The sequence below is a fragment of the Typha latifolia genome, chromosome 6 (genome assembly GCF_019914945.1).
Source record: "Typha latifolia isolate L0001 chromosome 6, TyphaL0001v2, whole genome shotgun sequence".
Classification (NCBI taxonomy): Eukaryota; Viridiplantae; Streptophyta; class Magnoliopsida; order Poales; family Typhaceae; genus Typha; species Typha latifolia.
In genome coordinates this window covers 1,643,873-1,781,345 of record NC_133091.1, presented here as the reverse complement: position 1 = coordinate 1,781,345, position 137,473 = coordinate 1,643,873, and the positions used below count along the sequence as shown (strand labels likewise).

At 37.9% G+C, this 137,473-nt stretch overlaps 18 protein-coding genes, 1 long non-coding RNA gene and 1 pseudogene across 27 annotated transcripts; 13 read left to right on the top strand and 7 right to left on the bottom strand.

The window, feature by feature from the left end:
• Positions 1-997: 997 nt before the first annotated feature.
• Positions 998-3,298, top strand: LOC140791273 (E3 ubiquitin-protein ligase SIRP1-like). 6 transcript variants are annotated; one of them, XM_073141758.1, is made up of 3 exons: positions 1,019-1,236; positions 1,774-2,285; positions 2,382-3,298. In XM_073141758.1, the coding sequence occupies exons 2-3, from the start codon at positions 1,883-1,885 to the stop codon at positions 2,903-2,905; spliced, it is 927 nt and encodes a 308-aa protein (XP_072997859.1). In that variant the 5' UTR covers positions 1,019-1,236; positions 1,774-1,882; the 3' UTR covers positions 2,906-3,298. The 6 variants fall into 6 exon arrangements, with proteins under 6 accessions (XP_072997857.1, XP_072997859.1, XP_072997855.1 ...); XM_073141757.1 differs by having other exon boundaries at positions 1,095-1,236; positions 1,847-2,285; XM_073141756.1 differs by having other exon boundaries at positions 998-1,236; positions 1,850-3,298.
• A 5,276-nt stretch (positions 3,299-8,574) lies between these two features.
• Positions 8,575-11,436, top strand: LOC140790570 (myb-related protein 2-like). 2 transcript variants are annotated; one of them, XM_073140699.1, is made up of 7 exons: positions 8,575-8,727; positions 8,801-9,008; positions 9,113-9,189; positions 9,270-9,327; positions 9,409-9,499; positions 9,578-9,647; positions 10,341-11,436. In XM_073140699.1, exons 2-7 carry the CDS (start codon positions 8,804-8,806, stop codon positions 11,097-11,099), a joined length of 1,260 nt encoding a protein of 419 aa, XP_072996800.1. In that variant the 5' UTR covers positions 8,575-8,727; positions 8,801-8,803; the 3' UTR covers positions 11,100-11,436. The 2 variants fall into 2 exon arrangements, with proteins under 2 accessions (XP_072996800.1, XP_072996802.1); XM_073140701.1 differs by having other exon boundaries at positions 8,585-8,727; positions 9,415-9,499.
• A 3,309-nt stretch (positions 11,437-14,745) lies between these two features.
• Positions 14,746-16,080, bottom strand: LOC140790571 (uncharacterized protein At5g19025). The gene has a single exon (XM_073140702.1). It carries the CDS (start codon positions 15,620-15,622, stop codon positions 14,963-14,965), a length of 660 nt encoding a protein of 219 aa, XP_072996803.1. The 5' UTR covers positions 15,623-16,080; the 3' UTR covers positions 14,746-14,962.
• A 16,578-nt stretch (positions 16,081-32,658) lies between these two features.
• Positions 32,659-35,203, bottom strand: LOC140790881 (zeaxanthin epoxidase, chloroplastic). Its single transcript, XM_073141192.1, has 5 exons — positions 34,906-35,203; positions 33,819-33,883; positions 33,683-33,743; positions 33,196-33,342; positions 32,659-33,059 (listed from the first exon to the last, which is right to left on the bottom strand). Exons 1-5 carry the CDS (start codon positions 35,153-35,155, stop codon positions 32,917-32,919), a joined length of 666 nt encoding a protein of 221 aa, XP_072997293.1. The 5' UTR covers positions 35,156-35,203; the 3' UTR covers positions 32,659-32,916.
• Positions 35,204-41,543: 6,340 nt separating this feature from the next.
• Positions 41,544-43,568, top strand: LOC140791140 (transcription factor MYB119-like). Its single transcript, XM_073141547.1, has 3 exons — positions 41,544-42,403; positions 42,496-42,894; positions 42,983-43,568. Exons 1-3 carry the CDS (start codon positions 42,148-42,150, stop codon positions 43,210-43,212), a joined length of 885 nt encoding a protein of 294 aa, XP_072997648.1. The 5' UTR covers positions 41,544-42,147; the 3' UTR covers positions 43,213-43,568.
• A 1,251-nt stretch (positions 43,569-44,819) lies between these two features.
• LOC140790484 (BRCA1-associated RING domain protein 1-like) lies at positions 44,820-49,305 on the top strand. The gene is made up of 12 exons (XM_073140596.1): positions 44,820-45,048; positions 45,307-45,360; positions 45,460-45,530; positions 45,612-45,763; positions 46,164-46,460; positions 46,616-46,716; positions 47,148-47,334; positions 47,474-47,577; positions 47,702-47,792; positions 47,967-48,132; positions 48,419-48,537; positions 48,720-49,305. Exons 1-12 carry the CDS (start codon positions 44,960-44,962, stop codon positions 49,077-49,079), a joined length of 1,791 nt encoding a protein of 596 aa, XP_072996697.1. The 5' UTR covers positions 44,820-44,959; the 3' UTR covers positions 49,080-49,305.
• Positions 49,306-49,756: 451 nt separating this feature from the next.
• On the top strand, positions 49,757-51,731 carry LOC140791486 (protein SLOW WALKER 1). Its single transcript, XM_073142081.1, has one exon. The coding sequence runs from the start codon at positions 49,921-49,923 to the stop codon at positions 51,514-51,516; it is 1,596 nt and encodes a 531-aa protein (XP_072998182.1). The 5' UTR covers positions 49,757-49,920; the 3' UTR covers positions 51,517-51,731.
• A 3,447-nt stretch (positions 51,732-55,178) lies between these two features.
• On the top strand, positions 55,179-59,814 carry LOC140791569 (uncharacterized). Of its 2 annotated transcripts, none has more exons than XM_073142211.1 (3): positions 55,179-56,837; positions 57,963-58,059; positions 59,606-59,814. In XM_073142211.1, exons 1-2 carry the CDS (start codon positions 55,276-55,278, stop codon positions 58,054-58,056), a joined length of 1,656 nt encoding a protein of 551 aa, XP_072998312.1. In that variant the 5' UTR covers positions 55,179-55,275; the 3' UTR covers positions 58,057-58,059; positions 59,606-59,814. The 2 variants fall into 2 exon arrangements, with proteins under 2 accessions (XP_072998312.1, XP_072998311.1); XM_073142210.1 differs by lacking the exon at positions 59,606-59,814 and adding an exon at positions 58,635-58,862.
• A 2,750-nt stretch (positions 59,815-62,564) lies between these two features.
• On the bottom strand, positions 62,565-64,355 carry LOC140790162 (NAC domain-containing protein 79-like). The gene is made up of 3 exons (XM_073140112.1): positions 63,994-64,355; positions 63,596-63,876; positions 62,565-63,477 (listed from the first exon to the last, which is right to left on the bottom strand). The coding sequence occupies exons 1-3, from the start codon at positions 64,184-64,186 to the stop codon at positions 62,884-62,886; spliced, it is 1,068 nt and encodes a 355-aa protein (XP_072996213.1). The 5' UTR covers positions 64,187-64,355; the 3' UTR covers positions 62,565-62,883.
• Positions 64,356-67,589: 3,234 nt separating this feature from the next.
• On the top strand, positions 67,590-69,211 carry LOC140791130 (gibberellic acid methyltransferase 2). Its single transcript, XM_073141534.1, has 3 exons — positions 67,590-68,024; positions 68,132-68,425; positions 68,800-69,211. The coding sequence occupies exons 1-3, from the start codon at positions 67,590-67,592 to the stop codon at positions 69,160-69,162; spliced, it is 1,092 nt and encodes a 363-aa protein (XP_072997635.1). The 3' UTR covers positions 69,163-69,211.
• A 4,472-nt stretch (positions 69,212-73,683) lies between these two features.
• Positions 73,684-75,106, bottom strand: LOC140791322 (NAC domain-containing protein 2-like). 2 transcript variants are annotated; one of them, XM_073141844.1, is made up of 3 exons: positions 74,811-75,106; positions 74,440-74,744; positions 73,684-74,333 (listed from the first exon to the last, which is right to left on the bottom strand). In XM_073141844.1, exons 1-3 carry the CDS (start codon positions 74,971-74,973, stop codon positions 73,806-73,808), a joined length of 996 nt encoding a protein of 331 aa, XP_072997945.1. In that variant the 5' UTR covers positions 74,974-75,106; the 3' UTR covers positions 73,684-73,805. The 2 variants fall into 2 exon arrangements, with proteins under 2 accessions (XP_072997945.1, XP_072997946.1); XM_073141845.1 differs by having other exon boundaries at positions 74,834-75,051.
• An 11,002-nt stretch (positions 75,107-86,108) lies between these two features.
• Positions 86,109-91,740, bottom strand: LOC140790894 (uncharacterized). Its single transcript, XR_012109465.1, has 4 exons — positions 91,505-91,740; positions 87,859-88,081; positions 87,314-87,559; positions 86,109-87,184 (listed from the first exon to the last, which is right to left on the bottom strand). It is a non-coding gene; the product is annotated as an uncharacterized lncRNA (long non-coding RNA).
• On the top strand, positions 86,896-88,353 carry LOC140790893 (NAC domain-containing protein 68-like). The gene is made up of 3 exons (XM_073141207.1): positions 86,896-87,175; positions 87,282-87,565; positions 87,654-88,353. Exons 1-3 carry the CDS (start codon positions 86,992-86,994, stop codon positions 88,083-88,085), a joined length of 900 nt encoding a protein of 299 aa, XP_072997308.1. The 5' UTR covers positions 86,896-86,991; the 3' UTR covers positions 88,086-88,353.
• A 5,900-nt stretch (positions 91,741-97,640) lies between the features above and the next one.
• Positions 97,641-101,610, top strand: LOC140790836 (zinc finger CCCH domain-containing protein 53-like; annotated as a pseudogene).
• Positions 101,611-102,474: 864 nt separating this feature from the next.
• LOC140790838 (glutathione transferase GST 23-like) lies at positions 102,475-103,476 on the bottom strand. The gene is made up of 2 exons (XM_073141128.1): positions 103,006-103,476; positions 102,475-102,911 (listed from the first exon to the last, which is right to left on the bottom strand). The coding sequence occupies exons 1-2, from the start codon at positions 103,459-103,461 to the stop codon at positions 102,552-102,554; spliced, it is 816 nt and encodes a 271-aa protein (XP_072997229.1). The 5' UTR covers positions 103,462-103,476; the 3' UTR covers positions 102,475-102,551.
• A 769-nt stretch (positions 103,477-104,245) lies between these two features.
• LOC140790837 (L-ascorbate oxidase homolog) lies at positions 104,246-106,760 on the top strand. The gene is made up of 4 exons (XM_073141127.1): positions 104,246-104,628; positions 104,722-104,973; positions 105,323-106,183; positions 106,277-106,760. The coding sequence occupies exons 1-4, from the start codon at positions 104,384-104,386 to the stop codon at positions 106,572-106,574; spliced, it is 1,656 nt and encodes a 551-aa protein (XP_072997228.1). The 5' UTR covers positions 104,246-104,383; the 3' UTR covers positions 106,575-106,760.
• A 1,709-nt stretch (positions 106,761-108,469) lies between these two features.
• LOC140790835 (protein SCARECROW 2) lies at positions 108,470-111,702 on the bottom strand. The gene is made up of 2 exons (XM_073141125.1): positions 109,598-111,702; positions 108,470-109,122 (listed from the first exon to the last, which is right to left on the bottom strand). Exons 1-2 carry the CDS (start codon positions 111,298-111,300, stop codon positions 108,678-108,680), a joined length of 2,148 nt encoding a protein of 715 aa, XP_072997226.1. The 5' UTR covers positions 111,301-111,702; the 3' UTR covers positions 108,470-108,677.
• A 5,906-nt stretch (positions 111,703-117,608) lies between these two features.
• Positions 117,609-120,485, top strand: LOC140790483 (cation/H(+) antiporter 15-like). Its single transcript, XM_073140595.1, has 4 exons — positions 117,609-117,842; positions 117,938-118,510; positions 118,593-119,009; positions 119,161-120,485. The coding sequence occupies exons 1-4, from the start codon at positions 117,609-117,611 to the stop codon at positions 120,412-120,414; spliced, it is 2,478 nt and encodes an 825-aa protein (XP_072996696.1). The 3' UTR covers positions 120,415-120,485.
• Positions 120,486-121,307: 822 nt separating this feature from the next.
• Positions 121,308-124,816, top strand: LOC140790328 (vacuolar protein sorting-associated protein 32 homolog 1-like). The gene is made up of 6 exons (XM_073140354.1): positions 121,308-121,640; positions 122,282-122,381; positions 123,070-123,155; positions 123,255-123,346; positions 123,885-123,999; positions 124,451-124,816. Exons 1-6 carry the CDS (start codon positions 121,566-121,568, stop codon positions 124,607-124,609), a joined length of 627 nt encoding a protein of 208 aa, XP_072996455.1. The 5' UTR covers positions 121,308-121,565; the 3' UTR covers positions 124,610-124,816.
• Positions 124,817-125,399: 583 nt separating this feature from the next.
• On the top strand, positions 125,400-136,472 carry LOC140790327 (ethanolamine-phosphate cytidylyltransferase-like). Its single transcript, XM_073140353.1, has 9 exons — positions 125,400-125,929; positions 130,122-130,357; positions 131,119-131,300; positions 132,807-132,878; positions 133,527-133,594; positions 134,149-134,269; positions 135,579-135,644; positions 135,727-135,849; positions 136,079-136,472. Exons 1-9 carry the CDS (start codon positions 125,622-125,624, stop codon positions 136,148-136,150), a joined length of 1,248 nt encoding a protein of 415 aa, XP_072996454.1. The 5' UTR covers positions 125,400-125,621; the 3' UTR covers positions 136,151-136,472.
• Positions 136,473-137,473: the final 1,001 nt, after the last annotated feature.

The following is a 137,473-nucleotide window of genomic DNA, read 5'->3' as shown; positions in this document are numbered from 1 at the left end:
ATCCTTTTCTCTGAATAATAGAGAAAAATTGCTTGTAATATATAAACAACTTCGACTAAGATTTCATGCTATATTCACATATGCAAGTGAATAATAATTCAATTGTTTATAACTCACATTTGTCAAACTAAATTTCATTTCGTGATGAGAGTATAAAACGTGATATTAACTCGTCTTTTATCAAATACGGATACCAAGTCATATAGATAATTGATATTTTAGAGTCATTGCTTGCATCAAAATTAAGTTGAATAAAATGGAATAAGATCAAGATTTGGTCGTTAGTTTAAATCGCATAACGTGTGACGACTTAGGTGTAAAGTTTGGTCCAAAAATATATTATTGTATGAAAAAGATGTTAATTTTATACTTTACGTGGCAAAGTTTATATTTACCAAAGTCATGGACATCACGATTGTAATGCAAGTGGACATGTAATTTATTCCATTCTAGGTGAGGATAGTCGTTGACTCTATGTTCATGACCGAAGTTAGAAGTTAGAATACAAATAAATAAATAAAAATAAATACAATTTTTCTTCACGAAACTACATTTTATCCGTGTAATTAGGCCTGAATTTATCTCATCTAATTATAGATAATTTAATAAATTTTCAAACCACATAATGAATAAAATTAATTAGATTTTAGGTGATAAAAATATAATAAATATATTAAACATATCTAAGGATAGTTGGCCCTTTGTTCGGTTCATATTTAGGCTCATGAATGATAAAAAAAAAACACTAATGCATAAATATGTGAGAAAAGAAATATAAACAAAATATGGGAAGTTAGGATATAGAATTATTTTGAGTAGAAAAAAGAAAGAAGAAAAAAAAAAGAGGTGGACGATATATATATATATATATATATATATTTTTTTTTTTTTTTTTAATTTAGCATTTAATGATATACTCAAATGGTATAAGAATAAAATAAAAAAAAAGCTGACTTTTAAGGAAAACCAAGATGTGCATGCCTTCCAAAAAAACCAAAATATAGGGTGTTTTTCATCCAAATCGCTCTTTGAAAAAATCTGAATCATTTATTGAAATGATAAAGAAAAGGAAAATAATCACAAGTTCAGGAGTAAAGAGAGGAGGAACGGGGGATGGTTATCTCCTTATTCCTTCCCTGCAACTTCTTATCTCTCTCTAGTCTCTACCAAACTAATTAAAGGGTCACAACAAAGAAGAGCTAAAACCAATAGGAACCATTACTGCGATACCCAAAGGTGATTTAATTTCTGTCACTTCTAAGTTTTTCTTCTAAGATTTGTTGTGGGTATGCCCATCTGGGCTCATCTTTGGTACTCAGATGTGGTTTTGGTTAGGTTGTCTAAGATCTTCAAGCATCTGGTCTAGGCTTAATGCCCATTTCACAGTTCTCATCCTTTACTGGTTAATTTTCACTATCTTATTCTCTCTTTTCATGTCATTTGGGAAGAAAAAGGAACAATTTTGTTGCCTTTTACTTGTGTGTGGGTCTTCATTTTCTGGACTAGTTTCTTGGTTTTGAAACAAAGCGATCTCCTTTTCCGTGGTGATCTTGAGGTGTGGATATGTGAAGTTCTTTTTTTTTGTTTTTGTTTTTGGTATTAGTCGACTTTGTTTTCCATTCAAGTTTTAGATGAAAATAGTACATCAAATTTGTGATTTTTTATATAAATTGTTTTTCTTCCTTAGTACTTAAGAACATTTAGTGATTTTGTAGGTTATCAAGTATGAGTGGAGTAAAGAACTACTTTAATTGAAATAGTTCTTTCTCTTAGGTTGAGATTTATTTAGATCTGCCGTAGATATCATGTTACCACAAGTTATATTGTGTGGATGCCTTATTTGTAGAAGATAGAGAAGAGATTGGAGAGCAAAAACAGTAAGATGGGTGAAGCACTGGCAACTAGATATTGGTGCCATGTTTGTGCACAAGTGGTTAATCCGATGATGGAACGGGAGATCAAGTGCCCCTTCTGTGATGGAGGGTTTGTGGAAGAAATGGATGGCAGAAACTTTGAAACTGCCGCAGACGTAAGATCTGAACGGTCTCTTTCCTTATGGGCTCCTATCTTGCTCGGAATGATGGGTGATTCTTCCCGGCCTTCAAGGCTCCGAAGGGAGGAGGACGATGAAGATTCAGATCATGAGTTCGAGGATTTTATTCGAAGGAGGAGGAGCTCTGCCATACTTCGACTGCTACAGAGCATCCGCAACGATGTTAGGTTGGACCCAGATAGCCGTGAGAACGAGAGAGAAAGGGAGAGGGAGAGAGAAAGAGATAGAGAAGGTGTAATCTTGCTCAATCCTTTCAATGAGGCTATAATTCTTCAAGGTTCGTTTGATTCAGATGATAACCAAAGTGACTCAAACAGCACAACTGCAGGTGCTTCACTGGGAGACTACTTTCTAGGGCCTGGTTTGGAGCTTCTGCTGCAACATTTGGCGGAGAACGACCCGAACCGGTATGGCACACCACCAGCTAAGAAGGAAGCAGTAGATGCATTGCCTAATGTCAAAATTGAGGAAGCTCTGAGTTGTTCAGTCTGTCTGGATGATTTTGATATAGGGATGGACACAAAGGAGATGCCATGCAAACACAAGTTTCATAGTGGTTGTATCTTGCCATGGCTGGAACTCCATAGTTCGTGTCCCGTCTGCAGATTTCAGCTGCCTGCTGATGAGAAAACTTCGAATGATTCTAATAGTGTCAATGGGGTTGAGAATAGTGATGGAGATAGTGGTGATGTGGGTGATAGTAGAGGAAATAATAGTAGATCCTGGGTTCCTGTCCCATGGCCTTTTAATGGATTGTTCTCGCTGTCTGGATCTCAGAACAATGGAAATTCTAATCCATCATCATCATCATCATCTGCCTCTGGAAGTAACTCACATGCTCAGGGAAACTAAAGGTGTTCTTACAAAGGTTTTTTCTGCGTGAGCAAATATGAGTAGATTTTGCATTCCAACTCATGATGCCTCTTCTCTCTTGCCATTGTTGATATCTCGCAGTTCTGGAGTTAGTCTTGTTCTCCATTATAAATATTTCAAAGCAACTTCTTTGCAGATGAGAAGTGAAAATGTTCCTTCAAGTTATTGTCTTCTTGTCTTCTTCCTTGTGACACTATCTTTTTGTACATCGTCTTCTTATTTTCTTCCTTGTGATTGATACTATCCTTTTGTACATCAGTTGTTAAGTGGATGGGAGGTGCACTTTTTTTTCCTAGCTTTTGTAGAAATTCCAGCTTTCCTGTTTGTTCCTTGGCAAATATTATATATGAATAGTGTCTTTTTGGCCTGTAATTTGGTGTACTGGTTCTTCATCGTTTTTCTAAGTGAAGGAATTGGAAAATTAGCAGAAGCCTGATTTCAGGAATTTTGAGAAATCTTGCTTGATTTGGATCTGTAGTTTTCTTCTGTGAATGGAGGGTGGAATCTGCTCGACAAAGCAAATTCTTCTTGCGCAACTGGTTTATATCACAATTGGTTCTGGACTTTGGTGTAGCAGTAGATTAAGGATCTTCCTGTAACGACTGTTGTCATGAAGCCGAAGAGCATACTTTCCATGTTCGAAGTGTTTTGCTGTCATGAAGAAATCCAAATGCATCAAGAAAGTCTTTCTTGTGGTCTTACATTTCCAGAACTTAGAATGATCGCAATCATCATAAAGAATTCGTTGCTTTCAGAATTCAGAGCTACTAGAAAATAGCTGTTAGCTTTAGTATGAGCAGACGATCTGTGCAGGTCCGTTTGAGCGCTTGCTAATTGGATATATATTAACGTATTAATTGTGCGCATCTGACAGTTTCAATCAAGTTGAAAAATGAAGACAAGGAAGCAGTAAAATTTGAGCGAGCATTGACATTGGTGGCTCACTTGGACCAACCTAGACAAGGATCCCAACCCTCTAGAAGATGGCTTAACCTTGTTTCTAGTGGAAACCTCATTTGAATATAACTGGGAAGTGGTCTTTGTTATCCAAAATCTTCCCTCTTCAATGGTAAGACTTATCCAGGCCACCAGGCATCATATACCTCAAACTTCCTAGAGCTATAAAAATCCTTAGAAAGCACTCCGTTGCTCATGTACAATATCCTGTTTGCAGTTCAACTCGAGAAAAGGAAGAGTTGGATTTCTCTGCAGACAGTGGAGGAAGACCATATGGGTCTATTTCTATGCATTCATATCAGCTGTTTTTGTGACAGAAGCATTATTGTTTATCACTTTGGGTTGGTGTTACTGTTTTCAGGGGAGAGCAAAGATCACCAAGAAACAGAGACATAAGGTGATATCGAGTCAGTTCTGAAGGTATATTTATAAAGAGTTGGAGAAGGCTACTGGGTACTTCAAGGATGAGCTTGGAAGGAGAGGATCAGGAACTATGAAAGTGTAATAGCTCTGAAGAAACTGGAAGATGTAATGCAAGGAGAAGAAGAATTCCAGTCGGAACAGTGTTTTGTGGTATTGTTGGACCATTATTTTGAAGCCAAGATCACCGATTCTGCTTTGGCAAAAGCTACTGCATTATATATATGATTGCTTGATGGAAAGAACGAGGTCGATATTTTTATTTGTCTTGAGGCAATTGAGTAACAAGGAGCTCAAAGTAGTCGTTTCCGGCGCAATTGAGATTGGTGGGTTTGAGATCTGTCTGATCTCTGTTCCTCTCACAGGAGATATAGCTCTGTCGAATGGAGAAACCTTTTTCTTTTTCTTTTTTGATGAATGGTGATGATATATGGAATTTTAGCCGGGTAGAAGGAGAATTTCGCATGCAAATGGTGATGCTATATCGAACTTTAGCCAGGTATCAACGAAAAAATAAATTGGTGATCAGTGAGAGAAAACTGTTATTGGCTGACTAGTAGATCGCCAACAAAGAATTTGCTAATGCACAGCGAATAACTAATCATAAAGATTATGAATCTAGTTCTACTTTTGTAAGTACAAAATCTAGCTCATATCAGTAAGCAGCAGAACCATTGTTGCATATTAATTATTTAAATGGGGGGCAGAACATCACAGGTGACTTGACTCTCAGCACTTTTCAATTCATGATATTCTCAACACAAATGTGAGAAGAATATTGACAGAGAAAACTAGTTGATAGATATATAACTTGCAGAGTTGCTACAGGGAAAAGAAAGATGCATCTGGTTTACTTTGGCCTCTCTCTCAACCATTAATGTTAGCTTAGGTAATTCTGCAGCAACTAAGACCAAACAAACATAGTGGATGTATCTGATTTGCCTAATGGGTACATGACAACCGAAAACTATAATCCAAACAACAAGGCTGAAAATTTTTCCAATTCACAGCCAGAGTGTATGAAACCAAACAAACTTTCATCATTATTTACCATTATTTGCTAGATCAGAAGGAAGAAGATTAAATAAACTATCATGTTAAAAACTAGCTGTGGACAACAACACTAAAGCGAATACCGAGGCATCAGATCCAAATTTGGTATGGCTTCCTTCAAGTGCCAACAGTGACAGCTGAACTGCAAAGTACCAAGACAATATACTTTTGGAGCATCTGTGAACAGCAGCAAGCACTTAACCTCGAACACTATACAATAGTAAATAGCAGTTGAAGCATATACTCATTGAAAGAGTCACTAAAAGATGAAGGCAGCTTTATCTAGCACTTATTCTTTCCCCAAGGCGAGGAATACTGAGAACCAGATACAAAAGGCCCACCACAAACAGAGAACGGAAAAAGAATCTCGTAGTATGATAAGGAGCAGCAAAAGTACTGCTCACTGGAATTGTGCTGACAATTTGTGAGACTCAGATGTCCTAAGGCATCCAGGAAAGAATATATGCTTTAAGAGATAGTTTGAATCAGAGAATATATGTTCAAGAACTGGTGCCTTGGGTCAAAGAAGTTTATAGGTAGTTTAGTACCAACTATTGGGTAGATCTGGATGGTCACAGAAGCGGGTGAGTGGCTTCAATGACTTTTTCTGAAGCACAAGATAATCTAGTTGGAATGCATAGATACATATCTTAGCAGGATATTATCTAGACGATTAATTTAGTTACTCTGAAGTGTACCAGAATATCGAAAATGCCGAACAAGAATCAGATGACTGGTTGATATCTAAAGAAACAATTTAAAACTTTAACTCCTGTCCTTGCAACAATAAAATAAGCTAATGAGACTTTGGCAAAATCAAATGATTCTCGTCATCTAAGCCAACATGCTTGTTAATATTATCAACATATTCAGTTAAGAAATGAAGCTTTCGAGCATCAATGACAAACAGTTAAGAAGGAAACAGCTTTGAGATCACAAAGGACAAAGTAATGACAGATCATAAACAAAGCAGTGAAAAAACGTTTCGACAAATTATTCAGCAATATGGGCAGATAGAAGCATCTATTAAAGCAGTAACAAGTTTCGAGTCATCCACTTATTACAGACTTTTACAGAAAGGTTCTTCAGGATTGATTTATTTAATGAAATAGCAAATCATGGTTACTATGGCTAACAAGTCTTTAATGTTTTGAAGGAAACTATGGCTAGCAAGTATTCCTGAACTTGAAAGCAGTAGCCATAATTATCAATCATGTCATTTAATCAAACAGAAGGAAAAGAGATATATTCCTGCTTGTGCTTTTCATAAAAGAGAGATATGAATTCCATCCATTTGAATGATTTGGTTATTCTTTCAAGTGGTCCAGGTATCAAAATATGCTATAACAAGAGTTCTCTAAAGGTAGCTAAACAGAAGCTCTTTTGTTCTCTTTCTTTCTTTCTTTCTTTCTTTTTTTACCTATATGCAGAAATTTAGTAAAGACATGCCTCCTTAAACGCAGTGATAATATGATAATTAGCAAGTTTTGGCATAACGCTTCACTCTGATTCCAAATTGCTTTCAAGAAATCCAAATATTGTTTATACATGTAGAGCAGTTATGTCTTACATAAACTGGCAGAGTAGAATTTAGCATCTTTTACCTATGCTGTTAATTCATAATGATGTCTCATTCTATACTCATGCTTCTGACACCCCTGAATATAAAAGGCAATTGAAACATGGATACCTCATCTTCTCTCTTCTACATCACTACTTTGTCCCTGAATCAAATACATATTTTCAGGCATCTAGAGAGGAACACGGAACTGAGTGTGTTGTGTGATACACATTATCCTTTATCATGAGAAGATGTAATTGGATTAAAAACTAACCAAGATTTCTGTCAAGAGAGAAGACCACATGAGACTTACCATGTTAAAATGACAATATGTAAGCTGAACCAAGCACTGTGGAGGATCCATGTGAAGATAAGCAACACATGTATGTAACAAATTAATGAAATTTAAGGTTAGTCAAACAAGACGACTGAATGAATGAAACTTAAACTATGTCACCAAACAGGAACATACAAAACAAACATAATGCAGAACCTTGGTTATGAGCTAAGCTGTCAAGGATATATTTAGTCAGTTATCTACCTATCTTACAACTGAAACAAAATTGCTGCATATGCCCACCAGTGGATAATTAATAGCTATTACAAGTCGCTTAACAAACAAAATTGATGCAATGCTCGGAGAGAGAAAATTGTCAGACAGGAATATTCATGTATATGCATACATACATGATACATAGGAATATTACAAGTCGACTAATAATAAAGCCGCTAAAACAAATTTTTTGTCCAACACACAGACTGCCTCATGTACAAAGAAAATATACTTTCCTGTCATGTGATACTATAATGCTGTGCTTGAATGTACTTAAAATTGGAAGTATGTAAAAATATCCTGATTGCAGCCTCCAAACCAAGTCGAAATGGGTGCAGGGCTCTAACCTTTTATATTTCCTACATAATAAATTAGTACTGATATTAACAGAGACAAGGGAATTCATGCTTATTCCATATTCCATAATTGCTTTCGAACATTACAAATGGAGCATCAAGTAACAGAATTGATTATGTTTCCTGAGAAACTATGGTCTGTTTCTCAAATAACTAGTCAACAGAATCTTATTGCTCCTAATATCATTTACTATTAACAAACTAGTTCAAATCTAGATCTCATGGCCCTGCATGTGGACCAATACAATATACAGATCCATCACCTAAAAACATTATGTAAATTTATCAACCAAGTGAGCCAACTACAACGTGTGACCCTTTGAGTTCCAAAGAAATGAGATTTTGACAATTCACATTAGCTGGGTCCAAAAGCTGCATCTATATACCTGATTAAGACTGGAAACCCATTGATTTTCAGAATTATTAGACGACAGACCATTATACCATAAAGTCTTCCTACAAAGGAAAAGGTTCCTTGCTTCAGAGATTGATGCGCATGATGTGGAAGGATATATTCCTCTACATATGCTGAGTGAATGCACGAGCAAAAAAGTTGCTGTGCAGAATTCATAGAAATATTGGCTGGAGAATTGACTGAAAAAGCTGCAGGGCCAGGTCCATAGATAACTATAGGGTAGAATATCTTGCATTAGTTTAAAGATGGAACTGGTTAAGTGCCATGTTCCACAGATTCCATATTCTGTTTTGCCTTATAAGGAGTGCCTCGAGGTCTCTCCTTATCATCATGAGAAGGGGATCACAAAGCTCCAGTTTATTCCTAGAAGCAGAAACCCTTCAAAGAGCACTTCCTGTTTTTCCCTGCATCGAAGCAAAACAGTGTTCCAGATTAGAAGTTTCCACATGGATAATAGCAAATAAAAGGGATAAAGAGAAGAAACAGGTAAGAAGTTAAATACTAAGTGTATCTGGTGCTACATATGACCGTTTTGATCCTAATATATGTTCACTAGCAGGAAATGTATCACCAACATCAAGGCCAGAATGATCCCTTCTCTTCCAGAGCAGCCTTTCCACCAGAGAGGCACCTGTTTCTGCAAGGAGGAAATGTACCAGGGGATTCTGGACTAGTTCTCTCTACCGATGCCAAACCTAGATTAAAATGGACGCCTGAGCTCCATCAACGTTTTATAGAAGCAGTTAATCAACTTGGAGGAGCAGAAAGTGAGTATACAAGACAAAAAAAAATTTAGGATGACTAGGAATCTGTTTTTATGAATATATATTATATCCTACACTTAAGCTAAACTAGAACAATCACCTCTCAGAAGCAACTCCTAAGACTGTCATGAGGCTTATGGGCATTCCAGGACTCACCTTGTATCATCTAAAAAGCCATCTTCAGGTACCGCAAGCTTCTTAAGTTTCACTTGGATTGTTTGATGTTTAGAGAGTCAAAACAGGTTGTTGCTTTGGTTCCTTCAGAAATACAGGCTTAGCAGAAATCTACAAGCTCAAGCTAATATTGGAACATCAAAGAATGGTAATATAGCATTCCCACAATCTTCATTTTCCACCATTTAACATGTAAAGCGATACAAGACTAAGCATCACTGTGTCTCAGTTATAGGATGTATGGCAGCAGCTGATAGGACACCTGCAATAAGTGGCGGTTCAGTAGTAAGCAATACAAACAGTGCATCTCAGGCAGAGAAGTAAGAAATTGCACAAGTGAATTTTTAAATTGTTTTTGTGTAGAACTTTGTTTTTGATAGTCTGTTTCTGAATCACAGAACCACACAGATAAATGAAGCACTTCAAATGCAAATTGAAGTGCAAAGACAACTACATGAGCAACTTGAGGTGAGGGTTGTATATTATTGGTAACAGTCTGACTGGAAAATTAATTTGTAAGCTCTGGTTTGCTATGTAAGCTAAGAAAAGGCTTTAATATAACATATAAACCCTAATTAAGTGGACTAATAAGCACCAAGTAGAGTTCATTTTAGGCATTGTCACACAAAAAAGTGCAAATCAAAGTACAGCATTTGCTTGCATGCATGCACAAGAGCCTGGATGCTGAACATGCATAGATACAAGTACATGCATAGATACAAGTATGAGAAAAATTGCAATCTTCATACTTCATTATACTGGTTAACCAACACTCATGAAAGGAGATGTAACATGATAGGTATATATCGGACCATTTTTATGGCCTACTCCAGTTAAAGTACTTGATCTCAGGAAATAACAGCCGTAGGGAAACTTCTGAGTTGCGAGGAAGAGCAGAAAAAAAGATAATTATTTATAGATACACAAGAAAGGAGATTAAAGGTACTAAGGATATATATGTTCATTTCTCTGACATACTCAAGTTGGGGTACTACATCCCAAGAAATAGAGAAGAAAAAGGACACTTATTTGGCATCCGTAAATTACACTTGACTGCAGTAACCACCTTCTCGAAATTGTTTGATCCTTGATATCCTGTCAGTCCTATTAGGAGAAAACATGATATTACTTCTAACTTCACTATATGCTTAAATGAAATAGGTACAACGGCACTTGCAGCTCCGAATAGAGGCTCAGGGAAAATATCTACAGACGGTTCTCGAGAAGGCAGAGGAGACTCTTGGGAAGCAGAACGTAGGTTCTGCAGGTCTGGAAGCTACCAAAGTGAAACTTTCTGAGCTGGTGTCTAAAGTATCAAATGAATGCCTTAGTAGTGCATTTTCAGATTTAAAAGAAATTTCTAGTATGCACAGCCTGGAAGCACAGAGGACCCAACTTGCTGATTGTTCGATGGATAGCTGCTTGACTTCATCTGAAGAACTTAAAAGGAAGCAGGCAATACATAGCACCACCATGGGATACAAAACCTTTCATGATAGTTCACCATTTTGCACAGGTCAGACTAGTGAAAACAGCAGACCTGAACAGACTCAACTTTCATGGGGTGGAAACTTGAATGAGCACAAGATGGTCCCTTCTTTAAAGACAACAGAATATGAAAGGCTGAATTTCCCAGTTGAGAGAGACACCAACTTTATATCCATGCACATTAAGTCTCAAGAAGAAAACAAAGACAGTATAAATATTTCTCAGTCAGGACAAAAAGAAAGAGATGCAGGGAAGATTTATCTCGAACAACCAAACATCAAGAAACCATCAGTCCAACATGTGACAGGAAACCAATCAAATGATTTTGGACTTTCATGTCTAGGTGCACAATTAGATCTAAATGCCCATGATAATAATGACTATGATCCAGGTAGCAAACAGTTCGACTTGAATGGTTTCAGCTGGAGCTGAGAATATTATGCAAGCATATCTGCACAAAGGATGAGTAAAACTGATTTATCTTCCTCAAAGATCACCTATAATTGTATATATACTGTGTATATCAAGTACAGACATTAGTAGTTGATGAATACCATAAATAATCAAGCATAAGGTGAAGTGTACGATAATGACTAATGAGAGTCAGCTGAGCAGAAAGAGAATGGATAAAATAAGCGAGTATCAAAAGAAGTATTGAATAGGATCCATCTGACATTGTGTTTATTGTTAGATGCAGAGCACAAAAAACATTTGTTAATATCTGGTACTGCAACTTATATTACAAGTTCTTACTTGGAAGATTTGATCATTTACTGGCCTTTGATATCAATATTATGACATAGTTTAGCATTATGCTTATGTCGCAGCAATTCACTTTGACAACAAAGAGTTATAAGCTGCCTATTTCAGCATCATCACAGGTGAAGAGGAAAGGATGGTCTTCAATAGATGCTATGCGCTGACCCTTGTACTGAGTCAAAATTAAAAAGTTGCTATTATGATATCGGGCCACAAGAATTGTTAGTCAAAAAGTATGAAGTACAAACACATCCTTAAAGTGGAGGTCGCTTATGTAGAATTAGTTCCAATGTGATAACCTACGAATTTCACCATTTCCTTCTATTTGTACTGTAGACAAGTACTGCATATTTGATATTAATGTATTATCCAATCAGAAGGCTTAGAACTTCTTGTATATGCACATTTATATGGTGTCTTTCCTCATTGTCAAATAAATAATAATAGCTCCTGCATTTTCATGGTACCAGGCTATTCTTCAACTGTAGAACACGGCAATTATTTCCATTGTTATGTCGGCAAGGCTTGCCGTCTTGCATCCTAGCGGTGTAGATACGAGTCATCAAGACTGCCCATCCAGTAATGGCTGTAAGGCTTAATAAAATCTTGCCGTTCACCCACACCTTGCATTTGAAAGACTAGTGAAATACAAATAAGAACCTTATCTCAATAAAATAATTTTCACATGGAAAAGAAATTAGTTTTCTACCCATTTAAATATTCTTCTAATCATAGATAGTCGTGCCGACCGGCACTTCTCGTACTAGTAATGGCACGACACTTACCCTGCTAGTAATGGCATGGCACTTAGCACAGGTGCGTGAGCCGTGCTAGTCATTGTGCCACATGAAGCTGTTTTTTTTTTAATTTTTCTTATTTTTATTAATTATTATCAAATCAACTGATTAGTTAATCATTTAAAAGGCTTAGATAAAATTAATGATAATGATGATAATGATGGTGATAATAACGAGACTCAGCCTAATGCAGTGATGATGGAGATGAGACATGCGTTCCTATTAGACAATCTTCTTAGAAATGTATTGTTTTTACAAAGCACTTAAGTCTATGAATAGCAGAACATTGGGAGAAGTGCACCGTAAGATAATATGAGTTCATCATAGTTATCATCATATCAATTACACCCACTATAGCCAGAACATCCTTATTATACTTTATATCCATAATCTGCATATGCATATGTTGTATCTATGCTTATCTGGTGACGTTCATTTTCGTGCATGTTCAATATCCATATTATATTATAAGAGAATTAAAAAATTTTATTTGTATAAAGACTATATGAGATGTTACAACGATCAATACTATCAGTGAATGGGTTTTAAAGAATATCGACAGTATTTAATACAACATTCTTGTGCTATTCTTATGCCGACAAATGAAGTCTTTGATCATCTTCGTCATTTTACATTCAATTAGATATTAATTTTAATTATTAAACTATTATCAATTGATGTTATGTCTTCAATTATACTATGAAGTATTCAATATAGAGGGTTCAATCATTATTAGTTTTAAAGAATATCTTCAATCATAGTATGTATTAAATAATATTTATATTTAACTATTGCTTTATCTTTAAGGATAATAGTAAGCCTATTATTAACTAGTTCATTTTCATTTATTAATTTATGTATTAATTTTATAGTAATAGAAATACATGTCCTACTGAGATAGAATTTGTAACTTGCTATCCTCTTGCATAGCAGGCAAAGATCTACCTCTGATCCTACTCACATTGGACTTAGTGCTTAGATAGTTTGGCCAATAATAGGTCAAGAAATATTAAACGATGATATGGGCAGGGGTTTCTGACTTATTTCCTTAAACCAACAACTTTTCTAGTTTTCAATTTTCTTGACTAGCTTAGCATCTAGGATATCAACCTAGCATCCACTTAAAGCCCAGGAACTAGTCCAGACCACTGTCTGCCTATGTAATGCTCCAGTTGAAAGGGAACTCCAACAAGTGACTAAGTGAGAGCAAGAGGCATCATCTGAACAACAGGAGACACCAATTAAAGGGGCAGTGAATATGGTGGATACATGCAAGAGCTCATTCAATTACATGAAGCATCAACTCTTACATAATTTAGGGAGTTTACAGGAAATAGAAAGGTCTTGGTCTTCATCTCGCTGAAAGGTCAATGATCTTTTGCAATAAAAAACCACTGTCCTTACAAGACAAGGCCAAGCTATATCATCAGAGTCTCGTTCCACAGAAAATAGATTATGAGCTGCCAAAGAACTTAAGTTTAAGGAAGATGTTAAAAAAAAACAAGATTGAAAATCCTTATAAAGACAGTAGCAAAAACATTATAAAAATTGCATAGTTTGGTAATGGAACATAAAAACAGTGGTCTATAATCTATAGGAAGATATCAGACAAATAATTCATGCATAGAAAATAGAACATGTTAGTGGTACATAAAGAAGCAAAAGAAATTTACTGGAGAGTTTAAAAAAAAGGAGAAATTATAGAATAACCAATGAGAAAATTCTTACCTTCATAAATTGCACATCTGATGAAGAATGGTTGCACTACAGGCAGGTTATGTACAGAAAACTACATTCAGTTTCTCCTCATAAAGAATGAACTTAATGAAACTCGTCCTAAAAGGCTGATTATACTGATTATTGATCTCTTGATTTACTAAACAGAATTAACAACATTATCATCAGAAAGCATTAAGAAAATATTAAAATTCAAAAAGGGGTATGCTTCCATAATGTTTGAAGTCCTATTATTGGCTTGAATCACAATTGTAGCTCTCAGTGGTTCATAAATACATGAATCAGAAAAACTCTATGTAATCATGATGAATTGTTCCATACCAATGACAGAATAATAGAAAATTATCATCTTCACATAGCAAAAGAAGGAAGTACAGAGAAATTGGTCATTTTCTTCTCAAGGGTAATTGCAGTGTGTTGCTGATATTAGAAATCAAAAGATCACCTTCACGCATGGTGTGCTTTCAATAATTGAAAATTAATCAAGAATAGGACACCCACACTGGAAAAGATTTAGAAAGACCACACGGAAAGAAATTTGCCCACAACAAGAACTAATCAAGGTAGACTGCATTACGATATAACTCCCAGTTTATAAATTAATAAACAACCCTTCTGCTCAGTGTGGAACAATACTAGGTAAATAGTAGTTAAACAGGAAAATAACATCCTTCAGAATTTCTTTCTGCTATTGAAGGAAAACAGATTCCACTAATGGAAAATCCTAGAAAAAGAATTAATAGAAAATTAACAAGCATCAGAATAACTAATATAATATCCGAAAATTTGAACTATCAAATTTGAGACTTTCCTATTTATGAGCAGAAAAAGGAAGTTCATACATTCCCTGTTGAAAGTATATGCATCTAATGTTCTTATTTGATCTAGAATGAACATGGATCACAGATCAAGTAAACTATCTGCGTATGTAATACCCTGCTCTTTCTAAGCTTATTTCTATCAAACAAACTTCATAACTACCAACAGCAGAGATCTATCCAACTACTTTTTGATCCTGCGAGCTTTCTTCGCCCCCCAAACCTCCATCCTGCCCTCTGGGCAACCACACGGCGCGCGAAAGATAAGAACGGTCCTTCCATTCGGCGGTGCCATCTTCTTGAGCTCCGCTTCCAATTCCTTATGGTCGCTCCCGAGCTCAAGCGGCGGGGTCCCAAACAAATCCTTCGGCAACCGCGGCAAGCACTTCACGCACTCCTCCGACTCAAGTTGTATATCAAATTCGACGGCTTTCCTCAACCCTTTACAATACGGACTGCCGCATTTCCTCGCCTGATGACTGATGAATTCCCAGGCGCCGATCGCCATGAGAAACATGAGAATGAATCCGGCGGCATAAGCGACGGGGGCGTGGTAGAGCACATCGCCGACGAGCTGGGCGGCGGCAGGGAGGAGAGCGTAGAATTCATGGCAGAGGAAATTGAAGTAAGGGATCGTCAAGAAACCTAGCGCTCCGAGGACAAGAATCAGCATGACGACGTCGATCGCGGCCAAGGGGGAGTGCTCGCAGAAGGGATGGGATAAGGGGTTTAGGGATTTGGATCTCCGAGCGCGAGATTGGGTGGTCCGATTCTCCAACGAGGCCATTTGTCGATGCTGCTCGAAGGCGCGGCAGAACTCGATCAAGCTACGGCAATCCACCATCGGAGAACAACAAGATCCGGGGTACAGAAATCGCCAAAAAGTCCTCAACTTTGAGCCGATCTCGCTGATAGGAATCTCGAACCCGAGGCTTGATCCGATCGAGATCTGATTTCGTGTAATCTGGGGATGGATCGATAGGAGATTAAAACCAATCGAACAAGAGATCGAAATCTAGAGAGAGAGAGAGAGAGAGAGAGAGAGAGAGAGAGTCGGCTGGGATTGCTTTCTTTTAATTGCTGTATTGAGAAGAGTGGAGACGAAGCGAAGGGGAGATCACATCCGAATGACGTGTAGATAAAAGAAAGCGTGGGTTTCAGGGACGGAGAGAGAAGAAGAGGGTGAAATGAGAAGGGAAATTGGTATATATATATACACACACACACACACACACACACACACACACACACACAGATGAGAGATGAGAGATGAGAGATGAGAGAGAGATAGTAGTATGTTTACATCTAGGATTGAGATGAAGTTAACTTGAGCCTTGAGGTAACTTGGTTTGACTAACAAAAACCAAAAGAGAATGAAAACGAAAAACATTTTAACTCGGTTTGACTGCATTTACTAAATGTCCAAATCGACCTTCTATTTCATGGGTAAAAAAAAAATGTAACTTATTTTTCTACAATATTCTTAATTTTTGATAATTATACAATTAGATTTTTAGAGTACACTCGTTATATAAAAAGATATACATCTAATGTAAAAAAGAAAATTGAGCGTATTCACTTTCTAAGAGCTCAATTTTATTATCATTATAACTTAAGGAGCAGCTGATTGTTGAATAAAGCTGGCTCTCTAATATCTAAACCAGACGATGGGAATTATTTATTTAGTTATTCTTCTTTTAAACTATAAAAAATCTTTCACCCCCGAAAGTTTAAATGAAAAATATCAAATGGTCATTTTACTCTTAATTTATCTTTTCCTCTCTCTAAAATAGGATAGAATGGTTCCTTAAAGAGCCTAACATTAATCACCATACTCACATTTCATTTTTCAATAAAAATATCAAACAGGTAATTATCGCAAGGGGCAAAATGAGGGGGTCCAAGGTAGAAATGGCCCATTGCAACCCTGAAAGAAGCAAGTAAACATTATCTTTTGTTCCATTTACAATATATATATATATATATATATATATATTGGAGTACTTTGCTAATGCTCTGCATGACATTACAACTTAAGACCACCAGCTTATCAACTTTAAAGAAAAAAAAATGGAAACATAACAAAAGAAAAAAGACTTTCAAAAACCATCTGATTAGTAAAATAATAACTACAACTATTATTCTAAAAAAATTAATAACTATAACTATGACTTTCCGGTGGGCTCCTTTTCCAGGGGATGCTTGCTTCCTGTAGACGTTAAGTCAATTAAGAAAATTAGATCCTTGCATCAGAAACAACAGTGATTGAGATGGTCAACAAATAGTTCACAACTATAAGACATTAGTAGGGTTCACAAAGTCTAAAGTTAATCCCAAGCAGGACATCACCCCCATTGATATGGCAAACAGATCTAGCACTTATTGTTAGATGGACAAAAAAAAATCCTTATCTATGTTATTTAAGTATTCATGGGCCCTGAGTGCAGGGAATAGAATTGAAGGAAGAAAAGAATGATATGACTAAGTTTTTCAGGTGAGAATATGAATTCTCCCAGATATGGATCACAGCTATACCAAGAAACTTTTATCTAACAGGTCATCAAGAAGACATAAGAAAAGTTTAGAAGTTTTATTTCTATTTAGACTTTCAACATTGAACTCGTACTATTAAGAATGAGCCATAGATGTTGACTGCTACGCCGGTGGCACTTCACCAGAGCTTTGCAAACCCCAAGTACCTCCAAAAAATTCACTTAATCTATGGGCTAAATTTAAAATAAATAATCTAAGAAAGGATCTATCTAATCAGATACTGTAAAAATCTATGAGTAACCCTATAACTTTTCTAGGAAAACTTGGTGGAAATCAGAGCTAGCAGTTAATCATTGAGAAAAACATTCTTCCACCTGTGGCTCCACTTCTGAACATCTTCTTGAATATTCAGAGGGCCCTTCCTTCAGGTACCACCATGATCAAATGGAAAATCACTGCTTCACTTTCGACTCTAATAACAATAATAAGATCCAAAGTTTGTCAGTACAAAAAATTATTATGTGGGTACCTGGTACAAATGGCTATCATAAGCACCAAGTTTAGTCAGTCCTTTCTTCCTTATTAAACTAGGAGCCCTTTTTGATTTCCCACTTCCAGCTTACCCTTCCATCACCTTTTGCTTATCCATCGGTCTCTCCCTTATTTTATGTTTGGACATAGTACTGAAGTCCACTTGACCTTTCAGTTATGCTAAATTCTCAAGCCAAAAATCTCAAATTACCCTTTATCATGTGTTCAACATGGGGTCCATTAGGTGAGGCATTCCCAATATGCAGAATAAGATAATTTATGGATACTGCTATACTCGTTTTTTATCCATGGTTTAAAAGAGAATTATCCTTAGTTTTATTTTATTTCTTTTATATTTCGTTGCAAACTTGCAATAGTAGAATAGAGGGTGTCGTGGATAAAGAGGTATTTGATCGTTAAAATATAAAATAAGGAGGATTAAGGCCAAATATCAAAATAGTACAATTTTTTAATTTTATTTTTAGGGGCATTTCAGTAAATATTTATATTAATCTAAAACATGGTTTAGCCTTATCTGTTTTATTCCAACTTTAAGTTGGAACAGAAAAATTCGGATAAGGGGACTGATATTCATAGAATTAATAATACTATAGAAACATTAACTATGACATAACTATACTAAATTTATGTGGTGTTTGACTATAAACTATGAATAAGGGATCTCGAACTCATAGATAGTAGTACTTATTCTTCAACCAAACAGGTTAAATTATTCAGAATACTGTACTTAAGTACACTTTCTCTGTTTGGGGACTGAGCTTTATTAGAGCTTCACAGTGAAGCTGCTAAAGGTGAGAGTAAAATTAGTCTCAACTTAATCATGATGTGCCCCACTGGTAGATTCTAGCTCTTTTTAGGGGAGGATGAAGTTAAATTATGCGGGGAGAAAAATAAGTTACTTTAATTTCTTTGCAAGAAAAGAAAAAATATGCAGGTCCATGGGTGAAATCATTAATAGAAAATAACCCTAGGGGCTCGGGTTTCTCTACCAGTGAGGTAACCAATTATCTTAATTATACATATAATATATATGAGGTAACAAATATATGCTATGCCTTGCCAAGTTAGGTTTACTTTGTGCTTGATTCGGATAGGCTCCAAGATCACTACCCTAACAACTAGTAATCAGATTTGGCTTCCAGGATCAGATATCCTTGCCAGTGGGATAATCCTACATGAAGTACAAGAACTCTCTCCTACTAATAAAAGTAAAGGTCAGGCATTGATAAGAAACCATGTGATGTTTGCATTCCATCCTTAACCACTTTGATTGATGTTGCTGTTGTTGTTGTTATGTGGGTGGCCCTGGCATCTGGTCAATTCTTTTGCTAACCTCTATCATTTTGTCACATACCCTAGCATCCAAATGATCTTTCATGAGCACCAACCTGATCATGGAAATGCAATTTCTAACCACAAATCATCTTATATCAATGAAACATCAAAAGAAGGATGCTTACAGAGCGACAACACCTAAATTAAAGTAAATAGTAAATGACAAATAGTCAACAATGACACAACCAGTGACTTAATTGCCTTTATTAAGGATGAAATGAAAAGTCACACACTATGGGAAGCCAACAACCCACTGTAATAAATTAAAGGGCAAAATCGTCATTGCTGTCATAAAGGACTGCCTAAAGGTCAAAGGAATTGCACTCTGTAATAGTTAGAGTTGCACTTACCATGCGCTAGGATTCAATGGGGCATTGCAAACAACGTCAATGCTGGGCATAAATCCAAATTCTGCAAGGATGAAACGAATTATGTACATTAGTAAAATGAAATGCAGAGAATAGTGAGAAGTTTATACCTGCACTATATACAGAGAACCAAAAGCCAGAGATCTTGGTCCTGACATGCAGCACAAGGTCATCGTGCTGCAAATATACTATGTGAGGACTCCCAGCATAATTGTCTCTGAATCCCGTGTATACATAAAGCATGCCATTCAATAAGGAGCTCTAAACATGAGCTTTATAGACAAAGTATTGCAAATGGTACCTTGACCATTTAACAATCTGATTCATAGACATAGAGCATGCTATTTGAATAAAATAAAGAGCTCTCACAAGATTTCAATAAAAAAGAATCCAAAGATCTTCCAAGTTCTATGTTGATGATTTCCAATTGGTTAGACATCTTACCACTTAATTGAAGTGATACTGCACTAAATTAGGAAGAGTCCTTGGTTGGCTCAAATCTGTCCATCATATGTTCTATATCACACTCATGTAGGAGACATAATAGGGTAGTTTCACAAAGCACTTCAAACTTCAAAGGCCACTTTCATGGCCCCCCATCTAGATTGAATGATCTCCTTTCGGTTTATTTGGACCACAACTTTTTGCTAGGGGTTATCAGCTCCACTTTAGCTGCTATCGGTGAAGACACAGTCATTTATACATCTCCCAATAGTTCTCTTCATTTATGCATTCATCTTAACCAAAGCACTGCTCCATTCTTAGAGAAAAGTATAACATGTCCAAATTTATTTTGAACTTGATAAGAGGGAGATGCATTGCTAAATCTAATCTGTTCTCATAAAATGAAAAGAATGTCAGATAATTATTACCTTTGAAAGGAAAAAAAAAAAAACAGAAAGAAACTTACCTTTAGGATATCACACTACAGATTTGGAAGACGAAGGTTATGAGTAGTATGGGGAACCAGCAAGTAAACCACCAACCAAATTTCCCTAGTGTAATTAAGGTAAAGTGCATGGCATTTCTATAGAAATTGCGTACATGGCAGATGTAGAGAGAAAAGCATTGCACCATCGATCCATGAAGCACAATGAGACTTGATTCACTGAAATATGAACATGGAACCAATAGATGGCTTTGATTTCTTTTTCCAATTCTTTTTATATAGTTTTCCAAAATTAAATTGTAGTGGCATATTTTACCCAGTCAAGACTGATAACAGATATTAGTAGATGTCTTGTTAGGTATTCTAAATTAGATCCACAAGAAGAGCTTTTCATCCCCTGTTAAAAGGAAATCTTCTGTAACCTACGAGACATAAGAAATGTGGAGCAGCCCACGTATTAAAAGAAAGATCTTTCAATGCAAGATTACTGATTGACAACATCTACATAACTAACAAGTAACCTTTTATGCACTACTGAAGCAAGAAGATGAAAATAAAACAGAGGAAAATAGAAACTTGAAACCCAGAATCTTTCAATTGGTCCCTCAAATTATTTGGCCAGGAAGAATGAGCATTTTTGTTCAATTCATCCTGTCATCTTTCTCCCTCATCTAGAATTTTCCTATTTCTTGGAAGTTTGTGAGGAATGCTCTTGTTGTATGAGTCTGAATTGCAAACAAGAACATAGACAAATCTACAAGCTACAAGCTTTAAAACTTTCTTGGCAGGTTCACTTATTGTTTGACTCTACTTTGTTCAAAAATTGGATACTAGCTTGCAGGGTTGGTTTGAGTGATACAGTCCAAAATCAGCCAGATCCACCACTCTCGGGTCTAGGCATTCGAACGCCAAAGCCAGAGAGTAGAACGCCTCTTTTGGTGTTCAAACGCTCTTGACCCCATTCGAATGCCCGACGAGGAAACTTATTCAAACTTGATTTATTTACATATTTTTTTGCTTTAGGAAATTGTTTTAGGATGTGGGTTAGCCTATAAATAGGTGTTGAGGCAACCCCTTATGATTATGTTGAGATTAATTGAGAAATATTGGTCATTATCTTCCTCTCTCTCGCTCTCGTTCTCTCTTGTTTGACTAACTTCAAATTTTAGCCAATTTAGCTTTTGATATAGAGATGACATTGCTTCCTTCCTCCTCGGCTGATCGCCCCTTTTGTCTCGAAGAAACGATCCAACTTCTCCCTCATTTCATCTTTCGTTTTACCAAGTTATCAACGCCTACACAATCTACCCTAGTTTACCACGTAAACTTTACCCAGGGTTATCATCTATTAAACTACATCCTTTGCTAAAACCACCATCACCAATAACGCATTCTTCTCATCAATTTAGACTAATCACACGCCCAATTCCGCCAACAATATCATATTCTAAGTCTAGCTTGTAACCATAAATCCCAGAATTAAAGTTTAGATTGATATGAACCCCGATACGTTTTTAAACGAAAATTATCATTGAGATTGTCTGTCACCATGAAACTCTAACAAATCTTGTAAAGCCTCTTCAAACCATGTCAATTCTCTTAAAGTCTTCTCATCTTTGAGTTACGATCAAGGTTCCTAGTTTCGGCCGATCCCGATCCCAGACTGGTTTTGGCTGCTGTTTCGACCGTTTCGGCTGAAACAGGTGGGAACGGGTCGAATCCGACCCGGGGGACATCAATAATTGATGTCCCCACCCCCCACCTGCCTCTCTCCCTTTTCTCTCTTTCTCTCTCTCTCTCTCTCTCTCTCTCTCTCTCTCTCTCTCTCTCTCTCTTTTCTTTCTTTCTCTCTTTTCTTTCTTTCTCTCTTTCTCACCGGTGACTGAGTAGTGAGTAGATCTCCTTCTCTCCGGTAACCTCGACCTTCGGCGACATTCTCCGACGACCTCGATCTCGGCGATCTTAGGTAAGTTTTTTTTTCAGTTTTTTTTTTCCATTGTGCAGCAGCTGCAGCAGCAATGCTTGCTGCTGCTATGAGCTACAGCAGCAGCAGCTCAGTAGCAATGTTGTTGCGGCGAAATAGAAAGGATTGTTGCTCTGCTGGCGCTACAAAGAGACTTCTCTCCCCGGCGAGCGAAGCGGCTTCTCTACTGCAACAGCACCTGATTATAATTTTAAATTATTTTATATTTTATTTTGATTTTTGTTTATGTTTTTTAGTTGCAGAGCTAAAATATCAATGGCTCCAAAATATAAGTCATATGATACCAACATTGGGTGGCAACATTGCAGCACTATTGGACAAGATAAAAGACGCGTTAAATGCAACTGGTGTGGAAAGAAAATGAGTGGTGGTGTCAACCGTTTGAAAGAACATTTAGCTGGAAGACAAAGAAATGTAGCAGTTTGCACTCAAGTGTCTTTGGAAGTTAGAAAGCAGATGTTGGCTCATTTAATTGGCAAAAAGAAGGATAAGCAATCTGCACAACAAAGAGAGTCAATGATTCGTGAAGAATTGATGCATAATTCTGTACATATTGATAATGATAGCAGTGAGCAAAGTGAGGAGGAGAGACAGATGAGGAGGGCAATGAAAAAGAGCAGAAATATGCATAGAGAAAAGGAAGAGATGAGAAGAAGCATTGGTGGTAACTTTCATAGATCTAGATCAATTAATATACCAGGAGAGAGAGAATATGGGGGCAGCAGTTCTACCCATAGGACTCCTGGTGTTACAGCAGAGTCTGAAAATATTGGACCAATGGATACATATCTTCAGAAAAAAGGAGTCGTACACAGAATTCAATCAAGACAGCTCTCAAAGGAATTAAAAATGCAAAGAAACACATTGGTAGAACTATCTCTAAATTTTTCTTCTACAACTATATTCATTTCAATGTAGCCGATAGCTCTTACTATCACACTATGGTGGATACTATACAATCAGTAGGGCATAGTGTTCCCCCTCCTAGTTCAAATGATATTGCTACTAAATATCTTGACTCAGAGGAAGATAGACTTCATACTTATATTGAGACATTTAAACGGTATTGGGATGAATTTGGCTGTACACTGATGTGTGATGGGTGGAGTACACAAAACAGAAGAAATATATTTAATTTCTTAGTGTACTCTGGCATGAGGACAATATTTTTAAAGTCTGTGGATGCTACTGCTCATTTCAAAAATGTAGATTATATTTGTCAATTGATGGATGAGGTGGTACAAGAAATCGGTGAAAAAAGAGTAGTCCAAGTGGTTACTGATAATGGGGCAAATTATAAAGCTATTGGAAATTTACTGATGATTAAAAGACCTCATTTATATTGGACGTCATGTGCTGCACATTGTATTGATCTGATGTCAAAGGATATTACAAAAGAGCCTAAAATTGACATGGTCATATGTGAAGGTCAGAGGTTAACAAATTTTATATATAACCATGGTTGGGTTCTTAATTTACTCAGGCAGATAACTGGTGGTAGGGAGATCATCAGACCCGGCGTCACTAGATTTGCCACTCACTTTTTAGCCTTGGAGAGCATCATGCGCTACAAGAATGATATTATGCAGATGTTTACATCACAGGAGTGGTCTACGAAAATTAAGAATATGAAATCTAAAGATAAATCTTTAGGTGAAACTTTGAAAAATATGGCTCTTGGAAATACATTTTGGGATAATATTACAATTGCCACCGCAGTATTTGAGCCTCTTGTTAAAGTATTAAGACTTGTAGACAGTGATGACAAGTCTGAGATAGGTTTCTTATATGAGGCAATGGACATAGCTAAAGAATCAATAAAAAAAATGTGGGCCAAAGTTATAGGAAGTGGTGGAAGATGATTGATTCTAGATGGAACAAACTACATAAAGATATACACGCTGTTAGTAAACATGCTTTTAAGTTTTAGTTTTAATTTACTTTTATTTATGAATATTTAAAAATTTGAATGCTTACAAATTTTAAATTTCTACAAGGTATTTTCTTAATCCAAGATTTCAATTCTCTAAAAATATCAATAATGATAGTGAAGTCTTGTTGGGGGTTAAAAAGATAATCAGCAAGCTTGAACCCGATATTCATAAACAAATCCTGTGCGATAAAGAAGTGAGTTATGATTCAATTAAATAATTTTATTATTATTTGTTTCAAGTTTTAACTTTCAATATAATCAATAAACTAATAATATATTTTTGATTTCAGATGGAGAGATATAGATTGAGAGCTGAGCAATTCAGTACTGCTAAAGTTGCTGCAGCTATATCTCATAACACTCCAGCTGAATAGTGGTCTATTTATGGATGGGAGGAGGCATCAAATTTGACGTCAATAGCAAAGAAGATTTTAAGTCAAACTGTGTCTTCATCACAGTGTGAAAGAAATTGGACTACTTTCTCCTTAATTCACACAAAAACATGCAACTGATTGATAATGGAAAAATTGGAGAAGTTAGTTTTTTGTCATTATAATATGAGATTAAGGGAGAGAAATTTAAAAAGAAAGACAGAAAATGAACAAGTGATTGATTTAAATCATGTTTTTGATGAAAAAGACCCCTTGACTCTATGGATCAGAGAAATAGATGACAAGTTATTAGATGACAGAGATAACCTATGGTTAGATGAAATATTACGAGAGACCACGACGAGGGCAGAGGTTGGTACGAGTCATTCAGCAGCGAGAGATAGTATACCTACTAGTACTAGTCATAGTCCTGATAATACATATGGTAGTGAGATCATTCCATCTACATTTGTTGAGGAAAGTCAAGGAAGCATAAGGAGTGAAGACAGAGAAACTGAGGATATATATACATATCAGCGACGTCGTCATGAGATGCATTTTGGTTCTTATGATTATGGTACATCGAGTATTTATTGTTTGGAACCATCACAAGATCCATATGCTAGTTATTATCCTTAGTATCCTCAGTATTTTCAAGCACAAGATCTAAATGTTGGTTATTATCCTCCTCAAATGCAAGTCACACAATAAAATCCATACAATATGACTAGTATGATGGAATCACTTTTTGGAGCATTAGGTCCCAGACATTAATATTTACAAACTTATGGTGATTATTTACAAACTTATAGAGCATCAGGTCCCAGACATCAATACATCAATATTTACGAGAACCAGCTCGGTATTCAACAAAGTTTTAAATTTTGAGTAAGTTAATATATTTTTTTAAGTTTTTAGACTTCATATGTAAGTAATTTTTGTTTTCTTATTTTTTTGTCATTTTTTCTAAATTTTTTTGCATTTTTAAATAATATTTAGAATTTTATATAATTAAAAAATAGTCTGATCTGATATGAACGGCCAATACGGCCGATACGTATCGTTTTTCTGGACGGCCGATACCGATCTCGATCCCGATCCCGATCCCGATACTGGGAACCTTGGTTATGATCTATGCAATCCAACATTTTTGCAAAGAGTTTTCTCCCAGTACAACTCTCTACAACACAGACAATAACATCTTCTTCCTATTAAGTATTAACTAGGAATAAATGCATGAATCCTCTATCTCTATTAAGCTCTTTCATTAATATCTACTGTCAATCTAGAATCATTTAGAATTTTCTTATTGTTTCTACCCAAGACTTCTTTAATGTGAAGTTATCGACTATAGCATAATATACTCTCCTTATAAGTGAACAATGAGGTCTTCATCGATATCATGCCCACATTAAACCATTTGAATATTTTCTTCTTAGATCCATCCTACTCCTTTTTATGGTCAGATGGTGGTGGTATATTGATATTTCCCTCCACTTGCCATGAATAAGATTTTTCTTATAATATCTTTTCAAGTGAGACCAGCCATCCTCAAACTATCATCTCAGCACTCTCATTCACTATGTTTTCTCTGAGATGCCCAAGATTCAGATAAAAATCATAAAATGATCTACATAAGTACTACATAAGTTAAGAAAGAAAAGAAGTAAACATATCAAATTGCACCCAAGTAGAACAATAAATATTCACCCTATCCCAAGTCCTAATGAGAAGACAATTTATCCTTGCAATACTCAGTGCTATAAAACACCTCAATGTGATATTCAGCTTCATTTGGACAACCTCACCAAATTGAATGCAATAACATTGCAAATCTCTCCTACCACAGGAAAGCAAAGAAGTAGACTCAGTTATATCCTGAAATATGAAGAAGATTTTGTGAAACTTCTGACATACTTCACTTACATTTTCCTTCAATTCCAATCATATGCAAAAGATAACAAGAGCTTGAAGATTTCTATCTCAAATTATGTTGTTACAGTAGTGAAGTGTCCAAAACTTGCAACCCTCAAACATTAACTCAATAAGGTAAAGTACAGATCTTAACAATGCATCTAAAATTTTGGCAAACTAAATGGAAGTGCACTTTCCTATCAGCACCAATCAAAAAACTTTTCGAAATAACCAAATTGTTTCGCACCAATTCATCCCGAATCAATCGAGATTCCAGATGAAGGGCCGGGATATCTCTTTGTTTTAATCTGAAACATAGAAAGAAAAAAAAAATTTGGGGGAAAAAAATATCTGACATAAAAAACATACAGGAAACCGCTAATGCCTCTTCAAATTCGATTGATGCAGCTAAAATAAATCGGATAAAGACATTCATTAAAATATATTAGAAAAAGGTGTCAAATGGACATTAAAAACGACCGAGATAATAGAAAAGAATACAAGAAACCCAAATCGCACCTTTGGACAAGGAAGAGCAGGGGGGGGGATGGGGCTTCGATTTTGGAGGGTGCGAGGGTTAAAGACTTCAAAGTGCAAAGTCACATCACGCATGATGTGTATCTCTTGTATGGATTAAGAAATTTTATGTAGAAGTCGGCAGACTTTAATTAGACGAGAACAAAGTCGGCGCCGTCGATTAGGATGTTTCATTTTTGTAAACGATCACCGTTAGTGACGTAATTCCCGTCGATCATATGGTTTAATTAATTATTTGCATTCAGGTGACTTTCTCATTCGGGATAAGAAGCTAGGAATGATGCATTATTAATACAAGAATATTTTGGCCATGGATAGGTGGTCATATCAATCATTATCATATATTCGCATGCATTACCAGCATAACATTTAAAAGCCGTATTAATTTTTTATTGTATTTTAAAAAAAAACATATACAAATTAAGGTTCTTAAAATATGGACAAGTGAGATCTGAGCATTATCAATGCATTGGTGTGTTTGAGATCTGAACATAAATTATGATCTATCTAAAATAAATGGTTAATATCTAAAAAATATAATAAATTAGGACAACATTCTCTTTCTCCGTTCTCAATATCATTCAGAATTATCATAGATGCAACCACATATGATATCATACAACTTCTAGTAGCTAGCCCAAGATCTAATAATAATATAAATTACAATCACAATGGCTCCTTGGTTTCTCTACTACATATTAAGAGTAGCAGATGCTAAGAGTTCTAAGCTCTCCCAGGGCTCTTTGGATCATGGCGATTATTTGCACCTGATCCTGGGTAGTCACTGCTCTCAATATCCATCTCTGCAATCTCTTCTTCCAGCTTCCTCACTTCCTGACTCATTACCTGAACAAAACAACTCAGCTTAATTAAGACTATAGAGTTGAGTTATTTCCATATGTATATTTATGTGTACTTTTTCCTCACTATGTTAAGAGGGAGGGAGAGATTATTACATTATCTGCTACCTCTAGAACTGGCACTTCTTGGCTCCTTAATGCAAAGCTCCCTGTAAAAGAAAACAAGAACATTAATAAATAATTAGGCCTCTTAATCTCAGACAGAGAGAACCAAGAAACTTAACCCAAGGAATCAAGAAGATTACTACTTACTAGACAGAGGAACAGCAGCAGCTAAAGGAAGAAGAAGGCATGCCAAGAAGAGCATCAGAGCAAAGAGACGAAGCATAGTCTTCCTCTTCTTCTCCATCATATGAACAAAGGGAAAAAAAGTTCCTTTTAACTTCTGACTCAAAACTCAAAGCTTGTATGATTAGTATATATATACCGATATTATTAATTGGTTCGGACCAATCTATAGGGCGGTGGGTGGTGGGACTTTGTACAAGCCTTAAGGACAAATCAAGCTCACGTCTTAAAGTCAACCTCATTTCGTTATTTTAATTATTTAGGAGTTGTTGCTCTCGAGACCATAGCTTTTTCTTTCTTTTTTCCTTGATGCCTTTTTTTCCCTTATCCTGGTTGTCTCAATACTGATGACATAGACTGCCCATAAAGCTTAGTGGCCCACATGTTATATATGCATCACATGACCTAACATATGAATCATACGAATGGTTTGCAAGAAAAGTTCCACTTCATAATTGCATCAGTAAAAAAAATGGAGCAAGAAAGGCTATTCATAAAAAGGTGCACTGATTAAACTTGTCAAAATAATTTCTTATAATGTGTCCACCTTTAGTAAGAAAACCAGTTGCATATCCTACCTATAAAGCAATGATTGCAATCCAAGAACACTTCACCACACATACAAATTCTCATGATGAGTGATAAAAGTTTATGACAGCCCACCAATATAAACAGATGACAGAAACAAAAAAAAAAAAGGGATCATTACTAGCTTTGAATAACATTTTGCCCCACCATCACTTCTAAGAGAGGAGGGGGAGAGAGAGAGAGAGATGAAAGAAGACCACCAAATAGGAAAAAGTCCAACATGAGAATGAGAAGGATCCAATCTTATCAACCTTTTATATTCTCAGGAGTCAAAATTATTGGCATGTGGCCTGTAGATTATAGCTGAAGTATCGTCGACGCCACGGAGTTTTATCCTCTTAATTTGTCGTGTTTATATCATTAATATATGTTTGTAAGTTTCTTGGATTAATGGCAGTAATTTAAACTTGCAGAAGGTAACGAAGGATTCATGAGAAGAAACGTACCATGGTTTTGTTCTTGTCTATGAACGCATCTAATCAAATGATTTGGTGTTCGATAAGGAGGAAAGTATTTCCAAGGCAATCTCTTCGCTGATGCCATGCTTCGATTCTTGGATTGGCTTATCGAAGTGTCCATGGTGTCTACTGTGATGGATGATACTGACATGGATGCTTTTCTAATTCTTGGAGAAGTTTATCGGATTAGATATTTGTTTCATGATAAGCATTTCAGAAGAGCAGAAGACGATCGAGTAGAGCCTAAGACCAGGTGGGTCACCTTCGCAAGCCTTTCGTCAGCTCTACATGAACAATAATAGTTGGACGATTAAGAATGAAGGCTACTAAGCACCCAAAGAAAGAAATAGATCAATATATATATGCATTTTGGGGTCATAAGAATCCATGAACGCTCGGTAAACTTTTTATTTTTCTTGTGATTTATGTTATAAAATTTATGATTAATAGGATTTAAACTCGGAATCTCTTTTTTTATTTTTTTTGGATGACACATGTTAGCTTAATAACTACTCTAGAAACTTAAGTTGTTAGAAAATAATAATTTTTATATTTTATATTCTTAACTTGTTAAAGAACAATAGTTTTTATATTCTAACCGTTCATTTTAAATTACAACAATTACATTTTTCATTGAAACTATCGTACAAATGATCATACTATACTTACCAATCAAACTGTGTTTATGTAGGAGCAATTAAGTATTTTTGCATCCACATTAATGATTAAATGCAACTTGATCATGAGGCTAAGTGCTTATGTCTAAAATATAAGGGGTAAGACTGTAAGCTGAAATCTGACTAAACCATAAGGATTAAGGTGTAGTTTACTCTTAAATTAAATATCAACTTGGAGGGTTTTTTTGGGGGAGATTTTTCTTTTAGAAAATCTATATATTGACTCACTATAAGAAGATGACCATTGAATATTAATGGCATGATGTAGTCATAACTACATCTGCTTCCATTTACTATGGCATTACTCCAATTTACTATGACTTTCCAAAGAAAGCTTCCATGAGTCAACATAGATTATGGTCTATGGGCAAGGCTTGCAGTGACATGGATGACATGATGTAATCATGGTTACATCTGCTTCCATGCATCACACATTCAATCTTTGAAGCTTCACACACTCAGACGTACCAATTGATTGCAATACAATCCATTCTCCTCTTAGCTTTCAGAGTTAAATAAGACCCAAAGTCTTCTCTAACTCAATTTCCAGAGCACTTCAGGGAATTGGAAGTACATATCCAAAAAAAGTCATCAGTTTACCAAAGTAATTAAATGGCTACTTGGTATAGAGATATTTCAGTGAAAGAACTGGAAGTTTACATAAAAGAGAAGACCAAGTAAAGCCCACCTTATTTATTTACCATCTGATTCATGGCAGTAGATTTGGACCATGCCAAAGGTGTTGCTTCATCTACTTCTTTGCATAATTGTTTGGCGTTTAAACTGATCGAGTATGAATGAGAATAAGTGTTTTTATGATTAACACTCTATATTTTTTTTTAAATATTATTATATTAAAATTATAAAGATACCCCTGAGACACTTTCTAAACGTAACCAAACTGAACCAGAAATTTGGATTTCCTAGTAGTAGTATAAGAAGGGGTATTTCAGGAGTAAAATGAGATGAGGAATAGAAAGACAGGCATATTTTTGATGTTTTAAAAGATAATTTAGTAGCTTTAACACAATATTCCTTCATATTTAGATATCATTTTGTTACTTTGAGATTAGATAGCTTAAATTAATCCAGGTGCAAAAATAAAAGATTGAATTATACAATTATTAAAATATAGGGCATCATTTGTTGATTTCCCTGGAAAGGGAACATCAATTCTCCGTGTCTAGGGTTGTCAAAATAGTCAACTAGTTAACGCTCTAAAAGCTCATAATATTACTATATTAGTTCTTATACTATATTAGTCCTTGACTCAATAAGCTTAGCTACTCGATTTATGATTGAAATTACTCATTGATTAGCTCGGTTAGACTTAAGCTGAGCTCGAGCTCGAAATTAAGTTTGAATTAGAATTATTTATAATTAGGCTTAAAATTAATTTAAATTACTGGAGCTCGGTTCAATTTACACCCCTACTGATGTGTCCGCAGAACTGAATTTTAGGTGTTAAAATTAGCCGGGCTATTTTGTTTGGTTGACTTCGTCAAAGATACGACGTGAAGAGTCGTCAAGCATTATCTTTATATGCCATCGCAGTCTGCAGAGAAGTTTCGGAGGAATACTTGAAAGCAAAGAATCCACACAAAAAAGATTTCTTCCTACAAACTTCCTTGCATTTGCATTAGCTTTCTTTTTATCCTATTGGATGGTATAAAAACAACGTGTCGCATTTGCCACAATCCATAATTGGTCTTAATATCATTTCTCATTGCAAACTTTGATAGCAGTAGCTAGCAATGGAGGATTGCCTCATCTTGGACTCAGTTTCATACCTTGCAAACTCCACTTTTCCATGCAACATAGCCAACTTGATAATAGAGGTCTTCTGGTGCATCATAAAGATCATCTGCTGCCTTTTAAAGCCGATCAAACTTGTTGTTGAAAACGACTCCTATATCGACGAGGAGGGGGAAGAAGAAGAGGAAGAAGAAGATGGCCTTTTACCAGTTGGGCATTGTGAGAGATGTTCTGACAAAGGAGAGCTAACTTATGATGATATCAAGTTGGCCATGAGGAGTATAGGGATGGTGGATTGGAGGGGTGAGGAAGTGGATCAGGATGGAGGAGCAGGTAAATGCAAAGAATGTAGATTGATGGAAGGAGCTTATGAGTTGATGGAGGATAAGAAGGCTAGTTTGGAGGAACTGGAAGAAGCATTCTATGTGTTTGATAGGAATGAGGATGGATTTATAAGCCCTGTGGAGTTATGGAGTGTGATGAGGAGGTTAGGATTAAAAGAAGGGGTGAGGTATGAAGACTGTGAGAGGATGATCAGAGTTTTCGACCACGATGGAGATGGGAGGATTAGCTTCCATGAATTCAAAAGTATGATGGAGAATGTTAGATGAACCTTCCATGAATTCAAAAGTATGATGGAGAATGTTAGATGAACATAGCATTTTTTTTTCCTCCTTTTACTACTGTTTGTGAACGTATTATCTATATCCTCATATCATGTATCTTCTCTTTTGATTAATGATTAACAGCGTAATTAAGAGAACAAGGACCGCAAACCTACTTATCTTTGTATTATTCAACTTGAGAACTGTAAATAAAGGAATTTCATATGAGAACATTTCTGGAGGTCAAAAAGCTGATCTCTTTGACAAAAGCCATTTCTAAGCTCCTCAAAACTTGAAAATCATAAATAAACTCGAAAATGTGCATTTCAAGTCAACAATCATCCATATTTGCAGACATTGATGTAAATTCTTGATCTCTTTCTCATATATTACACTAGAGTAACAATGGTTGAGCTCTATGTTGAACATATGGCACAATACCCTTCTCTCAGAACTCACAAACAGAAGGGTTTATTCAGAAAACAAAACAAAAGGGATTGATCCAAAATGAATCAAGCTCCAGAATCATGTTCAATTGGAGCTTTCAACTTCAACAGGCTTTTCCAAATCGACAGCTGGTAGATCAGCCTCAGTTCCAGTTTCAGCTTCTTCTGTTTTGTTGGTGGTGTCAACTTCTAATTTTGATACACGAAACATTGCTAAGTGGGTATCACCTGCAATTACAAGAAAATAAAGTGTATATACATACACCAAGAAGACAAATCACATACATATGAACTTCATCGCCTAGCAAATCAGTAAGTACAAAACCATGAAAATAGTTGCCAGAGGTTTTTCTAAATGTAGTACCAAATGTTATAACACTTCCAGGGTATGCAGCTGTCACAGCACCAGGTCTAAGCTTCTTCTCATTGATATAAGTTCCATTTGTGCTGTCCAAATCTGTCACCAGTAAATCTCCATTCCTTTTCTCCAGCCGAGCATGCAGACCAGAGACTGTTTCAATTTTTAATTTGTGAAGCTAAATAAGTAACTTAATGATGAAGCAAGAAAAAAGTCGCTGGTACAACAATAAGATAATAGCAACTAATTGGATTTCTCTATTTTCAACAAAGCTAACAACTCAACCAAGATAAAGCTACTAATACATACAGCTACCATGAGGACGATTGACTAGCTAATTTAAAAAATAATTTAAGCTCAAACATTTTAATGTTTTCCATGGGAAGTTTCCTAAAAGGATATTACATGTTCCATGACTGTAGGATATTAACTTGCCGGAGATGGTCATAGGTTCAAGAAGTCACACAGAACAGTATCTGAAAGAAGACAATACCAGTGGCTACAGGAATAACCAAATCTGCTTTCTCTGAAAGGCGGCCCACAGTCACTGCATTCTGGAGACAAAAGAAATTTTATGCTTGTAAAGTTTCAATTTATTCTATTATAATCTAAGGTTAGAGACAACATACAGAAGCTATTTCAAATGCACCAGGAAGTGGAACCCGGAACCCAATGTGACGTGAATCCCCATCACCTGCATCACATATATAGCAAAAAGTCAGAATGCTGTAATGTAAAGATTATCTGGAGGAATTCATTAAAGTGACGCTTTTGGTTTCTCTTGATGGTACTCTTAAGGTCTAATGGATGAAGAAGAAGAAGAATAAACTATGTATCCCTTGAAGCAAGAAATTCTACCATGCATTTCACTCTGTATATCTCCAATTCATCATTATGTAGAATAAGCTATCCAAAAGGAGCATGGGTCATGAACTAAAAGAAATCAAACAGAGCATCTTGAATATGCCAATCATTCTAAATATCTAGGTTGTGATTGCATTACTACTACTGATACATGACACTGGATGTAATCTACTTAGAACAATCATACCCAGATATTACCGATAGGAATTTGATTCTTCCATACTAGAGCTACCCATAGGTAATGACAGGAGATGCTGCACCAATATCTAAAGCATTTCCTACCCATATGACGTTAATTTCACTCTTTTCCCTAGGGAAAATGAAGTCAATCATAAAATTACATGGAAACTGGAATGAAGGGAGTACAATAAATTGATAAGACTTTTTCCAACTGTAAGAATAAGAAATATGTGCCAATTTGAAGATGCAACTTCTACAAGCTGCAATGACTTTGTAGGTAATGTTCCACCATTTAATCAAGAAAGGCATCTCTTCTGACTCAAATGCCATCATTCAAATCTCTGGCATGACAGTCCTATGTTATATTCTAACTTATTATTCACTCGCTAACCAGTGAATCATGTACAGGGTTGTGAAACTCAGACTGATATTGGCCAGGACAAACTCAATTTTACTAGTCTGAACAAAGAACAGAAGAAAGCCATGCACTTCATACCCTTACAAACAACTCACCAACATAAAAAAGAGGAACTTGGGAAATGAATCTAAACCATGCTGAGATTAGTTAACAATTTCAAGATTCAACGCTTTGTGTGATCCTATGCTCGATTCCATAGCAGACCCACTTGATAAAAACAGCAACAGATGCTAAGGTTCGTTGGAGGAACACACCTACGGGCTCAAGGAGCCATTTTTCTGAGGAAACCGTTGATGGGCTTTCACTAGGAGAGCACCGCAAAGCACTGCGACCTCTCTCCTTCGCTACTGCGAGGTAGAGCAATTGCCTACTTGGGGAAATCCTGGAAGGCGGGAGAGAGAGGTGGGTTGGAAGAGGGGAGGAGGAGGGAGACAGGAAGGAAGGGAGGCGAGGAGAGCATCTTGGGTTTGAGAATGCTAGAGATGGCGATGCCATTGCTTCCATTGGAGTGAGATTGTGAGAGGATTAAAAAGGAACGGCCACTACCCAACCTTATTACACAACTCCTCCTATAAATATTGGAATTAATATTTAATCTTTTTTTTATTATGGCATTATATTTGCATAGTTTACGTTTTTATTAAGACTCGATCTAATTATCTAATATATATATTAATATTTAGTATTAGCTGAAATTTTGAGATAGGTATTATAATTTTTTTTTTCTATTGGTAATACATTAGTGTGACAATATTTTACGATCAACAACATATTTATAATAAAAATAGCTCAGTAATCGGCCAAATAATTTATACAACTTATTTCGTACAATTCATTTATTAAACGAAATGTAGTACATAAAAGTACAACGTACAACAACAACAAAAAATCTTTTTTTTTTTTTTCTTTTGAAAGTAATGGTGTTGTAATTGTTAGAAGAATTGCAAATGGCTAAGAAGGCTAGAAGGAAGGGGATATATGAACAAATTAAAAGTTGAGAAGTGGTTGGTTATGGGTTTATTGGGCCCAAACTCCTTTATCCCGAGGATAGTGATATGAACAAGGTGGTATGAATATGGAAAACAATACTTTTAAATGTAAGAAGACGTTTGAATCTAGTGGTTGAGATGAAAGAAAGATAACCATATATATATATATTAGAAGACCCAAAGCAAATTTAGGCCATTATGGGCCTGACATCTAGTTGGATTGTGCCCATAATTTGTTGAGTTACTTTTGCATATATATACCTTTCAGAACCTATTGTTTTACAAGTATATCTTTCTCGTTACTTTTAGATAAGTCTGTGTTAAAATCTGAACCATTTATTTAATACATGGAAAAATTAAAGAGCCATGCACGTAGGCAAGAATGAATGCGTTATGTGCTTTAGTTTTCTTACGTAAAATGGATCCAAATTTATCATCGGAGACTATCCCCAGTCTCCTTATTCGAGATGGTTTCAAGCCCTACATATCAACCTCCAGAAGTCCTAACTACTATATCACAGTCAAAGGACAAGTGTCGGAAAAGACTCATTGGCCTCAAATATATACTTGCCTTTCTAGCAGTGGTGGAGTTTGTTGGGCTTGGGCTACTAATCCAATGGAAAGATGTCATACTGCAGTTCTACTATAGACATCTCATCCTTATCAAAGACACACTATTCGTCGTTCTGGAAAGGGGTCATTAAATGCTCCCCCTCCCAATCCTTGGCCCTTCTCACGACATCGCCAGCTTTTGAAAAAATTCTCTGCTCTCTAAGGTAAAGACTTCCTCCCTCGCACGGTTTCATACAGGGAATCTTCTAGCCAAGAAGGGGATTTCGGACCCCCTCAATTCTCTCTTTGCAGGCAAATAAAGATGAGCATTTGGCTTTAATATAATATAATGTTAACTTATTAATTATTTTAAAAGTTTAAACCGTTAAAGAACAATAATTTTTTATATTTTATATTACAATAGAGAAACTGTCGGATTTCAAGAGAGCCCCCGTCTTAAACTACTACTGGCCTACGAGACCCTCTTCGAGATTTGGAAGAAATAAAAGCTCTTCTTACTCTCTTCCTCTCGACTGTCTTTTGAGGCTTTTTGTCTAATCGAGTCTCTCTCTTTTAACTCCTCTTCTTTTCTTTTTTTATATTTTTCATTTGTTCAATAATATGTTCAGGCTCAACTTATTTTTCCTACCAAAAAGTAAATAAATCATTGATATCTATATAAAAATAAGAGTACTTAGTACTTAGGGTATTCATATCAATATTAACTTTAAAAAAATATGCACGAGAATAAGAGATTTTAGAAGCGTACACATACGGTAAAAAAAAATCTCTACTTTACACTTTTTTTCACTCAAAATTCTACTCCCCTCAAAAGTGTCAAAATTTTAATGGCCATGTAGAAAATCACCCTAGTCTTAATTTTTTTTAAAATTAAAAATACTAACAATTATACATAAGTTAAAACTATATATGTATTTTTTTTATTTCACATTTTAAATTTTAACCGATCTAGGAGGGGGGTAAAAAATATATATTTATTTATTTCCCTAAACTAAATCTATTATCATGAGAGTGGAATCCTTTAGTACTTGAGGAAGACCAACAAAGCACCGAAAGGTGCATCTCAAGAATGACAAAAGCTCCGCCAAACCAATGATTTATGGGTCAATGTTTAATTAATATTGTTCTTGGTGAAGTTAACTCAAACATATTTAATTTCACATCAATCAATACACTTTCTCCTTAACAGGGAATCGAAATGAACCGGGTATTAATTCTTTAAAGCATCACCCATGATGCCAAAGATTTATATAATATATATATATAATCTAACCCCGTGACTCCATTAGAGAGGTCTTTGTTTTGACCTGGTGATGGGAGATTAGCTAAGGAATGATGTGGAGACTAAGTGGAGAATAATATATATTTTCTAAGTTGGATTTTATGTTTAGTACCACAATTCCACTCTTCTTGATTCCAAAGTTTGGTTTCTTGTCTTGTCGATTGCAAACTTGGCAATGGAGGGAGGGAGAGTACGGATGGTTTGGATTCTTGGAAATGTAATTGTCGGAGATTGGAGGAAGAGCAAAGTCTTGAGTCTTGACAAATGGTGGTTAGCTAACTATAAAGACCAACTTTCTCAAGCAAAGCAAATATTTTTCTAAACAAAAGACCACCTTTCTATATATATAAACTATAATAAATAAATAAATAAAAAGATCACCTTTCTCAAAACAAAACAAAACAAATAAATTTGTTATAAAGACCACCAACTTTTAAGAGATTAAAAAATTGCAACACTATTTTATTATGTAATGCCTAAAAAATTAGGCTTAAATTACTACTTACCACAGTAATACTTACTTCTGTGTAAATTAGCCTTTAGTGTTGCCTATTTTTTAGATATTTTATCTTCTATTTGTTTTTAAAAAATAATAAAACATATAGTGTGTTTTATAAATTTCTAAATTAATCTATAGTTTAATTCTCTACTCGTACAATATGATCTTTAATTCATGATGAGTCCCTCCTGGACCCAAAATAATCGCGTCTTACTTTCGTCTACAAGCTTCTTGAGGGTCTCCGCCATCGGATCACTTTGCATCCCCTCGCGAATTTTCTTCAAAAGCGACGCTAGAATGTGTATTATCCATATGGGAGATCTTCCAATTGAGAAGATCCATCAACCTGAGACGAAGAGAAAGAGCTGTAAACCTAATAAATTAATAGAAATATTAGAGAAAATGGGGACAAGTAGTAAAAAAAAAAAAATTTTAAAAAAAAGTGAGAAATTATTTAACTAATTTTGAAGCCTTAGGTTTGAATAGTCTACCACCTAGATTTGGCCTTATTATAACAACTTTCTGCTCTACTTAAGCCCTCTTACCAACCTATTAGATGTGATGTTCCCCAATTATTCATAGACTTTCTTTAGACTAGAAATCTTTAAATCAATGCAAAGATGTTTCAAAAGGAATTAAATTTGTACTTATTATAACCCTACCATGTATTGGATTGAATTGAATCATATTAAAAACAAGGGGGTGGTATATTAGCTAGTATTGAAGGACCATAATAAGGTCATAGTGGGAATGCCATCACATTGTTTGATTCCCTTTGTCTCCTCCAAGGACCCTTCTTGTAATGTGCTAATAAATTTATGGACTAGTACTTAGGCACACGTGCCAAAATTATATATATATATATATATATATATATATAATTTGATTTGAATTTTGCGTAAAATAATCTAGGGCATTATACTCGTGTTGGTGACTCGGATTTGGTGATGTGGCGTGAAACACTTGTGCATCTCCTTAGGCATCCGGGAGCTGAGAGCGATTGGGTAGACTTTAATTTTAAATAATTATTATAAAAAAAATTATTCAATAATTAGTATGCTGGTTTGCTTACTTCATAGTTTAGCACAGCATTCTTTATGCACTAAATTGGAAGAGATAATATAAATTTTAAGAATGTTCGCAAATTAATATTAAAAAAACTCCTTTCTAATTTATTGATTCTCACAAATATATACTATAATACTAAAATTAATTTAAATAAAAAATGTCACAAATTATGATAAAAAAATCTCAATTTTTGTAATTAACATAAAACTGAATTATTTTCAGCTACCTATAAGACTATATATAGATTCATAGAAAACTCAATTATTGAGAGTTTCTATCTAAATTCATAAAACTATAATTTAACTCGACTTGAAAATATTGAAATATTAAATAAGATCAATTTTTGAGTATATATAGATAGAGAATTTCGCAAGTAGCTAATTCAAATTTGATACAATTACTGTGGAGTAGAGCCATGCAACCGAAGAATCTCTCCCCTTATTTTGGAGAGTAAAAGAGGTGGATGTCAATCTATCCCTTAGTTTTTCATGCACTAGCCATTCAAAATCATCTATATAGAAAATGGACTGATCCACCGTTAGATCTATGTACCCTGAAAGCTTAAATGAATTATCTTCGAGCTTTCTCTCTCTCTCAAATTAGAAAAAGAAAAAAAAAAGAACACTGAGACAATTACTGGCTACTAATCTGCCTCAAATGGGAACACTATCATCTTCAGCATCAGATCGCCAATGCATACCACATTTAGTTTATCTCATGAAGCCTATCTTTTTGCTGCATGGAATACAAGCACATGAATAAAATTTGGGACATCACAAGCATATACTTCTTCTCTTAATTAATTACTCCTTTTGTTCTCCTTTTCCTAGATTAGCTGTAACTCATATTGATGCTTTTAAGGGCTTTCAAAATGTAAAATTTGTTGTACAAATTAAGTACAAAATTGGATTGACACATCAAGAGATGAGTTTTTGGTCAGCACAACGTACATCTTCTTTGTCATTTTATTCTTTATTGTGAATTAAAGACCTAGTACTTTAACTTGATTTCTACTAGGACCATGGTGGTAAAAAAGAATTAATAGAAAAAATATATATATATATATATATAATTTACTCTTACATGAAAATAGTCTGATGTAGTTTTATTGTTTAATAACTTATTTATGATGGAAAACATTGGGTTATTTTTTGGATGAAAAATCTAACGAACTAAATACTTAAGCTTGAAAATATAAAAAGATAAATAATAGGATAATTTGTGAAAGATAATCTTCAATTCGTTGTCATTGGATTCTCCCATATAATCCCTTCAATTGTTGTATAATTACCAATAGATTTCTAACATACACCCACTGCTTTCTATTTACTGCAGCCTTATGCTTACTATTGCCCTTTTGTTGCTATCTAGATTAAGAGAAAGAAGAAAGAACGATACATGTGTTGAATGTGATCATTAGAAAAATCCACATTTTATGTCCTCCAAGATGGAGAAGAGTATATCCAATTATCAGCATCCAGAATTTTAATGATTTTATGATTAATATTTTGGTGTTTCGAGTTATTTGTAATTCTCTCTCTCTCTCTCTCTCTCTCTCTCTCTCTCTCCCCTTCGTTTTTTTTTGCCTACAACTTTGTTTTAAGCTCTGAGTTATAATAAACGATCTAAGTAGTCACAAACAAGACGGCATCTAAAAGAGAAATATTTACTCAAGGGGTCTCTCGCTCTCAGATGCATGCATAAATGTACATAAGTTTCTATGTCAAAGAAGGCTGCATGCCTCCCATGTCGTCTACTCGTCTTCTCTTAAAAGCGTCAAATGGGGTCAGCTGCATGCGACCAAAAACTTCTATGCGTTATTAAGAGAATCCTACGGTGGATTTCTGTCGTGTCTTCTTCCTCCTCTCACATCACAGCTTCCACGTTCCCTTGTGGTTGAGGTGGCAGCCGAGAAAGTTGCCGACAACCACACTTGTGGGTCCCACGGCCGGTACATCTGCCACGTAGGCACATGTGGGTGAGCCAGCGTGCTTACTGGCTGCTGCCACATAGGGGGGGAGTGACCCACCTCTCGTTCGTTGCACTTGGGCATGCATGCACTTACGTACTAATGGTAATTAAGGCCATGAATCATGAAATGCCAGGCCATCGCATTGAATCTCTATAGACATGTTTGGATCAGAGGATTGGAGGCAGGAATTTGAATGTTTGATTGCGGTTTGCGCATTTGATTCTCAAATGTAAATGTTTGATTGCGTTGCGGAGGAATGTAAATGATAGATGCAATGGCATACATGGAACGACATATAATATTGGTTATATTAATGTTAACAAATAAGATTGTATGTTAGGTATGTCAATATTACAGTGAAGATAGTTACCGTTACTGTTGCCATTTTTGTCGTCCACATTTATAAATTTACCACATTAGTAAATAGTAATTATCTTACCAATTTCTTGATGGGCATAATAAAGTGGTTGGAATCTAGATTTAAACCAGGTGGGTTGGGTGGGATTGCCGGGTGGAGTGGGCGGTGTACAAAAAGAGACAAATGCGTTACTGCTTCTCTTTGTCAAGCTTTAGAGGAGACATTGCCAAAGCAAGAGGACCAACAATCCCACTGTCTCTGCTACATTACTTCAGAGATAGAAGAGAGAGAAGAGAGAAGAGAGAAGAGAGAAGAAGAGAGAGAAGAGAGAAGAGAGAAGAAGAGAGGAGAGAGGAGAGAGAGAGAGAGAGAGAGAGAGAGAGAGAGAGGTGACCCAACCCACACGAGTGGTTCCTTTTCTTATACTACTGCATGTAAACCCCAATGCCATCAATCCTTCTCATGTAAGAGAACAACAAATTGCACAGAGAGAGAGAGAGAGAGAGAGAGAGAGAGAGTGAGTTGAGAAGACCCATGTGGTTTTTTCTTGCCTCCTTGACTCCTCTTCCTTCCCTTGTTTCTGAAATCCTCTCTGTTGTCTTCCTTACATAAGTTGAATCCTAGGTAGGAGAGGGCCTTAGTCCATTATATCTGTGATCAAGATCCCATCTTTGTTTCTGGGTAACTTTTAGAAGAAGACAGTGGCTTTTTTTATTTAAAACTTGCCGTTGATCTTAGATTGAGAGGAAAAGGGGATGGGCCTGGAGCCGCAGATATCTACAATGGAGATGGGTTTCTCTTGTTTTCCTCCAGGGCCAACTCCATCGCTACCACCAGGGACTGGCGAGATGGGTCTTCTTCCATTGGATCAGAAAGGGGAATCTGGTGAGAGAAAGGTCTGTGCGAGAGGCCATTGGAGGCCAGGGGAGGATGCCAAGCTCAAGGAGCTTGTTTCCCAATATGGCCCTCAGAACTGGAACCTGATTGCTGAGAAGCTTGAAGGGAGATCAGGTACACCACACCCATCAAAACCCTTCATTTTAATTTTTTTTTCTTTCTTTCCATTGGTTGAATCATAACAAGTTTGCTCTTTTTAATCATAGGGAAGAGCTGCAGGCTGAGATGGTTCAACCAGTTGGATCCAAGGATCAACAAGAAGGCCTTCAGTGAGGAGGAAGAGGAGAGGCTCCTCTCTGCACACAGGCTCTATGGGAACAAGTGGGCATTGATTGCAAGGCTATTCCCTGGGAGAACTGATAACTCTGTGAAGAACCATTGGCATGTTATCATGGCAAGGAAGCAGAGGGAGCAGTCCAATGGCTGCAAGAGGAGGAAGCCCGCCACTTGCCATGGCCAGGACATCCCAAAGGGGGTGGAGATGTGCAGTGGGGAGTCCACCATCACCACCACCAGAGATGAATCTGCATCAACTAGTAGTGGTTTCTTCAATAGAATAAGCCCAACTCAACAGCCACAGCCACAGGCCTTTGAGTTCTTGATGGGTATGCTTCTCATATATTTGTCTTAATTCTCCTGAGACTCAGAAGAAGTTTGTAGTTTTCTGATGGTTTGTTCATTTTGTTTGCATAGATGAAAAGATTGTTGCCATGAGGAAAGGAGGATTCCATGAGGGTGCTCCCTTCGTGCCTGTGGGTGTGGAAAACTATGGTGAGTCTGAAACAACCTCTCAAGCTTCAGCAACTGAGTCTGTGCCTCCATACAGGAGAAAGAGCAATCCCTTCTTGCAAGATGAAGCTTTTGGAAACAGAGAGAAGGTTAATTTGCCCTTCTTTGATTTCCTTGGTGTTGGAGCAGTATAGAACCTCTCTTCTGGTAAAGGGTAAATTAGGCCAAGGCTAATGTGCAAAACAGAGACGAAAAGAAAGGAAGAGGAGGGAAATTGGATGGAGGAGTAATTTTGGTGCTCAAAAGTCTAGTCTTTTTACTTCAATTTTCTGCTACTTGGTTGTGGTTGTCTGGCCCATAGTCTCAATTGTCATAGACCATTTACTGCTGCAATCCTGGTTCAGATATCTGATCTTATGAGCTCCTCTCTTTTCTCTTGGTATCAATCAAGTGGCAATGGTGAAAAGATGTTCTAATATATATATTTTCTTATTTCCTGGGAAAATGACTGTATGCTTATTCCATAGAAAAAGTTTGATCACCTACCAAACTCTCTGAGTTAGTAATGAATCTTATCTTGAAATTGTAGTTTATCTCTACTTGTTACATATGAACCGCTGAAGTGAAGGTTGCTGAATGGAAGCAATATATTGGCGTTGTTAATACAAAATGCTAAACAAACCCATATACTTCTTTTGGATCCCTAGCACAATGACATGATCTCACTGCCCAGATACGCCAAAAGAAAAGATGAACACTTGTCAATTCAAGTGCCTTCTTTTGTTCATTTCTGCTCTGATGGCTTCTGGTCATCAGAGGCCAAAGGCACTGACTCATTCTCAACAACCAAGTTTCAAATTAGTAGTGGTAAAAGCAACAAGTAGTAGTTAGAAAGAGGTAAAGAAAGAAGAATGCCATGATGTGGTGGTGAAATGTATATACTCCCTGACAAAACCAACCCCACAAGATACCAGCCATTATGGTGCTCTGGTGAGTAGCAAATGGAGCTATTCCTCTCTCTCTCTCTCACTGTCTCTTATATGCAGTACTTAATTACCTCAAAATTCTTTAATATCTGGCCGTTGCTTTTGCATTATGGGCAAGAGATCGGTAGTCTGTCTGAGAGAGAGAGAGAGAGAGAGAGAGAGAGAGAGAGAGAGAGAGAGAGAGATTTGGTTGGTTTTTCCAAAGTGTTCTTAAATATAAGTTGTCTTTTTTCTTTGACTAGAGTCCAAAGATCTTACTTGAAACCTACTTTTTATTCTTGAGTTGTAACGTCTCCTGCAGTCACGTGGGCGTAGCGACTGACCTCGCTTGCGGTCGGTGGAAGGAAAACGTCTGGTAATCGGATAACGGCAACGACTTGTAACGGTTTCGTTCCCCCCCCCCAACCATTTGGTTGTAGGTGTCAAACGGACTCCGTGATGTTAACTTATTTATTAACTTGAACTCAGAAGAGAGAATGTCTACAAGAAAAATATTAGTCTCGTTTAATTGGTGCATGCTGTTACTTTTAACTAATAACTGTTTCAAGTAAGTTTATGTTAAGATTCATTTAACTCTACTAATAAAGTTTAATATAGAGTTCGTAGTTAACTCCGTGTATAACTATTCAAAAGAAGAAAAAAAGAAGAAGGGTATATATAGCCTCACCAACATAAACTCTATTGACGAATCTCAGCCATCCATCAATCGTCCTGCATTCAATCACATCATCTCCCGCCAACCACAACCCCAATTCCCGAGAAATACCAAAGCTCGGAATCAAATCGCTTCGGGTTCTCGTCGAGGGGAAGAAGAAACGATCACCCTAAATCCTGAGATAAATTAAATTAAATAAACCTCACAATTCCTCTCTCATATCTATATCCGTTCCTACTTTGAGTTCGATTTCTTGCTCTCCCTTTACATCTCTTTTGGTGTGGAATTGGAGGTTTCGGAATGGCGGATTGCGAGGAATTGGCTCGAATTCTGACCCCTTTCTTTCATCACCTGCAGAGGATGGAGGCTGAGCTCAAATGCTCCATCTGGTATCTCTCTTCTTCCCTCTTTTGATCCAATATGATTAGCCCTAACTCCTAATTTGCGGCCTTTGCACGTTCTTGATGTTTTAGTGAGGAAAACTGGAAAATAGGAAGGGATGGTATAGATTTTAAGGTTTCCTTTTTCTGTCTGCATTAGTGCTTCTCTTTTAGGAAGATCAACAAGAAATGGTCGATGAGAATTTGGTTCACTTGATGTTGCCTTCTCTCGTAGGAAGTCTTAACTTGTTTATTATCTTGCTGTAGCTTAAACTTGCTGGAAATTCCAACATTGCTGCCCTGCGACCACCTGGTTTGCCAGTATGATAAGTTCTTCTGAATTCCAATGCGGAGTTCAAAAAGTTACAATTTACCTTCACAGAGTTATATTTGATCATCCTTGTATTTAAACATGTGCAGCGGTTGCATTCCGCAGCTAAAGAAACGGAGTTCTTCATGTGCCATTTGCAGCTCAACTTTTCTTCATCGAGGTACTTTTTCTGAGAGAGTTGGATTCAGTTTATGATGGATGCTTTACTAAATTTTGGTTTCATTTGATTTGCTAATTTCAGATCTTAGACCAGCTGTCCACATAAGAGAAATGGTCAAAATATTTAGTGACATGGACACTTCTATTGGTGTTATCCTTCAGCAGAGGGAGTCCCATGATGAGACACCCAGTAGACAGCATGAGCCTCCATCTACTGCACCTGGCTTTGTGGAGGTACTTACATCATCTGGTTCAGTAATGGTCTTATGGTCATGGAAGAAGAAGCTATAATCTTTAAGGAATTTCAAACTAAACCAATGCGATCGATCATATATTTGTATACACATCAGATGGGAAGGTTAGTAGAGTAAGAGTAGATTATTTTGCAAGAGCGTTGCCAAATTCCATTAGTTAAGAAATTCTGATAATAAGAAATGAAACCCAATGTTACATGTTTCCACTATTAAGTTATTCGAAAACATGCTAACTAGGATGTTGAAAGATAATGTTTGATTGAAAGCTCACTATCCTTGTAATATATTAATAATGGATCTCGTGCAGACTTGCAGTAGGTGTCTCACCATGTTCTGTTTTAGTTGTATGACTTGTACCTTTCCCTTGAACCAATTTGCAGAGTATCAAGATATCACCCACAAATGATTTGCCTAAGAAAGTTGACATAAGTGCGATGAAAGAAGGTTCTTGGCTGGATGCTTCGAGTTCTGAAACCCATCATTCTGGAAAAATGGAAAATATCACGAAAAAGCAACATTTGTTACAAACCGAAGAGAGTGGTGTAGGGCCAAAGAAAACGAAGGGAGACAAGCTGAAGAATTCTCATGGCAGACAATTCAACAGGCAGCCACTTCATACTCCTACTCGATTGTTTGCTGATGAATGTGCTTTCTGCCATTCATTTAGGACCACTGAGGTGAATTATTGTGCTGAATCTGCCTCTGTGTCTTAATGGACTGCTAGCGCGAAAGACAGATGGATCTTGCTATGTAGCTAATTTACTAAAAAAACTGCAGAGTTGGGAAATTGTTTCCTTATGTGATTGACTTCTTTCTTTTGATTGATTTCTAGGCTTCTGGTTCAATGCTATGTTATATAAATGGAAAACTGGTAGCAGCTGATGAAGCCAATCAATTAAATATCGTGCATGTTCATCAAAAGTGTGTTGAATGGTATGTTGCTCTAATGTAACAATTTTTTTTAATTATTATGTGATATATTTTGCATCCAGATGAAGTTCACTCTAGCATTGTCCAGAAAATGTTCAGCATGCTTTTAATGACCATTTCCTCTTTCTTGTTGCAATACTTTGAGGTCCAATTTCGGTCATATTGGAAGTCAATTACATTAGTGATATCTCAATGACACTCCAGAGTGCTTTTTACCATTTTGTTATTAATCTTATTGTTGTTGATGCTTTTCCATGATGTTGGAATTATTGGACCCTGGATATGAACTCGGATTCAGGAGCGCATATTAATTGAAGCTTTGCTGATGGTTTCTTTTTAGCCATCTGACTTATCTCTTCTATCAGTTGAAACTGAAATATTCTTTTGGAAACTCTGGATATGTTCTTCCACTATCAATTTCTCTGATAATGCAGGTCTCCCCAAGTATATTTTTCTGGTGATATTGTTAATAACTTGGAGATTGAACTTGCACGTGCTTCAAAGATAAAATGCAGCAAATGTGGACTGAAGGGAGCTGCTCTTGGTTGTTACTATAAGAGCTGCCAAAGGAGCTTTCACGTTCCCTGTGCTGTTGAGGTTCCAGACTGTCGTTGGGATTGTGTGAGCTCTCTAGTATTCCTTGTCATAACCTATGTCTTGAAGAACACCACCAGTGTGCTCTCTATAATGTCTATAATTCTTGAGCACCATTTTATCTTATTTCCTTAACTTTGGGGCAACATGCCTTTTGTTGTAACAGGAAAATTTTCTTGTGCTTTGTCCTTCTCATTCATCGGAGAAATTACCATGTGATAGCTCCAATGCAATGAAGAGGATTTCATTGACCAGTTCATCAACTAAGATGTACACTTTCATCCTTTGTTAAATTCTATATGCTAACTGTAGTTAATGATGCCGGCCTTATTTTATTTTAGATTGCCATCATGACTAGCTGATATAGTACTCTATCTTATCTTGGTAGTAACAGTTCTATGAAGCCAGCAGAGCTGGCGATAAGTTGGCAAAAGGATCAACTTGATTATGTCTTACTGGGATCTGATCTCACTCCATCAGACAAGGTAATCTTGAAGAAATATATAGACCAACATTCTGATTCTTCATGTGAAAGTTACATGTCGACAAAGCTTTTGGAGGATCCGATTTAATTTCAGAATAATTTTCTTTCAGTACTGATGATCCTATTTTTTTTTTCAAACGTTAAGTCGTTCATTATATGAATGAATAATGTTTAGGAACTTCTTGGCAAGTTTGCCACTTTGACTGGTGCAACTGTCTTAAATAAGTGGGGACCAAATGTCACTCATGTCATTGCGGCAACCAATGAGAAAGGTGCTTGCCATAGAACACAAAAGGTCCTCATGGCTATCTTGACTGCTAAATGGGTCATCACTATTGATTGTAAGCATTAATCTGTCCTCGTTTTCATTATCCTAATTGACTGTGGCATATTGGCGGTACACTTGTATGGACATTATGTAACTCTAAATAGTTGTGGTTAAAGAAAACTTGTGCTGTTACTAAAATTCAGTACCTCATATTATTTATTGATATCCTGTAAAGATGTGATTATAATGGTTAGAACTTATTGCTTTTTGTATATCATCAAATGATTCAGTGCTGCAAAGTAGTAAGTCCATTGTGTTGCAGAACATATATTTAATTCTACTTGATTTGGCTGCTTTAGGGATCAAAGCCTGCATTGAAGCTGGACATTTAGTTTCGGAAGAGCGTTTTGGAATCAACCTTGATATGCATGGACCGTTTGATGGACCAAGAAAGGGAAGAATTAGAGCGATAGAAAAGGTCCCTCTCTCTCTCACTCTCTCCTGTGAATTTATCTGTACATTTTCTGAGCTTCCATATTTACTAGTCAAGACCTTTTAATGTCACCTAGCTATTAGGGTGCATGTAGATGTGCACATACTTGTCCATAGCTCCATGAATATATTGATGTTGGAAAACTCCGTTTGGAAATATTCTAACAGGCACCGAAGTTATTAGCTGGATTTGACTTTTATTTCAGTGGCTACTTCGTTCCTTTTTACAAACGTTGCCTCGAAGACCTTGTCGTAGCTGCTGGTGGAACAATCATGGAAGATGGTTTCCTAATGTCTAACTTGAGTGCGAGTGAATCCTCTCCACTTACATACTTTGTTTACAATGAGGATCCTCCCCAAGAATGCAGCTCAGGGGACCTTGTCAAGGTTAAAGAGGAGAGATGTGAAGAGGCTGTAGCATATGCAAACAGGACCAATGCACAAGTCATTGGTCATACAAAATTATTGGATGCCATTGCTGCTTTTGATAGTCATCTTCTCAATAGAGGAAAAACATCAATCTCTTAGTATCTTGAATGTCTAAGATGCATAAATCTGATGCTTTTATCTCCTCGTTTTTGTAGACTTTAACAAGTTTTCTCTTTTGGCACTTTCCTGAAGGTCTTTTTAGCTGTGTTTGAAGCTTATAAATGGTCATATCATTGACAAACTCGTAGCTTCTTTGATGTACTCATCTGTTTATCCAGAGAAAAATATTTTGTATATGAGAAGCAACTTATGGATTCTGCTGTAATCTCTTGATTACACCTATCATATATATTCAAACAGAATATCTGACTTTCTAACAAAACTATAGTTGTCTTTACTCTTTCGGAGAATGCTTTGTTTTTTTAATTGATAATTGTAGAGCTAATTATAGGCTCGATAAAAGGATTAACCACTTTTACATGACACGAACTACCATATCTTCTTTCATAATCTCCTATCACAGAATAATGTGTTAGGTTGCTACACTGCATTATTGATAGTTATCCAAGTATAGGGTTCTTTCTTTCCTGAAATCTCACCACAGGAAGTTTTTGGTCAATTTTTAAGGGAAAAATGATAGAAAACCAATTTTACAAATAGCAAAAATGTGGGGTTCAAACTGCTAATCTACTTGATTGTATGATGTTAATGTTATACACCAATACACGAATTTCTTTTACTTTACGAGGGTTTCGGATGTTTTGGGATGGTTTGGATTTGACATCCGCACCCGATTACCCGTTTTAATGCGGGTTCAGATGTTTCGGGCTCACTTTACTTTTCTACTTCTCTTCAAGCTTCCAATTTCTCCAAAACCCTAAACCCTAACTTCTCCAATAAAAGCCCTTCCTTCACATAGGATTAGGGTTCCGAGTCCGCCATGGCCGACCCCTCGAAGTCCTTCTTCCCCGTGGAATCCTCCTCCTCCCACCTCCACCAACCATCTCGCAACCCGAAAACTGTAACCCCCGAGTCCAAGTTCTGGCGCTCCTTCAAGTCCTCCACCGTCGCCTCTGGCCTCCACCTTCCCGTCACCTTCCTCGAGTTCTCCCCCGTCCCTCCCTTCGACCTTGCTGCCGCCGTATCGGCCTCCGTCCACCTCTTCTCGGGTGACTCCCCTGACCTCTCCCCTAAACCCTTCTCCCCCCTCTCCTCCTTCTCCGACGTCGCCTACTCCCCCTCATTCCGTTGCGACGGCTCGCTCCTCGCCGCCGGAGGAGAGTCCGGGATCGTCCAGGTTTTCCGCCTCGACAAGTCCGCCGCAGCTCTCCGCCGCCTCCGATCCCACTCCCGCCCCGTCCACGTCGTCCGCTACCCTCGAATCGCGGACAAGCTCCACCTCTTCTCGGGAGGCGATGACACCCTCTTGAACTACTGGGACGTCCCCTCTGAGACCGTTGTCGTCTCCTTCCCTGCCGCCCACCGCGACTACATCCGTGCTGGCTCGGCATCTCCCATTTCCCCTGATGTCATCGCCACCGGCTCCTACGATCATTCCGTCAAGCTCTGGGACGTCCGTGTCGACAAAAATCCAACCTTGGCCTTCAACCACGGGGCGCCAGTGGAAAGCACTCTCCTTTTGCCTTCGGGCGGGCTTATTGCTACCGCAGGCGGGAATTGTGTCAAGATTTGGGATCTCATCGGCGGAGGGAGGCTGATTCATTCAATTGAGAGTCATAATAAGACCGTCACCGCGTTGTCACTCGGGAAAGTGTGGGGTGGGGATTCGAGGCTTTTGAGTGTTTCCATTGACGGATATATGAAGGTTTTCGATTTTGCGGCTTTTAAAATCACACACTCGATGAGGTACCCATCGCAATTGTTGTCTGTGGGGTTCTCTCCATCAGGGTTGATTCGAGTTGTCGGGACTTCTAATGGTGTTATCTACATGGGTAAGAAGAAGAAGAAGGTGGAGGAGGAGGATCTAGTGGGTAAAATTTCTAGTGAGATTAAATGGTCTGCTCCGGAGCCTGGTAAGAAAGTTCTCCGGCCGACGAACTATAGGTACTTCCGCCGAGGTCAGAATGAGAAGCCAGGAGAGAGTGATTTTCTTGTGAAGAGACCTAGGAAGGTGAAGTTGGCTGAACATGACAAACTCTTGAAGAAATTTATGCACAAGGATGCACTTATTGCTGCATTGAATAAGAAGAATCCGAATAGTATTGTGGCTGTAATGGAGGAGTTGGTAGCAAGGAGGAAGCTGATTAGGTGCGTAGAGAATTTGGACAAGGATGAGCTTGAAGTGCTATTGGGATTTCTGCACAGATTTGCCACCATGCCGAGATATGCTAGGTTTTTGATGGGGTTGGCCAGGAAGGTTCTTGAGATGCGTGCGGAAGATATTCAGTCCACAAGTGAGCTGAGAGACCATGTTAGGAACCTCAAGCGTATGATTGCCGAGGAGATCCAGATACAACATTCTTTGCGGGAGATACAAGGAATGATTTCGCCTTTGCTTGTGATTGCTGGAAGATGAATGCTAATTGCAAATTATTATTTTTTTTCCTGAAATGAGTTTACCACTCATTGTGGCATCAAAGTACCCTGGTCTTTGCATCAGTTGCCATTTTTCCCACTATTTACAGTATTGTGAGCCTCTCTGGTATGCAACTAAAGTGCCCCTGTAACTTATGGATATTGCATAAAGCTACTGAATTGTAGTCTTCATTCAGTAAGTACAATTTTGAAAAATCTGGATGCTCTGAATCTACTTGTGATGTTTCTCCTTTAAAGAAATTTATTCCTTGTGAGACATTTTGTTATTCTATAATACCAATAATTTGGTAATTTCTTGGTGCAAGATGTTGAAATTTTCATTAAACATGTTAAACTATTAGTTAACTTCAAATGTGCTTTGATTCATATAAAATGTGTACAACTATACATACATTAAATTGAACACTTCCGTGAAATGGTGGTGGTTAGTAGATTACATCTATAAAATTATAGGGAAAGGTCATCGAGGTCTCAATATTGGCCACCTTGATATTTTAGGCTCTCTGCGTCATGTTATCTACCGCTGTACCGCCACCGCCTCTCATGAAGTCATGATGTCTGAACCATGCCGGATGGTAAAGTATGCAGAATTCCGTTAATGTGCTTTTGCTGTGTTTGTGGATTTGAGCTGCAACCAACTGTAATTATCTAGGTTTTGGCTGGTTTAATGTTGTGTAATATCTATTTATTATGCTTTTTAGATGATTTGGTTTGATAATTGATATTGTTGAAGAATGAGCTTTAGACATCAGTTTTTTCTCCAATTTGTATCAAGCTTTGTAAATATTATAGCCCTATAATTCAATCTCACCTGAAGGTTGTTTGCCTTGTTCGTTGAGTGATTTTTAAGCAGATTTTCTTAAATATGATGGTTTATAGTTTAACTTCTTTAGTCCAATGGGAGCACATTTAAAGTATGGATTTCTTGACCCTGGGACAAGTGATCAGTGATGCATGACTGTATCTATTAGTTTCTGTCGAACTGTGGAAATTAAATTAGAAATGCTGGCTGTTGTCCTTCTGAGTTGCTTTTTATTTTTATTCTATCTATTGATCCTTACTGAATTGTACATTTTGCTTCCATTTTTGTCTGTTCATCCTTGTAATCTTATTTGCCCTTTACTCAGATTGCCATACAGTATCCAAGAACTATTCATTTAGAATTCTCATTCACACATTTTTTACATACAGTAGTCTTTTTGTCTCATAAAACCCTCTATTTGTTCTTTATATCTACATGATTCTCTTGCTCTTTCTTGCAAAACCTCCATATATCCAGGAGCAGCAACAGCAGCTATGTTTCGCCTACCTTCCAGCAACATGATGATAATGAAGACAGACGGCAAAGATTACATTAGAATGATCCACTTCTGGCAATGCTAGACATCTCATCAACATTAGAATTAGTATCTCTGACCTCAGGTTAATGCGTAGTGCAATGTAGTTAAAATAGCAGCACTATGCATTGTATTAGTCATGTAGTAGCTTATAATAGTTTTCTTGGATAGGCAGCTTTAGCTATGTAGTGCGAGAAATTATAGAAAGATAAATTATTGGTGAAAGCTCACAGCACTATTAATTATTTGATCACCTTTTTCTATAACCCTGGAGAGCTCCAGTGTAATTGGCAAAAGGTACTGTGATCTAGGAATCTCCTATTCATCACTTATAGTCAAACACCACCTAAATTTTGTATAGCAAATATCATGATTAATAACTCTCATATGACCCTTTATCCATGTCCTTATTCCAAATTAAAGTTAAAATACCCCTAAAAATCAAAGAGCACCAATACTTTTTTAAATACATTAATGGTATTCTTTACAATCAAACACCTGCTTATTCATAGTTATAGTTACACCCTCTATCCTATTATTATAACTAAACACAAAAAAATAACTAAATTTTTTTAAAAAAATATAGTTTTAAACTAAACGAGTACAGAAATAAAATTAAAAGAAATGGATAATTTCCTTTTCACCCCCTGAACTATCACTCATTTCTACAATGACCTCGTATATTTTTTTTTGGTACACTATGACTCCCTAAACTATTAGAAATATCCCACCTTCTGACGCCGTTGAGAGAATCGGAGAATTGACCAAGTTGCCCCTCCACTTAATATAGCAGGTTAATTACGTGGCAGAGCTAAAATTAAATATAAAATTTATTTTTTGAAATGCCTTCATTGCCCTCTGCCCTAATACCCTTTTGCCCTAAATTTTTTTTTTCATTCTCCTCTCTTGTAGGTCGACCTCTCTCGCACCCCAACAAATATGGGATTAATCCAATACAAAAATTCATAACATGATATCTACACATATTTAAAATTTAGGTGAAAATCTAACCTAAAAATCAAACTATAGAACTAAAATTTAACTTTGAAATAGGCACATCCAAAAAATCTCCTACCATGATTGTTCTCCATAAAGCTTGTTTGAAGTGCAGCAATCATTACAAAGTGACATACCACTTCGATTGAAGGGTGTGACCTTCTTTGACTATTAATGCTACTAGTTAGAAAGTTTGAAGGTGCCACGAAGGTGGGAGATTAGGTGCCATGAAGGTGGGAGATTGATGATACCGGTAGGGAGAGAAGCTTCATTGTGTAGGGTGTGGAGGTGGGAGGTTGGAGCTTGAAGAACGAAAAAAAAAATTAATGGTGGGAGGTGGGGAGTTGGAAAGATTGGAGAAGAGGATGAGATGCAGCAAACTTTGGAAGAAAAATAATGGGGAATCGGGCTTAGCTAACATTGGAGAAGAAGAAGAGGGTTTTAATCAAGGATTGCCGTGCCGACCGGCACTTGCACGGTCGACACTTGCCGTTAACGTTAAGAAGAGGGCTCAGCTAACGTTGGGACGGGGCGTCCTGGTCGGCACTTGCCGCGCCGGCGGCGTACCGACACGTGGCACGAGGGTGCCGCATGGAACCCTCCTAACGCATCGCCACTCACCATCGACCTCGTCGCCATCGCTGTCGCCCGCCACCCGCCGCCCACCGATCGCTGCTCGCCGCCCGCTTCGTGCCCTAGCCCCCGAGAGGATTCGGATCCGAATCCGCAACTTAAATTTTAAACCCTCTCCCAATCTCTCTCTCTCTTTCTCTTTCTCGATCCCTCTGTCTCGATCGTCTTCTCTCCGGGGGCTAGGGCACAAAGCGGGCGGCGAGCGGTGGGCGGCGATCGGCGATGGCGACTATAATGGCAAAGGTGAGTATCCCTTACCTCTTTCCCTCATTCTCTTACGGCACGGCCGGTGGTCGGCACAGTCAGTGCTTGTGGCACGACTATCGTTGGTTTCAATTGGTTATCTAAGGATATTTTGGTTATTCTAAAAGCCTATTTTAAATTGTCACATGCATATAAGGGTATTCTGGCCATTTATTTGTCACGTGATCAGCATATGACAACTTATAGACGGAAATGAGTAACGAAACCCTAACGGAAGGGGTCAAGTTAGATATTTATGATAGTTTAAGGGGTCATAATGTAACAAAAAAAAAATTTAGGGGGTCATATTTGTATTGGAAGCTTGAGCACAGTTTTGTCTCACCTCTTTTCTCGTACCGCATTGGATGGAACTGCATAACCTCTGACAGCTAGAACAGTAATTCCAAATATAGCCTCTATAGAACAAGAATCCAGACGTCTTCTTTCTTAGATTCCCCGAATCTTACAGCTTGAACATTGTAGAACAAAAACACTCCCCCTTTCCTTCTCTCGTTCTTCCCCACTCAAGCATGGTGCCCTGCATCCAAACCAAAATCACTCCTTTTACTGCACTCCCCTCTTCTCATCTCTACCAGAGACAAAATCTTACCCCTTTCAAGATACCCACTTGCCCTAGTGTAGTTTGCAAACCACCCTTCTCTCTGTCCTCCTCCTACCCTCTTCTCTATACTCCAAGTTGCAAAGCAGGGAGTGATGCCGTTCCCCTCTCCTCACCTACCAGCTCTGATGCAGACGAACCCATCAAAGAGAAATTGGTTGGGAAGAATAAAAGTAAAGGTAAGAGCTTTTGGGGTGCTGTTAGTTTGATCATAGGCACTGCTGTTGGGCCAGGGATGCTTGGTCTCCCCTCTGCCACCATTAGATCAGGCCCTGTTCCATCCACCATTGCTATCATCCTCTCTTGGATGTACGTCGTTTCCTCCATCGTCCTCGTCGCAGAACTAAGCTTCGCGGCTATGGAAGAGGATGGTGTCGACGAGGTCAGCTTCACGGGACTAGCAACAAACACCTTGGGTGCAAACTTTGCGGCCTTCGTTGCCGTCATCTATGCCAGCCTTAGCTTCTCTCTTCTGATCGCATGCGTTTCTGGTATTGGTTCTCTTGTTTCCCAACAGTTTCCTTTGGTTAATCCAGTCTTAGCTCATGCCTTGTTCCCTTGTTTCATTGGCGTCATAATTGGGTTCTTCCCTTTTAAGGCCATCGATGTCACGAATCGGTTGCTCTGCGGGCTAATGCTCGTGTCGATTACGGCCCTCGTGGTGATCGGTTTGTCAGTGGGTAGAAGCAATTTGTTGGGTTCTCTTGCATTTGCTTGTTGGAGGCCTGAGGCCATCTCGCCTGCAATCCCGGTCACTGTGCTTACATTAGGATTCCATGTTATTACTCCCTTTATGTGCAAGATTGTAGGTGACTCAGTGTACGATGCCCGCAAAGCTATACTTCTTGGAGGTGCTGTTCCATTGGCTATGGTTCTTTCATGGAATGCAGTTATTTTAGGACTAGCAGGGAGGTGTAATGTGGCCTTTGATGATCCTATTAAGCTGCTGCTCTCTGTAAATTCTTCTGCTTTGCCTGCTGTTAGAGGTTTTGCTTTTGCCGCATTGGCCACTAGTATGATAGGTTATGCTGTGAGCTTCCCAAAACAATTAGCAGATACTGTGGAACTGATTAAAGAAAGGTTTGCTCAGACAAGGAGGGATTTTTCACAAGAAGTGGGTCGACAGAGAGGTGAAATTGGGAATTTGAATGAAGTCGGTCAGTTTGGATTTGAATGGGGAATCTCTGATCAAGCTACTACCGCTGGAATGTTGACAGGAATTCTTAGTGAAGGCCCTACTGAAGATATTAGTAAAAACAGCACAAATGGGTCAGCTCAGTTTGATGCTAGTTCTAGCATGAGTCATCTAATTCTGACATGGCTTGTGCTCATTGTCCCCATTTTCATCACATCTTTCTTCTCGAAGGCCTTCTCTAAGGCTCTAGATTTTGCAGGAGTCTATGCAAACTGCTTTCTCTTTGGAGTTCTACCACCAGCAATGGCTTGGGTTCATCGCTCTAGGAAGAGACACAGGTAAGATCAACAGTATTATCTTCAATAATGGAAAAAGGAATCATGGATATAGAGGATTAATTGTGGTCTTGCTTTTTATGTCTATGTTTCTCCTTTCGTCTAAATTGGAGCTCTAATATGGTGGAAGTTAGTTGGAAAATATTACTGCCTTAATTATCAAATAGAAAAAAAGCAATGAATATAAATAACTTGAAATTTTGCATGTTCAGATCTCTTAATTTTGATCCTTCTATATAAGAAATTTTCATCCAGTTTTTAACTCAGAAATAACTAAACTATCCAAGAGTTTAGAATTTCATTTTAGTGCATGCAGATAACTTAAGAGAATATATTCATTTGCCCTTTAGCCTACTTATCATAAGATGGTCACGCATCTCTCATCCTATCCTGGGTACACATTCTTATGAAGTGCTTGTGGTGGATAGATATGTGAAAAGTGTAATATATAGATAATGGCAAGAGATTGAGGGGAAGTATTGCATTCTTGTCGTGGGAAGTTAGATAATTGCTTGGCCAATATTACCCGACAACACCTTTATTAACCTTATTATTTATCTTTCTATTCCTAGGATAAGTTCTTTAGATCAATACAAGTGCAGAAGAAGATAGCTGAGGAGGGCAGGAAATTAAACTGACTATTCGAAATGATTTGCCTTATGATTTTTTGTGAAAACTAGGACTTGGTGATCTATGGCAACCTAAACCTGATGAGCCTCGTGCTGATGCTTTAGGCATCATGAACCTGTGGTACTGCAGAACTCTTTATTTCTTCGCATTGGGTAGTCCATTTTGATGGATTGGAAGTTTAGACAGTGGGAATATTGAAATCACCTGGTTAAACTTATCATTCAAATCAGTAACGGTCAAAAGAATGTACTCGGAAGAATCTTTACTGTTACGTGTTTTGTTTTCTGTTGTCTAACTGAACTGAGACCCTAATTTTACTGTCTATCAACAAAATTTGTGTTGTATAACACCAACTTTTTGAACTAAAAATACCCATTGGACAGGATTTGCAGTACTTTCAGCCAAAATTCCAGGCATGCCATCAAATGATTTTCTTCAGTCTTCATCTTTGCTCTTTTATAAAGCTTGAATATACTTTACCATTCATCCTATATGCAGATTGCCTGCTTCAAGCAAAGGTTTATTGCCTGGTGGAGCTGTGGCACTTATGGTACTTTTTGGTATTGCTGTCATACTGGGATTCTGGCATTAGATGGTAAGGAACAGTATGACTACATATGTCGCATAGAAAACCAATGATAGTCGTACTTCTATAATTTCCCTACAATTTGTCACTGTTTCTATACTGATTCAAACTCGCTTGTCTTGTATCCCATAAAATTACTTATTGGAACTGGAAGTGATTGGTAGAGTACTGTGCTTTGAGTCTGAACTAAGCATACCAAATGAACTCAACTTGTTGCATAATATATACTAGAAGAGAAAGATAATTGAAGAAATATGAAGAAAAAAGTTTTAAGGCAGAGAGGGAACAAGCCCATATTAGGAAGAGAACAGGCTTGATATAGAATGTTGGGCCCACACCTGATGTTTTAATCTTTTGGTTGGATATGGGTTCTAAATTCTGTCGAGTCCTTGCTCGGATTAGATTGCCCATCTCGGCACAAAAGGATATCAAAGTCCAATTTCCCAATATCATGACTGAAGCCAATACCTTGATATTAACTTCTGCGTACAAGGAAAGATTTCATATATCTGAACTTCGAGTTTAAATGACAAAATCAAGTTCATAAATTGTTTTTACCGGCATAAATTCTTTTTGTCATGCAGGTAACTAACATTGGAAAAGTTTATCATTTGACTGGGAGGGAAAAGGGATCTTCTAATACTAGCATTCTGATAGAGGGTTGTAAACTGACACTCCTTGAACAGCTCATAGAAGACTTAAATAATTATCTGATATTTGGATTTAGTTGAGTGGTGAGATTTTGTCTTATTGCTCATCGATATACCAATATGTTTTTTTCCCAATATATACACCTGTTCATGTTTATCACATTACTTTGTTCTTTCACTAATTTGGGTATATAGTTGACCCACTAGTTCTTCTAACATGACTAACATGGAAATCCAGAGTAATTTCTCAGGGCTGGTCCTGATTGTTCTGCTGTTGCTGAGGCTATTACATGAGCTAGATCTTACTTATCTCATTCAGGTTTATTCTAGAACTTGTTATCATGGATTCATATATTTAGTAGCATAAACAGAAAAACTGCAACACACAAACCGTTAGTTGTAGTATACATATTTATATAAAGTAAATATTCATTTCCGTGTCATATTCAAATACATACAAACAGAAATTATTCATATGGAAGTGAAATTTACCACAAATGTTGCACGTAATGATTGACCAAACAAGTTCCACCACGGTTGGAGATAACAGGAATTGAGTGGTCAATTAGTACTAGTTTTGTTCTAGTTGAAACCTCCATGAAAACTACATCAACTCAGATAAGTCATTTGACAATTGAGACTTCATTCAACATCACGTTTTCTTCAATGATTTGTGACACTAATTGCAAAGGTATCAAATTGCTTCCTTGACACACATCACGTTGTCTTCAGTGATTTGTGATGCTAATTGCAAAGGTATCAAATTGCTTCCCTCTCCTCCAACCGAGCGGTTTTTGTTTACTCTTTCTTAGTCTCATGTCCTTTTCTACTTTCTACTGCCAACATTGTGTTCTTATTGAAGTCCATAACTTTGGCAATGCATAATTTTGTGGTCTCATGCACAGGTTAGCAGAACAACAATTCTCTCCTTCTGGAAGCAAACATCAAACTTCACCTTTAAGCATTATCAACTTCTAAATGCTGTATACATAGAAATTTATTTCTTGCTTACGTTCCTGTCTCTTATTAGTGTCCTTTATTAACAAAGGACTATCTTTACTCTTTAGCTAACTTCTTCTAATTCCTTACATGCAGTTAAAGATGATATCATCAACACTTATTTTTCATACAGTCAATATAACCAATAAGCATTAATGATTAGTTAGACCACTAAATATATACGGAATTATGCTATGCATCAGATAGGTTACCAGCCTTACTTTTTCAAAGTAAGAGAAATTTTTTTTTTCAATTTGATGGCGAGGATAGTTACAGATGTGTATGCAAATGGTGCCACATAGTTGTGATAGGAGCTGTGCCAGAACTCATAGCCTACAAACGAAGAGAGACCAAGACTAGAGAAGGTTGGCAATTCAATTTGCCAACTGCTACATTAAAAACTATCGTACAATGGTCAAAAGACTAAAGCGACTCCAGATAAATGCATTTGGGTCATTTTCTTTCCTTAGCTACCTATGAGAAATTGAAAGATAGAAGAAAATTTTCCATTGATTTCTACATTGCTCTTATTCTCTTCTCAGAAACATCATTGCTTCCTTCAGTTCCTTGTTTACAAGCATATATTTTATACTTGTATTCATTATATATCTGTATATATACACAGCAAGTACGATTGCAGAAAATTATATCTTGTTTTTTTTTATTAATATAAGTTGAATCTATGTTTTCTAGTATGATTTTAGAGAAATTTGCATATAATACTCTGCTTTTTGATGCAAATCCAGCCCTATGATTTAATGAATACTAATACCATGATAATATTTCGTTAAGTAGTGATAATATTTTGTTAAGTAGAGATATTTTATTTCTAATATAACTAAAATATACTTAGTATGGCTTAGTTGAGAGTATTTTTATAATTTTTTTTGTATAGTTAATTTAATACGGATGTTTGATTAAGTTTAACCAATAGATTTAATAGCAAGGTATTTTCTGTGCATATGTCTTAAATTATAAGATTTGATTTGCTAATAGTAAAATTACAGGGTGTAAAATATAATTTTATTAAAAGATAGGGTGTTACGTATAAAATTCCCATGATTTTAAGGTACAATTAACTTGCGAATTATTTGGCCTGGGCGCTGCCTTTCCTTCCTTCCATTCGGCATCTCGAAGAGAAAGTTCACACCGACCAATAGGAAAGTAGTATGGCAGTGGGGCCCACCTTTTGTGCTCCCATGCCTGTTTCGTGATGGTGACGTGGCGATGAGGACGAGGGCAGAATCCTAACCGAGGAAGCTCGAGATGTTGTTATAAAAGATAATTTTCTAATTATCAATAATTATTTCCTTAAAAAAAGATTAAGATTTAAAAGTTAAAAAATCGCACTTTTCTTCCTTTTGTTACTTGAAAAATTAAAGCGGATGGTAGAAAAGTTAAACCGAACAATGGAGTTTAATGATACGATCAACTAAGAGTCTAAGAGGGGAGTTTATGTATGAAAGTTTAATGATACGATCAACAATGGAGTTTATGTATGAAAGTTGCTTATTAACATTAAATATATGCAAATGTGCTAAAATTCCTAAATTAATTAACGAAATTAAATCTACTCATGTCCTTTTAATTTTTGTTTTGCTCCCAATTTGACACGTTGTATGCTAGCATTTTCGACATGACTCGAAAGAAATCAACAGAATTAGGTACATGTCATGTGTAGATCGCATGACTGTATCTATCTATATATCTCTCTCTTCTTCTTCCCTTTTGGTTTTATATAATTAATGAGAGTACTAGCTTATTTATAGTCATAGTAGCCTAATTTTTAACTTTATACAACTATATTTGATCCTATAATATATATATATATATTCTACTATGAAGGAAAGTCTATAAAATCACATAGGCTACCAATACGTATTCTTCTTGACAAGTAACTCACGAGGTTTTAGATGAAACGAGCTAAGCCAAGGCATGTGAATATTTGTAAACCGGCATTTGATGCATGAAATGAGGCGAGTAGTAGAAAGGCTTTGGCATTTTCTTCTAACCCCAACTTTAAAGCAAACAAACTCGCACTTTGCTTTGAAGAAGATCACATGAATAGAACCTCTATTATTCTTCTCACTTCCATTTCCCTTTTGTCCTTTACTAACCTAATTTATTTATTTATTTATTTATTTATTTATTTTGTTGTTGTTGTTCTTATCGATCTCCAGAGTTGTTTGCCTGTAAAATGATAGGTTAGACAAGCGGCCCAACTCTCTCCTTCAAATAATCTGGAAGGAGACAACCCAATCTATCATTTTGCCATTATTGCTATCCATGCATTATGAAAGGGTTCATCAACCTTAGAAGGCGGCCTAAAAATAGAGGGATATAATATTAGGTTGGAGAAGCAAAGGCTTTAGTTATGCATGCATGTGGATGTTGGATTTTGTTCATGAATAGGCAATCATCACATGTGGATTTTGAGCTAGATGTTTGTGGGTTTGTTGATCTTATGTATATATATAACTTGATGACTATTTAGGTATAACCAAGAATTATTCGTATCTAAGATTATGAAGTGGCAAATAAATATTGTTTTTATTGAATACTGACAAGAAAGTTAGCTGCGTATGCATGGAGTTGCAGGCTCTCTTTTGACGACTAATCGCTATCACCTGCCTAATTATTAGTCTCCTCTTCTCTTTTGCTTGTAAGATGAAGCAAGAGAGAAATAAAGTGAATAATAATTAAGATGCAATTTTAATGATAGATATATAACAAGAAGATCCTTAATTCAAGCATTTAGTAATTACTATTCATCTTTTTCAGTACTCATGTATCTTAAATGAATAGCTGAGAATTATAAATGAAGATGTAGCATTAATTAGAAATATATTATACACAGCTAGCGTGTGATCACAAACTTCATTGTTATATTACATTATATGTAAATATCACAGTTGGCATGCAATAACTAGCCAGAGTTCTAGAAGGAGAATTTAACTACTAGTACATCGAATTAAGCATAAACTTTAGAAAAGCCAAAAAAGATTTTAAAAAAGGAGTACAGATTATAAAGTATGGATTCAAAGATGAAGCTTCCAAAAGAATAAGTTTCATGCTAGTCCTGATATAATCAGAAGTATATCTACACTAAGAACACCTGAAATAATTTACTCGCTGATGAGAAAAATCCAAACAAACTGTCACATAAATGAACCCTTTGAAAATTTCAGTACTTCCAATGAAGGCAGTCCAAATCTGTAACAGGTCCAGTAGAAGGGCTGCTTAGATAACCATATGGCCAGTAGCTTCCAATGTTATTCTTTGTTGCAATCGATGAATTCTCCGCGCTCCGATGATAGCTCAATCCAGTACCTTGAGAAGCACTAGCCGTCGAATTCGACGGTCGTTCGATCTTGCTTGTGCCCTTGGAGCCACATGATGCATTAGTAGCCCCACCTAGATTCTTCATCATAATAGCATGTTCTTGGTGCAAGTACTGCAAGTTAGCTGATCCTGGAAGCAACAAAGAAGGGCTTTGAGGAGGCATTGAGGGTAAGAGCATTGGCTGGATAAGTTGGTTGCTCATATTGGAGAGGCTGTGAGGCAAGAAACTCTTGTGCATTTGATCATCCAAGCCTCTCATGGTAGAAAAGTTTGAAGGATTCGATGTAATTCCACTACTTAAGCTTGTACTCGGCATGTTGTTAGAATTCAAGTAGGTTGTATCCATCAGAGTCTCCACACCATCATCATCTCCAAATGAGTCTACCTTCTTCATTCCAATGTTTTTATGGAAAACCCTACATACAACCCATTCATCCTGCAGTCATAACATTTTAAAAAAAAACATATCACAATATGTCTTTTAATTAGTTTACCCAAGGCATGTGTAAACATAATAGAAAAAAAAACGTAGTAGAATAGAAGAAAAAGTTGACCTTTGGAGCTAGTTTGAAATCAAAGTGCTTAGATTTGCCTTCAAGTCTAAACTCATGCATGACCCAGTTGGTCTTTAATCCTTTGGGAGCTCTTCCTTTGTAGAAAACAAGGGTTTTTTTCATCCCAACAAGAGCTCCTTTTCCTCTACGAATCTCCTTATCCTTCCCAGTGGCCTTCCAGTACCCAGCTTCTGTGGCTCTATTTGTTCTCATTCCAGTAGGGTATTTCCTATCTCTTTGGCAAAAGAAGTACCACTCCTTCTCTCCCATCTTTGCCTTGCCTAGATGAAAAAGAAAAAAAAGAAAAAAAAAAAGATAAAAGAAAAGGAGAATCCATAAAATTTAGACTAAAATAGGAACTTGAACAGGAAGTGACTAATTAGGAACTTATAACTTACTTGGAAGATCCCATGGCTCACACTTGTTCATATCCACCTCTCCCATAGCCCTTGAGGTGAAGCTAGTTGGCCTCAAAACCTTCTCTGCGAGGTAGTTGGTTATGATCTCTTCATCAGTTGGGTGAAATCTAAAGCCAGGGGGCAAGTACATGCAGTTCTCCTCCTCCTTGTTCACTACTTGGACTTCAACCATTTTTGCACCTCAGGAAAGAAAGCTAGAAAACTAAACGAAAGAGAGGGAGAGAGAGAGAGAGAGAGAGAGAGAGAGAGAGAGAGAGAGAGAGAGAGAGTAACAAAAGAAAGCCTCAAGAGAGGTGGAGAGAAGGGGGAGATATAGATCGATGATTCGAGGGTGCCAAATTAAGACCCGTGCTATGGAAGGAAACTCCTCATGGAAACCGCTTTGTTTGGGCCCACTTTGATTTTTGTTTAAATTATGACTGTAGATGTCACTGTGCTGCTTTCATTGTTAAATAATTGGTACTCTGTTCTGGTCTCTCCTTTCAATTTTTCCTTTAATTCTCTTGATTTGGTACTTCTATTCTTTGTGTCGTTTCCTGGTAATTACTAGCTCTGTAGATTTATTCTTCTTTGATTTAGCTTGAGTTTAACTGATTACAGTCATTAATAAGAACGTAAAGACTTTGTTATTCCTATGGAAATAAAGTTATATATGAATAGTTTGGTGATTTACGAATCTTCGTCGTCTTAGAAGAGTAGATGGGAACCGTGTACCTTTCAATTAAGACATCTATTGCTAGTGACATATGCTAGCAAAGGATATATATATATATATATATATATTGTCAAAAGATGTGAGAGTGACCAACTTAAGCACAGTTCTTTGTTTCTTTCTTCTCCTCCTCCTCCTTCTTCTACTTCTTCATATGACCAGGAAAAGAGGTGACTCTAATGGATGCAGTAATAGTTGTACAAATGGTCATGCAATTTAAAGAGGCTATAATTAGAAGAAAGAAAGTTTTTTTTTTCTCATGTAAACACTTCAAAAGTCCATTATTTACTTTATATATATATATATATCTGTCTAAAATTAATATTTATATATTTATATTTGGAAACATATGCTATTTGCATAGATACCTACCGAATTATTTTTTAAGTTAAATCTTAATAATTTAATAGTAAAAAGATTAAAATATTCTTAATATATATAAAAAAATAAGAGTTTTACTGAGTAACAAATTTAGAGGGGGGACACAACTATATGAGATTTTTTAAAAGTAAATATACAAAAGAAAACCAAGAAGAAACTATCTAAATTTTAGAAAAATAACAACAAAGCACAATTAGTATTGGGCTTTAAACAAAGAGGCCCAAGATTTAGCAATACTAAATAATTGTAAATATAAAATAAGGAAAATTAAATTTTATCCTCACACCTAAATTGACTTCTTTCCGTATGATTTTATTTGTATCTTCTTATAATTATATGTAAACTAAAGTTGTTATATTTTTTATCATATTTGACTAATTTACAAATCGAACTTAAATATACTTATTAAAGATAAAACCGTAGATAATTGGATAGGATTTATAATGCTACTAAATTAATGTCGATCAGATTTTAGATGATAAAGATATAATAAAGACACATATTTTTAAAATCTTTGTCATCTAAAATGTGATCATTATTATTAATAGTTTCAATTTGAACATAAACATGAGGGGGTAAATTTAGGCCAAAAACCAAAGGAGTAAAATGTAATTTCTCCTATAAAATAATTATAATGTCCAATCTTGATTAGATAGAGAACTAAGTCGGTGTCACCAAGATTAATATCTCTTTCTTAGTTAATAGTTGCACACGTGTGTGCCTTTCAGGACTAGATCAAGATGAGTTCCAAGTCTTACCTTTTCTCTGCTCTAGAATTAAAAGTCGTTTGTTTTGTTTACTAATGGGGGATTGGGGATGGGTTAGGAATGGCTGCTTGCCTAATTTCTCAACCATTTCGGCATGGAAGTCTGCCGACTAGGCTACCGCTCCCACTTGATCCGTTGACCCTTTTATGGGGGGGGTTTGACATTGACTAATAAAAAATCCCCATGCCGTACACCAAAGACCAAGCTGTCAGATTCCTCCCCTCCAAAAGTCAAAACAACTTAATAAATGAGAGAGAAGGATAGAAGAGTTGGGTTCTTCTGGAAATGGTTATAATTAACGCGTGAGATTAATTCACACTTAACACTTTAACAGTAACTACGCCTGACGTTTTAAGCTTTCAATTTGCTCCAAGTTAAGTGAGACTGGGCCTTTTTAGGCCCACTAATAATTGAATTTGTTTACAAATTACTTGTACCAAAAGACAAGCTTTTGGCATTCAAAGGAGCTTCTATAGAAGTTTTGAGCAGGCCCAAATGATTCAAGTTCTTAGAGCAACAACGAGAGAGAGAGAGAGAGAAAAAAATTGTATTTAACACCCTACGTATTTGTAGCACTTTACTTTTTAATAAAATTTTAAGAGAATTTTCTCGAAATTTTTGACTTTTGTAAGCAAAAAGGTAGGATATTAAATGGGCATTGTTTCAGTTAATGTCAGGAGGTATTCTGCAAATGCACACAATATCACTGTATTGACTATTGAAGACGGGGGGGATGGTATCTGCAAAAAGAAGAAAAGAGAGCAGACTGATTCCAGAGTAGCTTTGCTTTAATTACCTGAACCATATGCAGATATTGATAGGTCAAAGAGGGAAAGATATTTCACCACAGCTTTCTGCAGATTGGGATTGAGTGGAATTGGATCTCTCAGTTGGTGGTATAGCAGGAGAAAGCTGCTCTTCTTCAATCTTCACAAAGAAAAAAGTTTTGTAGTAGGGCCCTCCCTCCCCCCCTTCCTCACTTTGCAAGCCATATAAGATCAACAAGGTCGAACAAGGCTAGAGAGGTACAGCTCCAGTGTTGACTCTGCAGTCATAACTTTGAACTTGGGGTGATAACCTAGCCCCTGCGAGGCCTAGAACGTTATGCAAAGGATGCATCAAAAGGACTTTGGTTTTCCTGTTTCAATTCCAAGGTAACAGTGACTTCTTATGCTACAAGTGTCAGCAATGTAAAGCAATGTATAAGGAAATCTTCTCAGCTTGTAATCTAATTCTGGTTAGATTACCTTTTTTTTTCTTATGAATCTCTCTCTCTCTCTCTCTCTCTCTCTCTCTCTCTCTCTCTCTCTCTCTCTCTCTCTCTCCCCAATAAATTCAAAGAAGTATCTATATGCCTTTGGTATATTCCCAAATTTTCACTGTGGGTAACTGAACCTACCATCAATTAATGGACTACGTCGATCCTCTTTTTACTTGCAGGTGCACCGTGATAGTGTGGGACTTGCATGGTCCTTAATCTGAGGTTCACCTTTATGAATAAGGACATCTCTCTATTGGTGCTGATGACTTTGTCTGTATAATATTTTATTCATAGTAATCATCAGCCTCACAGCTTAAACAAGGGAAAAAAAAACATCTGATAAGAGTTATATATTTCTTCTTGGTCATTATCTCATAAGAGTTCCCATATAGACTACAATTACATGGCAGACCATTTCCAGAGATGGAATAGGAACCTCCATAGAGTACTATGTATGCAAGGCGGCGACGACGACGGCAGCTATGCCAAGAACTCCGATGCCCCTGCGACTGCCGTCGCGTTATCAAAGCCGTTCCTGTCGAAGGCTATCCGATCGATGAAGTTATTCGCCGACGAAGCTTCTATAAGGATAGCAGACCTAGGCTGCGCCACAGGCCACAACACCTTATCTACCATGGAGTTAGTGGTCCAGAACCTTAAGCAGCAGTACGAGGAACAATGCGGGCACGCCCCCGAATTCGAGGCCTTCTTCTCTGATCTCCCATCAAATGATTTCAACTCGCTCTTCCAATCCATTCCATTCGTCAATGATAGGATCAAGAGACCATACTTTGCAGCAGGGGTGCCTGGTTCATTCTATAACAGGCTGTTTCCTAGAGGCCAGATTCATTTGGCTGTCAGCCTAAGCGCCTTGCACTGGCTTTCTCAAGTAAGTGTAGCCAGCCATTCCTTAATATATATATATATATATATATATATCTTGGGATCTATATATGCAAGAGTACGTCAGTGTTCTCTACTCTTTAATTGGAATAGATACCGGAGGCCGTGCTCGACAGACGATCGCCGGCGTGGAATAAAGGTCGAGCATGGATAGACGGCGCGAAGAAAGAAGTCGTCGACGCGTATGCTAGGCAGTCGAAAGACGATTTAAGGGCTTTCTTGCGATGTCGAAAGGAAGAGATTGTGGAAGGAGGGATGCTTTTTATGCTCATCGGAGGCCGGCCTAGCTCGCAGCGGCCGGAGAACCAGCTATGTGATCCAGACTCAAGGGCCAAGCATCCATTCACGGACTCAATGGACCAGGCATGGGAGGACCTACTAAACGAGGTTTGTACAAAATGAGGCAATTGCAAGGGCAAGCTCACAATCTCCCACCTTAAAACCAGCATGACAGCCCATGCATATATATAATATAACCAGTGCCCTTTGGTGTCCCCATGCATGCATCCTCTCATTATTATATAAATGAGTTAGATTAACTATATATACATAATTATCGCAATGTCTTTGTATAAGTTAAACATGTCCCGCTCACCTCTAGATAATATTTTTGAAGGTATTTTTAAATTTTTTTTTACTTTTTCAAAATAGCAGAATAAAATGTAAGGATTGAATGATAAATACTAATAGAGTAGATTGTTTTGTTTTCTGGGGGAAAAAAGAAAATAAGAAATGGGAAACAAATAAGCTCTATACTGCAGGGATTAATCGACGAAGAAACGCGAGACAGCTTCAACATCCCGGCGTACATGAGGAGCAAAGAAGAGGTGAAGGAAGCATTCGATCACTGCCAGGGATTCGAGATCAAGCAGCTGGAGTTCCACAGGCTCATCGAGCACTCCAAGGAGAAGCAAGATGAGTGGATGCGGGATCCCGTCTCCTACGGCCGCGCCAAAGCGAATCTAGTGCGTGCCACGCTCCGGCCAATCCTCGTCGCCCACGTCGGAGAGTTGCTCCCCGACGAGCTCTTCAAGAGGTTCGAGAAGAGGGTCTCCGAGGATATGGCCACGCTGCCAAAGACTTGCTTCTATGGCGTCATCGTCGTCTGTGCTATTAGAATTTAAAGTTGCATCCCTCTATTTATTCATTATAATTGTACAACTTTATATTGCTAAACCATAATATATTTATATATAAGTTGAAAATTAACTTTATAAGAAAGCAAAAAGTAGATTAATGGTGAGGGCCCACCCTATAACCAATCACATTGGATCTGTTGTTCTCAGTCCGACTCTATACTCTGCCATTCACGATGACGTGGTTTACCGTTTACTAGGTCTCGTTGTTATTTAGATATCTGATTAGACTAATATATTCTAATATTTACTTATAATCTAAAATGGTAGTGTAATAATTATCTTAACACCTTTCAATAAGTTTGAATGCATTTTTTGGAGTTGTAGATTTTTAGAGCTAAATAAAGAAATCTTGAAGCATTTTATTTTTTATGTTGAAAAGTAACAAAATATTGTCTATTTTATTCATTGTTGTTAGGATAAAATTAACTCAAAAATAAATTATAGGAGTCTAATAATAAATATTCATATAGTAAAATATGAATGATGATAAAAATAGAACGTAGGGTGTTTATAAATTTTTGTAATATTTTAAATAGTTTAGGTGGTATTTCAGAAGATAAAAATATATCAAAGACAGCCAAACATCTATCAACACCCCAAAGCTACAACAGAATAAATCTCTCATTTTTCTAATAAATAAGCTACAAGTCATTTTGCCGGATTTCTTTTATTTTTTTTTAATAACTATTACTTCTTATTTGATTGTCTAACTTATATTTTTTTTTTCAAAAAAGAAGTATCTTGAAAAGTAAAATAAGCCCAATTACTACTATTTTCCTCTCGTATTTCTCATCTAGACATGCCGAAGTAAAAAACTTAATGATGTTCAAGTTAAATCTATAAATTCCAACGTAGAAAAACGCATACAACTTAAACATATTTGATCATCTAAGCACTATTCCATTAGCTTCCTCTCATATATTTCTCTCATTGCTATCCTTTTCTCTTTCTCTCTCTCTCATTGCTATCCTTTTCTCTCTCCCTTTCTCCTTCTCTATTTGTGTGTACAGGTGGGGTTTGCATGTCCCCTGCACTACCAACTCGAAGCAGCTCTCTACGGTTCTCCTTCTATGTTTGATTGTCTTGGTCGGACCACCTATTATGGTGGGCATCACCCAACTATAGTAATCCATGTCAGAATTTTAAGTTAAAGAATCAATCAACCAGATGATATATATATATATATATATATATAAGGTGTCATATATGAATATATTCTATATGTAATCCAAAGATTTATTCACATGACATGACTAGGCTGGACTGGAAGCCAAGGTTGCCAGAAGGCTGGAGACAACTCCTTAAGACTGAGCCCCATTTCAATGATTGGCATGGAGGAGATGGTAGATTTAAAAGGCTAATAATGCACTCCATGCTAAGCTGGCCATCCGTCTCATGTACCCACCCACCCTTGTGGTCCATTGCCAACTTACACCATGACCTCATGCTGGATGGTTGAATGCCACATAAACATCAGACATAATGTTGCTTCTCGCATTTGGCCTTCGACATTGGCATCTTGATATGGAGCCAAGCTTACCTTGTCATTGCCATGAGCGGCGGTCTCAGCTTTATAATGATCTCTTCGTTGATCTGTGAGGCAATTGCATGAACTCCAGCAAGTGAACAAAATGCTTGGACCACTTGGTACATCTTTTAGCATGCCACATGGCCTGTCATCGCGCCGTCGGTGACGACGGAATTGATGTACGAGTTTCTTGACATCCATGGAGTCAGATTTTTGTTAAGGCTATGAATCCAGAAGTTGCTAAGGTTTTGTCCTCCATCTCCTCTATTGGTTTTTTTAATTTCTTATTTAGTGAACTTACTGTTTAAACATTGAGCTGTAGTCCTGTGGACCACTAGGTGAGTTGGCTATCTAGAAGTTACTCAAATTGATTTCACAAGATATAAAGAATAACCATATGAATGAGTTCCATGCAAATGTACTGTCTCTAGCTAGCATCTGGCTGAAACTGAGCTGCATGTCAACATTCAAAATGTTTAGCATTAAGTACCTTTTCTGATGATGTAAGTAGATGCTCTTAAGGATAATTCTCTGTTTTCTGAACTGATGCCATACTATACTAGAGGACTATTTTTCTTTCAAGGAGCATAATATTCTTCCAAATTTACAAAGGAACTCATAAAAGAATATGAGAAGTCGTAGAAGAAGAGGATTCAAGATATTTCTCAGAGTAAAATTTACTAACGGATGCCTTCTTTAGCACAGGGCTTGATGTGGGCTTGAATTCCACTTAATATGCCTGCTAGAGTGCCTGAAAAATTTCCATGTAATGCCCTGAGCAATGGGCTGCAGAACTTGTATGCAAAATCATAACTGCTTGAATGATTGAAAACTAATGCTTACAGTCAATTTAATTAGTACTCTTAGTCACAATGCCAATATGAGAATTTTGGCGACAATTAGGGCCTTCAGAATTTTGGCATGATGTTCTCTAGTCTTCATCTGGTTTTGATTCCTGTCTCATTCACATGCTTCTACTTAGATAATTTTGCTCAAGTCCGAAAGATTCTTCTCTCTAAGAGAGGTCTGGAGTACATAAGGACTTTTTATTTTTTGCTCCTCCACGTAAACTGATTAACCATTTAATAACTCAAGTTTGTACTTCCTCGAATGACTTGATCTAAATCCTGCCCTGCTTCTACAAGTGAAGAGACACTTGGGTCGATTTTACAAAAATTATACAAGTTTGTGAGAGGTTTGGAAGAGAACTTTCTTATCTAGGATGGATGATGATAAACGTAATGGCAAACGACTTAAAAGATGATTTGTTGATAGGAAGAGGACAACTTTTTGATTTATGAAGTATGGCCAACCAACAACAACATTGGACCAGACTGATCTTATCCAAGTCTGTCCTTATCCTCTGAATGTTGATCACCCAATGGCGTTCTTAGTTATCATTTTGCAGACAGATATCCCACATGAGAAGACAAATGAAGAATTTAGCTTCCTTCCATATGACTGGCTGTATAGTAATTGAGAAACTTATCATTGAGCCATATCTTCTCCAAGTTTTCATATGATTTAGCTAATGTTTCACATGGCAAAGTGATAAGATGCACTACTAGAAAATATTTTTTTAGATCAACAAAGGCTCTATTAACAAATGACAATTAAAAAACAGAAAACTACTTGCTATGTCGCAACACATGGCAAAGAGAATTCCCTATCAAATCTATGTACAAGTTGCTCTTGCATATGACAGTTGACGCGGTGCTTATACAATACAGATAGCACAAGGTTTGTCAAGATTATCTGCATTATTTGCTCAGGTCAAATAAACAAGATGGTAAGCCATGCTTAACAAGAAAGCAATCAATGACTAATGTTCCACTTAATGGTATCTTAATCTTGTTTTTATAATGTATGCATCCAATGAGCAGGCTGCAAAAAATTAATGTGTGATAAGTTTAGGCATGGGTTATGTCACAGATGGAAACACCCTACCCTTATGTCCTTATTCTCCAGCCTAAGGATAATGTGCACCCTACCTATGCTGACAGTGGAAGTCAAAAGACTTAAAAAGCAACTGACATCATTTCTAACTTCTTAATTATCTGAATCCATAGGTGGGTGCACATTATCTAGTTATTATACAATGACCAGGAGTACTTTCCAAGTATTATGATTTACACATTGATGTTTCCAATGAGGAAGCTGCTAACACAAGAAGGAAACAACCAAGAAAAAAGTCTAGTGGCTAAGTTTAACCACTCTAATCCATTAAGGGTAAAAACCGGGAGCGCCCCGGTAAGCTGTTTTCTTGCTTTGATCATCACTTTGCAATGTGCTAATCCTGAACATATCATCAGCAGATAGTATCCATCTCTGCATTACCCTTTTGGGAAAGATTTGATCATCTCATTTGTCCTCAGAAATAAACTTTTCATGCTAACTTTGCTTGGCAGAATATAAAAGTGAACTAAGATGGATGAGTCTAATCAGAATAGCAGTAGGAATTGGCATGCTTCTGGTGCTTTTTTTTTTTCTTTTTTTTTTACACTGATAGATATACCTGAACAAAAAAAAATTGTAGTCTAATCACAGAAAAAGCTATAATGTGACGTATGCGTATTAGAGTTACATATCAATCCTTCTTATATACATATATTTTTTAGTTCTTATTTCAGGTTGAGTTAATCCTTATATTTGACTCTTTGTAGGTATCCTTGAGCAATTACACTCCTCTATTTAAAAAGAGGACAAGCAGAAACGTGTAGAGTTTTGCTTGTTATTCTAAAAGAAGTAAAGTTTGAAGGTGAAGATTAAAGAGAGGATATTCCAAATTCTTAAGGAATCATCTGACCCAGAACTTAAAGAGTATCTTTAGTTTGGAACAACTATGGGTGTAAACATTTCAGTTTTCATTCAAACATCTTTCTTCTGGATAAGGATTGCCATACATTCTTTCAGGTACACTAGTTGTACCAAAGTACAAGAAATGAGGCATCTCTCACATCATTGGATGTATGAAAAGCTTTTAATTCCAGTGCCATGCCATTGTCTTTTATTCAAAGAAAAGATAGCAAAACCACAAAGTATGTACAACCATCAAGAGTCTAACCTACAATTCTCACATACTTTTTAAGCTTTCAACTGTCTATTTGTAATCTCCTAGCAAACCCAAATGGGTGTTTAATGGCAGTTGGTTAGCTAACAAAGACTGGCCTAGTAAATTGAACTGAGAGCTATCAAACTGGTTGCTGAAGCTGCTGTAATTCCTGGAATCACAAGGCTTCTTTGCAGGGTGAGAAAGATTGCTGCCATCTTCAAACCTTTGGCGCTTGACATCATCCTCATCATCTAAAACAGTGGGATATGCTCTGCCATTGCTGTTGCTACTGCCGTTAATGGAAGATTGGCATAAATTTGTGCAACCAAGATATCCATATCCCAAGCTTGGCATGTCAGACGTGTTCTCCAAAAGGCGAGACAACGCCGCGTAGTCGATGCTTTCGAGGAGATCGGTTAAAGAGGAGGATTTTGGCATTTTGAGGCTGCTTGGAGGTGTGAGATTTGGCAAACTAGCCATGAATGAATCCTCTATGCTAGAGTCTTCTTGCTCATGATCCATGGACTGGACGTGGCTGCTCTTCTTGTAGATCCTACAGAGGACCCAATCATCCAACTGAACCCAAAAAAAGCAAAAAAAATGTAACAAAAAACAATCATCTTAAGCAGAGGAAATGAAGTCAACCAATGATAAGGCCAAGATGGAAACAGCAGCTTCTCACCCTCATAGTGGCGGAGTCCCTACGCTTCATGGGTTTACTCCTGTGGCTGATTTGAGATTCGTGCAGGCGGTACTCGTGCATGATCCAGTCGGTCTTGATCCCCTTGGGTGGCTTCCCTTTGTAGAATACGAGTGCCTTCTTCACCCCAATGTTCTCGTTCCCTTTGCTTGCGACGATCGGCTTGTCGGTTCCGGTCGCCTTCCAGTAGCCGGACGCCGCCGCTCGGTTTGGCCGGACGCCGTTCGGGTACTTCCGATCCCTTGGGCTAAAGAAGTACCACTCCTTGTCTCCAAACATAGCTTTGGCTACGCAAAGATCGCATGGTGTTATAAGAAGAGACATAGAAGAAGAGGTTTATCGTAGTTACTAACCAGGGAGGTCCCAGGGATCAAACTTATAGATGTTAATCTCCGCAATGATCGAAACCGGACACGGTAACGACGCCACACGCTTCATCAGGTAGTGCATGATCAGCTCCTCGTCGGTCGGGTGGAACCGGAATCCCGGCGGAAGCGACGACGTGGGGTTCGACATGATCTAAATACGACCCCAAGCTTTTGTTTGCTTAGATTCAACTACGAGGGATATATAGAGAGAGAGAGAGGGAAGGAGGAGATCGAGGAGGGGGCAGGAGGGGGGAGTTTGAAAGTTTTAGGAGAGGAGGTGCAGGGGTGGTTTTATCGCGGAAGGAGGTTTTGTCGTGGAGCGAGGGATGATTGGAATAAATGAGTGGGCCCGGGAGTTTTTATGGGATAATATTTTTTGGCGGGATGTGTTGTGGTTATCGTTAGTTTTATATCCACGTAAGACAGTCGAGGGGATTGGGGCCTGCGACGGTGATCCGAGGACGACGACAAAATAGGCGACTTTCGCATGGTTTTTGGGAGGACACGTGTCGACTAGGGAAGTGGGTTAATGATATGGACAGTGGACGATGGTTAGAGATTGTGAACAACTACTGGTCCTCTTTATGGGTCCGGATCCGCACGGATGATGCTGTCCCCAGTTTATTGGTCAATGCGAATCCGATCATCACGTGTGCATGACACGTATCTGACTCTACAAATTTAACGGTCGCGATCAGATCCGAAAACGAATGCAAGAGAATATAAGATCAGAGCACAAATAATGCTACCCAAAGTATCAGATGCACGTATGAGAAAAACTCTATCCATTCTAAAACACTTCTCTCTTGCTACCCCAAGTATATGAAATGAAATTATATCTAAATTAAATAGAGCTAGAAAGGAGATCCCCAGAAAATTGGTTTTAAATATTATATTTAATGATCTAACAGTACTATATCTTACCTATCTTTCATAGAGAGTTAGGCTATCTTTATTTTATTTTATTTCATCAACAGAAAATTAAACCTAACATGACGTCAACTATTAAACCATCCATAGTTCCTTGTTCGTTTGATAGCATACAAAGGAAGGGGTTGGTCGAGCTTAGGAAACTTGCACTCTAACCTTTCCGTAATCATTGCCTCTAACTAAGCCTGCGTTTATTTTTTAATTATTATTTTTATCTAAACTATATTTTTTTTACCAAAATTATATATTATACTATATATTAATTTAATTACTAATTTACAGATGATATCTATCTTATTAACCTATTTTATATACTCATAATAATTTCATTAAAAAAAAAGATAATAGATACCATTTTAAGAATAACAGATATGAGTAGCAAATGCTAGTTTGGTCAAAAGCTCTCTTAAATTTATTATTAAGTAAAGAGCACGAGGTGAATTAGCTAAAGCAGCCTAAGAAGATATAGGTAGGAATATCAATTATAGGAGTTGGCACCACAAAGTAATTCCAAATTCCAAACATTTAATTTAAATTTCTTCTCTTTTAATTTAAATTTTGAGTTAGGTTGGTCGACACGTGGAAAGCAGTGTTATGACGTCAAAACCTGCAGCCGATCCACTAGGGAACGTAGAACACCACACATAGTTTATAAACAAGTAGGATTGTGAAACGTATCGAGAGTTGCATGTATGTACTAGGTCTACGTGTCCAATTACTTGTCCGCACTCATTGTTAGTGTACGTCGTTTTGCATATAGTAGGCAATGATTTGCTGTCATTCTTGACCAAGTCTATTAATTCCCGCTTTTCGTCAGAAATATTGACCTCCAGGTGTCACGTTCCTGGGGGTAAAGTAATCGGATCAATCTCGAAGGGGTGTCAAAATAAACGAGCTCGGGCTCACGCTCGTCTCGATAGACTCCGCTTAAATATAATATTTATTAATATTATATATTAATATATATTATATTTAAATATTTTGAATTAATAATAATAATTATTATTATTATTATTTTCTTTCTAGCTAATTTTAATTATAAATCTAATACCAATTTCCTCTTCATTGTCCTCCTCAATCGAATGACTCATTCGATCTCTTTCGGTAGCTTCCTACTCCATCGTGGTCGGCCCCGGCATTGGCCTCCTCATTTTTCTCCTCCGTCTCCTTCTCCTCTCCATTGGTCTCTTCCTCCTTCAGCAGACCGCAGCCCTGACATCTCCTTTGCCTTCTCCTCCTCTAATCAAGCTCAGCCTTACTTGGGCTCGGGTTTGGCTCGGTTCGAGTTGAGCTGAGCCAAGTATAAATATCTTTAGCGAGCCGAGCCTAAGCTAAAGTTGGCTCCCTGAAGCTAAGCTCGTTTACACCCCTATTTATTAACCCCTCTTTTATTAAAAAAAAGTTGTCTTCTCTATTCTAATATATATAAATTACTTTAATCTAACTAATTTAAACTTAGATTAAGAAGAAAAAAAAATTTTATATATACTTTTATGCATTGATTAAAATAATTTGAAACATTTTATATTACCGGATATTATATATGTATATTAGTTGTTAAAATATTCTATGGATATTTTGTTAAAAACTAGTCAAATGGGCAATTCTAAATGAGCAATATTTAGAAAAACATAGGGTGGCAAATATGACGTTGTAAAAGTTTATAGTGGCAATTGTGTAGAAAATCCAACAATTAAAACCAAAGGCGGCACCCGGTTAAATTCTAGTGATTAACCAATTAATCTAATCTACTTATAACTAAGTGCGGTGCGAATTCCAGGCGCAATTAATTTATAATATAGTGCTTATCATTAGCTCCGGTTGCTTAATAAAATATGGAATATTGATTTGCTACACCTCATATTGTAGGAATTTCAGCAAGGTTTATCAAGAAAACCTAACAAGTGCCCAATGTTATAGAAAGTTTACTTTGATTCAAGTCATTAAGAAAGCATGCATGGGGGCACGTCATCCTTTGATTCGTGCCCATGTTTGTATAATGGATAAGATAGAGAGATAGAGAGATAAGTAGAATATATAGCCAAGAAGAGAGGCCTGGGATTGGAGGAGAAGTTGGACTTAGATAGATGCCAAGAGTTGTAAGGTTTGGCATTCATGCTGACGAGCCAAATGACGGTGAAGAGAAAGAAGTGAAGTACGTGGAGATCGAAATATTCCACAGTACTACTGTAAAGAAGAATTAATGGAGATGGCATTGAAAAGGATATGTGTTTATATGTGCACGCGTGGTGGCTTTTTGCTTCTCTAGATCTTGACTTAGATAAGTAATGGGATGGAATTCTAAATTCTACCAAGTGTAAACGCAGATGGTATTCAACACGAACTGGTCATGGGTCTTATCGTAGTACAATGAAATAGATTTAATACTAGCAGCATGACAACGTGTGGAAAATAAGCATGCATGCTTCTTAAGTTAATTAAGGATGCATATATATATTCTTCGTATTTTTGTTAAAAGGGCCATATTTTTTATATATATATATATATTGTTAGTCTACTTATTAGTTAAAGGCTTAAGTTTTTAGATCAACTAATTATCTTAACACGAAATTAAACCTGCTTTTAGTCCTTTAATGCTGAGCTGCAAGCCTTGTTATTCACATGCATGTCACATGTGGGCATGGAAATTCCATGCATGCATGCATGTATATGCCCCCCCTCGACCTTTCTTCTTTCTTCTTTCTTCTTTCTTCTTTCTTCTTTCTTCACACATGGAAAGATTCCAACATATCTATTTAACATGTATGCTTATGTAACTCTCAGCTCATGCCTTTTTAGCCTCTTTAATTAGACGTGCGTTCACACTTATCTAAGGATAATTAAGCTCCTTAACCGAGATGATCAACCTTATCCATCTACTATTGCATTTGCCACGTGGATCCTACTTTGCCATTTAGTAGTAGTACTCCTCCTCGAATAATTAAGCACGATAGTCCAACCAGGTTGGACATCAGCATTAAGCCTTAATAGACTACAAATCATTAGATTAATTAATTGTAATAGTACGTAGCTATCAATCCCTTTTATCTCACTGACTAACTATTCCTTAATCTACTGGTCCATGTATGAAAATTATATATATAAATATATATATTTTAGTCCTCGTAACGTGACATAATTATTTGATCGCATGAACATACGTAGTTGGAAGAAAATTAATGATATATATTGTTACAAGAAGTAGCTTGCATGCAAACCTTCAAGTAGCAATGACCTAGAAATAGGAGCTAATTTATCAAAGAAATAATAAAGGAGAAAGTTAAAAGCAAAGAGAGATAAAAGTCAAAAACCGTGTGAGGATGAACAAAACATATTTGACTTTGAATGACAGGATGGCAGTTGCTTGCAAACCTAACTAATAATTGGAAAGTACGGCAACTTTGTGTGAGAAATAATGGAAAACATGTCATCCTCTTCTCCCTGACCTCATGATCTCCATGAGTATCTTTCATGATCAATAGTAATATTGACTGTGTTAATGGATTCTATAATTATCACAACTTACTTACACAACACCTGAACAAATAATTCAAAGAGAGGTCCCATAATTGCCGCAGAAATATTTCAGAATACCATAAATATCGCTGAAATTATTGATGTCTTTCAAAAAAAATAGTAATTAAATTTAATCTATCACCTTTAAAGTTGAATTTATATTAAGAAAAGGCCATGTTGTGCTTGTATAAATTTGTTTAAGATAGTTAGAAAGCTATATAGTGTTATCTGATTTCATAGTGCAGAAAATTTGATGATAAATATTTTACATTCTAAGGGTGTTCTAGTAAACTTTTATTTTATAAAAATATTATGTAATAACAGTAATGATAATTTGGAAGTTGTGATTGGCAATTATGTTAAAAAATCCTAATATAGATAGAGATCAACAGTAGAGTTAAATTAAAATAATTATTTTCTATTTTTTTTATGGGATGGGCCTAATAATTGAAACGTCCGTAATTAATGAGTTTGAATAATAAAAAAACTAATTGTGTTTCATAGTTTTATAAGGGATTTAAACACTTATATTTTTTATTTCACAATTTTACTATGAAACTTATCATCTTGTATTTACTGTCTATGTTTTCCGAAGCAAAAGTGACATAATAGTAAAGAAAATTCAAACAGTATACTTCTCTCTCTTCATCGCTCAATAATACAAAAATTGAAAAAAAAAGAAAAGAAAATAAATCTGGCATGCAAGGAAAAACAAAACCAGGTTTGACCCATAAAAACAAAATTGTGTTAGTGGTTTTGGTGCAAATCACGCATTGAAGTTTAGGTAGTATCATATAATTAAATATGACTTGTGTGCATAAAACTTTTTACTTGATAAGATGGGTTATAACAAAATGACAAAAGAAAAAGAAAAGTCATTGAATGCAGGTAATAAGACTGCTAAGCAGTCGAAGAACTTTCACTAGTTTGGAAGTCTTTCAGATTGAAGTCAATTTATGCTAAAAAGGTTTGATCATAGCTTCCAAAATTTTGAAACCCATGGCCTTTTGCAAATGCTTACGTTGGTCAATTTTAGACTCTTCACCTTCCATTCAATTCTTTTCTTCGTGTGGAATAATAATGGAATGTAATCTTCTTCTTCTTCTTCTTCTTCTTTTTGTAAAATAGATTTTCTAAAAAATATATATTATGATAATAACTATGTCCGAATTATTTTATCCAACAAGCACAAATGCCCTATACTACTACTTTATTCTTCACAAATTAAAATGAATAAATATCTTTTTTCTTCTACTTGTAAAATTTTAGACGGCGATGCCTTGTCTCATTAGATCCCAATTACACTTCATTAGCATGATAAAGAACTTAAATTCATTTTAACTGTTAATGGGCAAAGTTAAGTAGGAAAAGGTATCAATTGGGCCAAGCCAGTTCAAGTCCAATCCACTTTATATTTTTAAACCTTGTTAGAGGCCCAGTTCATAAAATCCTTAGTTAAGGCCCAGTTTGAGTCCAATCTACATTCGACATTGCTCTAATTATCATAAAAGCATAAGTACTCTGGATCAAAATCACTCTACTTTAATATCACTATGTAATATGTATCCAAAGTTAACTGTATCTATGTCTTTTTTAATTTAAAAATTATTTTTTATTTTGTACCACTAAGTCATCCTAAACTTTCTCTCATAATATTAATTTATTTAAATTATTTAGCTTAAAAGTGTAGGCAGAGATAATTTAAATTTACTCTAAAGTACATGTGAAACACTCAAACCTCCAAATACACATGTAAACCACGTAGGTAAATCCCCCATGCGGTGCATCACATAACTTGTCAGTAATAGATTTTCATAAGGCACATAGAAATATATGCTGATACCATAAATAATCTCAAACAAATATGAGTCCGGAATACAAGTTCCACAGCCACAACAAGCCTTCAAGATACACGTCCAAAATATAACTCTAATGTCCAAAATACAACGCTAATCATAACACTCCCGTAGGGACTCAATACAACAAATAGAAAAAGTCATAACTGAAACAAAGGCGACTACTCTCCTAACTCTGAAATGATGCCACCAAGATGTGGTGAGCACATAGCCCAGCGAGTAGAATCCATATAATTTATAACAATGAAATCACAGGTGCATATCCAATGCATGCCTATAGTTGCTAACAATAACAATACGCTTGTTTAAATGATTTACCATGAGTTACTAAATCAATGCAATCAATAAAAATTACACGTCACTATCTTGGAACATGCCAACTCCTAATAATATCAAGATAAGTCCACACAGGTATAAAGTTTTATTCATACAAATCTCAATCATAGTGTTTACATGTTATGCTTAGCTCACCAAGGAATTTATCATATTTTATCATGGCTCACCGAGCCATTCACCACACAGTGTATAGATATTCTCAAAAAAATCATTTATCACACAACCATCTATCATCTCATAAGGGATATATACACATCTAAAACATGCACGGCGACACTGCATCTGACCAGTTGTCTGTGGCCATCAGACTAAGGACCCCGGTCGTGGGCTTATATCTCACTATCTCTAAATCATCACTGAACTCAGCGGGAGAATCGGGAGCCCTCAGCTCATCAATGGACATCCTAACCCTACATCGTCGGGTACCGCTAGAGATATATCTCTGCCTCACAATCATGTTCTTCTATCATCATAATCTAGTTCTGACTATGCAGTATAATTACATGAATGTCACATATGCTCTCGACCTCAGGTGTAAGCCGCTAATAATATAGTCATATATAATACACTCTATCCTTAACCCCGAGCTGAGTGAGTAGGGGCACTACTTAGTTAGAACTCGACTACTAATGATAGGTGGAAGTGGTGTAGTGTCTATGAGTGTATAAGTCATGTCATAATCATCATGATCGTTACATTCTATATTCACAACAGATATTTATGTAAGAGTTTATCATACAAGATACATGTAGAGCATTATTACACTAATGCATACGCTAACATTAATATTCTTATAATATCATGATGAGTAAACTATCAATAACTGCACATATCAAGATAAGATTTTCTACAGTGTCATGGAAGGTATAATAGTTGTAACTATATTATTCAAGACTTGTATAAACTCTACTCGCCTAGGGGATCTCCAAAGTACTCTAGTTTTCCTCAGCTAGCCGCTCCCTTCCGAATCCCAAAATCTTCCTCAGGCAGTGTAGATGTTATTAATTCACGCAAGTAAAGCCATACGTAAGACTAGCGAATTAATAAAATTAATTACCTTATTAGATAATTTAGGTTTATGAATATACATGAGTCAAGGATCCCTAAGGTAAGTTCTATGTAATTCTAAAATTCACACTATTTAGGTGATAATAATTGTCTTTAGGGGACTGGTTATGCTAATTAATTAGGTGGAATAGAAAAATAAGGCTATATGGTCCAAATGACCCCAAATGGCCTAGATTGGGTATTGGGTTGGGCTCAAGCCTAACCCAATAGACAAGGGAGGCTTTGGTGGGCTGCAGTCCAACTGCAGCCCACAAGGTTGGCTGAGGTCTAGACCGCAACCGACCACCAATGGAGGGCCTGTGGGCTACGGTTTGACCGCAGCCCACAAGGGCTTAGAATGGGCTTAAACCGCAGCCCACCAAGGGATGGGTGGGGTTAGTTTAACCCCCACTCCCTCACTATCTCCTTCCAGGGGAAGGAGATAGAGGGGGGAGAGAGAAGGGCTCGGCGCTGCCGGTGGCCCACACCGCCGGCGGCTTGCCCTCAAGGTCGGCGACCCGCGGCCCTCGCCCAGGGTGGGTGGCTAGCCGGAGGGAAGGGGAGGGAAAAGAGAGGAGGAAATCAAGGAGAGAAACGCAGCGACATCAAGGTTTACGGCGCCGATGGCGCAGCCACGCAGCCGAGGGGGTAAGTACAGGGAAGAAGGAAAAACAACAACAAAAAAGGATTTACCTAGGGGTCGCATAGTTGGCTTCGTCAGCCGTCGGCTCCGAGTTTTCGTCTTCGGCGTCGGCAACCCGAGAGAGAGGAGAGAGAGAGATGGCAGGGTGGAGAAGAAATAAGGGAGGCTGGGGATGGTTGCGTGCGAGGAAGAGAAGAAGATGACGAGGCGGTGTATATAAAAAATGCGGTGTATATAAAAAATATGCGGTGTATATAAAAAATGATAAGTGCTATTCTTAAGTGAAATAAGGAAAAAATAAGTGATTTTAAGAGAGTGGATAACTTATTTCCACCTCTATTTTCTTCATCCAAACACTATAAAATAATATATTGTTTTTAAATTTTATTTATTTATTTTTCATCAATCAAATGCACCCTAAATCATTAAATAAAACTGTCCTGAAAATCCAGTGATAAATCCAAGGGAGTTTCAGGCCTTTAGGATCCTAGTAGAAATTCTAGAGGTGGAGTAAAACCTAATAAAGACATAATATAAGAGTGTGAAAATAAATAAAAAAATAAATAAATAAATAAAGGAATCACACAGTAGATAACGGGTGGATCCATTCATCACCTAAAAACAATAGACCACGACGCCACGTGACCCGACCGATGACTAGAAGTTAAACGAGGACAAGGAAGACGCTCGTCCCAGCTGTCATGAAATCGACCAATCTCTGACGAAGTACTGGCACACGTCATCCTGTTGCTCTCACGTGGCACAAGGGTAGCCTAGTCAACTGGTTAGTTGGATGTGTACGTACTAATGGTTAAGATAAGCATGACAAAGAAAAGGGTTAACGCGCACGTGTTTGAAATGAGCGAGAGACAAAGTGAGGTGGATCGAATAAAGTCTAATTGAAAAGGAGTTGGTTTTGGTCTCGCTTTTACTTGCATTCGTCTGCTTACAATTCCAAGTTTCTTCCAACAAAGACAGAGAATGGTCATGGGTTTGAGGTTGAGGTTGAGGTTTTTTCCAAGCCGCCACTTTAAAGAATGGAAAAGATACAAAAAGAACTATGACCATTATGTTAAGTCGTTGATCATTAGTTAATTAAGTGATAGAGCAGTTTAAAGCTTTAATTTTGAAAAGAAAAAAGAGAGTCATTATTCTTCCCAAGTTTTGACAACCAAACAATGTCTAAGATTAATAAAAGGTTAAATACTTTTTTCTCTAAATTTTGTTTTGCATCACATAGAAATGCAAAATGATTTAAATGACTACGTTTTTGTTAGATAAATAAATATTTAAAGAGAAAGTTGAACGTGGGTTAGTAATGATAGAGGATAAAATAATTCAAAATGGTAACAATTTTAAATTATACTTTGGCCGAAAAGCAACTACCAAATAGCGCAAAGAGGGCATAATAATATAAAATAAAGTTTTTTATTTGAGAGAAAATGAGGACAGAGATAATAATAAAGGACAATGTTCATAAAGATAGCATTAGAGGTAAAATATATTTAACCCATAAAAAAAAAGCTAAAATTACTAAATAAATAAGAAGGTTTAGACTTTGGGAAATTTATCAAAAACACCACCAGTTTTGCCTTTATTACCATTGGCACCCTTACATTTTACTTTTAGCATCTCAAATGGACCTTAAGTTAATTTTATCCTAAGGGCTATGGACAGAATAAAGAGTATTCTATTACTTAAAAAACTAAAATAACCCAAAAATACGACCTATTTGATCTTAAAATTTAATTACCCTTTTAATTTTTTCTTAATCTTAGAAAACTTATTCGCGGGTATTAAGGATATTTTGTATTTGTAATTAATTGAGTAGTATCTAACTAACATATATATTTTTGAGATAATAAAAGCAAAATACAGCTGCCGAACGATTCATATAGCCTCTATACCTAACTTGTTCATTTGAATTGTTCAAGCCAAATTTACAATCCTGGATGGAATGGATCCAGTGAATTAGTTTCTGTTCTTAAAATCGCAATGGATACCAGTCTTAATCTAATATTAAAGAAAGGGATATATCTAGTCGATCACCAGTTTGGAATTAAACAATCATCAAATTTCAGATACAAAGATAAGGTTGGGCTTATATCATAATCATCTACTATGATTTGCCCAACTAATGATAGTGGATTACCTTGCAATTTGATCCTCCTGCAGATTAGGATTTGCGAAATCTAAGTCACTATCATTCCAACCCAGCAGCAGCAGGATGTTTATGATGCGGCAAATAATTCAATGCATCTTTAAAAAATATAATCTTAATCCAACGGCTATAATAGTCAGTTTTCATACCCGATACCGGTTTCCCAGTACCGGTTCTAAAACCACATTAAGTAAGAAAAATAGTATATTAGTTAAGAAAATTAATTACGTGTGCCTAACTTTCCAATTTTCTTGTTATACCCTTGAAGATATTAACCATTAGATCTTCATCAAAGTGATTGATAAACAATTAACTTTACGGAAGAAGCGCTCTACACGTTTTTTTTTCTTCCGTTAAGATTTCTCTTTTAAATATAATTATACCTTAATTATAGAAGATATCATTTAATATTAAATAATTTAAATTTGATTATTTGGAGATAAACTTCAATTTAAATATAATTCTCTATTTCTATCTATTAAAATTTAATTTAAATCAATCTTAAACTAATGGGAGATGTATGCAAATAATAAAAAATAATCAAAAGGTAAAATGTAATTAAATTTTCATCAAGTTAATTATAAAAGACATCAATACCCTTATTTTGATATATATACATTACTCTCAGTTAATGATATATATGTCTTTTACTTAATAAAATATTAAGATAATATAATTATTAAAAAATAATGTGCAAGATTATATATCTAAAAAAATTACCTACTGAACCGGTAATATCTTTCGTTCATATTATACCCCTAAAGATCTTAACCGTTAGATCTTCATCAAATTGATTAATAAAGAATTAATTCTATTGCACGGAAAAAAAACCTCTTATAATGCACAATGGATTTCTCTACCACATCTCTCTCAATTGGAGAGAAGAGAGGATTAGGAACAGGACCATTTCTCCTAAATAGACAAGGAATTAGGATACTCTACATTTCCTATTCAGCAAGCAACCTTTGTCTGTGATTCACTGTATCAACTATTCTAGAGACAACTAATCGAGTTCGTTCGAGCTAAACGAGGCCTAATATTTCTAAGGCTCCTAACTTTCTTAGGATAAAACAATCTTTTTAGAAGAAAAGAAAAGAAAGAAAGCTCAACTCGGCTCCAACTGGTTGCCTTCCGCGACAAGAAATCTACCAAAAGAGGAAAACAAGAGGACCGCCTTTTAAAGGACAAACTTTATTAACGTCGGCTCTTACCTCATCAGTCATCACCCAGATGCACCGCACTGCCGCCGGCATCAGCACCCACGTGCCGAAATAAAGAGGCCAAGGGGGGATGAACCCTACCACTGGTCACTGTTGTGACTTGGCCCCCCGTCAAATACCATTATAGCCGCCATTGCAATCGGCTTCACGTCCGCAGAGTTAGCCTCTGTGCGACCGCCTCCATCCACCGTTCATTTAACCATCAGCAGATCGGATTGGTATATTCTAATTCCATTCTAGGGCTGCCGACTCCACGTTTGACTCTTTTCTCACGACGAAGCTTCCGTGAGCTTGCGATGGCACCCCGGCTCAATACCCAAACCCGTCACGTATTTATAGCCGTTACATGGACCTAATCCTTGTCCCAGAAATCTTGCATCCTCTCCTCCTCCAAAAAAATAAAGAACGCCTGAACAAAGGAGAATACCACAGAGAAGAGTAGTTGCACTTCAAAGAAATGGGTTTGGCGAGGACGAGAGACGCAGAGGCGGAGCTTAACTTGCCGCCCGGATTCCGATTCCACCCGACCGACGAGGAGCTCGTCGTCCACTACTTATGCCGGAAGATCACCTACCAGCGCCTTCCGGTTCCGATCATCGCCGAGGTCGATCTCTACAAGTATGATCCGTGGGAGCTTCCAGGTATTGGATCTGTCATAACACAAGCTTAGGTTGTGATGGAAATCATTTACGTAGTATAATAAAATAAAAGCTTTAGAGAGTAATAATTTGTTGTTTCTGTGAGCAGAGAAGGCATTGTTTGGGCAAAGAGAGTGGTACTTCTTTACGCCTCGTGACCGGAAGTACCCGAACGGCTCGAGGCCTAACAGGGCCGCCGGGAAGGGGTACTGGAAGGCGACGGGGGCCGACAAGCCGGTGTCAAAGAAGGGGAGCAGTACGGCTCTTGGAATCAAGAAGGCATTGGTCTTTTACTCCGGGAAGGCACCGAGGGGCGTGAAGACTGACTGGATCATGCACGAGTACAGGCTCGCTGATGTCAACCGCGCCGCCAACAAGAAGGGAAGCCTAAGGGTATGTGATGAACATTATGAACACATGTGATCATGAACTTGTTTTTGTCACTAGAAAGCTAATAAAATTATGGACTGCATATATGCAGTTAGACGACTGGGTACTTTGCCGCCTATACAACAAGAAGAACACCTGGGAGAAGATGCAGCAACAAAAGGAGGAGACATCATTTGGAGAAAGTATGGATTCATGGGATGAGACCGGATCAGACAGCTTTAGAACACTGGAATCGGATATAGATAACGAGGCATTCCATAACTTTGATGACATCGAAAAGTCCGGAGCTTACGCACCTAATCAAGCAGGCCGAATGACGACCGAATACCAGACGATGGAGCAACCACAGAAGGAAGACAATGAATGGTTCATGGACTTGAATCTAGATGACTTGCAGAGCTCATATATGGGTTTCGGATCAACGCCGGCAATTGATATATCGAACCAGGATTATTACTTCGCAGCCCTCGGTTCTCCACAGGTGAAGTTGAACAGGACAAACATGCCACCCTTCTGTAACTGAGATAGAGGGAGATTAAGAAAAAAAAAAAAAAAGAGTATAGGAGAGAACATAGTCTAGTTACTATGTAAGTTCCAAATTGAGTTTGTAAGATTCTTTTGTTTGATTCTAGATTTCTTTCCATGTAGAAACAGCATCAACCAAAAGGCAGGGGACAGGCTGATGTACATATGATAATATCATATAGTTAGTGGTTGAACTATCATATGATTTTGTTGTAGAAAGTAAGAAAGCATTAGTAATGAAAATTTCTCCAATTCATTTACTGAAATGTGAGCATCACAACTGAATTTATATAAAGATGTAGGGTATCAGGAATGATGATGAATGAGTTCTATATGCAGGAATCTGATATGCTCAGCTGACTGCATGTGTTTATATGCGTGTATTTTTATATGCATGCTAGAAGATAGCAGACAGGACCATAATTAAATAATCTACTACAGTAAGCTATGAATCATGTGCGCAGATAGTGTGTTGATCACTTTACCAAGTCATGCTATCAAATATAGAGATAATATCAGACACGCGCACGCGCAAGATTAAACAAGAGATCCTAAATGTGGCCAAATTATGTCATCAGACAGAGCTATGGGTACACAGTTGACATGTAAAAGAGGCAATGTTACCAAAAAGTAAGTGGCTTTTAGTTACTAAATTTGAGCTCAGTTGATCTAAAGATAATCTTTAGCGGAGCTGTCAGTGATGCTAGATCAGGAGATAATTAAGGAAAGTAAATTAAGATATAGCATCATGTTACTGCATATCACAGGCGGCGATACATTGGTTTCTTAAACAATTCATATGTTCCAAACTTGTTTACTGAAACAATTCACGCAACATGAAGAAAGCATCAAATTGTGCTGGTTGCACATCAATAAACATCTACTGTGAAATCCATACTGACTCTACAATTGGTTGCCCGACCAATCTATCATAGCGATAATATGATAGCAACTTTAGCTGAACATTTATAGGAAAAATAGAGTATCTTCAATCAGGATAAAGAGCTACTACCATGAGTTTCTCACCCTCTTCTTTGGTATTGTCTCACATGAAGAGAGGCTGCATGCCAAATTCTTCCAACAAAACTTTCTCCAACTAACTCAGCTTGTTCCAATTCCAATTAACATTCACTCTGTCGAATCTCTCCATCAATCTCCACACTTCTCCTAATGTGTCTACCAGTAATATGCTGACTAACTCATAACTGAAGCAATTGCTCTTCTTTCTCTTATAAGATGGTATGGGATCTGAGTAACTATATTTCGTTTCCAAGAACAGTCATGCTCCTAAAATTTATTAATATTTCTTCCCTAATACTTTTCTCTAGACCACTGAATTTCCAAGTGGCATTTTAACTTCATTCCAATAGTCATATAGGTGCAATTTCCTAACTCCTTGTTCTACTACCAACCTACTATGCAGAATAACAATGTTTCTGTGGACCTGAAACCTTTAGAAGAAAATACCTCCTTTGTATGTGCTTTCATTCAAAAATAGCACCTAGCAGTGTGCTCCCATCTCACAGAACCAGAATATTATTGTAACCTTAAAATTGTTTTAGGTTCCTGTATACACTATGTGTATCTTCATGACTTAAGAGTTCTACCATGATTCTTATTTTTCATGTATATAGTGGTCATATGGTCTGCAACTCTGCATTCGAGTTGTCTATGTCAGCAAGGAAAGATTTCAGATATGATGGTTTTATAATATTTTAAGCTATGAAGCCAAATAATTTTATCAAGCTTTTCATAGAAGTTATAATGCTCTTATCCAATTGGAACTAGAAAGACTAATTGTAAAGAACTATTTGGTTGGAACATTGAATGTGCCAAGAGAATTGGCTCAGAGCACAAACACATCATGTATGAAATATGCAGATTATAGGAACTCTTTGCAATCACGCGCCACTTGAGAGATTATAGATGCTTTAATAGGCGAACAATTTGCTATCCAAACCTTTCCTTATCAGTCATATATCCAATTTTAGCTAAATACCAGCTGCAAATGAAGCTTCGTCCTCATTATTCCAGAGAATATGTTAAGTTTTCCTAGGTGAAGCATGAGATTTTGTGATACAGCTTCTTTGGATGCTAACATTGAATTTTATCAAGTCTAACATTTACGGTATCAAAACTCAAAAGCATTAAAAGAGAAGTGATATGTAATGGTATATTCCTTTCTTCAGCAGCTACGACAACTAGAAAAATACAAGTGCCTTGCATAAAATGAAGAAAATGATAATTCCTTATCGAAGGCCTTCAAACAAAGAAATTAAACTAGGGCGGAATTGCTCATTTCTTTGATGATAGTAAGCCAAAGGGTGTACCTTAGAGTACTTTTGTTATATGAAGAAGAACTGCACAACCTATTTGAAGAAAACTCTTCAGCTATCAAGAATATAAAATCTAAACTCCCCTGATCTTTTACACTACTTGTCTACATCCTCCTTGCAAATTGCTGCATGCGACAAAGATAAACTAGGTCACCTTTCATGTTTCAACTTCATTAAAACTGTGAATCCTCCACGCATCCTTAACCAGAAGATTATGCTGAAATCTCAAACTTCAGTTCAGACAAAATATCATTTTACTTCACACTATGTGATATTTAAAAGCCTCTCTCAACTCACTATTTAGAAATAAACCATGCATCAACACAATATGTGCACTCTGAATCAGGATTTGATCCACTCCCAACCATCTCATTCCACTTTATGCACACTCTTGCTGCCTCCTTACACAAGACTTCCTGGTCAGCATATTATATATTACAAAATCTAGGCTATGACCTGTTTCCTCCACTCGAATTAACAGCTAAAAAATTCCCTAATTGCTCTTCAATGCAGTGAAGAATGCAAGGGAAGCCCACAGAAAACAGGGAAGGAGCCTCCTGGATATCTTCTCAAATAATTCCCATCCATCATCATTTTTTTTGGTCAAGCAACACAGAGGTACTTAATCAAGAAACTAATATTGCCTCATCCAGAGAATGTTGTTCTCAACCATATGCCCCCACCCAAATATAAACCTTCCTGTCTGATTTGATTCTCACTTCCTCCCTTTGATTGAAGAGGTTGATAACATCTTTTAATGTTTTAAGAATTCAAGCATCGAGAAACCATGCTCCTCATATCCCTCCAAAATCTATAACATGAAATAAAAACCAAAGATTAAGCACAAGAATGGATCTCATGTGAACTCTTCCGATTCCAACTAAATTACTGGGTTTTTGCTTTTCCTAGACAAGCGATATTGGATTAGTACGAGGAGCAAACCTTGCTATTCCAAGCGAGCTGGCAAAGAGAGTATTGAAGTGAAGCAAAATTGAGGAGATTGGAGACAGAGGATTCGATCTAAAGCTTTCCCGCCAAATCAACGAGGTAAATCTTTATGAGGGGAAACAGGGAGGCATACCTTCGAAGCGGAGAAGAAGAAGAGGGCAAGCGAACTCTTCGATGTACCGAAAGCCGAATCCAGTAGTAGCAAACAAGAGAGAAAGGGAGAAGGGGAGAAGGGGCAACGTCTCCTGGAAGCAGTAGCGAATAGAATTCTTCGAACAGAGCATAGTAGTAGGGTTTCGGAGAGGTAAAAAAGGAAGCGTTCGGCAAAGGATGAAATGAAATGTAATTACCTAGTGGTCGGCGAACCACAGTATTACTGTAGCGACTTCTACTTTGATCGCCGGCTTGGCTTCCATTTGAGAAGCAATTCCAACGGAAGCCGGCGATAAGACCAATATCTCCACCGTAGAAGAAAACTGCGCCGAAGATCTTATACGGCGCCGACTTCAACATAATTTCTTTCGACAACTGCGAATATTGCTCTAGGGATATGAAAATTTTGTAAACACTAGCCCACACGTAAAACTTCGTTGGGCTTCATCTCAAGGACAAGCCCAAATAACCAAGAAAGAATGGCTCTATATATTGTTCTTTGTTAGTTATCTCTAATTATGTTTCTTTTCTAATAGACATATATCTATTGTGGAGCTAGATGTATGTTTATGGATGGACTATGCAATGCAGTACTTGTACAACAACTTTATGACATCGTAGAGTGTAGCTTAAGTGGGGAGAGATGTAGCTCTGGCTCTTGAGATTTTGCTTGTCATCTGCACTCCCTAAATCCTTCAAGGTGACCGTAAAAAGGATCCAAAGCGATTGTGACATCGGAACAGAGTCTGTCAGGCTTTTCGACTAATTTTGATCATAAACAAAAGACATTTAAAATCTGGGATGTGAAACTCAAAGTTGTAGGATATGAACTCATCTGCAGATTAATTTAAGGGTCGCGATAGAAAACTTTGGACTGCCTTTCTTAGACATGGATTGACACATCATTGGCACGTTGAAGAGGTTACCAGAGATTGTATTCAATCTCTACCTCTTTTCTCTTAATTCTCTTTCTCTTATTAACTCTTGAATAAAAGAAGAGTGCAAATGGAGCAGCAAGCAAGCGCGTGCGTTCGTGCGTGCAAAAGAGTTTTTGTGCACACCCAGAAGAATGTGCAGCTTTTAACCCAAAATCCACAAGAAAAGAAACAAAAGCAAAGGAGAAAAGCTCCTTTCACCTTTGTTCTTGTAGAGGACTAGTGACAAATGAAATCCTACAGATACCCACATGCGAGCCAGTTTGATTCTACTCCCCCCTCTTCGGACCCACCTGTACTAACACACTGTTGCAGTTTTGAAGAAATGTTAAAAACTACTGCTGCTGCTACTACAACTACAAGCTGAAGACTGAAGTTTAAGAAGAATGCATCTCCTCTGCTAATGTGCTAATGCAAACATAAAACATAGCCAATTACTGTGACTAATTCCTCACAAAAGTTATGTGGTTATAATGCTATGGCACTGTGGATTTGGAGAGGGGTGGGGATGGGTGCAAAAGACAGGAGCTGACAGTATCACATGGAACCTGAATCCCTTGTGGGGGATTGGTGGGCTTGTAAGTTTGAGATTTGGTTCTGCTCATAGGAAAGGACAGTACAATGTACAATGTAGCACATGTGCAGCCATGTTTAAGGTTCCAACCACTTAAGCCTCACTTACTTCTCATGATAAAGCACCTATTACTACAACTCAAATTCAATCTTGCATGAGAAATAAGTAGTCTATTTTGGATTCAGACTGAAATGATTCAACTTTTGGTGTAAGAGAGAGGTATAAAGCAAGCACTCCAGCTTCATAAAAGTGAGTGGAAAGAAGAAGAGTTGGGTGTTAGTGTGAGTGAGAAAGAGAGAGAAAGAGAGAGTTGAACAGTGGTAGGAGGAAAGAGGTGAGAATAGAAAAGCCAATCATGGAGGCAATTTGATTGTACCTTGTGGTGGGTCCTCCCACCTCCTTGGTTTCACTTTCCCTACTAGCTATGACCAGCATTTTGTCTCCACAAATGACAAATGAATACTCTTACTGATGATGAGATCCACTGACTCAGCCATGTAGATAAAGATAGAGATAGAGATTGAGATAGAGAGAGAGAGAGAGACATAATTAGGCTATTGTTTAATAAATGATGATGCATAATAAATTAGTGAGGTGGTTTACTTTTGATGCTCTTTGCAGAACTCTCAACATATGAGGGTTAGATGAAGTTGATGTCAAGTTTGTTTAATAAAAAGATTCCTTTAATGCAGGTTTGGTAGGCTTAAATCAAATAACAAATGCACCAACGTCTATTATCCCTCAATTGGGGAATTCATCCTCAACTTCATTAAACACCCAATCATTAAGCATCACAAAATAGATGGCAAATTAAGCACTGTGCCTCTTTTTTTTCCTTCTCTTTTCCTCTTTTACGACGTAGTTTTGTTGTACCATATTATTTAAATATTAGTCGGATTCAATAAGGTCGTGGTGAAAGACCCTTATCTTAGAATTATTTGCTAATTTTTTGTTGCTCTTTAGATTTAATACAATGCGTTATTAGACATATTATTGATGTTCACCAAGTTTGAGGCTCGTCTAAATCATCTCTTCATATTTTTTTTTTTTTTTGCGTATCAATCTTGTTATATTGTTTCTAATCTTAAGCTTAATTGAATAATATCTAATAAAAGAATAACTCATTGAAACTAGGGTTGCATCCAACATTTAATTAATTAGATAGATAGACATTACTCGTTATAGTATCTACTCATTTTCCTCAACCACCATCATGGTGACAAATTTGGAAGAAGAAAAAAATCTTCCACTTTGTTTGAATAGAATTGCACAATTCATTAGAGTGCTCAAATGATCATCTTTCTTAACTCACCACCAAGTTAATTAAGTTGTCTTATATACTATATTTTTGTTCACTATCAAGGAAAACCCCTGATTAAGAAATGGTTATTAGTATAATAATTAATCATCTTTGACAGTGAAAGTTGCTTATGGCTTGTTATAACATCATCAAAGACAACTTGATCAATTTATTCTATCCTTTTCAGATAGACAATTATTTAGCATAACTTGGCAGGGATAACAATGTGCAGATCACTCCTTTCCCCCAGTTTGTATCTTAACATGAGAGGATAACAACTACTGCATAAGAATTTGGACAAGGATTTGTGTTAATCTCCAGCCTAATTAGTGGGCTTCCATTTGCATCACTTGGATTAATTAACTAAGAACGGTCCCATTTGGTAGCGACAAATTTGATTAAGAATAAATAGTCCAATATGCTTTCCAAGAATAAGCTCATCTAACACAAATAATAATGACAAAGATTCACAGAAAACCTTTTCTATTTTTTAATCTCCAAATTAGAGTTATGGACCTACATGAAGAAGAAAGAAGCTAAAAATAAAGAGAGCTAGATGATGATGATTATTATTAATTTATTATACCACCCTGTGAGAGTTGAAAGCTCATCTACTAGCACTATTTGCTCTAAAAGATTTTTTTGGCGAATAGTTCTTATTCCTTAATATGGCTTTTGCTGCATGATATCATAGAATTGGCTCATAAAGAAAGTAAGACAAGCCAATAAATATAATTTTTCATGAAGATTTAAAAATTGGTAGCTAGCTGGATCGATGTGACTCCCTGAATTTGATAACCTAAACTTTGAAAGTTATTTAAAACTTCCCATTTGAAACCATAAAGCAATATCCCTTAAATGCAGAGGACCCAATGAAATTTTCCAAGTTAGCATTATAATTTGAGGGTGTATGGAAATCTCCACACAATCCAATCAGTCATCAACATCTTTAGGAAATTCTCAGTTTGGATTATGGGATGCCTCTATTTTTTGCCAAAATTTTAAAGTCAATATACTCTGCTTTGTAGAAAATAAATATGGTTGACAAACAATCCTAAAAAGAATTGATATATTGTAATATTGTCAAGGCTTCCTCGAAACATTTGCTCAATGATTAATTTATGTAACCAAGGACTTCTTCTTCTTAATCTTTTCTTCTTCTTCTTCTTCTCTTCTTCTTCTCCATCTCCATTGGGCCATTGCTACTGTTTAGATTTGAGAATTGGTCAGAAATTTGAACAGGGGACATAATTAAAATAATCACATATACATGAATATAACTTATAGATTAATCACATCACAAGATTATAATATGCATTGTTATTTATGATGCATCCTTATGTTTTCTTTTTCTCGCTAGTACTTTAAACATTAGAAAGCGGAAAGCATGTCATAGTCAGTACTATCTATAACATGAGAAGGGCTAATAGTAACGATTATCATGAACATGAATATAATTAATCATATAGCACAATCAATATAAGATAGAGGCAGAAAATTAGAGAAGAAACAGAGAAAACATTAAACAATCTATATAAGATGCAAAAGAAAATGAGTAATAGTAAAGTTTGGCATGTTGTTTCATCTATTATTATAATAATATACTACTACTCTAAAAGCTTAAACCGGTAAATACCCTTCATTTGATTGTGGAATAAACATACATCTTTTTTATAGTATAGTAAAGTTTATACCAATTTTATATTCAATAAATAGTTTATTTTAATATTAGTTAACTAATTACAATTTTCTCTCTCTTCATCCACTATTTTATATTTGCTCTTAAAAATATATAACTTTAATCAATTGTGATTTCAATCATTCTCGTCTCTCTCTCCTCTCCTTGGTCTATATTTTAATCATTTATTAAAATATATCTTAAATTTATTATTTTATGTCACATCCAGTATGATTTATTATACCAATATACTGATTTACAACCAAAGACCGTAATAGTTTTAACCAATATAAATGTAAATTTAAGAAATAAGCATAATTAAACTAGACAAAAGCCTAAGGTCGATAGTGTAGACTTAATTTAAATAAATTGACATTTTTATAATTTAATAAAAGATGGGCATATCAAAGTTCAAATTCAGGTTCTATTATAATACCATTTCTAAAAATTTAAGTTGTTATTAGAGAACAATAATATCTATAATGGGAAGACAAATTAAATAACTATCTAGATTATTCACATTTACTGGAAGTATAAGTTAGAAATTCTCCTCATAAATTTAGGTTGAGAGTGACTCGAGTTATTCCACTTAGTTTGGTCTAAAACTAGGAAGGATAGTCTTCTTCAACCCCCCAAATTCCTTCTTCAACAAAACCAAACTTCCCAATTCCCAACACCCATTTAGCTTTGCTCTCCCACAGTGATGGCACCTCCACCTCAGCACGCCACCTCGGATTGCTCCCACGTGCCAAGGCCAGGCGCACGTGAGTGGTGGGGGTGAGCGTGTGTGTGTGTGTTAGGAGGAATTGCAGAGATTGGTACAGTGGCATTTGGCTGCCTCTGAGATCACATTCTTGTGGCTTTTGAGGAAGAAGAGGAAGAGGAGGAAGAAGAAGAGGAGGAGGAGGAGGAGGAGGATGAGGAGGAGGTGACCACATCCCCCATGTGAGGTGATCTGACAGCTTAAGTACCTTTCCTCCTGCTTTAATGTCGACTAGTCCTATTCTGGTCCCACCTCAGCCCCACCCAAAAGGTTGTGCCCACTCCTGAGCTTCCATGCATGCGGTGGAGAGAGAGAGAGAGAGCAGTGAGTGGCATAAGTTAGCCCTTCCCAAGAGGAAGCAGTAGAAAGACTGAAAGCTGAGGGACTAGTAGTAGGAAAGAGGGAGAGAGAGGGGGAGAGGGGGAGAGGGAGTGAAAGTGGGAGAGAATTTTCTTTCCTTTTCTTTTCTTTTTGTATTCAAAGGGAACCATCATTTACATATGAATCAACGAAGAGGAAGGACTCCCATGTTTGCATGCATCCATTATGGTGAACTAGGAAAATGATGATTGAGAGGGTGAATTCAAACCATCCATCATTTTTATACCAATATTACTATGCTTTCCTAGATATAAAGAGAGAAACTTGGACAAAGTTAATTGGGACCTTTGGGCCAGCAGCACTAACACTCGGTTTGAACTTTATCTCACTTTGATTAGAGTGTAGTAGTTGTAGATTAACCTAAATATGATGTTACTCAGTGAGAGGGCCAGGAGCACTAACAGCAGGGAGAGAGCTGAGGGGACCCAATTAAGCAAATTATGGCTTAGGAGTTAGGGGGGAGAGAGAGAGACAGACAGACAGACAGAGAGAGCAAGATACCCTGCTCTATTTTAGCAGATCTGGATTCTTACCCACCTCCTCCTCTTCCACCATTTTGGCCAGTTATAGTGAGCAGATGGAGAGAGATAAAAAGGAGAGAGACCACCTTCATCCCTCGGTGAAGAAAGAAGGATTACAAATGAAGCTGTGATTTTTTCCCCCCCACTTATCAGCTGAGTAAGTATTAAGTAGATATATAGAGGAGTATTTAATTTTGTTTTTGGAAGGGTACTTAATTCATAGTTGGCAGGAACTATTGGGTTTTTTTTTTCTTGTGTTATCTTTTTTGGGTTTCTCTTCCCTTTCTTCTCTTATCCTTCCTCCCTTTCTTCCTTCTTTTTAAGAGCAACATCCAAATAGCTAACTTTCTTCTTTCCTCTTTCTTCTTTTCCTTTCCTCTTCTCCAACCATAAAGTAAAGAGAAGGGGGAGCAAAGAAGGAAGAATACAGAGTGGGTGAAGTGCTCCAAAACTCTCTCAGCTTTGTTCTCTTTCTTCGCTCTCTTCTCTCTCCATGGATGCCTATGAGGCAACCAAGGTGGTCTTCTCCAGAATCCAATCTCTGGACCCAGACAACGCCGCCAAGATCATGGGCTTCCTTCTCGTCCAGGAACACAGCGAGAAGGAGATGATTCGCCTCGCCTTTGGTCCAGAATCTTTGCTCCACTCCGTAATCCTCAAAGCCCGGAAAGACCTCTCCCTCCTTTCTCCTCCTCCTCCTTCTTCCTCCTCCCATTTCCTACTCTCGAGGCAGAACTCCTCTTCACAGCTTCTCGGTTCCCTTCCTTCCCCAACCTCGTGGGCTCCGCCGCAGCCGTTCTCGAGGACGGTCACCAGTACCAACGTCGCCAATGGAGGCCTAGACGAAATCCATAGCTCGAATGAGCTCATAAGTCCGAGAAACCAAGTGGGTTCCCCTTTCTACGAGGAGTTCCAGCTCCAAAGTCCCATCTTTTACTCGGATTGGGGGGCAAATCTTGGCTCCCAGCATCGCCGGAGCTGCTCCGTTACCGACCTCTGCCTCGGCTCGGATGCTGGGTTGGGTTGGAAGCCATGCCTTTACTTCGCGAGAGGCTACTGCAAGAATGGTACTAGTTGCCGATTTCTTCATGGTTTGCCCGAGGAGAAGATGGAGCTCATGGCCTCGGCTTTACCTTACTCGCCGCTGTCGCCTTCATCGACACCGAATAAAGGCGTCAACTTTCTACTTCAGCAGCAGCAGAATGAGAGCCAAAGGTAGCATCTTTCTGCTATAAAGGTCTCATCTTTGTGTGCTTTTCTTTAATTCCTTGATCGAAATCGAACAGGACGGCAGCAGCAGCCGCGGCGGCAATGATGCTTGGAGGTGACGAAGGACATAAATTCATGGCGCGATCTCCTCGTATAGAAAGGAGCGACCTTGCCGCCGGATTGGCGAATCCCGGGTCGAGACAAATCTATCTCACCTTTCCGGCAGACAGTACTTTTAGGGAAGAAGACGTTTCGAACTACTTCAGGTAGATGTTCGACGAAATGACAGAATGAAAACCGAGTTGGTCTTCTCTAATCTAATGACTAATTTTTGTGTTTGAAGTATCTATGGGCCAGTACAGGATGTGAGGATACCATACCAGCAGAAGAGGATGTTTGGGTTCGTCACCTTTGTTTACCCTGAGACGGTGAAGGTTATTCTTGCTAAGGGAAACCCCCATTTCGTTTGTGATGCAAGAGTTCTCGTCAAGCCTTACAAGGAGAAGGGCAAAGTCCCCGACAAGTACAGGCACTACTCTTTGCCCCAAGTTCTCTCCTTTTCTCAAAACCAACGTCCTCGTTAACCCAATGCTTGTGTTCTTCCTTTTTGTTGCAGGAAGCAGCAGCAGCAACCAGAGAGGGGTGACTTCTCTGGGTGTTCAACTCCCACTGGATTACTCGACGCCAGAGATCCCTTTGAGTTGCCCCAACTTGGTGAGTCTCAAAATTTACTTAGGTTTTGTTCAATTTGTCTAAAATGACTCATTTTTTGGGTGAAATAATCGGGCAGGAACAAGGTTGTTGTACAGTACTAGCAGTAACCAAGAGGCTCTTCTGAGAAAGAAGCTTGAGGAGCAGCAGCAAGCTGCAGAGCTGCAGCAAGCAATTGAGCTACAAAGAAGGCGATTCATGGGCCTCCAGCTTCTTGACCTCAAGACTAGAAACCATCTCAATTCCCCCACCATTGCAATTCCCACGGCTACCACAGCTCCTGCTGTTAATGATGACAAGATAACTGGCAGCAACAACTTAGAAGATACCATGAACCAAGGTCAGCTTTAGCTAAATCCAATCCCAGCCTAAACCCTTTGGATTTGTAGAAGAAAGGAAGTCTCTTTTAATGAGGAGTTAAATAATGGAACTTAATAATAACTTCTCTTTTCCTTTCTGTTAATAGATAAGAAGCTGAGTAGTTGTGCAGCTGCTGTGACCACAGGCCCCTCTGCTGCTGCTGCTGCTGCATCTACTGCAGATTCACAAGAGCCTGATAGCTCTCAGGCAGTCAACTCTGCTCTTAAGGAGGAATCTTCTGGTGAGGCAACAACCAATGTAGATTGTGATACCCAAGAAAGGTAATTAAGCTAATAAATTATGTTCTTCAAGAAAGAAAAGAAAAGCAACTGTTTTTTTCCTCCCCTTTTCTTTTCCCCTCCTGACTCCACTACTTACTGCCTCCTAATAAAGCTACTGGGAAAGGAGAGGGAGGAAAGAACGGTTCTTGTTTATTCTTTTGTTAATCTTTTGCTGCATTTGGCACAATGGCAGTGGTTTGGAGCACAATTTGCCTGATAGCCCCTTCGCTTCACCTACCAAAGCTTCTTTGATAGGGGACTCCTTTTCCACAGCACTGCCTACTGAAGCCCCTCAAAGCAACAACATCAGCCATCTCATGGCTTCTACACTGATACCTCCCACTTCCACTCTTGACCTGGCCTCCTACAACTCTTGCTTCTTCCAAATGCCCAGGTACAGTGCTGTGCTCAGAGAACTAAGTTCAAAGACCCCAGAAAGTTATATCATTGCCTTATTAGTTGCATGCATGGGTGGTGGTGTTATTAGGTTCTCATCTGGTCATGGAGCCATTGGGATGTGAATACAGTGGGGAAGGAAAGGAGGGAGGCTTTCCTTCTCTCTCCCAGATGAAGTAAGAAAGTCTTTTCCTACTAGTATGCAATCAGCACCTCAATAATGATGCATATTATAATATGTTCTGCCAAAACTTTGATTGTTCTGTTATTGTTGTTTTATGTGGCAGGATGATCAGCACTGGAGGAAAAAAGGTTTAACAAAATAGGAGAGAAAAGAGAAAAACAAAGGGATACTACTTACTGTAGCTTTATAGGTTACCTTTATTCTTATCTTTAGTTTTACTTTAGCTTAGGGCCTTCATCATCCTTCCTTTACCCCCTCTCCCTACCCATAATGATATCTGCTGCTGAATTTAAGAGGAGTAAAAGGGTGAAATAAAGAGCAGGAGAGGGAAGGAGCTTTCAATTTTACCATCTATCTACTTCCAACTAGTATACAGCATACAATAGTTTACTCTTCTACTGTTACTGTTAGCCAGAGCTACCTAGCAATCTACCAAATACTGTCAAACTATTTGCATACAGACACCCAAACTGATGAAGTGATGAGAGAACAGACAAAAGCAAAACTGATCTCAGACAGGACTGCAGAGAGAGAAAGAAAGAGAGAGAAGAGAGAGGGGATAGGACCACACTGGTGGAAGAGTGGGAATCAATTGGAATCATCACCCAGGACCATTACCTTACTGTCCTTGCCTATGTAGTCATGTACCTTCTTTCCCCACCCCCCCCCACCCCCTCTCACCTGCTTTCCCTTTGTTTTTTTTTTACTTTTTTTTTTTTTACTTTTGTAATATTTCACTGTAGGAGACAAAGAAATGGAAATGAAAGCAACAACAAAGTATTGCCACTCCCCATCTATCTTGCTGCAACTCTTTTATCCTGTGCTTTTACCTACCCCCTTCTTCTTTGGGAGGAGAATCTAACCAACAAAGACAAAGATAACCTTGTACATTAAAGAGGAGACTTGAGGGAGAAAAATGAGACACCTTAAAGGGCTTGGCATGCTTCCATTCCCTCCTCCTCCGCTTTATTTTTCCCATTGTACTAAAGTTATATCGTGTAGTTTGCAAGGTATATTGCAGGGTGTAAAAATGATCGCTTTTCCTATATAAAATGGAGGCCAAAAAAAAATATTAGTGGTCGTTACCAAATCGCTGTCTCTTGCTCTTATCTTTCTCTTAGAGCCCCTCATCCTTTTGTTGGCAGGAGTTGTGTCATCAAGTGGTCTTTCTCTTGGCTTGCTTAATTTAATAGGATGGATCACATGGTCGCCAGATAAGTTGTGGTCCTAAACAACATCAATACTCTTCTGTATATAGATCCTTATGTTTCTTTTCATATATTTATGCATATACTATAGGGGAAGCTTTAATCTACTAGAGTCCCCAAATTCACCTGAATAAAGGAGACCCACTATACTTTGATTCAACTTTTAATTGGTCCAACTTGGAACTTGCGAGGAAGGAGGCATTTAGTTCTTCAATTTGTAACGAGATCAATCATATGTTTGTATAAACAAAATTAGATTCTTTACATCGTAGATATATTTCACGTGCTAATGTCTGATCTTGAAAACGACCGACCCATTAAACATTGGCTTCTAACTGGGCAGCAAACATAGGTCTTGTTACTGGGCATGCTGCTTTTGAGACAGTAAATCGAATTGTAATTGGCAATCCAGTTGAAATTTCGTGAGAAGTACGTAGTTTGCTCATTGGTTGCACTGAAACATAGATTATATCTTTGTTACACAAATTTAAACAAGAGGGTACTACTACATCTTATGTTCAACTGTTCATCCGTTCTTCTTTGCCAATAAGTCTTCACGAATGGCTTGACACCTGAGGAGCAATTTGTCTCTAGGTGGCAGATAATCTCGAACTAGTGGTGAACTTATAAAAGCTTCCATCCATGCAGACAGCAATGGAAATTTCTCCTCCGTGATCATCTTCAACTTGGTAATTTCCTCCTGAATTGGAATACTGTGTGCCATCCAGCCGAGGGATATATCTACGAATCCAATTCTTTCTCCACTGAAAAACTTCTTCCCTTCGAGCTCTTGCTCTAAGACCATCAGGTTCTCAGTGGCTGCTGTATGAGCTTCCTCTTGCTCTTTCCCTTGTGAAATGAAAACTTGCCAAAGAGGAGGTGACAACTGCAGCATAGATTCTAAATCAGAATTGAAGGTAAAGAAGGCTACAAATAATATTTGAAGCTATATGTACAAGAACTCAACCACAACTCTGTACCTTATCTGTCCCAAATTTTGCCCAAAAACGAGCCATGGCGCGATCGTAAGGATCCTCAGGCAAGATCGGATTGTTCTTCCACGTCTCCTCGATGAATTCAAGGATGATCAACGATTCGGCGATCGGTTTTCCTTTGTAGACGAGCACTGGAACCTTCTTGTGCACAGGATTGAACTCTAATAGCAAAGGGCTCTTGTTGGAGAGATCTTCTTCGATGTAGTCATATTGGACTCCCTTAATTCTCAATGCCCATTGTACTCTGTGAACATATGGGCTTGACCATATTCCAAATAACTTCACTTCTTTCTCCTCCATTGCTGCCATGGAAATGTTCTTTGTCCCAAAGCGTATATAGAGAAGAACTGATGTGCATCTTTCTTCTACTTTTAGTCTGTTTTGGCGGCTTAGTTGGTTGTTGACATGAGTCCTAAGTGTGCAGCTCAGCTCAATAGCCATATCATAATCAAGAGTGCTTCAATTTTCTAGGAAATGTCAATTATATACTACATATTTTAATGATTTTGTGATCACACTCAGTCTTAGCTATTTGTAATTTGACCCTTCTTTTTCACTTTTAACCCATATTTCTTCAAGAAAATCTTTTTTAAGGGCATTTTACTAAATTTAGTCAGTAGGGTTAGATTAGAAAATGACCTAGAAATATATTTTAAATTCATTCACAGATTATATAAAAATAAGAGCACGATGTCATATGAAAATTATAAGCAAAATGGAGTACTCAAACAACAAATAGGTAAATGACGAGTGTTAAAGCACACAAAATATTTAAAATATAGTGTGTAATTTACAATTTTACCTTAATTTTACGTTAATCTCCACTGTCCGAGTTCTAAGAGATTAAAATAGTTTAAGTTCTTTAACTTTCTCCAACTTGCTACAACTACAACTAAAGCTATCATACCGCTGAGAATAGGTCAAACTTAATCAATATAAATATATATATATATATATATATATAGAGAGAGAGAGAGAGAGAGAGAGAGAGAGAGAGAGAGAGAGAGAGAGTTCCCTTCTCCGACAACGTAGCTCATCTTCTAAACATGCATGAAGAATAATAACCCCGCAATCCATGGATAAATGGGTGATGGGGAGAAAAGTTTTGAACAAACTCTCTGTGGTCTAAAACACCTTCTTCCTTAAAACTCCTTATAAAAAGGCTTCTACGACCACCGCACAACGCCTCGACGTTACCCGGTTGGCCTTCTGGTCTCTTTATCTCGATCGCTAGCCCATATTTCTCAACTCTTTTTAAAAGCTAGCCGGGATCTTCCAATGCCCTCTCGCTAATTCGATATTAAAGAAGAAGATTACACACACACACACACACACACGAAAAGGAAGAGGAAGAGGAAGAGAGATGTCACCGGCGACTGTGGTTTTGGTGCTCTTATCTCTGGTGGGTCTCTCGGCGGTCCGTGCCGAGGACCCGTATCTCTACTTCACGTGGAACGTCACTTATGGCACGATCGCTCCTCTGGGCGTTCCTCAGCAGGGTATTCTTATCAATGGGCAGTTCCCCGGGCCGAACATCAACTCCACAACCAACAACAACATCGTCATCAATGTCTTCAACCATCTGGACCAACCCTTCCTCCTCTCCTGGTTCATAACTACTACTATTTATACGTTAAACATTTATATGCTAAGATTTTACGTATGTGTAATCGATGATCATGGTTTGATATATATATGTAGGAATGGAATCCAGCAGAGGAAGAACTCGTGGCAGGACGGGATGTACGGGACGAACTGCCCGATCCCGCCGGGGAAAAATTTCACTTACCATTTCCAGGTCAAGGACCAGATCGGTAGTTTCTTCTACTTTCCATCTATGGGGATGCACAAGGCGGCCGGCGGCTTCGGTGGCCTCCGGATCAACAGTCGCCTTCTCATCCCAGTCCCCTTCGACCCTCCGGCCGATGATTTCACTGTCCTCATCGGCGACTGGTAGTATTAATTTGCCAATAATAACATCCTAATTATTTTAATGCTTTTGTGTTTATTAGCTACTTGTAATCGGACACTCTAATGTCTTAACCTTATATTATTTAACACAACGAATAAAGTTATAATGTAACTTAACCAAATTTACTAAAATACGTTTGAGAATCTTTATTTTCTTTAGATTTTGTAATAGCACCTTAGGGAAAAAAAATTTAGAGGTTAAATTAAACTGAGAAGAGAAGAGGAGAGTATTTTAAATATTATGTTTAGAATCAATTCTAGATAGATTTATTAGTTTTATTTGTGGTTTTGGGGATGCTAGTACATTTTAATTTATTTATATTCTATCCAGGTACGCCAAGGATCACAGCGTCCTCGCTCGGCTCCTCGACGCCGGCCGCAGCATCGGCCGCCCGGCGGGCGTGCTGATCAACGGCAAGACGGGCAAGGACACTACCGGCAAGGACGAGGCGCCCCTCTTCACGGTGGAGGCCGGCAAGACGTACCGCTATCGCATCTGCAACGTCGGCCTGAAGACCTCCCTCAATTTCCGCATCCAATCCCACAAAATGAAGCTCGTCGAGATGGATGGCTCTCACACCGTCCAAAACGTCTACGACTCCCTCGACGTCCACGCCGGCCAATGCTACTCCGTCCTCGTCACCGCCGACAAGACCCCTAGAGACTACTACATGGTCGCCTCCACCAGGTTCTTAAAGGACACCCAGACGTCCACCGCCATCATCCGGTACGCCGGTTCCACCACTCCGCCGTCGACCGTCCTCCCCGACGGCCCCGTCGGTTGGGCATGGTCGTTTAACCAGTGGCGGACCTTCCGGTGGAACCTTACCGCCAGTGCCGCGAGGCCCAACCCACAGGGGTCTTACCACTACGGCAGCATCAACATCACCCGCACCATCAAGCTCCTGAACACCCGGACCATCGTCGGCGGTAAGGTTCGGTACGCCATTAACGGAGTCTCGCACACCGACCCCGAGACCCCGCTCAAGCTTGCCGAGTACTTCAACATCACAGATAAGGTGTTCAAGTACAACCTCGTCGGCGACGTTCCGCCGGCGACTGACGCGGCTGTGACCGTGGCCCCGAACGTCATGACCGCAGAGTACCGCACGTTTATCGAGATCATCTTCGAGAACCCTGAGAAGACCGTTCAGTCCTACCACCTGGATGGCTACTCATTCTTCCCCGTCGGGTAAACATAATATATAGTGTTGGTCTATTAATTAACTAGAGCTTAACTTTTGAGTCCAACTAATTGTGAATTCTACGTGTGTGTTTAATATAGGATGGGCCCAGGGAAGTGGAGCACAGATAGCCGGAGAACATACAACTTGCTGGATGCGGTGAGCCGACACACGATTCAGGTATACCCGAAATCATGGACGGCGATCATGCTGACGTTCGACAATGCTGGGATGTGGAATCTACGGTCGGAGATCTGGGAGAAGCACTACCTAGGGCAGCAACTCTACATCAGTGTGTTATCTCCGGCGCGGTCGATTAGGGACGAGTACAACATACCTGATAACGTGCTCCGCTGCGGCGCCGTCACTAACCTGCCACTGCCACCGCCATATGCGTGAAAATATCATCTGAATCCGACCCCCCGAACCGAGCTACCGGAAGAAAGGGAGAAGAAGAAAAACAAACCCGGTAGAGAAAGTAAGAATAAGAAGTGGCCGGCTAGCTGCTGCATTCTTTATGTTGATTGATTCACTCTCTTGGTCGTGATTACGTCCTTCCATTTTATCGGAAATTCTTTTCTTTTATATAGTTATTGGTCACTTTTGAGGCTTGGCATGACCCGTTTGCTGAACTCTCATTGAACGTATATTATTATTTCACGTTTGGAATTCAATCCGTAGTGATGTCATGTTTAATTAATTTGATATTTCATATTAATTCTTTAATTAACATAGCTATCTCCGTGTACCTTAAATTGTTACTTCAATAATATTGTCTCTGCTAATTATGATGTCAGTCAGTATGGCTTAATCTTCCTATCTATTTCACAGTTACGTACCTTCTCATAAAAAGTGAAAACAGGAGAATTCACAGATGAGATATGAAAATAACAATTATATAGGGTGTGAAATGTAATTGTTCACTCATATTTGGGCCCGTAGAACTGGGCCAGACGCTACTCTTGCTGGGTACCACGCACTTTAAAGGCCGAAATGGCTAATAATTCCTCTCCTTTTTAGCTCAACTCCAAGTAGTCTAAAGCTCGCTAAAATTCAAGATAATCTTCGATGCTTCTTTCTCTTTCAATACTATTAAGGGTCCATTAATTCCATTGCTTGCAGAAGGTACATGATTCAGACAAACCCACCATGAACATGCAGTTCATTAAACCAACCTTTACTCCTCTGTAGAACATTAAACCTTCTCCTCTCATCTACGCCAGCATTCACATGCCCAAATCTAAACCCACTTCACAAAAGGAAATACCAAATAAATACTCCGGACCAACTTTTCTATCTCTCTCTCTCTATAGAGATCTTTCCATCTCAATCTTCTCTACTGCACCCAGTTAAAGAGAAAATAAAATTCGCAGAACAAATGAAGTGACAGTTCAAGGCCCTGACATGTACCCCAGATCGAGTGGGCGCCACAAACCCGCCCCACCTGCCATTCTGCCAAGTCACACTGGCCCACGTGACCCTTTGTGACCACACACATGCGTCCAAACCTGACCCCCAACTTGGACTCATCGCTGGCTTAGCTCCACCTCTCCCAGTCGTAAAACAGCATCTCCCACAATCACAAGGAATTTTTATTTATTTTTTTATTTTTTTAAAAAAGTGACCAAATATTGAAAGTATGTTTATTATCATTCAAACCCTGTCGCTAATTCGCTATTATATAGATGTATATTATTTCGACTCCCATTTTATACTTTTAAATGTCTAAAAAATATCTAAAGTTAATTTTCACCTACAAACTTAAAAGAGTAAAACTAGTGGCGTTAAGAGTGGTGCTGATAAAAGTATCGTGAAGAGGTCAAAATTTAATGAACTCTTAAAAGTAAAATGCAGAGGTTAATTAACTAAAACTTATCCGATAGAGTGTGAATAACAATAATAATAAAAGACAAAACCTCGTATGTTTTCGATAACTTTCTCTGGGAGATTTCAAGGAACGAAAGCAACAGAGGCCCTCCCTGGGCTGGCTAGTCACTGTGTGCCAGAGAGAGACATCACGCTCAAAAAGCTAGCTAGCTAGCTATTCCGGCCAAGTGGAGTCACCCATTTGTGGTACGGATAGGCAAAGAAAACCCCAAAAAGAAAGGACGACCTTTCCCTCTTTGCTCTGCTCTCTTCCTCCTACTACTCCTCCACCTCCTCTGCTTTCAGGGAGTAGAGTAGAAAGAATAGAAAACAGCAGTGCCTTTCTCCACACCAAAGCCAACGTACGTTTTGTAAGAGCGAAAAGGACCCTTCATTGCCCTGGAAAGAAAAAGAAAAGAAAAGGATACAAAAAGAAAAGGGAACGTTTATTCTCCTCCATCCACTTCATTAGGCACCACGTCAGACTCAGAGAAATTTTCAAAACTCGAGTTGCCAAAAAGTTACTAATTAATTAAGCGGCGAAATTTAAATTAGCAAAGAGCGGATGATGATGACAGTAAATAAATTAAAGTGTAAGGAGGTTTTTTTTTTTTTTCTTTTTTTGAGGGTACTAATCTAGCGAGCATGGGAGGTTTGAATTGGACGCCAGGCGGAGGCGGTAAGAAGGCAGAGGTCCTTCCAGCCGAGCTTGAGAGTGCCGTTCTCTTCGACGAGGGTGTAGCCGTCGGAGGGGAACATGCCGAGGAGGAGGGCCGCCTGGGCGGCGGCGTTGCCAGCGAGGGAGACGCCGCGGAAACCGGACTGGCTCAGCTTGTCACGCCAATTGCCGAACTTGACCTCGCCGGTGCGAGACGGCCCGCCGACGGCGAGCACATTGCGGATCTCGCGGGAGAGGAGCTGCTGCTCGACCACGTGGCGCTCCGGGCTGTCCTCGTCGTAGCTCGCGCCGAGCGAGTCGAACAAGGCCGAGTAGTAGTGAATCGCCTCCACGAATCGCGCCAGGAACGACCCCGCCTGGCTCAGGTCCTGCTCTACCATCGTCACCACCTTCGGCGCCAGCCTACATTTTAACATTTAACACCCCCGCCATCATCAAATTCGTGCACCCTCGTAATTTACTATTATTAAAAACAAAATCTTTGGATATATATATACTAAACAATCTTAGTTGCTTTAAGAATCGTGCTAAGAAGTACAACGGAAGCTCCTAGCTAAATCGTGGAGAGGAAGTAAGTAGGTTACAAAATATATAGGTAGTCATAATGAGGGCTGCCTTTTGTATGATCGGCCACAGAGGCATATAATCTCTCAACTTTTGTCCAGATTTCCAACACAACGAAGGCGTATTATATAATAATGCGAAGGAGAAGCTTTGAGCGACATAATAAACTATTGATGTAACCCGATTTTCTATATGCATGATGATGATGGCTACGTACGAAGGAAGCATATATAGTAATAGCAAGAATGACATATCCCTAGATGTTAATTAATAGGAAAAGAGGATTGCAAGAGACCGCGAATAAAAAGATTACCTTTGCAGAAGCCAGAGGGTGTTGGTGTCGGATCCGGTGACGTCGTAGAGGGAGTGGTGCAACCAGTGGACGGCGACGGCCTCCCGGCGGGTGACCCCGAGTCTCTCCGGGTCAAGGTTGCCGACCTTCTCGGCGACGGCGCAGAACTCGAACGGCAGCCCGAGCGTGTCGGCAAAGTCCGACAGCCGCTTACCGGTCGCCTCGAGCGACTCGATGGAGGAACCCAATCCGGTCAGCCTCACCCTCGGCGGCCCGCCGGGCCGCGAAGCCAGGATGTGGAACAGCCCCGGCCATTGAAGGCCTTGCATGATGTCGAGGTCGATGATGTGGACCCTCTCCTCGCGCTCGAAGGCCTCTTGGATGGCTTGGTTGGCGGTGAAGTGGGAGAACTTGACGAAGGGACTAATGCCGTTAAAGACCTGGAAGGCGGCGGCGAGGCGGTGGTGGAGGCGGTGGGAGGCGGCGGAGGAGGAGGGGAGCGGCGCGTAGATGCCGAGGCAGGAGCTGACGAGGCGGGCTGACATGGCCTCAGAAAAGTAGGCGGCGACGCGCTGGGCGGAGGTGCCGAAGGGGGTGGAGAGCTCGGAGATTTCAAGGAGCATGCGGTTGGCTTCCTCCAGGTTGTCGGCGGCGACGGCTTCGGCGCATTGGAGGAGGAGGGTTAGGAGATGGAGACCTTCTTCGTCTCTTTTTTGCTTGAGGAGCTCTTCTTTGCTGGTTTCTTTGGCGGTGGTAATAGGATTGGGGGCAGGGTTTGGGTTACTGGGCTCCTCGCGATTGGGCGGAGCTTGCGACGGTTGTGGAGCCTGTGAAGGTGGAGGTGGAGGAGCCGCCTCGCGCCGCCGCTTGTCGACGTGCGGCTGAGAAGGATCCGGCGCTCCGTCGGTGAGCGGCGGAGCCGGAGGAGGAGGAGGGGCGTCGGAGGTGAGGGTCCGGAGGCGGTACTCGAGCACGGCGGCGAGGCCGGGGTTGCACGGGTGGATGATCTCGCGTACGTTGTGGATCAGCTGCGGGATCGAGACATCCGCGGCGGCGCTGCCGAGCAAGTCGCGGATGAACCCATCTATCCACGCGGCGGCGCCGGCGCCGGACCCCTCATCTCCTCCGCCAGAGGCGACGACTTGCAACCCCTCGTTCCGGTCGATCTCGGACGGGAACAGGGGCAATCCGGAGAACCCACAAACCGGCTGCTGCGTCGGCGGCGGAGGAAGAGAAGGCAAGAGCTGAGTCGGGTTCGCAGCATTCACCAAAATGGAAGCATTTTGCTGGGCCGCGTCTATAGTAGCAGTAGAAGTAGGAGCAGAGAAGAGAAGAGAAGGGTCTCCTACGAAGGGCAGATGAGAAGAGGAGGCCCCTCCTCGACGCGCTAGCCGAGCGTTCTGATGGTAACCGGAAGAGGAAGCGGAGTCAAGCTCCGAAGCGGGTCGCTTTCGCACCATGGCCTGCGAAGCTTGGTGCTGAGTCTGTTGGTGCTGAAGGTAGAGGAGACAAAGGAGCTCCTGCTCTTCTTCTTCTCCTCTTCTAGCTTGGTGGTGGGATAGTACTTGGAACAAAGGGAGCTGGGGAGGGTTGGGATAAGAGGAAGAAGAAGTAATAGGAGAAGGGGATGGGTCAGAGGAGGAGGAGGAGTCATGGGCTTGTTGGGCTTGTAGTTGTTGTTGTTGTTGTTGTTGATGTAAGAGGAGCAAAGAAGAGGAACCCATCAGAAAAAACAAAGGGAAAGGGCTCCGCGCATGCCACTAGTATTACTTCTACCACCACTACTACTACTGCTGCTGCTACTACTACTACAACTACTACTAATCTTGGAGCAGCTAATAAAACTAAGGGGGCGAAGGATACCAGCAGCAGCGCCAGAACAAGAAGAACAAGAAGGGGAATAATAATAATAATAATAATAATAATAATAATAATAATAGAGTGGGGGAGAGATGCGAATAAGGAGGTGAGCCGAAGGCGAAGGGGTTGGGTTCGAGGACTCCGCTTGCATTGGGGTCCGGCTAAGGGAAGCCCTCCAAATGCATAACGGTGATGGGAACTGGACATCAGCGGTCGGATTGCTCTCCTCTCTCTCCTCTCTCTAAAAACTTTAAAAACTCGTCCCTTCTCGTCTCGGGAGGCGATGCTAAGCCTAGAGAAGAGAGAGAGAGAAAGAGAGAGGTGGGAAAATGGTACTACCTTTCTGGCTACAGGATTAAATTAGTGAGGGACGGTAGGCTTTTCCTTTTGACTTGGGAGAGAGGGGGGTAGTAATAATAATAGTAAATGTGGGGGTGGTGGATTTGCTTATAAAATCGGTTTTCGGGCCTGTTTCTCGGTTCCTGTTCCGGCTGAAAACTAAACTTTTTACCTTTCGTGGTGGAAAATTTCAGGCGCGTACGTGGTGGAGGATTTGATATCAATCTGCATCGAGATTGTAGCGTGATTTCCATTAATTTCTTCGTTTTTTTTTTCAATTTTTATTCGACCAGTAAATGAGGATGAAAATGAATAATATTTTACTTGAAAACTTAGTTCCGCATAAGGTAGAACGGAAAGGAAACAAACGATCCTAACACATAACCTATCCTCAAAAAGGCAAACTTTAATATTCACCAAAAAGGCCCACCACACATGGAAATTCTACATGGGTAGGGCAGAGTGTCTCTGCTATAATGGCTTTATGATTCAAGTTGTTGCCGGTTTAATACCTAAACAACTTGGCAAAGAGACAAGCAACTCAAAAGTCAGCAAAGACTTTGATAGTTATTTGTGTAACCATGAACCTATTTAGAATACATCATTTGGAATAATAATAATAATTTATAATAATAAAAAAAAGCTAGCTAGATTGGTTGCTATTTTACTCCTAAGCAAACAAAAATGTGTTCCTAAATGAAATGAATCAGAGTCATCCGTCAGCTTGACTGTCACCATCATCACCATCTCCTGAGCTAAGAACAGTGTAGTGGGGGGTGACATCTTAATTGGTGAGTTTTAATTAATTTTGGACTAGTCTTTTGTATGGGCATGGACTTTTCCTTTCCTTCAAGTGGAACTATGTTTCTACCACACAAAAAAATATTTAAAAAAAAAATGAATTTATGGGACTATGGAGGAATAATGAGTATAGTACTGCCTTTTAATTCCACCGCTGGCCTCATCTGAGACACATTTAATAATTTGGTCTACTTGGGTTGGTAGCCAACATTGAGTCTGTGATAGAACAAGCTTAACCACGAATGAGCTATTAGATTATAATTTCAGGGTTATCCTTGTGTTATGATAAAATAGGAAAATTGATTAAAAACACCGTGTGTTTTAGTTTCATTCTCGTTTAAATCTTATCTTATAGATAGTTATTATTTAACTACTATAATTTAAATTCGATACCTCAAAAATGCTTCAATGTTAGTTTTATTAATTAGGGCTATCAAAATAACTGAGCCGGCTTCGATAAAATTGGATTAAATTCAGCTCAAAAATCAATTGAGACAAACTTGATCTATATTTCCTAGATATATGAAGATTTTCTATTAATTTATATATTTATTATTTTAAGTTTGATTCAAGTCTAAATTAAATTTGATTGGGCTCAAAATTAGACTTGAATTAGTTATGGCTTGAAACTACTTATTAATCGGTTATTTAGTAGCTGGAGTTTAAAATTGGCTCAATTTAAAATGATTTTAATTTAAAAATAATTACAAATTTATGCTCAAAAATATTTTTAATTCAAGTTTGATTTGAGCTAGATTTAATTAAACTCGGCTCGATTATATCTCTAAAGGTATTTGCATACATTAGTTAACATAAAATAATTAGAATTATCGAATAACTTATCTCTCCTTACTTCTTAGATCCATGATTTTCTCTATTGTTCTCCCTTAGCTTTCACTTCTCTGGGAGGTGTTCTTCTCCTCTATTGCTCTTTCTATCTCATTTTTTTTGCTCGAGTAGTTTAGGGGTCATGATGTCGAACCTCTCTTTCACGACCAATCTCCTCCTCCTCTCCCTCTCTCCCTACTCTATCTTTAACTCTCTCTCTCTCTCTCTCTCTCTCTCTTCTCTCTTCTTTTCTCCTCTTGGTCATTGCACCTCCATCCAGCCGAGGTCACGGCCAATCTTTCGTCCGTGAGAGAGAGAGGGAATCCATCTCTCTATTCTTACAACATATAATTAGTTAGACATTTGCATTAAAAAAAAGATACTTATCTCTACATGCAGTATTTAATAAGGCACTTAAGTAGCAGAAGGGTAAAACCAAAAGGAAGAAAAGAAAAACTTACAAGGAAAACATAAAACCTACATAACCTAAAAAATAATAATAATAAAGTATATTTGTGTTTACAAATCACCCTTAATCTAGATATAGATACGTTAAAAGAGGAGGGAGAAGTAAAGGAAAAGAAATGAAAAGGACCCCACGCAATAGCCTTGTGCCTCGCCCTTTAGAACAACTACAAGAGGGTGGCTGTGGCTGTGGCTGTGGCTGTGCCTGTTTGTACGCCTTTGCTATTGAAACTTGCCCCCTCTCTCACTGTGCCTCTCTCGAGTTGTTCATTTTTCTAAGTCGTCTTCTGGCCTTTGATGGGGAAATGGGGAACGAATTGGACCGCTCGAGGGCTGTCGGACTTGGCTACAGGGGCCCCACTTTTTACATTTAACACCACACCACACCACCCCACCCCACCTCACCTCGAAAACTGCACTTGTGACTTGCCTCTAACCCAATCCTTTCTCTCTCTTTTTTCTTTCTAATGTTCGTAAATAGTTACATTCCATTATCCCTAAGTTTTAATATCTATCCCGTCTTCTTCTAACCCAGTTAATTCTAAATAAAAATCTATGTCCATGTCGGCATTTAGCTAGTGCTCGTTCCTTTCGTTGAAGAATGGATATATAACTTACAGTGTTACACATGTTTTCTGTGTGTGTCCATATCATCACTCCTCTCCAATCATTTGGAAACAAACATCCATCACACACGGCCGCTTAAATCGCATCCATCCACGTGGCATCATGGAACCGAAGTGTCGAGAGGTCGAGACTCGGTCAACGGATAGCTCTCGACGCTTTTTTTTTCCTGCAATTAGATTTAGGGCCTCGTAGAGTACCTAAAAATTAATATGCCCTCGTCTAAAAACTTTTCGGGGGCCTTTTTGTCTTTTTGCTGCATCGCCGTCATCGGCTGCCAAAGCCTCCTCTGCTTTCTTTATTCCTCTTTGTATAGCGTGGTAATAAAAAGTCCTTTGTCTTCTCTTTTTTTCTCATCCATGCACGTGACTTCCCACGTGGTCCCCAGCGTTAACATTTTAAGAGGGATTTCCGTGACTTCGTGTTTTTTTCTCCGTTGTCCCTTTCTATTAGACTTTCTTTACTGTTTATTGACTATTATTTCATGAATAAAACCTTACTTAGTTTTGAGAGTCTACGTCCAGTTTTACCGCAGAAAAAAGAGGATTCTTGCTTACGATCTGTGAATGCAACCTTTAACCAAAATGGAGTTGTTTATTTGTTGTTAAGCAGTTGGATTCAATCTTCAAAATTCTCGATTGACCAATCTCTCTCCTCGTAGCTCTCTCCAACTCCCAAGAAAAGGTTATCCATTGGCCAAGATTAGACCCAAGTGGTGATGGATTAGGTTTCTTGGGAGGAGTGGTTACTCTACCTCGCTTTAATCCTAGCTTTCGTTTCTACCATTTTAACCTTTCCAGGTATATCATAGATTAGAGAAAAAAGGCACATCGTTTTCGTTTTAGTGTGTGAGCTTCTTCAAGTACCAGACCTTTTTACATGTGAGAAAAGAGTGGATCCATGCATGCACCATGGGAAGTTGTAATACCTTAAACAAAAAGGAAAGCTCTAACCGAGAAAACAAGAAGGTGAAAAGTGTTATAAAAGTTTCAATACCTTAGGATAAGGTGTCTATTTTTAATGGAGTTCTAATTTCATTTTGGTGAGCACTCAAAGTTATATATATATATATATATATATATATTCATTCTTTCACTTTGTTTTGATTTTATTGATGTGAAACTAAACCATCGGACTCCACAAATGTCTTTGTTCTTGCTCCCATTATTATTTTATAAGAAATAATACTTTTTTTTTCCTATATATCTCCTCTGCCATCTTTGCTAAATCTTTTTAAAAGGGACTGTCTTATTTGTTTTTCAAGAAAAAAGCCGTCTTCTATAAATAAAATACTCATCTTAACACAAAATACTCGAGAAGAAGAAAATTCAATCTTATTCAACAAGATGTTTTCAAATTTTCTTCCTACATTATCTTCATCGATACCTATGATAACTAGATTATAATTTTTTATATAATAATAGTTTACTTTTTAGTTAGAAAAAAGAGCTCTTGGAGAAAATAACGATAAGGCGGGATTAGAGTTATCACAGCTCCTAACTGTAGATACTTTTTCTTTAAAAAAAATTCTTAAAAAAAGGGGAAAAAATAAACATAAATATGTCTAAGATAAAAGGAGGCAATATACATAGAAGAAGACTAAAACATGGATGGAAAGATGAGCCAATTAAAAAAAAAAGTAGTAGTAGTAGTACGTCCACATCAATCGTACCAATGCGCTAAACCATGCACTGTTAGACTATCCTGTCATTGGCCAAACGGCTACACATAGGTTTTCGTTATTCTTGTTCATACCAATGTCATGCTATATATATGTCGTTACATATATATATATATATATACACACACATTAGAAAAGAAGAAACATTTGATAGATGGCGACGTAGGTAGGAGGGATGATTGCAGCATTATTAGCCAACAATGTGCATGGGGATTCTCGATGGAGAGAGATGACATAGCATGCATTTGACCCATATATGTATGGTTTCCATCCACCGATCCGATTAGCATATATGGCTTGCTTCCCCTTGTCCCTTGTAATCTCTATCCACGTACTTTCTTCATCCTATATATCTTTGACATAAGCTCTTCGTCTCTTTCACCTTGTATATATCCTTGCCATGAATATTTAGTGTACCCACCCCCATGTGACACTGTCATCAAACATACCCCTTGCTATATTTAATCCTCGGGTAACTCCGCCCTTTTCAACTAATCCACCTCATGCATGACATGTCAAAGTCTTTGGATGCGATGCCACTGCATCCTCGATATTATATATATATATATATATATATATATATATATATATATATATATATATAGACACACACACACACATACACATACGCACGGGGACTTAAGTAGAAGGAACGATTTGGATCAAATAAGTTCGTCAATCCAAAACATGGGCCACAGTGGGCTTTAGTTAGGTCAATGAGGTGGCCCAAACCTTTTAGGGCTCATTTTGATTCCGGCATCAAGTGTTTTTTTTTAAGAATAATTTTACTCATATTTTACTGTCTGAATATAAATGTGAGTTAAATAAATTTACGTATAAAGTTGTGTTTTGTTGCTAGAGGGTGAATAAGTGTAGTCAATAAGACTATTTTAAGATAAAAAATGCCCTCGGAATAAATGGTAGTAAGACCAAAATGTTCACAAGAAAATTAAATCCATACGAATGATTGCACACGGAGAATGTTCAATTTTATACTAATCAAAATTTTGCTACAAAATATATATAACTTATTGCGTGACTTAATTTATGTAAATAAACATTTTGTTATCAAATATGTTTACAAAAAACTTAATTTATGAATAAGTAACCATTATTTAAGAATCAAACGGTAACTTAATTGTGATGTTAACTCCGAAAAATAATAACACGAAAAAAAATATGTTAGAACAAATTTGGTAGGTACTAGTAGTTCGGATAAAAAGGATAGCAGTTGGTAGTTTACCGTTTCTATCGTCAACCATCCATCAGTTCAAACACCCCAAAATAGCAGCTCTCCTCGGCCAGTCTTCCACTCGCACCTCACGTTTTCTTCTCCTTTCCTTCCTCGAATTCCATCGTCTCCTTTCTCTTATAATTTTGTTATTTGTTTGATCACACGTCAAACAGTTTGACAATTCTATACTTCATATGGAGATGGAGGACGCCGGTAGCTTCTTAGACATCGGAGAGGTTAATGCCTCCTCCACCCCTCTGATCTGCTTCACCCCTCATATGATCACCACGAACGGCATTTGGCGTGCCGAGAACCCTTTCCTCTACGCCTTCCCCGTCTTTCTCCTCCAGCTGATGCTCATCGTCGTCGTCACTCGCACTGCCATCTTCCTCCTCCGACCCCTTGGCCTCCCCCGCTACATGTCCGAGATCGTGGTAAGTTAATATATATATAATTGAGTATTATTTATTTAGAAATGAGAATTGAGATTGTATAGGAGAGTTCTTGAATTTTTTTTTTAAATATCCAGGGTGGATTCTTGTTGGGCCCAACGGTAATGGGGAGGATCCCGAAGTTTGCGTCCTACGTATTCCCCATGCGAAGCCTGATGCTCCTCGATGCACTCGCCCACCTCGGCCTTGTTTATTACATCTTTATCATCGGGGTGGAGGTCGAGCTCGACGTGCTGCGGCGCGCAGGGCGGCGCAGCTTCGGCTTCGCGGCGGTTTGCACTCTCCCGCCTTTCGTCCTCGGCGTCCTCTCGGGGATCGCGATCCACCGCCGGCTGCACGAAGGAACCAACGCGCCGGCGTTTGCTATTTTCCTCGGCGTGGCGTTCTCCGCCACGGCCTTCTCCGTCCTCTCGCGCATCCTGGCCGAGCTCAAGCTCGTTGGGACCGAAGTGGGAAGGCTTGCCCAATCCGCGGGGGTCCTTACCGACTGGTTCGCGTGGGTCCTGCTGGCTTTCTCCGTCGCTCTAGCGCAGAGCAACGGCAACGTATTCGCGTCGCTGTGGACGGTGTTCTGCGGGATTGCGTTTTACATCGCCAGCTTCATCTTGGCTCGGCCGGCGGTGGAATGGCTTGCGCAAAGGAGCCACACGGTAAAGCTAACTATGTCATATATGTTCTTTAAAAGCTTAAGCTATTGGAAACCGAAAGCTTTCATCCTTTATATTCAAACAGTCGGGGGAAATGGAGGAATGCGCGGTGTTGGTGGGGGTGATGGTGTCGTCGTTCGTAGCGGACGCGGTCGGGACGCACGCGGTCTTCGGGGCGTTCGTCTTCGGGCTGGCGGTGCCGAACGGGCCGTTCGGGTTGGCGATCGTGGAGAAAGCGGAGCAGTTAGTGGTGGGCCTGCTGCTGCCGGTGTTCTTTGCTATTAATGGGCTCAGGACGGACCTGTTCGCCGTGAAGGACGGCGGGGCGGCGGTGTTCATTGTGCTGGTGGTGTTCGCCGCGGCATTGGCGAAGGTCATCGGGAGCATGTTCGTGGCGGCGATGTATGAGATGCCGCTACAAGACGGGGCATCGATTGGCTTGCTGATGAACACGAAAGGGGTCATAGAGTTGGTCATGCTTTACATTGCTAGAAACAAAATGGTACTTCTACCTCCGTCTCTTTAAATATAAATAATTTGAAACAGGTTGTTATTCGACATCGCAGAACTATAGAAGATAGATCAAATTCCAAGCGTCCAGATTAGCGCGCTAACAAGTATTTGTCAATTATTTTATTTTATTTTTATTGCAGGTCCTGGGCGACCAGTCGTTCTCCGTGATGGTAGTCCTGTCGGTGCTGGTGACCTCCCTGGTGAGCCCGGTGATGTCCTCGGTGGTGAAGCCGGCCCGTCGCCTCGTTTTCTACAAGCGCCGCTCGATCCGGTGGCCCGACCCGGACGCGGAGCTCCGCGTCCTGGCTTGCGCCCACACCCCCCGCGACGTCCCCGCCCTCATCTGCCTCCTCGACCTCTGCCACCCCACCAAGCGTTCCCCCTTTTTCATCTTCGTCCTCCACCTCATCGAGCTCTCCTTCCGCGCCTCCGCCTTCCTCCTCAACACCTCCCACAACCCCAACCGCGTCAACACTAACCTCAACCGCCACCTCCATCACAGCCGCCTGCAGTCCCAGGTCGAGCACATCACCCATGCCTTCGAGAGCTACGAGCAGCACGCCGCCGGCGTCTCGGTCATCTCCTTCACTGCCATCTCCCCCTACCCTACCATGCACGAGGACGTCATCGCCGCCGCCGAGGACCGCCACATCGCCATCGTCCTCCTCCCCTTCCACATGCACCAGACCGTCGACGGCGGCATGGAGGTCTTCCACCCGGCCATCCGCTCCCTCAACGACAACCTCCTCTCTTCCTCCCCCTGCACCGCCGCCATCCTCATCGACCGCGGCCTCGCCGTCCGCCGCTCCAACCCGTACCGCGTCACGATAGTCTTCTTCGGCGGCGCCGACGACCGCGAGGTCCTCGCCTTGGCCTCTCGCATGGCTGCTCACCCTGCCGTCACCCTATCCATGCTCCGCTTCGTACCAAAAGATTCCTACTCCTCCTCCTCCTGCGTAGAGGAAGTGAGAGAGAAAATAATGGACGAGGAGTGCGTCAAGGAATTCACGGAGAGATGGGCGAAGGGAGGGGTGGTGGAGTACGAGGAGAAGGAGGTGGGAAACGCGGAGGAAACGGTGTCGGCCATACGGGGCGTGGAGAGGAGGGAAGACCTGTTCGTAGTGGGGAGGGGACAAGGGATGGCGGGGTCGAGGTTGACTGCCGGAATGGCGGAGTGGAGCGAGTGCCCGGAGTTGGGGCCGATAGGGGACTTGCTCGCCTCGCCGGACTTCGGGATGGAGGCGTCGGTGTTGGTGGTGAGGGCGCAAGGAGGGATATGTGGGGCGGCGGTGGGGGATGGAATGGTGGCGCTCTCACCGGAGAGCAGAGAGGAAGCGGTGAGGGTTTATTTGGATAGTGGTAGCTCTGGGGGGTCAAAGGATATTTTAAGATAGCTGTGGTTGTTAACTGTTAATTTTGTATTATTCTTCTATTTTTCCTCTTTTTTTCGGTTATATGTAATTTACTTTATTTATTCTTGGATCACTTAACTTGGAAAAAAAAGTTGATCTGAATAAACTGTGTCAATGCTTTTGAAATTATTGGTCAACTCTATTTCTGACATTTCTTAACTTTTATGAACTAAAATACATCTATATCATCTATCTTATATAAACTATATAAAGGAATAAGAAAATCTACTTCTAATTTGTTGTAAAAGAAATAAGCAAAAAAAATTATTTTTTTAAATAAAAATCATCCTCCTTCAATAGATTATTATCTAATAAAATTATTTTAGTAATTCTAAATACTGTTGATAGTATTATCAGTTGCACTCTTATCATAAGCATAATGAGTTAATTGATACGAGAATAAGTATAGAACGTGCAGGTGATTGTAAGTCAAATACATAATCTAAAATATATTTAAAAATTATATATATATATATATATATATATATATATATATATATATATATAATCATTTTTAAGTATCCAATGCTCACTAGATTGAGAAAGATTGGCTTCTAAAACAATAGCCAACCAAAGGCTTATAATGACGAGAGAACTAAAATATTCATTTTTAAGTTTTAGTTAATAGTAACTTGCGTTCTTCGAAAATGAATTATAGCACTAATATATAATTACTTTTAAGAACTTTCCTCCAAAGGACAATGAATATGTTTTAAATAAATATATATTAAGAAAAAAAATTCATAATAGCTTTGTTATATAAAAAAAAAAGTTAATTTTTGTTCAAACTGGTGATATTTTATAAAGACAAAGTATATTTTAGTCAAAAGTTTTAAGTCTGAGTCTTAAATAAAAATCTAAACGAGAAAGAAGAAAGAAAAAGAGAGAGAAAGGAAAAGGTTTGCATGTCCCTACCGCAGTGGAAGCCACCGTTGCCTTGCATCACTTTGCTGACCTTCCGACGTGTTGTTTAGCTTTCTTTTTCCACCCGTCTTTCCAAGATGACAACTACTTCTTCCCTCCATTCTTAGGACTTGGCTTCTCTCTTTCTAGATATTTTTTAGTTTGTTTTTGTTTTTGTTTTCATTGCTCCTCTTTTGCTATTCCGACCATCGCCTCTCGAGCTTGCGAAGATGCTGAAGAGATTGATTTCAAAGCCCAAGAAGAAACCCCCCTCGGCCATCTCCACCTTGGAGCAACTCCGCGAGGTGATTTTTGTTGCTTGCTTTATATCCTGACGGTTTTTTCTTTATCCGTCTTTCCAGAAATATCGAACTGGGTCGTTGAAAATTTGTTCTTGTTTCACGAATATTTGGTTACGGAGGGCTGAAGGAAATTGATTCTTGCTGAATCCGATGGAGCGTATTCTCTTATTTTAAGGAGACAAAGATTTTGTGCATGAAAGTTGTTGAATTTGGTCGTGTGTGGAACAAAAGAATTGTTTGAGTAGGAAACTGTTTTGTGAATTTTTCATTGCACAACTCGTAAAGTTCAAATCTTTTGCGTAAAATTAGAGACAACGAGGAATAAGCTATGATCCATTACTTTCTGATTTCAGATGGTCCTCCTGTTTCAATTTTAATGGGGCAAAAGATTGTGTGCAGAAATTTAGGTGTGATTAGTTTAGTATGAGAGTTTCTGCTGGTTGTCAGAAAACTTGACTTTGTGATACCCAAGCAGGACATATCATCAAGTGAATGGATGCATCCTGATCATAGGAATGCTGATATTGAACAGGGGATATGGCGGACCACTTTTCTGAAACCATCAATAAACTTGAACTGAATGTCTTTTCTATCATTTTACAGTCTGCAAACTTCAGTCATCATTTGTTCTTTGGTTCTCGCAGACACTAGAAATGTTGGAGAAGAAAGAGCGTGTTCTTCAAAGGAAGATTTCTGCGGAAGTGGAAAAAGCTAAGGATTACTCAAAGGTGAAAAATAAAAAAGGTAAATGCTAATCATCTTTCTCAAGAAGATGGATAACTCATTTTGACAAGTAAATTTTTAGTTTAATATAACCTATCAGTTCACAGAAAAACTTTGGTTTGGTTGGATGTGAGTTTACCCCGTTGGGATTTCCATTCTTATTGTATCATTTTGAAATCTAAGTATTTGGACAGTAATTCTAAAGTGGTTGTTTCTTGTTAGAGATTCTATGTACCAAACTGTTCTCTTATGTTTTTGGGGGATCTTATGAATTTTGTTGATACCATTATATGAGTCCAATAATCTTTTCTTAAAGGATTTCAACCTTCTATTTGATATTTGGCCATCAACAGCTTAATTATTCTAAGTTACATGTGGTGAGCATTCTTGAAGAAAGAAATCATGCAGAATTATTTTGTGTGCAGCAGGTGAAGTTTTTCTTTGCCTAGTGTTCAGTAGAGAATCATGTGGACCCAAAGAATAGTGCCCACAAAATATTTATTGACTCTGGCATTTTTATATCCCACCAACTTTCATTTATCTTAATAGTGATGTGTGCCTTATGGTCCATAAAACATGAAATTTGCTGAGCTTCTAACTCATGCAATTCAACAAAGGGAAATATCAGAAGAGTCGGTTAATTGTTCGTCCCTGCTTGATCCACATCTTCACAGCTTATTTTGCAAAAGCAGTTTCTTCTTTCTTGCAGCTGCAATTCAATGCCTAAAGAGAAAGAAGTTATATGAGGCCCAGATAGAACAACTGGCAAATTCTCAATTGCGAATCCATGATCAGGTAAAACTGATTTAATTATTGAAACAAACAATTAGTTGAATTTCATTGTACAGTAAGAATTATCGATATCCAATTAATAGTCAGTATCTATTGTGGTAGATGATTATGCTTGAAGGTGCAAAGGCAACTACAGACACTGTAGATGCTCTAAGATCTGGATCATCTGCTATTAAGTCTATTCAACAGTCTTTGTAAGCTTCCATTTCACTATCTATTTTTCATTAATCGGCTATAGAGTGAAACTTTTCACACTAAAGAATAAAGATCCTCCTGATTTACACCTTGCATTGATTAAGCAGGTATTAATTAAGTTTGTGTATTCTCTGTATAGTCTTATCCAGCACTTTAGCTAGAAGCAGGAAGGCTTGGTTGTTTGTGGTGTACATTTCAAAACTTGACAGGGTTCTAGTGCCATCCTTTTTTGCTGAATATCACAAAAAAAAATTATGTAGTTAGGCAGAAGTAATCATGTAGACATAGTAATCGATTGAGGATCTTCTGCGTCATGGGGTGGGTTAAATCATACTGATTGGCTTATTAGCTGCAACATTACTCTCACTTCAAGATTCTTTATTCACTAATTTGGCTTCTGCTACTTTAGTGGACTACCATATGTGATCTTGTAAGGTGATGTGTTTGTGTATTTCATATTAACATCTGTTCTTGCTTAGTGCCTCTTTGAACCTTATTGTACTGGAATAACCTGCTCTCTCGACGATGATAATGCAGGAATATCGATGACATAGAGAAGACCTTGGATGAGGCAAATGAACATACAGACAGTATGAAGCAGATACAAGAGGCACTTGCAACACCAGTGGGTTCTGCAGCTGATTTTGATGAGGTTTAGATTTTCTCTCATTTTACTGCCTCTTGTTATATATATATATATATATCTATTCTCATCTGCACTAACTCAATGGATATATCTATACATCATTTTCTTTTCAAGAACAACAACACTAGGGCCTTTTTTCTCAATATAGTTATTCAGGTAGTTGAATCCTATTTACAAAGCAGCAGATATAAAACAAGCATGCATTAGAGTTCTGGTATGAAGTACAAAGGCTGATTTCAGAAGAGCAGAAAATGAACATAATGATTGCTTCCCTGTGTGGAAGCTTTTGTATTCAAGATCCTTCTTTCTTGAATTGCACATACCATCGAGTCCTTGAAAATGAACTGCTAGGAAACAGTTAATTTCTTTTCAATCATGAGTTGCAAGTATGCAATGTTTAAGCATCAATGTAACTGCTAGGTCCTCACTTAATTGCATCACTTGTCACTTGAATCAGGATGAACTGGAAGCTGAACTGGAAGAACTAGAAGACGAAGATTTGGATGAACAGTTACCTCAGCCACCTTCTGCAGCAGCACTACCCAAAAGAGCAGCTCCACAACCAGCCAATCATGTGGATGAACTAGCTAAACTTGAAGCTGAGATGGCTCTGTAGATGGGACAATCAAATGACTGTAGTTATATTGCCTTGGCATACCAATAAAAGCAATCGAAATAACTTTTGTTATCTGTACATATTTAAGGGTAATAATAAAGTTCATCATAGATATACCACGATACATAGCTTATCATGTACGATTGCAATGCTCAAGGATCAGAACATTGTTGAAGAATAACTCCTAATTTAAAAACTCTTTTAATAGTTCTTTTGTGGAAGTTGAGTGAGAGCGCTGAGAGAGATTCTTTTGTACCTAAACACAACATCTTTTATTATCTGAATTAAGAAAATAAAAAATAAAGAAAACAACGATCTTTGGCTTAGATATAACATTACATGCAGCAGAAGTGTTCTTACTCTAGAAAAAAGAATCCATGACTATGCTTGTCCCAAATCTTAGTCGAATATTGAGTAATGTTCTTAATAAAAGTATCTTTTGTTTAGGCATTTAAACAAGTTGATGAGTTAATATACTATTCTCTTATCGCAGTCGGTGAGTTAATCGCAATCTCGAGTAATCTTTTTCGTCCACGTTGATTATGATTATTATTTTCTTTATGAGACCACTAAGTTTTCTTAAATATGAACCACATATCCACTACCCTGGCAAAAGATAATCCCAAATTGGTCATAAACAAAACCGTATAAAAAAATCATACCTCAAACAAAAACATAGGTCTCCACTATCACATTTAAACTATTTTTTTATTTAAAAAAATAAAAGAAATATTTTCGTAAAAATAGAACTTGAGAATAAAAAGGATTAAGAATTACCATTTAATTCCATACCGCCTCTCTCTCTCTCTTGAAAGGTAGATACGCGTGATCCTATCACCTGATGCCGTTTCTTTATTAGTTTTTAATCCTCCTCTCTTCGAGAAAAAGCCACGTCTCTCTCTCTCTCTCTTTCTCTCTCAACTCTAACCTCCAATGGCGGGAGCTCATGAACTTGCCATTTTAGGGAAACCCTAGAGTTTTAGAAAACTTAGATCTTGATCCCTCATCCTCCATGGAATCCGAGGGGGCTTCCTCGCGATTCGTGACGGCCTGCTTCCTCGGGGGCCTCGTCCTCGGCGCCTCCGTCCTCGCCTTCCACCTCGGGCTATCTTTGCCGCCGGCGATGTTGGGGAGTCGGAGGGGGAAGAAGAGGAGGCCGGTGAGGGTTTACATGGACGGGTGCTTCGACATGATGCACTACGGCCACTGCAACGCGCTGCGGCAGGCGAGGGCTCTCGGAGATGAGCTCGTCGTTGGAGTTGTCAGCGACGACGAGATCACGGCGAACAAGGGGCCGCCGGTTACGCCGCTAAACGAGAGGTTGATTTTGTTATCTTAAACTTGGTTATGATTATTGGAAGGGATTCTTGATCTATTTGTATGATTTGCTCTTAGATGGGTTTTGGTTATCATCCTTGATTATGAAAAGTAGGTAGCTGTGAACTGTTTGATTTCCTGTTTGTGATTTAAAATTTTGCCATGGAATTTGATATCGCTGCTAGTTGTCGGTTTTGGTCATCTTTCTTCGTAGCCATGTAAATGTGTGGTTTTCCTTTTAGTGGTCAGTTTATGGACGAGTTTTAAGTCATCTTTCTGGATTTATGGAACAGTACTTGTCTAATCGTTTGATCTATCTGTTAGTGATATAGTTTTGCATGATATTTGGCTATGTTTTCTTATTTATTAAGTGGCAGCTGTTGAATTATTTGACCTCTCTTTTAGTGGTTATTTTCGGATGACTCTGGATTTTATTAAGCGGCAGCTATGGAATTATTTGGTAATTATGTTGGTTGAGTTTTGTTTATCGTTCTAGATTCATTAAGTTGATAACTCTGGAATTAGTTGATATCTCTGTCGGCGGTTACTTGATGAATCTTGGTTATCTTCTGGATATTTTAATTGGGTGGAGTTATTTTGTTTCTCTGTTCTCAGTTAGTTTTTCAGTAATCTCCGAATAGGGTACTGCCCTTTCTTTTACAATGATTTGTTTAACTGTCAGCTGCGAAAATGTTAGATCTTTCCATTAGTGCTTACTTTTCAGATGAATTCTGGTTAACTTTATGGATTCTATTAGGTGGTAGCTAATGGATTCGTTGATCTTCCTGGCAGTTGTAGGTTTTGAATCAGTTTTGGTTGTTGTGTCTCTTAGTTTACAAGTAGTAGCTGTCAGATTGTTTGATCTCCCTTTTAGTGATTAATTTGTTATTTTCTGATTTCTATGTTGTGGGTAAACTTTGGATTAATTTTGACTTTCTGTTTAGTAAGTTTTTGATCTCTGTTGTTGGTGGTTAAATTGTGAAAAATAATTTGTTCTCCTTCCTGGAGTTTTCAAGTGGTAGCTGATTGTTTTGATCTGTCTCTGTGTTGTCACATCTTGAACAAGTTTTAGATACAGTTTTGGATTCTATTAAAGGGTATCTGCGGAATTATTTGATCTTTCTATGAATTGTAAATTTTTTGGATGTCTTTCAAATACCTTTCTCAATTTTATGAAGAGTAACTGGGAAATCTTTGATCTCTTTGTTGTTGGGTACTCTTATGTTGCGTTTTGTCTAATTTCTGGATCTATTAAATGCCACCGCTGTAATTGTTTGTTTTCTGTGTCAGTGGTTACTTTTTGGCTGGTTTTGGTGAACTTTCTGGATTTGGTTGGTGGTTTCTTTGGAAATTTTGATATTTTTGGATTTTCTTAAGTGATATTTGTGGAATTGTTTGATCAGTCTGTTAGTCATTAGTCTTTGGATGACTATCTTTCATGATTTACTAGTTTGTAACTTTGGAATGTTTGATCTTCATGTTGGTGGTTGCTTTTCTTTTTATGAGTTTCGGTTATTATTTTTGGATCTTATTATGTGGTAGCTGTGGAGGTTTTGATCTCTCTGTTGGTGGTTAGTTTACCTAATATGTTTTGTTTATCTCTTTTGAATATTAAACTGGTAGCTATGGATTGTTCAATTTAATTGTGAGTTGTTACTTTTTTGGTGACTTTCTATATATTTGATGTATTAAGTGGTATATGTGGAATTGTTTGATCTCTCTCTCTCTCTCTCTCTCTCTCTCTCTCTCTCTCTATATATATATATATATATATATATATGTATGTATGTATGTATGTATGTATGTATGTATGTATGTTGGTTATTTTTCTGGATTTTATGAAGAGGCACTTGAGGAATGTTTAGATCTCTTTGTTGGTGGATAGTCCTCAGAATAGTTTTGTGTCGCTTTCTGGATTATTTACTGGTAGCTGGGGAAATGTCAAATGTTTGACCTCAGTTAGTGGTTAAATTCTGCCTGAGTTTTAGTTAAGTGGTAGTTGTGCAAATGTTTGACCTCTCTGTTAGTGGTTAATTTTTGGATGAGTTCTCTCTTTCTTTTCTTTTTCTTTTCTAGATTTTATGCAGTGGCAGCTGTTAATTTATTTGATGCTTTTAAGAGTGGCAGTCTGGCAGGTCTTTGATGGCTTTTGTATCCTTCTGTATTTATTGGGTGGAATCTGTGAAATTGTTCGACTCTATGAGTGGTTAATTTGTGGAGGAGTTTTGGCTATGTTTTTACCTTTTTGGATTCAGTAATTGGTTGGTGTGGGATTATTTGCTCTCTTTTAGTGGTTAGTTCTGAATGACTTTTGATTTATTAAATCTCATGTTCTATTATTTTGTTTGCTTCTTAATTTTACATGCTGATTATCTTTTATTTTTACATTTATTTTTGCGGTTTTCTCGATCTTCTTTTTATTTAGATCATTAGCATATTCTTTATTTTTCTTTCTACCACAAGGCCACTTGATGAGCAACTTAGTTTTTATTGGGCAGGTTTTGCAGAAAAGAATGCATAATTTTCAGCGGTAGAAATACCAATATCCCTTTGAAGATGTGTTTTGTTTATTTTGAATTTTACCAGTTGACTATTTTGTAGATTCTCTTGATATATATATCATTGTGCTCTAGTACTGTGTTGATCAAATTTTTAGTTGTTTAACTAATCTTGCTGTGGTCTGCATGTATATTTGATTGTACTGTTTAACTTTCTCCAAATGCTGTTGTTAGATGATGCTTAGGCACATAAGGGCACCTCTTTACTCTTAGAACCTGCAAACCCTGCGTAAATATTTGGTGCCTGCTATGTCCTTGGAGGGACTGCTGTCACTGCTCATGCTTACATGGTCTTCTTGCCAATCTCTTGCCCTTGTAAATTGTGAATCCCTGTAGGTATTGGGCATTTTCATTTAGATATCCATTAAGTTACTAGAGGTGCTATCTATCATAAGCAAGTATTTGCAACTATGTCGGTTTGACTACTATTCTTGATGCATCAAAGGAGACCTACTACCAATTATCTAAATCTTGTGCTTTTCCAAGTCCGTTGTTACTACAGTTTATCTGAACTGTTTTGGAATGTTGGTCACTGCCATACTTTATGCTACATGTTTATGACAGTACACACTTATTTGCCAATTGCCCTAATGGATGAAGCTTCTATGCTCCTTCCAGTTGACTAGTTTATTAATTTTCTTCGACCAAAATATTTTTTTATGAACTTCTTTGACCAAATGTTTATGGTGGTTTTTTCTTTCATCCAATTTTCTTGCTTGCTTGGGCCTTCTAATTCTCTAAAATTCTGATTTTTAGCGAATATTTTGTTTTAATCTATTGATGGAACATATTGTGTTGCCAAGGAAATGGGTCAACTGCATGTGTTGGTCACAGTACTTGTAAATAAATTGGACCTTTAGTTAGTTTTTGTTTTTGGCTGTTTTAGCACTTTTACTGAGATTTCTGGCATGCCCTTTTCACTGGTACAAAGAAATTTGGAATTTTTTGCTGAAAGAGCAGAAAAAAAGGAATACACATATTAATTTTCTGGTAGAGGGAGAGGAAGAGTTAAAATCTGAAAGCTTATCATGTCTTTTTCAAGCAATCTGTACTCTTGATGGATATCCTCGTCTCACTCTCTTTTTTCTTATTTTTTTACTTTTGTATCTCAATTAAAGAACTTGTCATGTTCTGGTATCTATTAGTAATTATAGTTATTTATATCTTTCACCAAAGTTTAATTCAGATTTAGTGTCACCATGTGTTAATTGTGCTGGATTTTGTAGCTAATCTAAGAAATTCTCCAAACTCCATGTAGGATGACCCCCCAAGCTTGTGCAGAGGAATCCATCTAGACACCTCACCGAACTGATTCCTCTTGATATGTGGCTGCACTATGTGCAGAGGGACTGAGAGTGAGCTGGTAAGGTGAGGGCCCAGTGGCATCTAGATGGAGTTCTCTACATGCATGGGCATAAGGCCTCCTTCCATTTTATAATTAGCAAGTCGTTGTGATATCTACCTTTCTTTTTTTCTTCTTTTTGTGCAATTAGTGCAGAATGTGGAATATCTGCGCACATTACTCATATACAATATCTAGTTTTCATTTTCCACCTTATGGTGTTGTCACATGTGCCTGTCTATATTGAGTCCTTTTTCTCTTTCAGCTAATTACATAATTTTGTTTGTGCTCATAGGATGATAATGGTAGGCGCTGTGAAGTGGGTGGATGAAGTCATTCCTGATGCTCCTTATGCCATAACTGAAGAGTTTATGAACAAGCTGTTCACTGAGTATAATATAGACTACATTATCCATGGCGATGATCCTTGTCTACTCCCAGATGGTACTGATGCATATGCCCTTGCCAAGAAGGCTGGTCGCTATAAGCAGATTAAAAGAACTGAAGGAGTGTCAAGCACTGATATCGTTGGTACTGATACTGCTTTTCATTTTCCATTTTCTTTTCTTACTCTGATCTTGTGGCGTATTTCTATTGCTATAAACAAACAAGAAACATTTTGTATTATTTCTGTTGTCTTGAATTTGAGACGCTCATCTGCAAATTTGTCATGTAAAAGAACATATTAGGTTTTGCTGATTCCTCGACTTATTAATTTATCAGTATGAGATTTGATTCCTTGTGGCGGCAATTTGCTGGTTTAGGATTGTCTTCCTGGAATTGCTAGAAATGTGAGCCTTCTCCTGTATGGATTCTCACAATACTTTAAAAGAACTTTAAGTAATGTCTGTTTATTCTATGGAAAGTATCTGAATTCTTTGCTGATCTTTATTGTCCAACCTGTTCATGGAGATATTCCAATACTAGTGTATGCCAATCATGATATGACCACCACCAGTCATTTTTAGTAAAGTTGCATTCTGATGTTTTAATACATGATTTCTTTTCTCTTGATTTGAGTAGACTTCAATTAGTAATTGATTTTCATTGACTTCAAATAGAGCTGAATTTACAACTAAAAGGAGCTTATTGAGGATCAAATATACTTATATTCCGTCGCTTCCTTCATTTCATGATAGTGAAAGATTTGGAAGGATGATTCTTGTACCCTAAATTCAGTCAGTACATTGTTATATCTTGTTTTATGCCTTTCCTTTTGACACTTGATACTTCCCTGTTGTGCAAATGTGTACTCTCAATTCAAGATGAGCCGTAACATTTTGTGCCTATAGGACGTATGCTACTTTGTGTGAGGGAGAGATCCACCGGTGATAGTCATAATCATTCTTCTTTACAAAGGCAGTTTAGCCATGGGCACAGCCAGAAGGTTGATGATGGAGGGTCTGGAAGCAGAACTCGGATATCTCATTTTCTGCCTACATCTCGACGTATAGTGCAGTTCTCAAATGGGAAGGTATGCTTGACTTAAATCTCATAGCTCACAAGAACTCTGCATACTTGATCACTGATGTAAAGATACATTCTTAATGCGCGCTTAATTTATGTTAATTAGGAAAACATGTAGAAACCTCTTTGTTAGTTTCCCACTGATGTGAAAGAATTCATTATGAATTTCTGTCAGTTGTTTCTTTCCATTGTAATGGTATTTATAGACTAATATTGACAATCTGGAGCTTTTAACTCAATTGTTGTATCAGTGATATACTGGAAGTATTACTGATATACTGGACATACTTGCAGAACAAATGAAAATATAACATGTACCGTCAACATGATAATTGCCGCATTCACTATTATGTGATGTCGTCGACATTATAATTGCCGGATTCATTGTTATGTCCCACCACCGTCATAATTCCAGTAATTATTCAGTATGTAATGTAATAATGTGAGATACTCAGATCAATCATCATCTTTACTGTTGCACTACATAAGCATACTCGGTTACATCCAAAGACTCCCAAATATTTCTTTTGGTTCTCCCACAACTTATTCAAAAGGGTGCTACTCGCGTTTTCTAATAAATCCAATCATTTCCTATTCTATCTTTGTTAGTAATCCTATGAGGCACATCTCCATTTGAATCAGCTGACTCTAATTTAACGTGCGATACATTCATTCTCTTCCACTCTTGGTAAAGTATTTAACCTAGGGGTATGAAAGTACTACCTATTTGGTACTTGTCTTAAGGATAACCATTGATACATACAAATTGCTATATATTTTATTCCTTGTCTTACATCTAGTTACTTTTGAAATTTTTTGATTGAGAGTTCCTCCATGTGACCTGCTGACAGTTTATTTATGGGTCACTTTTTGTTTGGTTGGTAAAACTCATAAAATGGTGATTTCTAAGCCAATTAATGCTCACCTCATTCTTTGTACTCCTACATTTAGTTGTCATTTATATTGTCACAATCAATTTATTGCTGGTGTAAACTAATATGCTGTCTGTAGTTAAATAAATAATCTTTCTTCTTATTGCTACAAAAAGCCAAGTGTCAAAAAGATTGTACTAAATTAAACATTGATCATTAAAAGGGTAAGAGTGATGTCCTCTGTTTTTAGTGCAATTTCGTTTTGGTTCCTCTTTTCGTTTTAATAACCTGGTATTTATATTTCACACCATATATTGTAAAAATCTTGACTTCCTTTTTCTTTTATATCTCCCCTCATTGCATGAGATTATTGCATAAGCTAAAAATGGAAGAATGGAAAAGCTCAGGAAGATCTAGGAAAGCAGTTGGTTTGTTGAAATGGAAACCAAGATTACATAGTGTCTTCCAGTTTGCTTGACATTACATTTTTTGATTTTAAAGATTAATCTTAATGTAAACTAAGCATTCTGAGGGTTCTTTTATGGTCATAATTTTGTTCTTGTTTTTATATATCGATGAAAAGTTGCATCTTATACATGCATATGATTTGTTCCTTCATCCTCTTTTTTTTTCTTTTCCAGGGACCAGGTCCAGATGCTCGCATAATTTACATTGATGGTGCATTTGATCTATTCCATGCTGGACATGTGGAGGTAAAATCTGTTCTTTTTCAACCTCCCAGCATTCTTCCCCGCCCCAAAAAGGAAAACAAAAAGAGAAACTGAGAAGTAGAAAGGGAGTTGCCTTCATATTGGTGGAATGCCAATTTATTGTGCTACAATTAACTGAGGTACACAGTCCAAAATGAGATAATGCACCTCCCTGTAACACAGCTGTAATCCTCTTTTCCTTTTAAGAAAATAGTCAAAATACAACTTGGCAACACCCACTTTTCTCAACATAAAAAAAAAGAGTTCTACCGATTACTCATTTCGATTGTTCCTAATAGGTTTGTAATAAAATCCAATTAAGATGGGCATGGTCTTAAAAGTCACACCCATTAATTAAATGGGCCAGATATCTTTTGGTGCCTCCAAGATCATCTGATAAAGCTGTAATCTATCTGTTGGATAAGTGCATATGTGGATACATACTAATAATTATAAACTTTGTATATGAGATTTTGTATGCATCTATATTTCATTCCTTGAATCATATAGAAATCAAACCTTCCGAGGTAAAAATATGTGAGAAATCTCTTGGTGCTGTACTGCTATAGATTAAAATAGACATGTATTTGAACTGTTATTAATCAATACTTTTCTCTATCTGTTGGTAACCCTGGAATCGTTTTTATGTAGATATTGCGAATTGCTCGAGAACTTGGAGATTTCTTACTTGTTGGTATCCATACTGACCAGACAGTCAGGTGATTTGCCCTTTCTCCCTCTTATTTTTCTCCGTTGTTGTATGTATGGGATATGATCTTTAACAACTTCTTGTGAATAACATGCAGTGATTTTTTATTATTTTATTTTTTTCAATGGTATGATGATTAACTTTCTTGTCAACCATATTGCCATCTTTTCCAGTATTCTCTTAACATTTAGATCTTTACTTCAGCATATACGCACACACATATATGTGTGTGTGTGTGCAGTGTACACTTATAGTATCGAGACCTATGCTCCTTTGTGGTTTCCTCTTCTTGAATAATTTTTTATCCTTTTTTCTTAAATTTTTTGTAGTGTATATTATACTGAAAAGTGCTCTCATTTTCTATTCTTGATGAAGTTCATATGATGGCTACTAAGCTAGTTAGCACAACCCATGTCACTTATCATTCAATAACTCTGATGAACTTTTCTGCTGAAGATTTGAATGCCAAAATTTTGCTCATTTTTCAATGATTTACATGCTTCTAATTTCCTTTGGTACCAGAATTCTCCGTGACAGTAATATGTATTGATATACCATGTTCAGTGCTACTCGAGGAGCACATCGCCCTATTATGAATCTTCACGAGAGAAGTTTGAGTGTTTTGGCCTGTCGTCATGTGGATGAAGTGATTATTGGTGCCCCATGGGAAGTTTCAAAAGACATGGTCAGCTATTTCTGTTCATCTTCTTGCTTCTATCTTTGTTGCACTTAATTTGTTTAACACTTATCTGGTAATGTCAGAGAGTCAAATTGTTTCTCTTTATAGGTGTTACCAATGGAGAGAGAAAAGTAGCTATAAAGTGAAAGTTAAGATATGAAGATGTACATATGCCTTATAACTTATGAGCAACATTATACTTTTTACACGTTATGGTATCAAAGAACAAGTTGTAGCTGCATTATTTCAAGTTGATGGATGTTGCTACACGTATGTTGTGTATGAATCCTGTCCTTTCTCTATCATAGTGGATCCCTCTTCTCTCTAGGACAGTCCATGTAATTGACCTTGCATAACTGCACCAAATGACTAACCTTCAACTTCTTTTAAAGTAGCCACAAGAGTGAGAAAATTGAAATGTCATTGTAGATCCATACTAATTTTTAGTGGGCCACAAAACTTGGGCTTCATCACCTTAGAGCCTTAGAGTAGTACCCTCTTTCTCCTTGTGATGATAATACAACTTTATTCACGTCGATAAATTCACATTATTCTTTATTCTGTTATTCTTGGATGCTTTCTTTCTGGATCATGATCCTATCAAAAGATACTACAGTGATGCTATGCGGCAAGTTGACAAATTATTGATTTTGTACCAAAGAAATCATTAGATGGGAAAATTGGTTCCACATGAAGAATAATCCCTTCAATATGTCAATCTTGTGGTCAATTTTTGGCAACAGGGGCACCATGGTGTTTTGTTTAAGTTTTTTTTCCCTTCTGTTTTTTTGTAGTTCATCTTCTTTACATTTGCTTTTTGCATGAGTCGGTTATTCTGCACATCTGATGCTCCTACTGATAATTTGTAATTCATAGCAACTTTAAGTGGCATGTTCCATCTTTACCCATGCAGATGTCTAAAATTGTTCATAAAAAGTAGTAAAGTTAATAAATGTCTTAATAGATCCTTGCTTTTGGCTATGTAGTTCTCAGGAAACATTTATTAAAAGTTGAGGGAAATTTCACTTCATGTATTAGAAATTAATCCTCCTCCGTTTGAGATCCAAAGTTCCTAAACCCTGGAAAAGGATTGTGACATGTTAAATGTAGATCCACAAAACAAGGTTGTTGGGCAGAAAATAGTAACTTAATTTCACAGGAATGTCAAGAAATGCTTAATTAATTATCCATTAATTATATTTTATTTTATGGATTTGTGGTGGTATCAATTTTGTTGTTTATTCTTTTGATCTCTCTCTCTTATTTTGGCTGGAACCTGTGACGGACATAAATCAGAAATGTGTTCTGTTTACAGATTACTACCTTCAATATCTCATTGGTTGTCCACGGAACCATTGCAGAAAACATGGACTTTCGGAGGGTAATATTTTATAATTCTCAAACTATCTTAGTGTCAAAAGTGAATTGACAGTAGCTGATAACAGTGTTTGATCACTTAACAGGAGGAATCAAACCCATATGCAGTTCCAATGGGTATGGGTATCTATCGGCAGCTAGAGAGTCCTTTAGACATCACAACTAGTACTATTATTAGAAGGATTGTTGCAAATCACGAGGCTTATCAGGTTATTCTTAATTATCCTTTTATGTGAATAAGCCAACAGCTTCTGGTTTGTTTCCATTGCATATTTTTACTGTTTGGCTTAAGTTTCTGAGTTTCATAAGTTTGTTTTATGGATTATGCTCCAACTTTCTAACCAAGTCATGTTGCACCTCTATCATCCAATAAAAGAAGTATTATGTTATCTTGTATGCTATGTGATTTTCAATTATTTCTATATATTGATTTTGCAGAAAAGGAATGAGAAGAAGGAAGCCAGTGAGAGGACATATTATGAGGGAAAAGCTTTTGTATCTGGAGACTGAATCTGAGTGTTAGAACCACCTATGCTTCTAACATTGATTTTTTTTTCCCCCTGAAGCACATAGGAAGCTATAATTTATACATCGTGGGCAGTAGGCAGCAGAGAGCTGGTTATTATATGGTCGATATTTGAGCAATGGCTTCTATTGAGCACGCCCCAATCTTTTCTCATACTATCAATATTTTCTTATAGCATTGGCATCATACTCTGCTTTTACCAGCTGAATTATTTGTAATTCTAGATCCTCGCAAATATTCTCCTATATTGCTTTTACAAGCTGAATCTTTAATATTTAAAAGAAAAAGGGAAAAAATTTAGTGTGATTCTTTCCATTTATTCTATTTTGCCCGAGTTTAGTCCATCTGAACTTGTTCTTCAGAATGATCTGTTTCCGCTGTATGGATAATATCAAGGATTCTGTTGCTTCATTTCTTCGCACTTTGTGATGCCCTTGGCTACTCCCAGGTATTAGCATATGTGGCTACTGGAACTATGAAAATTAGAACGCAATAGTTATGAAAGAAATAGTGATGCCTAGTGTGATATGAGGATGTTTGCGTACATTATTCTCTCCCAGGGAACAACTCATCTAACTTGTTCTTCTTTCTCTACTTTTGGGGTGCACAGCTATGTAATGGAAACAAAAATGAGCCACGGCAACACAAATGATATCCGCTGGTTGCATCTGGAAAAAGAACTATCCAAAGCCACGTGAGGTAGGTGGGTGGAACGTTTGAATCTAACCATTTGAAATTGTGGAATTTGGACAATGAATCGGGGCGGTACATGATCACATCTGCTAGTGTCTTTCTATGATGCTACGCGTTACTGCGACCTCAAGGAAAAGAAGGAAAGCAACGTTCTACGATTTGCTAGAATGAATATGACTATTGGTTTTGATTTTTAAGTGCCCTTCCTTATCTCTCTGCCTGCAGTCTTGTTAGAAGTAGCTTTCTTTCTTTATCATTCTGATTCTGTTGATGATTTTTTTCTCTATAATGTATTTTCACAAGGATTCGAATTTAAACCTAGGTAGAATTAAGATATTCTTGCATATTATTGACGATTTCAGAGTGAGTTGATTACCTGCAGGCTAACGTAATTCTACTGGGCTAAGTTGGATTGGTATTTTAAGACTCTTCTCTGCTTACGTAAACTTTGAATATCAGTGTCATTAACTCTTCCCATTACCCACTGGTCATTTGAAATTTTGTTTCTAGGATGAAGGAAAGAAATACAATTTCTCACGTCTGCATCATGTTTGTTTACTTTCCAAAATGTTAATATCTCCAATTATCCTTAATTCCAAAAGGGTACATATGCA

Coding starts and splice junctions, on each gene's coding strand:
- LOC140791273 (XM_073141756.1), top strand. CDS start 1,883: ATGGGTGAAGCACTGGCAACTAGATATTGGTGCCATGTTTGTGCACAA.
- LOC140790570 (XM_073140699.1), top strand. CDS start 8,804: ATGTATCACCAACATCAAGGCCAGAATGATCCCTTCTCTTCCAGAGCA. Junction 9,500..9,577: donor AGTGCATCTCAGGCAGAGAA/GTAAGAAATTGC, acceptor TCTGAATCACAG/AACCACACAGATAAATGAAG. Junction 9,648..10,340: donor AACTACATGAGCAACTTGAG/GTGAGGGTTGTA, acceptor TAAATGAAATAG/GTACAACGGCACTTGCAGCT.
- LOC140790571 (XM_073140702.1), bottom strand. CDS start 15,622: ATGGTGGATTGCCGTAGCTTGATCGAGTTCTGCCGCGCCTTCGAGCAG.
- LOC140790881 (XM_073141192.1), bottom strand. CDS start 35,155: ATGGAAGCAATGGCATCGCCATCTCTAGCATTCTCAAACCCAAGATGC. Junction 33,744..33,818: donor GTGCATTTGAAATAGCTTCT/GTATGTTGTCTC, acceptor TTTTGTCTCCAG/AATGCAGTGACTGTGGGCCG. Junction 33,060..33,195: donor TGGAAGTGTTATAACATTTG/GTACTACATTTA, acceptor TTGTAATTGCAG/GTGATACCCACTTAGCAATG.
- LOC140791140 (XM_073141547.1), top strand. CDS start 42,148: ATGGGCCTGGAGCCGCAGATATCTACAATGGAGATGGGTTTCTCTTGT. Junction 42,404..42,495: donor GAAGCTTGAAGGGAGATCAG/GTACACCACACC, acceptor TTTTAATCATAG/GGAAGAGCTGCAGGCTGAGA. Junction 42,895..42,982: donor GGCCTTTGAGTTCTTGATGG/GTATGCTTCTCA, acceptor TTGTTTGCATAG/ATGAAAAGATTGTTGCCATG.
- LOC140790484 (XM_073140596.1), top strand. CDS start 44,960: ATGGCGGATTGCGAGGAATTGGCTCGAATTCTGACCCCTTTCTTTCAT. Junction 46,717..47,147: donor CATCAAAAGTGTGTTGAATG/GTATGTTGCTCT, acceptor CTGATAATGCAG/GTCTCCCCAAGTATATTTTT. Junction 48,133..48,418: donor ATGGGTCATCACTATTGATT/GTAAGCATTAAT, acceptor TGGCTGCTTTAG/GGATCAAAGCCTGCATTGAA.
- LOC140791486 (XM_073142081.1), top strand. CDS start 49,921: ATGGCCGACCCCTCGAAGTCCTTCTTCCCCGTGGAATCCTCCTCCTCC.
- LOC140791569 (XM_073142211.1), top strand. CDS start 55,276: ATGGTGCCCTGCATCCAAACCAAAATCACTCCTTTTACTGCACTCCCC. Junction 56,838..57,962: donor CGCTCTAGGAAGAGACACAG/GTAAGATCAACA, acceptor TCCTATATGCAG/ATTGCCTGCTTCAAGCAAAG.
- LOC140790162 (XM_073140112.1), bottom strand. CDS start 64,186: ATGGTTGAAGTCCAAGTAGTGAACAAGGAGGAGGAGAACTGCATGTAC. Junction 63,877..63,993: donor TGAGCCATGGGATCTTCCAA/GTAAGTTATAAG, acceptor TTTTTCATCTAG/GCAAGGCAAAGATGGGAGAG. Junction 63,478..63,595: donor ATTTCAAACTAGCTCCAAAG/GTCAACTTTTTC, acceptor TTATGACTGCAG/GATGAATGGGTTGTATGTAG.
- LOC140791130 (XM_073141534.1), top strand. CDS start 67,590: ATGCAAGGCGGCGACGACGACGGCAGCTATGCCAAGAACTCCGATGCC. Junction 68,025..68,131: donor CCTTGCACTGGCTTTCTCAA/GTAAGTGTAGCC, acceptor TAATTGGAATAG/ATACCGGAGGCCGTGCTCGA. Junction 68,426..68,799: donor GGGAGGACCTACTAAACGAG/GTTTGTACAAAA, acceptor TCTATACTGCAG/GGATTAATCGACGAAGAAAC.
- LOC140791322 (XM_073141844.1), bottom strand. CDS start 74,973: ATGTCGAACCCCACGTCGTCGCTTCCGCCGGGATTCCGGTTCCACCCG. Junction 74,745..74,810: donor TGATCCCTGGGACCTCCCTG/GTTAGTAACTAC, acceptor ATCTTTGCGTAG/CCAAAGCTATGTTTGGAGAC. Junction 74,334..74,439: donor GGGACTCCGCCACTATGAGG/GTGAGAAGCTGC, acceptor TTTTGGGTTCAG/TTGGATGATTGGGTCCTCTG.
- LOC140790893 (XM_073141207.1), top strand. CDS start 86,992: ATGGGTTTGGCGAGGACGAGAGACGCAGAGGCGGAGCTTAACTTGCCG. Junction 87,176..87,281: donor TGATCCGTGGGAGCTTCCAG/GTATTGGATCTG, acceptor TTCTGTGAGCAG/AGAAGGCATTGTTTGGGCAA. Junction 87,566..87,653: donor ACAAGAAGGGAAGCCTAAGG/GTATGTGATGAA, acceptor GCATATATGCAG/TTAGACGACTGGGTACTTTG.
- LOC140790838 (XM_073141128.1), bottom strand. CDS start 103,461: ATGGCTATTGAGCTGAGCTGCACACTTAGGACTCATGTCAACAACCAA. Junction 102,912..103,005: donor CAAAATTTGGGACAGATAAG/GTACAGAGTTGT, acceptor TCTATGCTGCAG/TTGTCACCTCCTCTTTGGCA.
- LOC140790837 (XM_073141127.1), top strand. CDS start 104,384: ATGTCACCGGCGACTGTGGTTTTGGTGCTCTTATCTCTGGTGGGTCTC. Junction 104,629..104,721: donor CAACCCTTCCTCCTCTCCTG/GTTCATAACTAC, acceptor ATATATATGTAG/GAATGGAATCCAGCAGAGGA. Junction 106,184..106,276: donor TACTCATTCTTCCCCGTCGG/GTAAACATAATA, acceptor TGTTTAATATAG/GATGGGCCCAGGGAAGTGGA.
- LOC140790835 (XM_073141125.1), bottom strand. CDS start 111,300: ATGGGTTCCTCTTCTTTGCTCCTCTTACATCAACAACAACAACAACAA. Junction 109,123..109,597: donor ACCCTCTGGCTTCTGCAAAG/GTAATCTTTTTA, acceptor GTTAAAATGTAG/GCTGGCGCCGAAGGTGGTGA.
- LOC140790483 (XM_073140595.1), top strand. CDS start 117,609: ATGGAGGACGCCGGTAGCTTCTTAGACATCGGAGAGGTTAATGCCTCC. Junction 118,511..118,592: donor TTGCGCAAAGGAGCCACACG/GTAAAGCTAACT, acceptor ATATTCAAACAG/TCGGGGGAAATGGAGGAATG. Junction 119,010..119,160: donor ACATTGCTAGAAACAAAATG/GTACTTCTACCT, acceptor TTTTTATTGCAG/GTCCTGGGCGACCAGTCGTT.
- LOC140790328 (XM_073140354.1), top strand. CDS start 121,566: ATGCTGAAGAGATTGATTTCAAAGCCCAAGAAGAAACCCCCCTCGGCC. Junction 121,641..122,281: donor CCTTGGAGCAACTCCGCGAG/GTGATTTTTGTT, acceptor TGGTTCTCGCAG/ACACTAGAAATGTTGGAGAA. Junction 124,000..124,450: donor CTGCAGCTGATTTTGATGAG/GTTTAGATTTTC, acceptor CACTTGAATCAG/GATGAACTGGAAGCTGAACT.
- LOC140790327 (XM_073140353.1), top strand. CDS start 125,622: ATGGAATCCGAGGGGGCTTCCTCGCGATTCGTGACGGCCTGCTTCCTC. Junction 133,595..134,148: donor CATACTGACCAGACAGTCAG/GTGATTTGCCCT, acceptor TACCATGTTCAG/TGCTACTCGAGGAGCACATC. Junction 134,270..135,578: donor GGGAAGTTTCAAAAGACATG/GTCAGCTATTTC, acceptor TTCTGTTTACAG/ATTACTACCTTCAATATCTC.